The sequence below is a fragment of the Pan paniscus genome, chromosome 20, assembly GCF_029289425.2.
Source record: "Pan paniscus chromosome 20, NHGRI_mPanPan1-v2.0_pri, whole genome shotgun sequence".
Classification (NCBI taxonomy): Eukaryota; Metazoa; Chordata; class Mammalia; order Primates; family Hominidae; genus Pan; species Pan paniscus.
Window position 1 is genome coordinate 57347379 of NC_073269.2, and position 135761 is coordinate 57483139.

Genomic DNA, 135761 nt, shown 5'->3' on the forward strand with positions numbered 1-135761 from the left:
CAGACCAAAACAAAAACAAAAAACTCCATGAAGCTTACATTCTGAAAGTGGGAGTAGGGGGAGAGCAACTAAAAATAACAGTGAAAGAAGAAAATCGGCCGGGCGCAGTGGCTCACACCTGTAATCCCAGCACTTTAAGAGGCCGAGGCGGGCAGATCGCCTGAGATCAGGAGTTGAAGACCAGCCTGACTAGCATGGAGAAACCCCATCTCTATTAAAAATACAAAACGAGCCGACTGTGATGGTGCATGCCTGTGATCCCAGCTGCTCAGGAGGCTGAGGCAGGAGAATCACTTGAACCCAGGAGTCAGAGGTTGTGGTGAGCCAAGATCATGCCATTGCACTCTAGCCTGGGCAAGAAGAGCAAAACTCTGTCAAAAAAAAAAGAAGAAAGAAAGAAAAGAAAAGGAAAAGGCAAAAGAACATTGTTAGTGCTATGAAGAGGTATGACGTAGAGTTATGGTGCTGGGAGTAGCAGCTACTTTGGAAACTATGATCAATGAAGGCTTCTTAAAGGGGAGAAGGTGAGCCTTAAATAAGAAAGAGTCATCTGCCAGTGTGGTAGGAAGAGCATTCCAGCGAAAGAACGGCAAGTACAAAGACCCTGGGGCTGGAATTGTTCGGTTTGTTTAAGGAATGGAAAGAAGGTCACAGTGAGCTGAGTGATTGAGGCAGGGAGTGGCCCTAGCTGGTCCAGGTGTTTAGTGGTGGTTGTTCTGAAGGTGGAGGCAAAGGTAGAGGCCAAGAGAGTAGAGCATAGGCTGCTACAGCCAGAGTCCTACAGGGAGAGGTGGTGAAAGCTCAGACCAGGATGGGAGAATAAGAAAAGGACAAAGCAGAGATTTGTTTTGGAGACAGAGCCAGCGGTTCTTGCAGACAAATTGGATGTGAGTGGAGGGGGAAGGAATTGAGGATGGATATGTTTCTGAGGCAGAACAGCCCCTACTGGGTAACTTCAAAAGCTCCTGCCTTGAACTGCTACAGAAATAACGTAGACTCAGAGATTATTTTGCTCCTGCCTATGCCAAGGGGACAGGAACAGGAGGGTGGAATACACCTAGTAAACAGATGCAAAGTGGAAAGGGGAGGGAGAAACTCACTACAGGTTTTTGAGGTGCTGGGTGGAGCCAGGAGCTGCTCCAAGATCTCTCATTCTTCTCAATAACCTTGGGCAATAGGGAATTTTCCACCTTGCAGGGGAAGACGCTGAGGTTCTGGGAAGAGAAATGGCTTGTCCAAGGTCACACAGCCAAGTCAGTGAAAGAACAGGGAGCCAGGATGTTTTGCACCTAAACCCTGGATTATGGTTTCCTCCCCACCTGCTCCCCCAAGATAAGTCCCCCAATCCCTTCCCATTGCCTTATTATACTGGGGATGAGGGTTGGGGTGGAGGGAAAAAGCAAATTTCACTCCAAAGTCAGTGTTTTCGTTATCCATGAAAATAGATGGAAAAGCTGAACTGTGGCCCACAGGAAGAGGGGCCTGGGGGCCTGGCCTCCTGGGTCTGAGGGAGGAGGGGGCTGGGGGCCTGGACTCCTGGGTCTGAGGGAGGAGGAACTGGGGACCTGGACTCCTGGGTCTGAGGGAGGAGGGGCTGGGGACCTGGACTCCTGGGTCTGAGGGAGGAGGGGATGGGGGCCTGGACTCCTGGGTCTGAGGGAGGAGGGGCTGGGGGCCTGGACTCCTGGGTCTGAGGGAGGAGGGGATGGGGACCTGGACTCCTGGGCCTGAGGGAGGAGGGGCTGGGGACCTGGACTCCTGGGCCTGAGGGAGGAGGGGATGGGGACCTGGACTCCTGGGCCTGAGGGAGGAGGGGCTGGGGGCCCGGACTCCTGGGTCTGAGGGAGGAGGGGATGGGGGCCCGGACTCCTGGGTCTGAGGGAGGAGGGGATGGGGGCCCGGACTCCTGGGTCTGAGGGAGGAGGGGATGGGGGCCTGGACTCCTGGGTCTGAGGGAGGAGGGGCTGGGGGCCTGGACTCCAGGGTCTGAGGGAGGAGGAACTGGGGATCTGGACTCCTGGGTCTGAGGGAGGAGGGGCTGGGGGCCTCGACTCCTGGGTCTGAGAGAGGAGGGACTGGGGCTAGTCTCCTAGGTCCAAGGGAGGATGAGATTGGGACTTGAAGGAGGAGGGAGCTGGGTTTTAGGAAGTATCCCAGACTCCGTGTTCTGCGGATGTGGTGGGAAGACGTGGGGACGCCTGGGGCGGGAGAGGGTAGGGGCCGGGCCGCAGTAACAAAGGCCTCTCCCTCCAACAAGCAACCCCCCCTTGACCCCGCCTCCCCGGCCCCCCACCTCTCCTGATTGGCCAGTCTCCCTGCCCGTCAGCGCCGCCCCCCTCCCCGGGTCTGCAGCAGCTCCGGCCGCCTCGTCGGGCCCCCCCAGCCCCCTCCCCCCGCCCCCGCCGCCCCCCGGGCCGGTGCAGCCGCAGGCGGGGTCCCCCTCCCCCTCCCCCCTCTCCCCCCAGGCCTCGCGCGCCCCGGACCGGCCCCCCCTTTCCCCTCCCCCTCCGCGCCGCCTCTGCCGCGATGCCCCCCCCTGCGCCCGGGGCCCGGCTCCGGCTTCTCGCCGCCGCCGCCCTGGCCGGCTTGGCCGTCATCAGCCGAGGTACCGCAGCGCCGGGGGCGGGGGGCTCGGCCGGGACGCCAGGGTCTTGGGTGGGTTATCGGGGGATCAGGGGTGGGGGTCGAGGGCTGCATCCCTGGGCCGGCGGGGGGAGGCCCCGGGACGCCAAGGTCTGGGCCCGGGGGCGGGGTCTGCATTCCCTGGCTGGGCAGGGGGACCTCGGACGTGGGGGTCCGCGCCCCGGGGCAGGGGTCGGCGTCCTCGGGCCGGAGCCGGGTCTAGGGGCGGAGGTCTGCTTCCCCGAGCAGGCAAGAGGGTCGCAGACACCTAGCCCTGCCTGGGGGCGGGAGTCTGCGGCTCCTGTTGAGGAGGGGGCAGACACTGGAGTCGGGGTCCCCGGGTCGGATCTCCGAACTGAGTTGGGGTGGGGGGCAGGGGATAATGCCCTGTTAGGGGTCTTCATCTGTACGTGGAGAGGGTCCCTGAAGAGGTCCTTGCCGGGGGCTGGGGTAGTCATCTCGGGACAGAGGTCAGGGGATGGATGCCTTCCCAGGGTCAGTAAGAGGAGGGGACAAGGGTGTCCACAGACCTAGTCCCAGAGTCAGGAAAAGAGGGGAAGGGTCTGAAATCCCCCAGCAGGGTCATCTAGGTTGAGAGAAAGTGTTGGTACTTGGGGAGGTTGCAGTTATGTGGGGGAGAAGGGAGCTGGAGATACAGGAAGTTGGGGTGCTGGGCTGGGGTCTTGGATTCCGAAGCTCTGATTGAATGTCTAGGTTCGTGGGGCTGGACGGTGGAAGAGCGATGGGCATGGGAGGATGAGAGGATGAAGGACAGAGGGAAGGGAAGGGTTAAAGCAGGGTTGAAGGGTTAACCCGGCCCGCCCGGCCCTCCCAGTTGGGGAGAGGGCCAGGGGCAGGTTTCTGCACTGAGGTTAGGTAGCTGGACCTTGAGTCTCCCCAGTAGGGCCTGGCAGGCAGGGGGTGGTCAAGGAGATTCCTAGATTTCCCCCTAAGAAAAGGGAGGAGAGTGCAAGGAGGCAGGAGGCTGGAGGGTGGGCGCTCAGGAGGGCAGGGAGCTGGGTTAATTCAGACTTTCTGGAGGATTCCCCCAGGCCCTCCCCTGAACAAAGAGTTCCAGGGACAACCAAGAACCCCGACAGAGTCCCCAAGAGTCTCAGAGAGGCCACCCACATAGACCAAGTCTGGCACAGAAACCCCATCACAGCGTCCCACCCGAAGCAGCACCTGCAGACACCAGTCACACAAACACAGCCCCATCCACGCAGGACGCAGGGACCTGGTGGGCCACAGCCTCAGTCCCTTGCTAGTCCTCCCCCCGTCTCCCACCTGACCAGTCTGAATCGCCCTCTGACTTTCTGACCACCTGTCTCTGTCTCTGTCATGCATCTCTTTAGGTCTTTGTGTCTCTGCCATTTCTGGAGGTTCCCATCCCTTCCCATCTCTGTTATCCACTGCTGACTTTCCACCTGCCTCTGTCTCTGGGTCATTGTCTCTCCATCCCTGCTGCTGACAGCACAGTTCCACATCTGTCTGTCTCTGCTTTTCAGACTGTTGCCCATTGCATGACTCAGTCTCTCGATACTTGCTTGCTTCCTCACTTATGCCTTAATCTTCATTAACTTCTCTCATTTCCTTCTCTCATTCATTTCCTTCTTGTTCTGACCTACCTTTCTCTTTCTTCTTTCTTTCTCTTTCCTTCTTTCTTTCTCTTTCCTTCTTTCTCTTTTTCTTTCTCTCTCTCTTTTTCTTTCTTTCTTTCTTTCTTCTTTCTTCTCTCTTTTTTTCTTTCTTTTTCTTGTTTTTTTGAGACAGGGTCTCACTTTCTCACCTAGGCTGGAGTGGAGTGGTGCAAGCATACACAGCTCACTGCAGCCTCAATTTCCCTGCCTCAAGCGATCCTGCCACCTCAGCCTCTGGAGTAGCTGGGACCACAGATGCACGCCACCACACCTGGCTAATTTTTAATTTTTTTTTTTTTTTTGTAGAGATGGGGGTCTCACTATATTGCCCAGACTAGTCTCAAATTCCTGGCCTCAAGTGATCCTCCCACCTGGGCCTCTCAAAGTGCTGAGATTACAGGTGTGAGCCACTGCACCAGCCACCTCTTCTTTCTTTCTCTCCTTGTCCTTATCTCTTGTCTTCTTCTTCCTCCTCTTCTTTCCCCGATCCTTGTACCCTTTGTGATCTTTCCCCTACTTTCCTGATTCTTCTCTCCCTCCCCTTCTCTCTCTCACTGTAACTTCCCATTTTTCACATTCACTATTTTTTTTTTTTTTTGAGACAGAGTTTCACTCTTGCTGCCCAGGCTGGAGTGTAGTGGCATAATCTCAGCTCACTGCAACCTCTGCCTCCCGGGTTAAAGTGATTCTCCTGCCTCAGCCTCGCAAGTAGCTGGGACTACAGGTGTGTGCCACCATGCTGGGCTAATTTTTGTACTTTTAGTAGATACAGGGTTTCACCATGTTGGCCAGGCTGGTTTTGAACTCCTGACCTCAGGTGATCTGCCCACCTCGGCCTCCCAAAGTGCTGGGATTACAGGCATGAGCCACTGTCTGGCCCCCACATTCATTCTTAAAGTCCTTATAAATCATTACGGGGCTAGACTGGGGCAGGAAGCTGTGGCAGAGCCAGGAGGTGGCTTGTGACCCTGCTCAAGTCTTTTCCCATCTCTGGTCTTAGGTTCCCCATTTGAGAACTGGGGACAAGAGGGGATGGGGTGGGGTTGAGACAGAACGAGATGCCAGAAAGACACCCCCACCCACCCATGGACAGTTTGAGCTGTCAGGGAAAAAAAGCTTATGGCAAGATATGCAAACTAGCATCTTCTCTCTTCTTTTATTCATGATCTTGTCCAAGTTACAAGAGGAATACACTGCAAACAGTCCACCTCTGATAAGGGCAAACCCCACTGTGCTCCTGCCCTGCCACCGCTCTCACAACCACTGTCTTGAGAGAACTGGTCTGTGGCTGGAGCGCATCCTTCCATAGCTTTCTCTCACTTCTGCAGACTTAGACACGACACACAGAGGACAACATAAGTGATGGATTGGTTGGTTTTGATGTTTTCCCCCCCAAAATAGAAACAAAATAAGCCCATTTCTCTGCAATCGGCCTTTTCCCACTTAACCATACCTCCCTTACATCCATAAATATTCATCTATCTTCAATTCTTTTCTAAATCTTTTATGCCAACACACATGCACCCCCTCACATATACATATTTATTTACAAAAGCAGCTACATTGTGGTATTTTAAAACAATTCAACAAAATCAAATGGCCGTTTCTGCAGCAGCAAATGAGGTGGGTGGTTCCTTTGCTTCTGGGGCAGCTAGCAGAGTGATGATGGTCAGGAGGGGGCAGGAGCCCCAGATTTGAGTCCCAGCACTGCCCCTGACCAGCTAGCTCTCCCCAGGACCTCTGAGCTCTGGGTTCATCTGGCTTGTGGGCTGTGCTTGGTTGTTGGTTCATATAGCAAATGCTCATGGGGACCAGGGCCGCTATTCTAGACACTGGATATATACATATGGCAGTGAGTGAACCAGGCGGTCACTGTCCTCACGGAGCTTAGATCATAGTGGGATGGAGAGAGATCAAAGACCAAAACCAAAACCTAAAAACAAACAAATAAAAGATAATTTCAGAGAGTGATGAGTAATGTAAAGAAGATAAAAGTGACTTGGCCTTTGAAGCTCAAGTGGTTGAGGAAACCATCTCTGAGCAGGAGAGAGTGAAGACCTGAAGGAAGAGGGAAGTCAACCTTTTTTTTTTTTTTTTTTTTTTTTTGAGACAGAGTCTTGCTCTGTCGCCCAGGCTGGAGTGCAGTGGCGCTATCTCAGCTCACTGCAAGCTCCGCCTCCTGGGTTCACGCCATTCTCCTGCCTCAGCCTCCCAAGTAGCTGGGACTACAGGCGCCCACCACCACGCCTGGCTAATTTTTTGTATTTTTAGTAGAGATGGGTTTCACCGTGTTAGCCAGGATGGTCTCGATCTCCTGACCTCATGATCCGCCCGTCTCGGCCTCCCAAAGTGCTGGGATTACAGGCGTGAGCCACCACACCCCGCCAGAAGTCAACCTTTCAAAGTTGACAGCAGAGGTAAAGACCTTGAGGTGGGATCAACAGAAAGGAGGGTCAAGCTGGGCGCAGTGGCTCACACCTGTAATCCCAGCACTTCAGGAAGCCAAGGCAGGTGAATCACCTAAGCTCAGGAGTTGAAGACTAGCCTGGGCAACATGGGGAAACCCCATATCTAAAAAAAATAATAATAATAAAGCCAGGCGTGGTGGCATGCACCAGTAGTCCCAGCTACTCAGGAGGCTGAGGCAGGAGAATCGCTTGAGCCTGGGAGGTGGAGGTTGCAGTGAGCCAAGATGGTGCCACTGCATTCCAGCCTGGGTGACACAGCGGTACCCTGTCTCAAAAAAAAAAAAAGAAAGAAAGGGAAAGAAAAGGTGTGTCTAGTTTCAGGATTCTTGGCACAGTGTCTGGACTCCCCTGGTGTTGGTGACGCTAATGCCCTCAGATTTTTTCTTTTTTTTCCTTTGTTTTTCTTTTCTTTTCTTTTCTTTTCTTTTTTTTAAGATGGAGTCTCACTGTGTCACCCAGGCTGGAGTGCAGTGGCACAATCTCGGCTCACTGCAACCTCCGCATCCTGGGTTCAAGCAATTATCCTGCCTCAGCCTCCCAAGTAGCTGGGACTACAAGCACATGCCACCACGCCCGGCTAATTTTTGTGTTTTTAGTAGAGACGGGGTTTCACCATATTGGTCAGGCTAGTCTCGAACTCCTGACCTCAGGCAATCCATCCGCCTTGGCCTCCCAAAGTGCTGGCATTACAGGCGTGAACCACCATGCCCAGCCAACCCTCAGAACTCTGAGGTCAGCAAAGGGAGGAGGACCCTCCTGGGGACTCCTGGGTGCCAGACGTAACAGGCCCAGCCCCTTCTCACAGCCTTTCCCAGCCAGAGCCGCACCCCCTCCTCCCTGCCCCAGTCTCATGCCCCGCCCCTCCACTCCCTACCTCACACGTTTCCCACCTGTGTCTTCTGAGACTGTGGAATCAGAGTGTCACCCTCCCGACCCCTGCCAACCATTGCAGGGTTCCAGCTTTGCCTAAGCTCCTTGGCAGGGTGGCAGAAGATTCTCACCCCCAGCCCAAGGTCACTCAGCTTGTTAGGGATCTCTTTCTGTCTTAAGAAAAGTCACCTGCCTACCACCTTCATTCCCAGGTTTATCAAACAGGTATGAGGCCTGTGCGTCTGGACTGTAAATCCTACGAGGGCAGGGAACAAGTGAGCCCTCTGATCACCACCAGACACCTCCCTTGCCACAGGCCGGTGCCTGCCGCATAACCATCCTAACAGCCAACTCACGGACGGCTGTTTGCAAGCACTTAACTGGCAGGCACTGTACTAGAACCTTTACTTGGATTACCTCTTGTAATCCTCCTCACAACCCAGTGAGGAAGGCATGATTATCATTTCCATTTCAGGTGGGGAAACTGAGTCCCAGAGAGGTGAAGTAACTTGCGTGGCTCAGCAGCAGAGCTGGGACTTGAACCCAGCTGCCTGGCAGCCACACTGCGTTCCCTGGGCCCCCTGGTTATGCAAGGTTGGCTTTATCAGTAGATGCTTACCAGGGTGTCTGCCCGGGAGTCAGTGACTCAGAGCAACTGACAGCCCAGATACAGCCCTGCCCTCCCCGCTCCCCTGAGTGGAGCATCTAGGGAGACCTATGCCAAGCCAGGGATAGCAATAGATGGTTCCTAAAAAAGAAGGTGCTGTTAGGAACCGCTAGCATTTATTGGGTTCTTTCCGAATGCCAACAGCTGAGCTAGACACTTCTGCTTGCGTGTTCTCACGGAATCCCTCACAGAAACCCTTGCAGGGAAGAAGTACTATTTTTCACCTTGTACAGTTGGAGAAACTGAAGCTCACACTGGCCAGGAGTGGGGGTCATCCAGCTAGGAAGTGGTGGGACAGACGTTTGATCTTCCAACCCTAGCTCCTCAGGGATTTATTATCTGGTCTCTGAGGACCATCCATGCCCTTTCCACAAACACTTCCCAGTTCTGAGATTGGCTCGACCCTGGGGGGACACAGCTAAGATTCAAGCCATCACAAAGCTCCTCATCACTGTCTCAGCTAAGTCAAACAGTGCCCAGAAGAAGGAGTGGGAGCTCTGCCTTGAACAGTCAGAAAGGTCCTCCTGGGGCAAGGGACATTTGCACTGGGGTCCTGAAGAATGAGTAGGAGTTCAAGAGTTGAAGAGTGTTGCAGGCATCCATTTATATTCATCCATTCAACAAATATTTCCCAAGGCCTCTGGTGGGCCAGGCCCAGTGTTGGGAGATGCTGGGGACAGACTTGAGTCAGAACCAAGATTTACCCCCAAGAAACTTCTAGTCTGATAGGGAGGCCAGATACAGACAGTCATCAGAGTGCAATGGACAAAGTCCTGAGGCACCCGGAGTCCTGCCTTCCCTGCAGGGTCCACTTCCCACCCCAGTGACCAGATAATAAAGCCCTGACCAGGCACTCTGGCTCACGCCTGCAATACCAACATTTGAGAGGCTGAGGTGGGAGGATAGCCCAGGAGTTCGAAACCAGCCTGGGCAACATGGCAAGACCTCATCTCTTAAAAAAAAAAAAAGTAGCCAGGTGTGGTGGTGCATGCCAATAGTCCCAGCTACTCAGGAGGCTGAGGTGGGAGGATTGCTTTTGCTGGGGAGGTTGAGGCTGCAGTGAGCCATGATCATGCCACTGCATTCCAGTCTGGGCAACAGAGCGAGACTCTGTCTCAAAATAAAAACAGAAATAAAAAATAAAGCCCCAAGAAGCCTGGAGTGGTGTGTGGGCTCAACTCATGGGGGCAGTGCCTGCTTCAATCAGCGGCTGAGTTCAGGAGCCCTGGAGCCCCTGAACCTCAGGGTAGGCACCTTGGACAGCTCCCTCTTCCCCCCACTTCTTGGTTCCTGTAGGACAATGGCTCTCAACGGGGAAGGGGGGGTGTGATTTTGCCCCTTATAGGGCATCTGACAATGTCTGGAGGCATTTGTGGTGGAGAAGGGCATCAAATGGATCCAGATCAGAAGCGAGACGCTGCTGACCTCCTGTGTTGCATAGGACAGTCTGGCCCCAAATGTCAGCCGTGCTGAGGTTTAGGAACCCTGGCCCAGAAGGTGTGTCAGCAGGAGCATAGCAAATCCTGTGTGTCTGGGGGATAGGGCAGGGTACGTGCCTGTCTGTCTTCACCAGCCTAGGAAGGGATCTTGGTGCGTACATGTGACTCTTTGGCAGCACTGAATGTGGCACTACCCGTCATTCGGTCCAGGTTTTTGTTGGTGACTTTCCAATTCCCTGCGTGTGCGTGTGTGTGTGTGTGTGTGTGCGTCCAGCCATGTGTGATCTGATCACAGGAGACAGCATGACCTGATTCTCGGCCCAGCGTGGCCCCTTCGTGCTTGAGGGGATGTGACAGTGTTGCTGTCTTGTTACACGGGTTGTAGCTTTGTGTGCGTCTGACCCAGGGCCTTCCAAAGTGCAAAGTCGGGGGGAATCATGGTGCTCGCACCAGTGGTGTCTGTGTAACCAGTTAGGTTAGTAAGCGTGTGTGTGTGTCTGTCTTCACCAGCCTGGGAAGGGATGTAATTGTGTGTGGACTTTGCAGCCACGTGTGGGGCTGTTGATGTTGATGGAACCATGTGGGAACTATTGTATATGATGGGGTGACTCAGGGTGCAGCAGTTGCTTGGCCTGAATGTGACAATATGAGCGCTCCTGGGACAGATCCTCCTTTCCAGCTGACCTGCTGCTGGGTGCCTGTGCGGAGCTGGGTCTGTCAGCATCACTGTATATACACACCTGTCCCTCTGAGCGGGTCCACAGCCACGCGCGTGACTGAGAGGTTGGGACTGTCTCCTGTGTTTGTATGCGTGTGATTGTATGTGTTTGTGTGTGTGTGTGTGTATGGGTGTAGCTGGAGCTGTTTGTGTCTGTATGACTGTGTCTGTACCTCTCTGTCTGGGTAAGGACATAGCAAGTATGGGGACTATTTCTAGGCCTGGAGAGGTCTCCGTGCCTTGTCCAAGCCTGTGTGTGTATGTGTGTGTGTGTGTGTGTGCACGCGCGTGCATACGTGCATCCATCATTCATCCCCAAGCTGTCTCCTGTTGCTCCCAGGGCTGTATGTAGCAGTGTCCACTGTGTTTAGCTCGGGGAGGGTGAGCCCCCTCTCTCCATTCTCTTTAAATCCCAGCAGTGACTCTGGCATGAGGGGGCCCAGGGTGAGGGGCTGCAGGGCCCAGCCCCAAGCCCCAGAGCCTGCCAACCCGCTGCACCTGGCTCCGTCCTGGCCCCATCCTGTGGGGCTGCTGATGGAGAGGGCCCCCGGGAGTCATTGGGGCAGCACGGGCCATTAATTCATTATATTAAGTAGCTCTTCGTCTGGGCTGGGGGCAGGGCAGCCCCGCGCAGGCCCCTCCCACTCCAGAAGTCCAAGGTCATCCAGCCGGCCTTCCTCCCTCTCCGCCTGGTGCCAGCTCCACTGCCTCCGCATGCCCAGCCCCCACTCCCTGGCCCTGGTCCAGCCCGCTGGCCACGGTCTACAGAGAGATGACTGCGTGGGGGTGACGGAGCCTGCCTGCTGTGCTGAAGTGTGCGAGTGGGCATGGGCTCACACCTGCAAGCATGCCCTGGCAAACTTGAGCACACAGTGTGCCTGTGTAGATGTGTGTGTCTGCAAAGGTTCGTGTGTGTGTGAGGGTGTATTTGTGCATCTGTGACGGATGTGTGTCTGAGAATGTACACATGTGGATCTCTGTGCGCACGTGTTCATATCTGTGTGTCTGCAGGTCTGTGTACATATATGTGTTATCTACATGCATCTGGTTTTATGTGTATTGCCTTCGGTACATTTCTGAGTTAATGTACGTGTGCATCTGTGTACTTGTGGGCCTGTGTGTATATATTTGTGTGTATTCATGTATATATGTGTGTTTCTGTGTGTATGCATATATACTATGCGCTCATCTGTGCATAGGTACATGTGTGTCTGTATACCGTACCTATGAATATTTGTGTGCCCATGTACATGTGTATTTGTGTGTGTGTGTATGTGTGTATACATGTATCTGTGCATAAGGTTCTGTGTATGCAAGTATCTGTGTGTTGATGTACCTGTGTATATGTCTGTGCGTGTAGACCATGTGTGGATGTGTGTACATATCCCTGCATATGTATATGTATCTATGGTAATTGTTGGGGTTTTTTTTGAGACCAAGTTTCGCTCTTGTTGCCCAGGCTGGAGTGCAATGGCGTGATCTTGGCTCACTGCAACCTCTGCCTCCCGAGTTCAAGTGATTCTCCTGCCTCAGCCACCCGAGTAGCTGGGATTACAGGCGTCCTCCACCACACCCGGCTAATATTTTGTATTTTTAGTAGAGATGGGGTTTCACCATGTTGGCCAGGCTGGTCTCGAACTCCTGGTCTCAGGTAATCCTCCCACCTCGGCCTCCCAAAATGCTGAGATTACAGGTGTGAGCCACCGCACCTGGCCGTATCTATGTAATTGTTAATCTGCTCATATTGGTATGTGTGTCACTGTACTCTATATCTGTGAATGTATGTGTTCTGTGTACACAGGTATCTGTGTCTGTGTATATGTGTCTGTGTGTATGTCTTATGTGTACATGTGTCTGCATGTATATGTTTGTACATATGTCTCTGTATATATATATGTGTCTGTGTACACATGCATCTGTGTGTATCTGTATGTGTGTGTTTGTGTGCTACGATTGTCTCTGCATCTCTGGAGGTGTGTAGGTTTGTATGTCCATGGACACCTACCCATCTGAGTCTGTGAGTCTGTGTGGGCTCATGGGAAGATACATGTTGCATGTGTCTGCTCTGATTGTGTCTGCTGTGTGTGTATCTCTGAAAACATCAGTGCATGTGTGTGGCAGCGGGTGCAGGAGACGTCTGTGTCCGCAAGGACGTGTGTGTGCACATGTGTAGTGCATGTGTGTGGCAGCGGGTGCAGGAGATGTCTGTGTCCGCAAGGACGTGTGTGTGCACGTGTGGTGCATGTGTGTGGCAGCGGGTGCAGGAGACGTCTGTGTCCGCAAGGACGTGCGTGTGCACATGTGTGCAGGTGCTGCCATGCCCGGGCCTTGCCTGAGCTGCCAAGGCTGAGCCACCCCCACCTTCCACAGGGCTGCTCTCCCAGAGCCTGGAGTTCAACTCTCCTGCCGACAACTACACAGTGTGTGAAGGTGACAACGCCACCCTCAGGTACCTCCCTCGGTGGGTGGGGACTCAGATCTCATGGAGCCATGCGGTCCTGCCCCTCCACCTTCGGAGCTTCACCTTCCTGGGTGGGGATCCTGGTTACAGGAACAGCCTGGGATGGGAAGACGTGGGCTCCACATTCCCCCTCAGTAGCGACACAACTATGAGCTGGCTCCCCCTCGGCTTCAGTGTCCCCATCTGTCAAAGGGGTGGAGAGAGGGGGCAGAGACACACACAGAGAGAGGGACAGAGACCCAGAGAGAGAGAGAGAGAAAGAGACCCAGAGAGAGACTCAGAGAGAAGGGGACAGAGATCCAGCAGAGAGGGACAGGGTTACTGTTTCCCCAGGTCTCCACCTCTCCTCACCCTGGTCTCTGTTCCCCCCTCTCTCCACGCCTCTCTCTCTCTCTCGCTTGCTCTCTCTCTCTCTGTTTCTGGGTCTCTGTCCCCCCTCTTTCTCTGTCCCCTCTCTTTCTCTGGGTCTCTGTCCCCCTCTCTCTGGGTCTGTCTCTGGGTCTCTGTCCCCCTCTCTCTAGGTCTGTCTCTGGGTCTCTGTCCCTCTCTGCTGGATCTCTGTCCCCTTCTCTCTGAGTCTCTCTCTGGGTCTCTTTCCCTCTCTCTCTCTGGGTCTCTGCCCCTCTCTCTGTGTGTGTCTCTTCCCCCCTCTCTCTCTGGGTCTCTGTACCCCTCTCTCTGTGTGTCTCTGTCCCTCTCTCTCTGGGTCTCTGTTCTCCTCTCTCTCTCTGGGTATCTGTCCCACTCTGTCTCTGGGTCTCTGTCCCCCTCTCTCTGGGTCTCTGTCTCTCTCTCTCTGGGCCTCTGTTCCCCCCTCTCTCTGGGTCTTTGTCTCTTTCTCTCTGGGTGTCTGTATCTGTGTGTGTGTCTCTGTCCCCTCTGTCTGGGTCTCTGCCCCCCTCTCTTTCTGGGTCTCTATCCCCCTCTCCCTAGGTCTCTGTAACTCTCTCTCTGGGTCTCTCTCTCTCTCTCTTTCTCTCTCCGGGTCTCTGTCCCCCTCTGTCTCTGGGTCTCTGTCTCTCTCTCTCTCTCTCTGGGTCTCTGTCCCTCTGTGTGTGTGTGTGTCTCTGTCCTTCTCTCTCTGGGTCTCTGTCCCCATCTGTCTCTGGGTCTCTGTCCCTGTCTGTCTCTGGGTCTCTGTCCCTCTCTCTGGGTCTCTGTCCCTCTCTCTAGGTCTCTTTCTCCTCCCTTCTGCATCTCTATTCCTCTCTCCCAGATTCTCTGTTCTCCCCTTTTTGTGTCTCTGACACACACGATCACTCAATAACCACGAGCTATTGTTCCGTTCTGCAGTTGGGCTCACAGCTTTCCCTCCCTGAGGCTCAACTTACCCCCAGCTGTATGGTGGGCACAGCAGCATCTGCCTCACAGGGCTTTGGTGGGACCTGGAGATGCGGTGGCCTCCTTCTCCCACCCACCCCCTCGGTGGGGGAAGCCCCAGGCTGGGTGGGTGGAGAAAAACCTTCCCACTCTCATTCTCCCTGCAGCTGCTTCATCGACGAGCACGTGACCCGCGTGGCCTGGCTGAACCGCTCCAACATCCTGTATGCCGGCAATGACCGCTGGACCAGCGACCCGCGGGTGCGGCTGCTCATCAACACCCCCGAGGAGTTCTCCATCCTCATCACCGAGGTGGGGCTCGGCGACGAGGGCCTCTACACCTGCTCCTTCCAGACCCGCCACCAGCCGTACACCACTCAGGTCTACCTCATTGTCCACGGTGAGCCCTTGGCCGGGGCCTGGCTGGGTGGAGGGGTTGAGAGCGTGGGGGAGACTAGGCATGATGACAGATACCACGTGTTCCTCAACCCCAGGGATACATAGCAAGAAAGACAGACACAGCCTTGCCCTTGGGGATTTCAGCCCAGCAGAAGAGGGCCAGTTACACAGACAGTGACGCATCAGCATGATTGCTTCTAGCGCAGGAGAGCTACAGGGATGAGGGGGTGCTTGGGGGAAGACCACGTTCATTTGTTCAGCCCCATTCCTGGAGGGCCTACTCTGTGTAAGCATTGATCTACAGAACAAGGCAGGCTGTCCCCACACCTTGGGAGCTGATTTTCTGAGGACAGGCTCAGAGAGGACTTCCCAGACGTGACGTCTGAGCTGACGCCTTTGGCTGGGCACAGGGCTAAGACCGGAAAAGAAACAGTGTGTGCAGGGCCAGGCAAGAAGATGAGCCAAGTGTGCAAAGGGAAGTCCCATGAGGCTGGAAGCGCCAGATCCAGAGCAGGAGAGATGGGGCTGGAGAGCTCCACAGTGAGGCGAGACGCAGAGGGCATCCGAAATGGTGGAGGGCAGGGAGCACCTGGAGAGACAGGACCTGGAGACAGACAGAATCCAGGGGGATCCTGGCAAGCTCCAACTCTGGAGCCAGACTGCCTGGGTTCCAACCTCAGTGCCACCGTCCACCAGCCCAGGGACCCTGAGCAGGGAAGAGGCCCAGGACTCCTTTGCAAAATGGGGATGGTGCTGTCATATGTCAAATCCCAGACGTCGTCAATTAGAAGAGCTACTTTTATTTTATGCCCTACTAGAAAAGAAAAAACAAAAACACTGCCAGCGATACCCTGGCATCCTATCTCGAGGGGCATCCTGCTTGGAGAAATGTTCAAATGGGAGAGAGGGGTGGAAAGCACAGATGACTTAGAATTGATGAAATACAGTAACATCCACCCCAGAGGCTGGTAGTGAGCATCTAATCAGTGGATTTGGGTAAAGCACTTAGAATAGCATCTGTTACACAGAAAGTCCCATGTGGGTATTTGTTAAATAAATTTATTTAAAATAATAATAAATACAAATAGAGATGGGGAGAGGAATTCAGACCCCAAGATGGAGAAACCAAGTTAGGATGAAGGTGGAGAGAGAATAGAGACAAGACCAGCAATTAGACAAGAAGATGCCAGGCCCAGACAGAGGTTTCAGAGAAAAAGGCAGAGACTCCTGGGTCTGAGGGAGAAGGGGCTGGGGGTCTGAACTCCCGGGTCTGAGGGAGGAGGGGCTGGGGGTCTGAACTCCCGGGTCTGAGGGAGGAGGGGCTGGGGTACTGGACTCCTGGGTCTGAGGGAGGAGGGGCTGCGGGTCTGAACTCCCGGGTCTGAGGGAGGAGGGGCTGGGGGTCTGGACTCCTGGGTCTGAGGGAGGATGGGGCTGGGGGCCCGGACTCCTAGGACTGAGGGAGGAGGGGCTGGGGGCCTGGACTTCTGGGTCTGAAGGAGAAGGGCTGGGGGCCTGGATTCCTGGGCATACATATTCAGCCTCTGCCGCTGCCCACAGTCCCTGCCCGGATTGTGAACATCTCGTCGCCTGTGACGGTGAATGAGGGGGGCAATGTGAACCTGCTTTGCCTGGCCGTGGGGCGGCCAGAGCCCACGGTCACCTGGAGACAGCTCCGAGGTGAGGACCCCATCCCAGGTCAAAAGCCCCGTCCCCCACCGCGCAGTCTGGGCCCCTCCATTCCCCATATCCCTAGCTAGTTTCCCCAGCCCCCTTCTCCCTGGCCCCTTGGCTTCCCCTCCCACTCTGCTTCCAGTTATTTCATCCACAGACCACAAACCCCAGACCTAAGAGGCGTCACCACTGGCTTTCCACCTGCCGTCCTAGGCCTGGGCCACTGCTTCTGCATCACTTGCCAAACCCCAGCCTGCTCCACTTCCCCAACCCCAGTGTCCCCGATGTCTCCCCACACGCTCACAGCATTCTCCTGGGCTAAGATCCCCTGCCACTAGGTGCCCTAAGCCAGGCTGCACCAGCGGTCCTGCGTACATCTCTGCCTCTCTTCTGCTGGACACTCTAGCCCAGCGGGCCTCATGGTGTGGACCCCAGACCCGAAGCATCAGCATCCCTTGGGAACTTGCCAGGAATGCACTTTCCCAGGCTCCAACCAAGACCTGCTAAATCCAAAGCTCCCTCTCGCTCCACAAGCCCCAAGAACCAGTGCTCAAGGTTACCCACAAACAGCGCCAGAGTGCCCATATATGACAGTCCAGGTCCTAGACATCACCCACCAGCCCTTTTATGTGGATCTCCACCACCAGATCCCAGATCCCTGGATCCTCATTCTCAGGGTCTTTGAAGACCCATGGTGCCAGTCACTAGATCCCATTCCCTGAATCCCTGGATCTTACCCCACTGGGTCATCTGAGCCCCATGAGCCTGGTCTTGACATCTGGGAATCTCTGGATGCCCTAAGTCCCAGAGGGTCTTCTGAGACTGCTGCTGTGTTATGAGACCCCCATATACTTGGATTGCTGATCCCAGTCACCAGATCCTGACTCCCTAGACCCCATGAATCAGATCCCAGAACGAGGGACCCTGCCCCACTGGTTCTGTATTTGCTAGATCCTTCTGAGACCTAACATCCTGGGATCCCCCTCCCCATTGGGGTCCTCCCCACGGAGCTCCATGATCTGAGTCAGATTCCTGGAGGGATCTCCTGAACCCTTAGATTCTCTAACCCACCCCACTGGGTTCCAGAACTGAGTCCCAGACCCTCACTCCTTCCCCCACCCCCAGCTGGAGAGATCCCAGGCCCCCCGGCCCTGCAGCCCCTCCCCCACCCCACCCCCATTGACGGGGCACTCCAGGCCTTGCCGTGCCCGCCCCGCTGATGTGTGTCCGTGTTGTGCCCGTGTTGTCCCGTGTTAAGTGTTTGTGTCCGGCCCCGCCCCCTCCTCCTCCTTCCCCCCACAGACGGCTTCACCTCGGAGGGAGAGATCCTGGAGATCTCTGACATCCAGCGGGGCCAGGCCGGGGAGTATGAGTGCGTGACTCACAACGGGGTTAACTCGGCGCCCGACAGCCGCCGCGTGCTGGTCACAGTCAACTGTGAGCCCCCCTGGCACTGGGCACGAAAGGGTGGCGGACCCCCGAGTCCCTGGGGAGGAGGGATCTGGGGGAAGAGGAAGCGGGGCCGAGACTTACGGGCCTGAGGGAGGCGGGGGCTGGGGGCGGGACCCCTTCGTCCCCACGCGGCTAGGAGAATTCGCTGACCCTTGCCCCTCGCCAGATCCTCCGACCATCACGGACGTGACCAGCGCCCGCACCGCGCTGGGCCGGGCCGCCCTCCTGCGCTGCGAAGCCATGGCGGTTCCCCCCGCGGATTTCCAGTGGTACAAGGATGACAGACTGTGAGGACAGCACTGAGGGGGCCGTGGGAGCGGGAAGGGGAGGTCTTTAGTCCCTTCAATTGTGAGGCAGGGGGATGGAGCGGGGCGGGGGAAGGCAGCAGAGCTCTGGGTCCCGAACCTGGGGCGTCCAGCTTCTAGGTGATGGGATGTGTCCAGCCCCGGAGACAAGCTTGGGTCCCCGCTTGATGAATGCTGGAACCCCGTCTCCCCGGACTTTTCAGGGAGCTGGCCAGGGGTCGGGGGTCAATGCTGAGGATCTGTCGGGCAAGATTTAGGGGACCAGCAGAGTTCAGGAGTCCCTAACGACTAGGGGTGCACTACGGGAGAGTCCAGAGTCCTGAGAGGCCAGGGTGCCTGGAGGGGGGCGGCGGTGGGAGTGACCCGAGGTACATGAGGTGCTAGAACCCGAGGCGATGGGTCACTGGGGTAGGGGGCAGAATGCTGGGTCACCGGGGAACGGAGGAGCCTGAGAGTCGGGGGGCTGGCCTGGCTGGGCGCTGCGGCCCGGCCCCTGACCCGGATCCCTGGCAGGCTGAGCAGCGGCACGGCCGAGGGCCTGAAGGTGCAGACGGAGCGCACCCGCTCGATGCTTCTCTTTGCCAACGTGAGCGCCCGGCATTACGGCAACTATACGTGTCGCGCCGCCAACCGACTGGGAGCGTCCAGCGCCTCCATGCGGCTCCTGCGTGCGTCTTCGGGCGGGGCGGGGCCGGGAAGGTGGGCGGGGCCGGGGGCGGGGCTAGGGAAGTGGAGACGCCGGGACCGCCCTTCAGGCTGGCCCTGAACTTAGGAGATGGACGCTGAGACTGAAAAGCAATGCGAGTAAGAAACGGATCCACGCAATCAATATTCATTGAGCGCCAGCTAAGGGTTGGTCGTGGGGGACGCAGCTATGCACAAAAGAAACAAGGTTTGGGGATTCGCAGAGCTTATAGTCTAGTAGGAGTAGAAAAGCAATAAACAAGTGGTCATGTAGGTAAATAAGCAAACACATACATAAACAAAAAATAATTTTGGAGGCCGGGCGTGGTGGCTCACGCCTGTAAATCCCAGCACTTTGGGAGGCCGAGGCGGGCTGATCACCTGAAGTCAGGAATTTGACACCAGCCTGGCCAACATGGTGAAACTATGTCTCTACCAGAAAAAAAAAAAAAAAAAATACAAAAATTAGCCAGGCGTAGTGATGGGCACCTGTAGTCCTAGCTATTCAGGATGCTGAGGCAAGAGGATTGCTTGAACCTGGGAGGCAGAGGTTACAGTGAGCCGAGATTGCGCCTGGGTGACACAGCGAGACTCCGTCTCAAAAAAAGAAAAAAAAAAAAAAAAAAACAGAGTCAGAAAAGCAGGCACACCCAATGAGAGATCCAGAAAGGACCCTAAAGAGTGGTCTCAGAAGAGATGGGGCCCCTGGAGAGACACACATGGGGTTCCCCACTCTCAGGCCTCCCTCCATGACCCCTTCTCTTCCCCCAGGCCCAGGATCCCTGGAGAACTCAGCCCCGAGGCCCCCAGGGCTCCTGGCCCTCCTCTCCGCCCTGGGCTGGCTGTGGTGGAGAATGTAGGCGCAACCCAGTGGAGCTCACCTCCCCCTGCAGGGGGCCTCAGGCCAAGAGTGAGAGAAACGGGGGAGCAAGAGCCGTGGGTCTCGTGGGGGCAGAAGAGCTCTCGGCCAAGGAAGACGAGAGAGGAGAAGAGGAGGAGGCAGAGGAAGAAAGATCTTCAGAGAACCCATCACTGTGAGGGATAACGCAAAATTATGCATCTTTCTACAGCCATTCTCGCCACCCGTTCACGTTTCCGATTGTGACCCACTCCCGCCACCCCATACCCCTCTCTCTTAGCTCAGGCTGTCAACTGGCTTGTGTGGATATGGGTGTGTGAGTGTGAGCCTGCATGCATGTGTAGGTGTCTGTGTCTCTGTTTGTTTGTGTGGGGGGGGGTGGGCTGGGGGAAGGGACTCAGCCGTCCTCCCGCCCCCGAAACCCCCATGTCCACTGTCCCCAACCCTACTGCCTCTCACCTCTGGCTGGAGGTAGGTATGAGGCTCTGCAGTGGAAGCTGTGAAGAGAGGCTTACCAGGCTCCCTGCTTCCCCAATATATGCACGCACACTACCCCTCCCCCTGTCGAAAGGGCAACTCCTGGCAGGTTGGGAGTGGGGAGGGGCATCGCACTCACCTGTCAAGCTGTCATTCAGCCTTTGTGAGTAAGTGGGGGACCTCCATCTGGGCTCTGGGCTTCCCTGCTGTCAACCACCAGCTTCCTGTAGCCAGAGGCCCCATCGCTGGCTCAGTGGCCTGAGACCTTCCCACTTTTCCTGTCCCTCCCCACCCTGGATTTTCTGGCCCCCTCCTGGGCCAATCGGTGCTTCCATCCAACTGTCAGACTGGTGGCAGGAGTCACCTGTCTGTTTCAGTGCTTTGCCCTACCCTTGCCACCACTCCCCTTGGCCTTGATTTCCCCACCTGCGGCACCAGCCAGCTGCCCTTGGGGCCTTTGCAGCTGGCCCACAGGTGTGAGCTTGCTGGTCTATCACTTCCTGGCCTCTCCACCAACTGTACCTCCCAAAGGCTACCTGACCGCCCTCACACACACTCAGACGCACCACACACACATACACACACACATAGACACACACACACACACACACACACCAGCGACTGTGACCAGCAATAGCCCCCTGGCTCCAGCTGTCCGGTAGCTGGTGACTAGCTGTATTTCCCCCTGGGTAGGCATCTGGTGTCAGGAAGGGACTCTGAGAGGCCGCAGCCTCAGCTCTGACTGTAGGAACACTCCACCCTGGTACACCACACCACACAAAGTGGGGGACAGAGAGGCATCACACAGACATCCTGAGCCCAGACAAAGATGCCATGTCACCAACTCCGACTCCCAGGAGACCCTCTATATAAACACCCACCCCAAACCACACCACCCAGAGTCTGGTGGAGAAAAGGAGAGGGCAAGGCGCAGTGACTGTACCTCAGACGGGGGCATGGGCCCCATCCCACATTGTCTTCCATTCCCAGGGTCCAGGGGATGGGGTGGGACAGGGGAGGGATGCTAGGGAGGGGGTGGGGGGCCCTGGGGGCCGTGTGTTCCAATTCATGGGGAGTGTTGAGACCACCACACCAATAAACGCCTTTTTCCAAAGTCTGCCTGCGGGTGTCAATGTCATTAAGGATTAGAGTTAATGAAGGGCAAAGGGTAGCAGTCAATTGGTGGTGCCTCTCCAGCATCATTCCTACCGCCTACTTTCTCACTGGTAGACTTGGAATGGACTCATTACAGAGATGCCCTGTGATTGGCCAAAGATACCCAGCATAGCCCATTTCCCACCGTGATTGGCTCAGAGATGGGCACATGACCCAGTAAGGCTAATGAGAAAGTGAATGGATTCCCAAGAAGAGATGCTTTTCTGCTGGATATTGTGGCTCCGTGATGTGAAGTCTACATCTGTAGGGTTGCTTTTCTCCATCACATGGAGAGATCTTGGGTCTGTGGGGATAGCAATGGTGGGGAGGACAGCATATGGAGCCTGAGAAGGATAGGAACACTGTGAAGTGCAGAGTGGAAACCTTAGAGAAACTGAGTCCATGATTATATCATTTGAGCAGCTGGATCAAAACTTAACTGATGCCCATTTTCACTTATATAAGCAATAAAGTCCCCTGTATATTTAAACCAATTTGCATTGGATTTTCTATCTCTAGTAATAAAAAAGAGAATGAAAACCCTAGTAGATACAGAAGAGACATAGAAGGCCCAGAACCCCAACCCTCACCTTTCCAAAAGGATCCAGGGGTTCTATTTTCCAATGGCCTTTTCTACCCCCAATCATTAACCAGAAGTTCTCTCACATGCTTTCCTTCCCTGAGACAGATGCTGGTTGCCCACATTTGAGTTGTTTGGTTCCCCTTTCTTCTTCGCTGGCAGATCCACGTGTTATGATACAGGCTAGATATCTGGTTTCCTAGCCTCCTTTGCAGCTATGTGGCCAGTTTGGGCCAAAGAGACATAAATGGAAATTTGCTTGTAGGTTTCCAGGAAAGCTTCCCTCCCACCCCGTGAGAGGGAAGAAAGCAGTGATAGAGGGAGGTAGAGGGTGGGGAAGATGTATAGGGAGGAAGTTCTGCCCCCTTCCTTTTATCTTTGGATACAGTTGTGTGAAGATGTGATGACTGGAGCTGCAGCAACCATCTTGCTACGTGAAGCAACATGCTTAGAGTCAATGTGCCAACCCACTGAGGGTGGCAGAGCAGATGGATGCAAAGGGCCCATGTCTTTAATGGCATTACTGAGCTGCTGAGCCAGCCTGAAACCAGCCGCCTCCATAGTTCTTGCCACCATTTTATTTTGTTACTTGCAGTCAAAAGAATCCTCACCAATGCACTCTCTAAATTCTCAATTAGAAACCCAGCTGAAAAAGCAAGACTTACGCTGAAGACAGCAGCAGCAAGCCCAACTCTTCACTGGCACCAAAACATTTGATCAGTCAACAAATATTTATCGATTGCCTGCTGTGTGCGAGGCTCTGGGTTAAGTGCTGAGATAATGATGTGGTCTCTGCTTTCATAAAGCCCTTAGTTTAGACAGAGAGTCTCAGGCCACACAAGTAATTACATATTTATGTATCAGGAATGGCAAATTCAAGGATTCTGGGACTTAACCCAAGACTAAGGGAGGGATAAGGGAACGGTCGTCTAAGATGGTAACTGCTACTCTTAGACTTGAGAAATGAATGACATATGGGAAAAAGAAGTGTTATAAGCACAGCAAACTCTAGGGGCAAAATAAATTGTGGCTGAGAGACAGACTGTGATACTGGAGTCCGGGGGCAGAGAAAGAATTGGGAGGGGAGGTCAGGGAGGCCAACAGAGGCCAGACCACAAGGTTTTGAAGGTCACGACGAGGAGTTTGGATAATATCTGAAGGGAAATGCACAGGCCATAGAAGCGTTTAAAGAGAAGAGTGACATGATCTGATCTGTTTTAAGATGAAGATGCTGGGAGCTGGATGGGGTGTGGCCTACAGGTGGCAAAGTGAATGTAGGGGGACCTTTTCAGAGAACATGGCCAAGCTCCCTCTCTAGCTCAGAGCAACACAGCAAGCCCTGCCTGTCTGCTGCAGAGGCTTGGAGGTTGTGCAAACCACACAGTTAGATCAGCAGGAGTTTCCCAGCCAAGAAGTCACATCTCCTTACTTGCACAAATACAGGAAGACTCTTCTTCTGCAGCAAGAGAGGGAGACAGAAAGTCCCACTTTCAGGGTCCAACCCTCAGTCATAGCAGGCCCTGGCTGCTGCTGGAGTGAAATAGGAAGTTCTGGCCCAAAACGCCCTGTGCAGGGCAGACCACTGGCTCTGATCACACCTGTGTGGCTGCCCGAACAGTCTTTGAGCCTCCGCCTACAGAGACAACTGAACTGGGGTCTGTGGCCTGGAAGAGAGAGGTGGGGTGAGGGGAGAACTCAGTAGGTACTCTGGATGTGACATAACTCACCTGCCTAACTTTTTCTAGCTCTTGCTTGAACTTTTTAGAGATTATCTGGGAACCCTCCATTTGGAGAGGGGAAAAAAAATGCCTGGCTATCCTTGGTGGAGCGAAGCCAGCCAACAACCCAAACCAGTTGTTATTTTTTATTTATTTATTTATTTATTTTGAGACAGGGTCTCACTCTGTCATCCAGGCTAGAGTACAGTGGCACCGTTAGAGCTCACTGCAGCCTTGACCTCCCAGGCCCAAGCAATCCTCCCACCTCAGCCTCCCTAGTAGCTGGGACTACAGGTACGTGCCACCATGCCCGGCTAATTTTAAAATTTTTTGTAGAGATGGGGTATCCCTATGTTGCCCAAGCTGGTATCGAACTCCTGAGCTCAAGCGATTCTCTCTCCTCAACCTCCCGAAGTGCTGGGATTACAGGCATGAACTATCACACCCAGTCACAACAATCCTTCTTTTATGGGGAATGAGGTAACTGTACCCCACTTCATAGAGAAAAATGGGCCTTGCCCAATTTTTATGGGAAAGAAAAATGGAGGGGCTGGGCGTAGTGGCTCATGCCTGTAATCCCAGCACTTTGGGAGGCCGAGGTGGGCGGATCACTTGAGGTTAGGAGTTCGGGACCAGCCTGCCTAACATGGTGAAATCCCGTCTGTACTAAAAATACAAAAATCAGTCAGGCGTTGTGGTGCTTGCCTGTAATCCCAGCTACTCAAGTGGCTGAGGCAGAAAAATCGCTTGAACCCAGGAGGCGGAGGCTGCAGTGAGTCGAGATTGCACCACTGCAGTCCAACCTGGGCAACAAAGTGAGACTCTGTCTCCAAAAAAAAAAAGAGAGAGAGAGAGAGATCCTATTTCCCTCCTTTGGAGAAGAAACTGGAATTCACTCTTATTTTAATATACATCAAAGTTGGGCGGGAAGCTCTGTCCAACTTTGATGCATTTTTAAAAAGGATAAAGTTATACAGACTGTAAACTAACAAGTAAAACTGGAGTTAGATAATTGAGACCCTCTCATCTCCCTGACTGTAATACAAGAAGTTCCGCCCCGATTCCAGGAGGAAATGAGGGCACCCACACTCACTTGGTAGGCCCTAGTTGAGCTGTGGTCCTCCAGAGGGACTTTGAGGTCCAGAGGCCATGAAATCTCCACTGGGGTCACACTGTGCATCTTCTTTTCTGAGGGGGTGACCACAGGGACCAAGGTAGAGGGATGCTTCTTTTTCTCAGGAGTCTTTCCTGATTGAGAGGCGGAAGAGAAGCAGGAACACGTGATTGGCTGCCCCAACATGCCAACCCAGCCAATAGCAAGGGAAGCTGGTTGGAGAGGCGGAGCCTTATGCTGATTGGCTGATTTGGAGGTAGGAGGGCGGGATGGATGACCTATGACGGCACTGATTGCCTCAGCCAGGTCTTCCATAGGCCTCTTTCTAGGGTCCCTCCCCGTTGGTCATGGTTGCCCCTTCCCCAGTCCCCTTGCTCACCACGAAAGCGGCACAGGCAGCAGATGCAAAGGAGGAGAAGTACGGCTAGCAGCGCCAGGCCCAGCAGGGAGCCCAGGACGATGCCAGCGATGGCCCCATGGCTCAACGTGGGGCCTGGAAGAGACAAAGAGAAGAAAGAGAAGGGGAACAGGAACCAAGGTTGGACCCAAGTTTCCTAAGCCCCCTAACTTTGTGCTGGGACCCAGGAGTCCGGCCCCCACTGTCCCTCCCCTCCCAGAACCCAGGAATGTGGGACCCCAGCACTCTCAACTCATTTAACAGTTACTGAGTGCCCATGGTGTGCCTGGCTCTCAGACAGGTAGTGAGGATTCATTGGTGGGCCAAACAGGAAAGATATCTACCCTTATGGGGCTTAATTCTAGGAGAGAAGACAGAAATAAATGAGCAATACATAACATAATCACAGATTGTCCCGAGAAAGAAAAAGTGATGTGATAGAGATAATGGGGGTCAGGTGTGGTGGCTCACACCTGTGATTCCCAACACTTTGGGAGGTCAAGGTGGGCAACCACTTGAGCCCAGGAGTTGGAGACCAGCCTGGGCAACATAGCGAGATCCTGTCTCTACAAAAAATAGAAAAACTAGCCAGGTGCGGTGGCTGCGCCTGTAGCCCCAGCTACTCAGGAGACTGAGGCAAGAAGATCACCTGAGTCTGGGGACGTTGAGGCTGCAGTGAGCCCAGATCGTGCCACTGCACTCCAGCCTGGGCAACAAAGTGAGACCTTCTCTCAAAAAAAGAAAACAAACAAACAAAAAACAAAAAAGGAACAATGGGAAGGGATGTGACATTTAGAAACAGTGGTGAGCTCAGGTCCCTGAGGAAGTAACATTTGAACAGAGACTTGAAGAATAAAGACCAGAGACAGTCATACTAAACCCGGGGAAAGGGCGTTCCAAGAGGAGGGAACAGTAAATGCAAAGGCCCAGAACTAGAAAAGAGCTTTCTCTGTTCAACGAAGGCCAGCGTGGGTGGAGGATAAGGAAGGAGCGGGCTGGAGGTGGAGGGTGAAGTAGAAAAGGTTTCCAGGAACCAGATCCTAAAGGGGTCCTGCAGAAATTAATGGACAGCTTTTATGTAGAGCAGCCTCATGATCTGATTTGCATAACTTTGGCTTCTATATGGAGAATGCATTATCTGACAGCAAGAGGGAGTATAAAGAGACCAAATAAACTGCTGTTGCAGTCCAGGCAAGAGAGGATGCTGTGTTTGACTAGAGCCTTGGGGTGAAGATGGAAAATATTTTAGAAGGAAAATGGACCGAACTTGCTGGCAATTAGGATGTCAGGGGTGATGTGGCCTGTAAGTGGTGACATTTATGAGGATGGGGAAGACTGCCGGGTTGGAGGATGCAGTTTTGAGGGAAAACATCGAAAGATCTGTTTTGGGCATATGACATTTGGGATGCTAATTGGACATCCAAAGTGAAGATCTTGACTCACGCCTGTAATCCCAGCACTTTGGGAGGCCGAGGCAGGCAGATCACTTGAGGTCAGGAGCTCAAGACCAGCCTGGCCAACATGGCAAAATCCTGTCTCTGCTAAAAATTCAAAAAAAATTAGCTGGGCATGGTGGCTCACACCTGTAATCCCAGCTACTCTGGAGGCTGAGGCAGGAGAATCACTTGAACCCAGGAGGTGGAGGTTCCAGTTAGCTGAGATCATGCCACTGCACTCCAGCCTGGGTGACAGAGCAACACTCTGTCCACACCCCCCACCTCCCCAAAAAGTGAAGATCTTAAGTAGGGCGCATCCTTTTCAAGAAAGAAGTCAGGGCCCAGGATAAGACATTTGGGAGTCATCTGATTATTAATGTTATTGAAGGCCATGAGCATGAACATGATCACTTTGGGGAGTGAGGACTAAATCCTGAGACGCTCCAATGGAGGCATGTTATCAACTGAATTGTGCCTACCCCAAAAGAAAAACATATGTTGAAGTCCTAACCCCTGTTCCTGTGAATGTGACTTTATTTTGGAATAAGGTCTTTGAAGATGTAACCAAGTCAATTTGAGGTATTAGGGTGGACCCTAATCCAATATAACTGGTGTCCTTAGAAGAAGAGGACAGAAGCCAGGTGCGGTGGCTCACACCTGTAATCCCAGCACTTTGGGAGGCCAAGGTGTGTGGGTCACCTGAGGTCAGGAGTTCAAGACCAGCCTGGCCAACATGGTGAAATCCCATCTCTACTAATACAAAAATTAGCTGGGTGTGGTGGCGCATGACTGTAATCCTAGCTACTCGGGAGGCTGAGGCAGGAGAATCACTTGAATCTGGGAGGTAGAAGTTGCAGTGAGCCGAGATCATGCCATTGCACTCCAGCCTGGGCGACAAGAGCAAAACTCCTTCTCAAAAAAGAAGAAGGAGAAGAAGAAGAAGAAGAGACACACACACAGGAAGAAGCCTGTGGGAAGCTGGAGGCAGAGGTTGGAGAGATGCAGCTGCAAGTCCAGGAACGCCAAGGATGAAACAGCCGCCACCAGGAGCTAGGAAGACACAAAGGAGGATTCTACACAGGGTCTCAGAGGGAGTAGGACCCTGTCGACACCTTGATTTTTTTTTTTTTTTTTTTGAGACGGAGTCTGGCTCTTTCACCCAGGCTGGAGTGCAGTGGCTGATCTCGGCTCACTGCAAGCTCCGCCTCCCGGGTTCGCGCCATTCTCCTGCCTCAGCCTCCCCAGTAGCTGGGACTACAGGCGTCCGCCACCGCGCCAGGCTAATTTTTTGTATTTTTAGTAGAGACGGGGTTTCACCGTGTGAGCCAGGATGGTCTCGATCTCCTGACCTTGTGATCCGCCCGCCTCGGCCTCCCAAAGTGCTGGGATTACAGGCGTGAGCCACCGCGCCCAGCCGACACCTTGATTTTAGACTTCTGACCTCCAGACCTGTGAGAGAAGAAATTCCTGTAGTCTCAAGCCATGCAGTTCATGGTACTTTGTTAGGGCAGGCCCCAGGACACTAAAACAGGGAGACACGGAGGATCTGGCACAACAGAGAAGGTCTACTCTGACAGCCCCAACTCACCGGCCCGGTAGACCCGGCTTTGTGATGGAGTCCCTGGCTGGCCCCCCAGGATGGGCAGGATCCGAAAGGTCCAGGTCCCTGGGTTCCGAGGTGGAAGGGGCACCACGGCTGACCGCTCCTGAGGCCCCAGGACGAGCAGGGAGACCCAGTCCCTGTAGGTGGAAGTCCTGCCCAGAGCAGGCCCATCTGGCCATGCCTGGATCTCAAAACTGCTGATCAGGGCCCCGCGCTCCACATCCCAAGTCAGCACGGCTGCATCTCTGGCTCTCTGAAGCCTCCACGAGGATATGGAAGGTCCTAGAGGGATGTGGGGGAGGCTGGATTCTTGGGTGCCAGAGGGGAGAGGGAAGGGGGCTGGGGGGCTGGGGGGCTGGGCTCCTGGGTCTGAGGGAGGAGGGGGCTGGGGGCCTGGACTCCTGGGTCTGAGGGAGGAGGGGGTGGGGGCCTGTACTCCTGGATCTGAGGGTGGAAGGGGCTGGTGACCTGGACTCCTGGGTCTGAGGGAAGAGGGGCTGGGGCTAGACCCTTGGGTCTGAGGGAGGAGGGGCTGAGGCCTGGACTCCAGGGTCTGAGGGAGGAGAGGCTGGGGGCCTGGATCCGAGGTTTGAGGGAGGAGAGGTCTGGGGCCTGAACTTCTGGGTCTGAGGGCTGGAGCGGCTGGGGACGTGGACTTCTGGGTTTTTTGAAATAACGTGGCTCACCAATGAGGGTGATCTGGTCACCGCCAGCACCCAGCGCCCCACTGCACAGCACGGAGTAATTTCCCAGGTCCCAATCCAGGCTGAAGTTGCCGATGTGGAGTTTCCGCCCATCTTGACTGAGCCGTAGGCGACTCCCGCCTCCTGGAGCCAGGGGCCTCCCTTCCCGGGCCCAGGATGCCCGTGAGGGTGGGGGACAACCAGAGGCCTCCAGTGCCACCTCTGCCTCCCCCAACCGTGTCTCTGCCACCAGCGGATGCAGCAGCACCTCTCGGGGGGCCTCTGCCGGTGGGAGAAGTCCAGTTAAGAAAGTCAAGACCTTACCTTGGATTCAAAGAACAGATCCTATGCCCTACTTTAAATCAGATGGTGGTAAGCCCCCACGCTTTGGCCACCTGAGAAAGAACTGCCAATTTACTCACTCATTAGCTCATTCATTCATTCATTCATTTATTATCTGATTTCCTCATCAAACACTTATTGAACACATACCATAGGCGCAGGCCCTGTACTGGGAAACTCATATTATTTTCAGCTATTCATTCTTCTTTATTATTATTATTATTTTGTAGCAATAATAATTACAAGACTGGGTCTTGCCACACTGCCCAGGCTGGTCTTGAACTCCTAGACTCAAGCAATCCTCCCGCCCCCAGCTACCAAAGTGCTGCGATTATTGCGCCCGGCCTTGTTACTTTTTAAAATATCACTGCTTTATCTCTCTGAACACGTGTGAAAGTGATGGCCTTCTTCCTGTGTCCAGAAAAATAACCCCATCCCTGCACCCCGCCACCATGAGGTATAGGAAAATCTTTGTCCCTTTTCTAGTTTGAAGACAGTGAAGTCCTGCCTCTTTCTTGGACTAAGGACGTACCCCATACCCCTTCAGAATTTTCAAAGGACCAAAGAAAAAGTCTCCCTCCTCCTCGAGAAACAGCAAAAAAGCCCCGCGCCCTCTCACCCGGCGTGACTGTGCAGGTACGCGTGGCCACCAGGTGGCGAGCAAGGCAGGTGATGGGGACGCCGCTGAGCCGGGGGTGGGCGGGGACGGCCGCCAGCAGCACAGAGGACACTGGCCCGGCGCGGATGCCTTCGGGGAGACCCTGGAACTGCAGGGAGGCAGCAGGGGCCCCGCCGGGCCACGAGCAGCGGAAGCGGAGGCTGCGGTCCCCGGGACCCCCTTCAACTGAGCACTGTGGGGCCCCGGGGGGCAGGTCTGCGGAGAGAAGGGAGAGAATGAAGATGGAGTCCCTTTCTCGTTTCTTCTCCAGCCCCGCCTCCCCGCGCGGTGACTCCACCCTTCTTCACTAGCCCCACCCCATAGGCGCTCACACTCCCCACTTTTCTTGCGATCCCGTTCCCTTTTCCCATTAACTTCCTCGCTAAGTGGGTAGCCCGCAGCCCTGCTGACTGCCCAACTTTCTTAAGAAAACTGCATCTTCACACAATGATATTTCTCTTCCCAAACGTAACTCAGCCCCTTCCTTTCCAGCTCCACCCACTTCTGCCAGGTTACTTCGCCCCCTCCTGGATTGCACTCCGAGAAGCCTCCCCTTTTCCCAGGTATCTCCGCCCTTCCTTGTGGACCCCTTCCCCTTTCTAAGACAATTCTGCCCGCTTTCCAAATGACCTCGCCCCTTTCCCTGGTGACTCCGCCCCCCTTCCCAGGTAACTTCTCCCTTTGCTGATCCCACTTAAGCAAATTAGTTCTTTCCTTTTCTAACTCCCACTCTTTGCCATTTAACTCCGCTGTCGACTTTGTTGAGTGTTCCATGCCCAGGAATGTCCGCCCTCTCAGTGCTGGGCCGGCCCGTCAGTCCTGGTCATCCCTGCCACTCTATTTGGCTCCTTCCCTTATCCTCTTTCTGGCCCCGCCTCTTATCCTAGGTGTCTCCGCCCCTCCGCGCTGGCCCGCCCCACCACGGGTATCCCAGCTCCTTCTTGGTGACCCGCCCTCCCGCTGGCCCTGCCCCACCCACCGGTATGCTGCTCCTCCTTGCTGGCCCCGCCCCTTTCCTCTAGCCCCGCCCTCGTTCTGGCCCCGCCCCTCTCCCAGGCATTCCCCTACTCCCGCCCCAGCCTCTCACCCGCCACTGTAAGGTTGAGCAGCGAGCGGCGGCGGCGGCCGGTACGCGGGTTCGCCGCCAGGCAGGCGTAGGTGCCTGCGTGGCCCGGTCCGACCGCGGGCAGCAGGAGGCGCGACCCCGCGGGCACCGCGGCCTCGGCCGGGTCCGCCAGGCTCCACGTGATGTCGGCGGGCGGCCGCGAGGCGGCGGCGCAGCGCAAGGTCACGTTACTGCCCGCGGTGACAAAGTGGGCAGGCGCGGCGTCGCGGTCCGAGGAGACCGTGATGGTCGGCGGGTCCGGGCCGTCTGGAGGGAGGAGGGGTCGGGACCGCGAGTGTCAGGGTCACCTGGGACGCCGCTAGGACTCCCGGAGACTGGGCCCCCAGCCCGCTTCTCCCCAAGGACCCCCTGTCCCCGACCCGAGGCATCCCCCACTCACAGAAGACGCTGACGTCGGCGGCAGCCTCCCTGTGGCCGAAGGGGCTGCGGACGCGGCAAGTGTACCGGGCGTGGTCGCTGCGCACAGGGCGCACGATGAGCAGCTGGTCGCCCTCTGAGCGGATCCGGGGCGTCTCGGCTCCCTCGGATTCCGCCGCCTCCAGGGCGCGTCCGTCCCGGCTCCAGCTCAGCTCCCCGCGACCTGGCCCCCACCCCAGGCAGCGCAGCCGGAGCTCGGCCGCCCCCTCCTCTGTCTCTGGAGCCTTGGGCTGAACCGACAGCTGGGGTAGGGGCTCTGGGAGAGGGAGAATGGGCTCAGGACCCACCCAGTCCTGGAGCCCATCTTTGGTCCCCTTAGAGGGAACCCCAGCTGCTGCTCCCTCTAAGCCCTGGAGTCTCGGCCCCCATCCCTCTCCTCTCATAAACCTATGAGTTTGAGCCCCCAGACACCTCCTCTCCGGGACCCAGGAGTTCGCCAGAAGAGGCTCCTAGCCTCCTCCTCCTCCCTCAGACCTGGGAGTTCAGGCCCCCAGGAGTCTCCATCCCAGGTCCACCTTTGCTCAGACACCCCTGCCTTGACCTCTAGCTCTTTTTCTCTCTTCCTCAACCCAGAAGTCCTCTTCTCCTATCCAGGGACCCCACAGCACCGTGACCTGCCCAAAGCCTGGCAGAGCAGAGCAGCCCCTGCCGCCTGCACGCCGGACGCCAGGACCCACTTACCATACACACCCACCGTGAACTCGTGAGTCTGCTGGGAGACCCCTGCCCGGATGACCTCAGCCGTGTAGACCCCTGCATCGTCCAGCTGGGCAGAGGCGAGCTCCAGAACCCCCCGGGCCTGGTCAAATCGCAGGTGGTCTCGGTGAGCAGGGTCCAGGCTGATCAGAGGTGCCCCTGGCCCCAGGCCCCCAGCTGCCAGCACCTTTGAGCCCCGGCGCCAGACCACCAGAGAGGTGGGGGGCCCAGGGTTGGGGATTGGGACTAGGGGGAGCCGGATGGTGGTCCCCACCAGCACAGCGAGTGGGCCCCCCACCTGCTGGGGAAAGCTTGCAGCTGAGTGGGTCTCTGCAGAAAATTTGGATTCAGGGCTCTGGGCAGAGGGTTTAAGATCCATATCATCCGGGGAGAATTTTGAATCTGGGGCCTCAACAGACAGTTTGGTATTGGAGACTTGAGTAGAAATGTTTGAAGCTGGGGTCTTAACAGTGAAGGAAGGCTTGGGGTCTTTGGCAGGAACTTGAGGATCCGAAATATCAGGAAATACTTCAGAACCAGGGGTTTCAGAGAAGGGGGAAACCGGGCTCAAATCTTGGCCCTCGGCAGAAACATTTGACCAGAAGGACCCAGACATGTTGGAACTCAGGGCCTCAGGAAACCAGCTGGAATCAGAGATTTCAGCAGAGGCTTTTGAATCCAGGAACTGATCTGGAACTTTCCAGCTGGGAGGTTTGATGGAGGGAACTTCCACACCCAGCCCCTGGGAAGAGCTCTTTGAGTCTGAAGAGAAGGCAGAGGAGAAGTTGGTTTGCTGAAGTCCAGAAGAGGCTCTGAGGGTGAGGATCCCTACCAAGGAGGCTGCAGAGAAGAGAGGAAGGCATTGGGGGAGGCTGCTGAGGGGGACTGACAGGGAAGGGACTGAGCAGGGAACTTACCCAGGAGTAGGAAGAGTGGCAGAGCCTGTGGGGTGTCCATGGTGCTGGCCTCACTGAAAGGACACTGGAGAGAGACCCAGGACTGCACCCATCCCTCCCGGGTCAGACGAGTCCAACAGGACTGGTAGCTTAGCTTCCTGGGAGGGGAAGGGAGCCAGACCCAGAGGGAGGTGCCAAGATCCTCAACCCCAGTGTGGTGGCTGAGCTGCCCACCTCACCCCACTCTCTTCATTAGCTGGTCCCATCTGCAGAGAGGCCCAGCCTGATCCCTGCCCTCCCCACCCCCAGCGGGAAGCTGGAGAAAACATTCCCAGCTAAAAATGTGGGAGCAAATTTGTGAGACAAAGCCAGGAAGACTTCCTGGAGGAGGGTGAGGTGACCTTTCCAAGAGCCCCACCTCTGATGGCCACAGCTTCAGAGCAGGCTTCCTCCTCCCCAGCCTCCTGGCTCCTTCCACTCTGTCTTGCCTGCAGCCTCAGATACATCTGACCCTGCTCCTCCTCTGCTCCAAACCCTCCCACTGCTCTCTGTTGCCCTCAGAACCAAGTCTCCTGGTGCTATCTCCTGCCAGGGCCTCTATCCTGAGACCAGAGCTGCATTTCCGCATCCCCGAGGCCCTCACATGGCCTGTGTCCCGCTAAACTCAGAATCTTTCCTCTAACCCAAACTTCCTCACACCTCCAGGATGGCTTCACTGTCTTCGCAAATGCTGGAGAACATTCCCACCTCCTCCCTCCCGTCACCACTGTCGATCTGAGTCCAACCCTCCTCCCCCTAGTTCTCACTGGCCAGGCTCTGTCTTCTCTTCCTGCCCCGTCTCCCTCCTCTACCCAGTCTCCTCCAGTCCCTGCCAGGGTCCTTCTATACCCAGAGCTGAACCTGCCTCCCCCTGCTCACAGCCCTCCCCTGGCTCCCCAGCGCCCTCTGGAGACATCCAAGCTTCAAAGCAAACTCATGCACACCCCCCACTCAAGCACTTGAACATCCTGCCATTCTTATCCTGCCCGCCCATCTCACCTCCCAGTCCTCTACCTGGAATGCTCTCTCCCACTCTCCACCTCCCTCCAACCTGGCTAAACCACAACTTGTCCTTCAGGTCTCACCTTATTAAGAACCATAATTAACACTTAATTTGAGCCAGGAACTACGCTAAATGTTTCCTATGCACTATCAGGCTGAACACTTCTAAACACCCTATAAACTGAGTGTCATTATACTCACTTTGCAAGCCAGGGGACTTAGGCTCAGAGAGGTCAAGGGACCTGCAGGAGGTTGCACAGCCAGAGGGAGAAGCTGGACTTGGGACCAGGATGGTCAGACCATTGACTCCTTCTGATAGCTTTTCCCACCATCCCATGTGGAGCTTAGGGCCTCTGCTCAGCTCCCAGTCCTCTAAGCTTACCCTGGCCCAGTTCTCACCAGTAATAATACTGGTAATATATATATTTTTTGAGATGGAGTCTCGTTCTGTCACCCAGTGAGTGCCTCAGCTCACTGCAGGCTCCATCTCCCGGGTTCAAGTGATTCTCCCGTCTCAGCCTCTGCAGCAGCTGGGAGTATAGGCGCGCACCACCACACCAGGCTAATTTTTGTTATTTTTAGTAGAGATGGGGTTTCGCCATGTTGGCCAGGCTTATCAGGAACTCCTGACCTCAAGTGATCTGCCCGCCTCAGCCTCCCAGTGTTGGGATTACAGGCGTGAGCCACCGTGCCCGGACTAATACTGGTAATAATATATATTTAGCATTTTTTGCATAGCAGGTGTGGTTATGGGGGTGCTACATAAATTAACCTTTCAAAACTCCATGGAGTAGATTATGTAGCTTAAAGAGGGCTGCAAATTTCAGCGTCCTCCTATTAAGATGTGGGGTCTATGTCCCCACTGCTTGGATCTGAGTAGGCTGTGTGACTGCTGGACCAAGACGTGGAAGTGGCCCTGTGCCAGGGTCTGCATCTAGGCCGGCATATGCCACTTTCTGTATCATAGGACACTCCCTCATGGAATCCAGCCGCCACACTGCGAGGATCAGCAGCCCCATGGAGGGGAATCATGGCCCCTGGTCAGCAGCCCCAGCCAGCTTGCTGGCTATGTGGGTGAGCCCTCTTGGAAGTCAATCCCCTGGCCCCATTTGAGGCACATGAACTGATCCTGAACTGGATCCAGGAATGGATCCAGTGGGATTTGACCCAGGGCCCTGGGACCCAGAACCCATGCCCTTAACCCCTACATGATGCTGTTACTATTTTGATCTGCAGATGAGGCAACTGAAACTCAAAACAGGAAGGAACTCACCCAAGATCTAGCTGGCAAAGGTGAGAGTGAGCATATGAAATCAATATATCTGACTCTATCAGAAGGCCAGAGGAATGGAACACAATTTTTTAAATAAAAAATTAGTCCAGGCGCTGTGGCTCATGCTTGTAATCCCAGCACTTTGGGAGGCTGAGGTGGGCGGATCACTTGAGGTCAGGAGTTCAAGACAGCCTGGACAACATGGTGAAACCCCGTCTCTACTAAAAATACAAAAATTATCCGGGCATGGTGGTGCAAGCCTGGGCAACAGAGCGAGACTCTGTCTCAAAAAACATAATTAAAAAAAAATTAACCTGACTCTAGACCCAGGCTGTTCATTGCAACGCTAAGTTTTGATTCTCTGTGGCTTGTCTGTCTCACACCAGAACCACAGCTTCTGGCCTCATTCTCTCCTGTGTCCCTGCTGAGACTGGGGACACAAGAGAGAATGAGTGTCCTGCAAACATCGTGGATAAAAGCCTTTCTTCTCACCCACCTCACTGATATTTGTGTTCCAACACTCAACTTGGAAGTCATCTCCCTGGGAAATCTCTGACCCCATGGGCTGGGCCAGGCCAGGTCCCCCAGTTGGGTTCCCAAGGGCCCAGTGTGCCTCCACGTCTAGCATACTTCACCCCGAATTACAGCTGCCTTTGTCCTCATTGTCCCCCGCATCAATACAGAGGCTCCTCATGGGCAGGGACTGGATCCACAGGGCCTGGCACACAAAAGACTCAAGTAAATGTTGAATGAACCAAATAATGGGTCTCTAGGAAATAAGTTAACAGAGATAGATGTTGAGAGTCAGTTTTATTGCCATCTCTGGGAGGGGCTCAAATCCGCCCAATCTCCTTCAGCTTGGCCACCAGGTCCTCAGTGGTCTCCACCTTGACGCCGGCCGTGCGCTGGGGCGGGTCCTCCACACTGATCACAGAGAGCTTGGAGGTCAGGTCCACACCCAGGTCCCCAGGCTTGATCACCTCGATCTTCTTCTTCTTGGCTTTCTGCACATGGGAAGCCATTGTTCACAGGGCTGTGGAACTCCTGCCACCCTCCTGCCACCTCCTTCCCATGGGTGCCAGGCCTGCAGACCAGTCCCATGGGCTGAACCCTCTGAACCCACCCACTGGCCAGGACACACGAAACTTCTCACAGGGCCACACCTGGTGTGGACAACTCCTGCTGGCTAGGAGGCCCTGGGAGGCCCAACTACTGCAGCAGTCCTCCTTTAGGTAACCAAATCAGGAAGCCTTTCACTAGCTGCAACAGACTGGCAAACCCATCCTTTTGGTAGTAATGACTCAGTGGATTTTTGGTTGAGATGGCATGCTGAAGGCTCCCAATAGGCTGAGATGATGCACTGAACCCTCCCTATAGACTGAGATGATCCCTATAGGCTGAGATGATGCGCCGAACCCTCCCCATGGGCTGAGATGACGCGCCAAACCCTCCCCATGGGCTGAGATGACGCGCCGAACCCTCCCCATGGGCTGAGATGACGCGCCGAACCCTCCCCATGGGCTGAGATGACGCGCCGAACCCTCCCCATGGGCTGAGATGACGCGCCGAACCCTCCCCATGGGCTGAGATGACGCGCCGAACCCTCCCCATGGGCTGAGATGACGCGCCGAACCCTCCCCATGGGCTGAGATGACGCGCCGAACCCTCCCCATGGGCTGAGATGACGCGCCGAACCCTCCCCATGGGCTGAGATGATGCGCTGAACTCTCCCTATGGGCTGAGATGATGTAGTGAACACTCTCTAATGGCTGAAATGACTCATTGAACCCTCCCCATTAGTTGAGATGATCCAGTGAACCCTCCCTGTTGGCTGAAATGACTCATTGAACCCTCCCCATTAGTTGAGATGATCCAGTGAACCCTCCCTGTTGGCTGAGATGAATATTCTCTATTGGCGGAGATGACCCACTAAACTGTTAATATTGGCCAAGATGACCCAGAGAACCCATCCTACTGGCCATGATGATTAGTGAACTCTACCTGTTAGCCAAGAGACCCCATGCACCCTTCCTAGTTAACTAAGATGATCTGCATGGTAACTTCACATTGGCAAAAATTACCAAGGGGACCCTCCCTAATGAACCTAGATGACCCAGTGAACTTGTTCCACTGGCTGGAATGACAAAGGGAACATCTTCTGCTGCCCAGCGAAGCCTTTCTACTGGCCTAGATACCAGCAAGCCCTCCCTGCTAGCCAAAGCAGCCCCCATGAACTCTCAGTATTGGCAGAGATGACCCAGCAAACTCTCTCTATCAGCCAAACTCCAGGTGACGGCTTCCTGTGCACGAGACCTCCTTTGGATCCTTCCCTCCCCACGTGCGACCACCGGGGGGCACTGGGCTGGCAATGTGCTTGCCACCCCCAGGCCCTCAGTGCCCGCTGGCCAGGGGCTCACCATGATGTTGGGCAGCGTGGCGTAGCGGGGCTCGTTGAGCCTCAGGTCAGCTGTCACCACAGCTGGCAGCTTCAGGCGCAGGGTCTCCAGGCCCCCATCGATCTCCCGCTCCACTTTCAACTTGTCCCCCTCCAGCGTCACCTGGGAGGCGAATGTGCCCTGGGGAGGGACAGTGTAGGAGGAGAGTGGGTGAGGCTAATTCAGGTCCGACCCGAGCAGTCTGCTTATGCCACTACTGAGTACACGCACGGACTAGTGAATGAATGAGGGAGCGAACAATGCAGGGTCCCAGGAGGTTTAGAATCGACCTTGTACACCTGGGAGAGGGTCTCTTTCCTTTCCCTGAGAGCCACGGTGTATGTCCTGATGTCCTATGTCCTGATGCTGCCAGTGAGGCCTCCCCGCCTTCCTGACAGGGAACATGTACTGAGTGCTGAGCCCTGCGCTAAGCAACTGATGTATCAAGTCATCGAATCCTCGCAGGAACTTTATGAGGTAAATGTTATTATCCCCACTTTACAGATGAGAGAAACTGAGGCAGCAAGATGCTGAGTTACACGCCCACTGCCACCCACAGCTGGTAAATCCAAAAGCTGACAATCTGGCTCCCAAGAGCCCCCCGTGAGGCCCCTCCGCTGGGCGGACAACAGAACTGTGTGTGTCCACACCAGTCCTTAAACCACCTTCTGGGACCCCGTCCTCTAGCCAGGTCCCTTTGCCTCTCAGTCCTGAATCAACATTTCCTCCCCTGGTAACTGATGCCACCTACACTCCTCTTTGTCTAACGACCTTTGTCCCTGTCCACTTATTAACTGGACACATTTTTCAGGTCTTAGTGTGAACATCACATCCCTTCATTCACAACCTCCTCCTAGTGCCCTTATGAACCTGACCCTGGAGACACACTGTGAACACAACCAGTGACGCACCAGCTTGGGTGGGCTCATATTCTGCCAGGGAAGACAACCAGTCACCAGGGAAAAACACACACACACAAATGAGATCATTTCCAATCAGAAGGAATAAGAAGAAAATAAGACACATGATATGAGAGCAAGAAGGGCGCACGTTGGAGAAGCTAGTCAGACAGTGGTAAATGCTTTGAAGATAAAACAGGATAATGGTTTTGAATGTGTTGTCCCATCCAGTAGCCGCTGGCCGCGTGTGGCTGTCCAGCCAGTGCAGCTGAAGAATGAATTTTTCAATTTTATTTAAATTTAAATACTGATAATTTGGCCAGGCGCAGTGGCTCATGCCTGTAATCCCAGCACTTTGAGGGAGCAAGGCGGGTGGATCACTTGAGGTCAGGAGTTCAAGACCAGCCTGGCCAACATGGCGAAACCCTGTCTCTACTAAAAATACAAAAATTACCCAGGTATGGTGATGCACGCTTGTAATCCGATCTACTCGGGAGGCTGAGGCAGGAGAATCGCTTAAATTCGGGAGGCGGAGGCTGCAGTGAGCCAAGATCGTGCCACTGCACTCCAGCCTGGGGACAGAACAAGACTCCACCTCAAAAAAATAAAAATAAATAAATACTGAGAATTCAAGACACATTATCATGATTGTGGTGATGATTTCATGGATGTAACACATATCAAAACTTAAATTTTGGAGGGCTGAGGTGAGCAGCTTGCTTGAGCCCAGGAGTTAAAGACCAGCTTGGGCAACATAGTGAGACCCCCATCTCTATCTAAATAAAAGAGTTTAAGAAAAGCAAACTTAACAAATTGTGCAACTTAGATATGTGCGGTTTATTGTAGGTAAATAACTCAACGAAGCTGTTTAAAAAAAAACAAAAACAAACAAACAAACAAAAAAACACAGATACCCAATGCAGTTACTGGAAATGCAGTTACTAGAAAACTTTTAAGTTTGTTTTGAACAACTTGGGTGTGTAAATCTATTTCAACTGTCATCTTTAGGAATGTGTTTCTCATAGAAATTTAGCACCTGAATTGAGATGTGCTGTAAATATAAAATACATGCTGAATTTTGAAGATTTAGTACAAAGAAAATCCAAAAAATGTAAAATACAGATGGTCCCTGACTTATGATGGTTTGAATTAAGATTTTTCAGTTTTCCGATGGTGTGACAGTGATAAACATTCAGTAGAAACCATACTGCCAGTGTCCGTACAACCATTCTGTTTTTTTAGTTCCAGTACAGTATTTGATAAATTACATGGGATATTTAGCACTTTATTATAAAATGTGCTTTATGTTAGATTATTTTACCCCACTGTAGGCTAACATTAAGTGTTGTGACATGTTTAAGGTAGGCTGGGCTCAGCTATGATATTTGGTAGATTAAGAATATTAAATGCATTCTCTCAGTTATAATATTTTCAATTTATGATGGATTTATCAGGACGTAACCCCATTGCTTGTAGAGCATATGTATCTTAATATTTTTATGTTGATTACATGTTAAAATAATATTTTAGATATAATGGGGTGAAATAAAATATAATTTTGTCTGTTTCTTTTTACTTTTTTATGTAGCTGTGAAAATTTTTAAATTTGTCTATGTGCCTTGCTGCCTTGCTTCTTTTTTTTTTTTTTTTGAGACAGGGTTTCCCTCTTTCACCCAGGCTGGAGTACAGTGGTATGATCACAGCTCACTGCAGTCTCGACCTCCTGAGCTCAAGGGATCCTCCCACCTCAGCCTCCTGAGGCTGGTACTACAGGCATGTGCCATCACACCCAGCTAACTTTTCTTTTTTGGTAGAGATGGGGTCTAACTATGTTGCCAAGGCTGGTCTCGAACTCCTGGGCTCAAGTAATCCTCCCACCTTGGCCTCCCAAAGTGCCAGGACTACAGGTGTGAGCCACTGTGCCAAGCCTGCATTTCTTTTTTCTTTTTTTGAGACGGAGCCTCCCTCTGTTGCCAGGCTGGAGTGCAGTGGGGTGCGATCTTGCCTCACTGTAACCTCCGCCTCCCAAGTTCAAGCAATTCTCCTCCCTCAGCCCCCTGAGTAGCTGAGACTACAGGCGCACGCCACCACACCCAGCTAATTTTTAAATTTTTAGTGGAGACGAGGTTTCAACATAGGCTGGTCTCAAACTCCTCCTGACCTCAAGTAATCCACCTGCCTCGGCCTCCCAAAGTGCTGGGATTACAGGCATGAGTCACCATGCCTGGCCCCAGTCTGCATTTCTATTGGACTGGCAGAGATGGGGATTGGGGAACCTAGAGTTGAGCGGGTGGGCATGAGTATTTCACATAGGATGGCAAGGAAGGCCCCTTTGAAGAGGTGATACCTCAGCAGAGACCTCAAGGAGGGGAACAAGAAAGCCATGAGGCAATCTGAGGGAACAGTGTTCCTGGAGGAGAGAACAGCAAATGCAAAGGCCTTGAGGCAGAAATGAAGTTGGAGGGATGAGGGCCTGGCCCTCAGCAGGTGCTCCCCACTCCAGTCTCACCTGTGGCCAGTCGAGAAATCCAGCTGTCATCTGCCCTGTCTGGTTACAGTCATCATCGATGGCCTGAATGGGGAGAGACAGAGAAGACTGTATGACAATCAGTGGAGCTCATGGACCATTCGGGCCTCTGTCTAGAACAGGGGTTGGCAAACTTTTTCTTTCTTTTTTTTCTTTTTGAGACGGAGTCTTGCTCTGTCACCCAGGCTGGAGTGCAATGGTACAATCTTGGCTCACTGCAACCTCCGCCTCTTGGGTTCAAGCAATTCTCCTGCCTCAGCCTCCTGAGTAGCTGGGATTACAGGCACCCAACACCACGCCCAGCTAATTTTTGTATTTTCAGTAGAGACAGGGTTTCAACATGTTGGCCAGGCTGGTCTTGAACTGCTGACCTCAGATGATCCCCCAAAGCTCTGGGATTACAGGCATGAGTCACCACACCCAGTCGGGTTGGCAAACCTTTTCTATGGTGGAACAGATGTAGTAAATATTTCAGGCTCTGCAGGTCATACGGTCTCTGTCACGGTGACTCAGCGCTGCTGTTGTAGCACACAGGCAGCCATAAATAATATGTAAATGAATGTATGTGGTGATGTTCCAATAAAGCTTTATTTACAAATCAGAGGTCGCTCTGGGCCATAGTTCACTGACTTTTGGTCTAGAACGATCCCCTCACTTGGACCCAGAGATAAGCAGCCACTTGTCCAGGGACATGTGGGGCCACCTGGCATCCCTGTCGTCAAGTCTCTGCCCTCTGTATAAAGCCTCTCAGGAGTCCCACCCTATGTGGCCCCTGGGCAGCTGCATGAACAGGATCTGGGCCAGCAAGGACATTCTAGCCCCAACCCAGTGATTGGTTCAGGGAGGGGCACATGACTCAAGCTGCACCAAAGAAGAGTCAGCCCTGGGAGTTTGCTGGAGCCCTTGGGAAAGATGCTCCTTTCTTTCTGCTGGGGTCACTGGGCTGGTGGGATCTGAGCCTGGAGATGCAGACAGTGAAGACAAGGTAGAGGGGAGCCTACAGCTCATATGTGACCCTGGATCAAGCTGTGCCTGAAGCCCCTGATTTACATGAGATAATAAATTCGCTTTCTGGCTTCAGCCAGTTTGAGTTGTGAATCTGCTTCCTAGAACAAACAGTATCCTGACCAGTTCATCCGTCATTTCCCCAGCTGGAGGCCCTGGCCCCAGGAACTGTCCCTGGCCCAGGACAGGTAGGACATCGGAGTCTGAGAATGACCAGCAAATGCAGGGGGCTGCAAAGGCCATGCTTCCAACACCTCGGCCTCTGCAGCCCCACCCAGGCCCTGCCTTTTTGGCCTGTTCTCTGGGTAGGCCCTTCGGCCACAGTTGACTGATCTGTACTCTGATGCCCCTGCTGTTGATAATCTCTCTCTGTTTTCTTCTGACTTTCTCAGGGCTGGGCAGGACACCCAGTGACCTACCTGGACCCATCAGCCTCCTCTTTGTCCCAGAACTGACCTGGCCCTGGGATCCCCATCTCTCTCCGGGGGCCCCAGCTCTACCTGAGCCTGCTGTGCTCTGCTGTCTCCGTGCTCTGCTTGACATACCTTGCAGTCTTTGGCCTTCCTTCTCAGCCTCATCCCTAATTCCCTGCCTCTTCTCACTCCCGTCTGCCTGTGGCTCTTCTGACGTCCCTCTTCTGCCCCTTCCCTGGTTGAGGCCATGAGGTTTGCCCTCAAATGAGATGAGCTACCCCTGAGCAGAGGTGGTGCCCGAGGGTCTCCTGGGGGAACAGATGAGCTCCATGTACCTCTATCTCAGTGGGGAGCACCAGTGTGGCAGGGAAGGTCCTGGTCGGGTCCTCACCCAGCCCTAACCTCCTTCCCTAACTCCTGGCCTCCAAGTTCCCATTCCAGTCCATTCTCAAAGCCCAGGGGGGCTCTTTCTGCAGCTAGTGCTGATCCCACCCCTCTTCTGCTCATAGACCTCCCATAGCTCCCCAGTGCCCTCCAAAATTCTCAAGTCTTTGTTTCAAGCCCAGGCCTGTCTCCTGAACCTGCATCGATGTCTCCTGGGCTCTTCACACTCCCCTTGTAGGATCCTCCTCTAACCTCCTGTTCTTCCTGGGTTTCCCACCTGTGTTAACAAGGCAGAACCAGGCACTGTCCTTGCCTCCTCCCTGCCCTCCCTCCCCATGCTAAGCCCAGTCTCTCCTGCCACATCATGTCTCTGCTCTGTCCTGTCACCTTTGGCTGAGACCTCATTCTCCCCACGTGACCATCACCTCAGCCTCCCAGCCTCTAAACTCACCCGAAAGGATCTTTCTTCTTTTTTTCTTTTCTTTTCTTTTTTTTTTTTTTTTTGAGACAGTCTCACTCTGCTCCCAGGCAGGAGTGCAGTGGTGCCTGGAGTGCAGTGGTGCGATCTTGTATCACTGCAACCTCCGCCTCCCAGGTTCCAGTGATTCTCATGCCTCAGCCTCCCAAGTAGCTGGGATTACAGGCAGGTGATACCACACCCGGCTAATTTTTATATTTTTAGAAGAGATGGGGTTTCACCATGTTGGCCACGCTAATCTCAAACTCTCGACCTCAAGTGATCCGCCCGCCTCGGCCTCCCAAAGTGCTGAGATTACAGGCGTAAACCACCGTGCCTGGCCCAAGAGGATCTTTCTAACACCCAGAGGGACTCTGTCCTCCCTGCTCAAACTCTCTGTCAGAAGGGTCAGCAAAGTCCCAAGCTGCTCAGCCTGGAGTGGTGAATGCCCTGGGCCTGGCCACCTGCTGTCTCACCCCGTATCTCCACCACCCTCCTCCCGAGCAGGGATGAGCAAGGGGGCACAGGGAGGGCTGACCACAGCTACCTGTTTGCCCAGCAGCACCAGGTCCACCTTCTCCTTCTCTGCCAGCTTGGCCAGGACCCGAGCCACCTGCAGGGGACCCAAGCGTTCTGCTTCTGCTGGGGGCACCTCCACGTGGATACCTCGGTCTGCACCCATGGCCAGGGCGGTACGAATGGTCTCCTGCCAAGGACAGAGGGGCTTGACTTGGCTGCTATCCTCAGGGGGACCTAGGAGTCTGGCCCCCATCCCCTCCTCCCTCAGACCCAGGAGTCCAGGCCCCCATCCCCTCCTTCCTCAGACCCAGGAGTCCAGGCCCCCATCCCCTTCTTCCTCAGACCCAGGAATCCAGGCTATCAGCCCATCCTCCCTCAGACCCAGGGGTCCAGACTTCCAGCCTCCTCCTCCCTCAGACCCAGGAGTCCAGGTCCCAGCCCCTCCTCCCTCAGACCCAGGAGTCCAGCCCCCTCCCCAAGACCTTGAGCACCTGGCACTGTGCAGGCCCACAGCTGACGGCGATGACCTCCTTCACCAGCTTCTTCTCCTTGAGCCGCACAGCCTCCTCCACTGCGATCTCACAGAAGGGGTTCATGGAGTGCTTCACGCCATCCGTGACCACACCGGTCCTGTCAGGCTTCACTCGGATCTGCTCAGCAGGAGGGGAGGGGGCGGGGTCAGGAGGAAACAGGCAAGAAGGTGGGGGCCTCAGCGCCAACCCTCTCCCAGGCTGGATGAGGACAACAACAGCCTGGAAAGGGGCAGGGCCTTGTCCAGGGTCACACAGCTCCAGGGACAGAACTGGGTTAGAGTTTGTAGGCAGGGGCAGGTCACCCTGTCTCCTTCTCTCATCCAGCCATTCCTGGGTACCAGGGACATCTGACTTGATCATCCCTACTGTTGTCACTGCTCCTCTCAGGCCTGAAAGAGTGTTTCTCAAATTTACAGTATTTATGGTAACCCACAGTGAGAGGTACATTTTACTGTATCTCCAAGTGTATATAAATACATAACACACTGATACATAAATACAAATGAGAAGAAAAGGAAAAAACAGTTAGGTAGACAGTTAAGGGTGGTCCTCAGAGAAGCAGCCTGCCTGAAAAATCACAGCTACAGGCAACAATAGAGCAGCCTGGGGAAAACTCAAGCTGTCCAGCACAGAAGCCTTTTGTTCTTTGCGTGACTGACAGGCTCCCAGGAAAAGTTCCCTCCCCTTTTCAGGCACGTACATGGTGGTCTCTGTGGGAACTTGCACGGGGAGGGGCGGAGCTTACCTAAAACAAACCCACGGTTACACAAACAAGAGAAGCAGAGCTTTGTGCTTGCCTAAAGACGTACCCACAACTACATAGATAACGGAGAGTTATGCAGATAGCTTTACAGATAAGATACTCAAACAGCTACAGAGATGAAAGGAGTTTCTTATAAAAGCTTTTGGTGTCTTTTGCTGTGCAGAAGCTCTTTAGTTTAACCATCAGAGTGAACAGGCAACCTACAGAATGGGAGAAAATTTTTGCAACCTACTCATCTGACAAATGGCTAATATCCAGAATCTACAATGAACTCAAACAAATTTACAAGAAAAAAACAAACAACCCCATCAAAAAGTGGGCAAAGGATATGAATAGACACTTCTCAAAAGAAGACATTTATGCAGCCAAAAAACACATGAAAAATGCTCATCATCACTGGCCATCAGAGAAATGCAAATCAAAATCACAATGAGATACTGTCTCACACCAGTTAGAATGGCGATCATTAAAAAGTCAGGAAACAACAGGTGCTGGAGAGGATGTGGAGAAATAGGAACACTTTTACACTGTTGGTGGGACTGTAAACTAGTTCAACCATTGTGGAAGTCAGTGTGGGTATTCCTCAGGGATCTAGAACTAGAAATACCATTTGACCCAGCCATCCCATTACTGGGTATATACCCAAAGGATTATAAATCATGCTGCTATAAAGACACATGCATACGTATGTTTATTGCGGCACTATTCACAATAGTAAAGACTTGGAACCAACCCAAATGTCCAACAATGATAGACTGGATTAAGAAAATGTGGCACATATACACCATGGAATACTATGCAGCCATAAAAAATGATGAGTTCATGTCCTTTGTAGGGACATGGATGAAGCTGGAAACCATCATTCTCAGCAAACTATCGCAAGGACAGAAAACCAAACACCGCATGTTCTCACTCATAGGTGGGAATTGAACAATGAGAACACATGGACACAGGAAGGGGAACATCACACATCGGGGCTGTCGTGGGGTGGGGGGAGCGGGGAGGGATAGCATTAGGAGATATACCTAATGCTAAAGGACAAGTTACTGGGTGCAGCACACCAACATGGCACATGTAAACACATGTAACAAACCTGCACGTTGTGCACATGTATCCTAAAACTTAAAGTATAATAATTAATAAATAAATAAATAATAAATAAAAAGCTTTTGGAATCAACTGTAAAAATGGCAACCCGCTTGGGCTTCCCTCTCCTCTGCGGAGAGCTTTCTTCTTTTGCTTATTAAACTTCCGCTCCAACCTCACCCTTTGGGTGGTCTATGCTCTTTAATTCTCTTGGTTGTGAAACGAGCTCGGATAACACCTTAGACAACGTGACCAGTGACCCTGACCTATTTCACAAATGCCACTGCAGTGTAAGGGTCAGTGACCAATACTGACCCTGGCTACACACACACCATACCCTGACATTTTCTACCCTTTTTCAGAAAAATGCCAGCCCTCTGCCTGGATGTCATGATCACACATGGTCACAACCTAATTTGGAAAACACCAGCATGAAAGACCTCTTTGCTAAACAGACAAGGGAGGTAAGGGAGGTGGGTGGCAAACCCCACCCATTTGCTTCTGCACATCATTTTTGTCTCTCCTGGGCCCCACTGTGTGCCTGGCTCTGAGCTGGATCCTGGGGACTCCATCATGTGCCAGGGAGAGAGGCTTCCGGTGTAGACCAGGGGGTAGCGTGAACCACTAACCACTCTCCTATTAGTTTCTCTCGGCTGCCGTAACAAATCACCATATATTTGGTGGCTTAGAATCTTACAGCTCTGGAGGACAGAAGTCCAAAGTCAGTGTCACCAGGGTGAGACCAAGGGGTCTGCAGGCCCCGGGAGGAACACGTTTCTTGCCTCCTCCAGCTTCTGCTGACACTCCCTGGCTTGCGGCTGCATCGCTTTATCTTCAATGCCAGCATCCTCAGCTCTGTCTTCACGTGGCCTTCTCCTCTCTCTGTGTGTCTAGTCTCCCTCTGTCTCTCTCTTATAAGGACTCTTGAGATGGCATTCAGGGCCCACCTAAATAATCCAGGATAATGCCCCCATCTCAAGATGCTTAATTTAATCACATCTGCAAAGACCCTGTTTCTAATTTCTTTTTTTTTTTTTTTTTTTTTAGATGGGCTCTCGCTCTGTCGCCCAGGCTGGAGTACAGTGGTGAAATCTCAGCTCACTGCAACCTCTGCCTCCCGGGTTCAAGCAATTTGCCTGCCTCAGCCTCCCAAGTAGCTGGGATTACAGGCATGCATCACCACGCCTGGCTAATTTTCGTATTTTTAGTAGAGACAGGGTTTCACCATGTTGGCCAGGCTGGTCTTGAACTCCTGACCTCAGGTGATCTGCTCTCCTCGGCCTCCCAAAGTGCTGGGATTACAGGCATAAGCCACCATGGCCAGCCTGCAAAGACCCTGTTTCTAAGTGATTTCCCCTTCTCAGGCGCCAGGGATTGAAACCTGGCTGTTTTGGAGGGCTATTTCTTGGCCCACCACAATCCTCTTTTTTTTTTTTTGAGATGGAGTCTTGCTCTGTTGTCCAGGATGGAGAGCAGTGGCATGATCTCAGCTCATTGCAACCTCTGCCTCCCCAGTTCAAGCGATTCTCCTGCCTCAGCCTCCCGAGTAGCTGGGATTACAGGTGCCCACCACCACGCCCAGCTAATTTTTTGTATTTTTAATAGAGACAGGGTTTCACTATGTTGGCCGGGCTGGTCTCGAACTCCCGATCTCCGGTGATCCACCCACCTCGGCCTCTCAAAGGCAGGGGATTACAGGCGTGAGCCACCGCTCCCGGCCCAACCTGAGTTTTTATAAGGTCATTCTGGATTCTTGGTGGAGAAAATTGGAAAAGGATGAGAGGAAGTGGGGAGAGAGCTAGGTGGCTGTTTGTCACCAAAGTGAGAGGTGACAGTGGCTCAGACAGCTGTGACAGCAGAGACAGATGCAAGAGGTTTCTGGAGGTGCAACTGACAGGCCATGGTGCATGATGGGAAGATGACACCAAAAAGGGGCTTCCAGTCAGTACATCAGCCAGAGCCGGGAAGACGGCGAGTTTGGTTTGGGGCACAAATTTTTAAAAAGCCTCTAGGGACACCCAGAGAAGCCTTGCTAGGGAGCTGCCCCATTTGGCCTGGAGCCTGCCCTCTTCCTCTTCTCCCATGTGGCCGCCACCCAGGGCTTGGCCAGAGCAGATCTAGGGTGGCAGCTGAGCCTGGTGAGGACACTGGGATGCTCTTGCTATTTCCCTGCCCCTTTTTCTCTGGGGCTGTGGGTGTAACTGTTCCTCCCACAGGCAGGACAGAATCCGAGATGAGAAGGTGGGACCCATAAGGGGCTTCCCACTCTGGCTGTGCCTCATGGAGAGGGTAACATTAAAAGATGGAGGACGGAGACCGGGCGCAGTGGCTCCTGTCTGTAATCCCAGAAATTTGGGAGGCCAAGGTGGGAGGATCGCTTGTGCCCAGGAGTTGGATACTAGCCTGGGCAACAGGTTCTACAAACAACAACAACAAAAACAAAAACAGCTGGGCGTGGTGGCTCACGCCTGTAATCCCAGCACTTTGGGAGGCCAAGGTGGGCGGATCACCTGAGGTCAAGAGTTCAAGACCAGCCTGGCCAACATGGCAAAACCCCATCTCTACTAAAAATAAAAATAAAATAAAAAATTAGCCGGGCATGGTAGTGCACGCCTGTAATTGCAGCTACTCAGAGGCTGGGGCAGGGAGAATTGCTTGAACCCAGGAGGTGGAGGTTGTAATGAGCCAAGATTGCGCCACGGCACTCCTGCCTGGGCGACAGAGCAAGACTCCGCCTCAAAACAAACAAACAAACAACAACAACAACAACAACAACAACATTCAGGTATGGTGGCACACACCTGTAGTCCCAGCTACTCAGGAGGCTGAGGCGGGAGGATCACCTGAGCCCAGGAGGTCAAGGGTGCAGTGAGCCGTGATCATGCCACTACATGAAACCTGGGTGACAGAGCAAGACCTCATCTCAAAAAAGAAAAAGAAAAAGGAGAAAGAGGAGAAGGAGCTGGAAGAGGAGAGGAAAGAGAAAGAACTGTTATTTTCATCTCTCTGGTTGCCCAGGCTGGAGTGCAGAGGTGCCACCTTGCCTTACTGCAACCTCCACCTCCCGGGCTCAGGTGATCCTCCCACTTCAGCCTCCCCAGTAGCTGGGACCACAGGCGGGCACCATCATGCCGGGCTAATTTTTTGTTTTTTTACTTTTTGTAGAGAAAGGATTTCCCCGTGTTTCCCAGGCTGGTCTGGAACTCCCGGCCTAAAGTGATCCGCCTGCTTCGGCCTACCAAAGTGATGGGATTACAGGTGTGAGTCGCAGTGCCTGGCCTTTTTTCTTAAAAAAAAAAAAAACACAACATAGGAGTTGCCCCTTTAAGACAGAAAAGAACCTCATCCACCCATCAGTAAGAGGCCCCAAGCTTCTTGCTGTGAGTCAGGGAGGCTTCTGAAGGGCCTCAAGCCACATCTTGCTCTTGCTCTGGCAGAACTCCCAGCCCTAAGCTCCTGATTCCCAGGCTCCTGACTCCTGAGGAGAAAGGGTAAGAACGTTCCAGACACACACACACACACACACGCACACACACACACCCGAGGAAACAAACTAGCTCATCTTCTCAATTAAGCTTGAGTTGATTTTAAGCTTCAAAAACAGTTTAGTTATATTACATAAGTCAGGAAACAATGGTAGGGCTGAAAAATGATAGCTTGTTTGTTTTTTAAATAATGATGGCTCATGCCTGTAATCCCAGCACCTTAGGAGACTGAGGAAGGAGGATCACTGGAGCCCAGGATTTCAAGACCAGCCTGGGCAACATAGAGAGACTCCATCTCTACCAAAAAACAAAATTAGCAGGTCATGGTGGCGTGCACCTGTAGTCCCAGCTACTGAGGAGGCTGAGGTGGGAGGACAGCTTGAACCCAGGAGGGTCGAGGCTGCAGCGAGCTGTGACTGTACCACTCTAGCCTGGGTGACAGAGCTAGACCTTGTCTCAAAAAGAAAAAAAAAAAAGTTTTATAATTGAGGTAAACCATTCAGCATTAAGTGCTGGCTTTCTCTTAAAGAGATGACATATCCACCAATATCAAAAACAGCCTCAAAGCTGGGCGTGGCGGCTCACACCTGTAATCCCAGCACTTTGTGGGGCTGAGGTGGGTGGATCACTTGTGGTCAGGAGTTCGAGACCAGCCTGGCCAACATGGTAAAACCCCATCTCTACTAAAAATACAAAAATTAGTCGAGTGTTTTAGCACATGCCTGTAATTCCAGCTACTTGGGAAGCTGAGGGAGGAGAATCGCTTGAACCCAGGAGGTGGAGGTTGCAGTGAGCAGGGATCACATCAATGCACTCCAGCCTGGGTGACAGACCAGATTCTATCTCAAAAAAAAAAAAAGAAAAGAAAAAAAAATTTTTTTTTAAAGCAGCACTGACCTATGCAGACAACGAGTCAAGGGTTTTATATGCATTAACTCGTTTGACCATCCTAGTAGCCTGTGAGGTTGGTTACTGCCATTACCTCTCATTTTACAGATGAGGCAACTGAGGCACAGAGAGGCCAAGTACCTTGGCCAGGGTCACACAGCATGGAAGTGGCAGGACCACGGGTCTAACCCCAAATCTGTCTTGGGAACTGTGAGACTCTGAAAGAGGCTACGTGTGCCCACGGTGTTAGGAGAGCCAGTCTTCCTATTTGTTGTCCACTGCAGGCAAGAGGGATTTTCTTCTCTTCTCTTTTCTTTCTCTCTCTCTCTCTCTCTCTTTCTTTTTGATACAGAGTCTTGTTCTGTTGCCCAGGCTGGGGTGCAGTAGTATGATCTTGGCTCACTGCAAACTCTGCCTTCTGGGTTCAAGCGATTCTGCTGCCTCAGCCTCCCCAGTAGCTGGGACTACAGGCGCCTGCCACCACGCCTGGCTAATTTTTTGTATTTTTAGTAGAGACAAGGTCTCACCGTGTTAGCCAGGATGGTCTCAATCTCCTAACCTTGTGATCCACCCGCCTCAGCCTCCCAAAGTGCTGAGATTACACGTGTGAGCCACGCCCGGCCCACGCCTGACTAATTTTTTTATTTTTAGTAGAGATGGGGTTTCGTCATGTTCGCCAGGCTGGTCTCGAACTCCTGACCTCAGGTGATCCGCCCACCTCGGCCTCCCAAAATGCTGGAATTACAGGTGTGAGCCACCACGCTCGGCCCAAGAGGGATTTTATAAAGTGATTTTCGACAGCTCTTCCTGAACCCCTGACACAGCTCAAGGACTTGTGTGGTTCTGTCCTCTCGGCTTTTCTGTCAAGCGAGTCCCTGGGCACGCGCTAGGGCACTCAGCAAGCAGGACAGCCAAGGCCAGGGAGCCACCCCAGTGACAGATCACTAACTCGGCGGGGGGCAGACAGAGAACTCGTCCCTAAGGTGACATGTGAGCCCCACGTGTGCCCTGTCAGACAAGGTGGCCTTGCTGAGAGCAGGAGGGGCAAGTGTGTGGAGCCCAAAGAGGAAAACCTGAAGAAACACCAGGCGCTCCCAGACGAGAGGGTGTGGCTGGTCGGGGTTGGGCCCCGAGATGGAAACACGTTTTCTGGGCCTGGAGTTTCTATACTGTGGGGTCATCTCTAAGAAAATGAATCCCAGATAATGAATACAAAATTGCCCAGCCTCTCCTGGGTTTTTTTTTTTGTGTGTGAGACGGAGTCTCCCTCTGTCACCCAGGCTGGAGTGCAGTGGCACGATCTCGGTTCACTGCAACCTCCGCCTCCCTGGTTCAAGCGATTCTTCTGCCTCAGCCCCCCGAGTAGCTGGGACTACAGGCACGCGCCGCCACGCCCAGCTAATTTTTGTACTTTTAGTAGAGACAGAGTTTCACTCTGTTGGCTAGGATGGTCTTGAACTCCTGACCTCGTGATCCACCCACCTCAGCCTCCCAAAGTGTGCGTTTACAGGCGTGAGCCACCAGGCCCAGCCTTTCTCCTGGGGCCTTGAAAGAGGCCCTGAAGGTTAAGCTTCATCAGCTTCCTGGAAAATGTGCCCCTGAACAGGACAGGGTGTTACTGAGTTGCCAAATACCTATTAAAATGCTAGATACATGCACATACCCAGAAACATGCACACAGCCGGACACACATACATACACACACACACACACACACACACACACACACGAATACACTCTGAGCACAGCATTTATGTTTTGAATAAATGACTAACTAAACATCCATTACTACTTCTCCCAATAAAAACACTTATTGCAGCTGGTCACAGTGGCTCACACCTGTAATCCCAGCACGTTGGGAGGCTGAGGCGGGCGGATTACCTGAGGTCAGGAGGTCTAGACCAGCCTGGCTAACATAGCAAAACCTCGTTTCTACTAAAAATACAAAAATTAGCCAGGCGTGGTGGCTCACACGTGTAATCCCAGCTACTCAGGAGGCTGAGGCAGAGTTGCTTGAACCTGGGAAGTGGAGGTTCCAGTGAGCTGAGATCGTGCACTGCACTCCAGCCTGGGCAACAGAGATAGACTCCGTCTCAAAAAATAAAACAAAACAAACTACTGTGTGCCAGGCACTGTTCCAAGGGCTTATTTAATTTTCATTACAACTCAATAAAGTAGATAGTACCATTATCCCCATTGTACAGAGTAGAAAAATGAGGCTCAGAGTGGTGAAGCAATTTCCTCAAGATCACACAGCAGGAAGTGGACGCAGGTGCTGGGCTTGGAGTCTGAGGTCTGCACTATTCTAGTAGTGCACCCACTGTCTCAGGAAGCAGTGACCACATCAAACTGTCTTCCCCACACCTGGAGCTCAAATTCCAGAAGGGGCGACAGACACCAGAGCAATCAATAAGTAAACAACACTGTGGATTACAAAGTGTCCACACCAGCTTCCCTCTGGGGACAAGCTGGGCTCTCAGAGGGTGCCCCTGCTCCCACCTCTTTCATGGACAATGTGAGTCACTCCCTCCACTCAGTTAGGTTGGCTCCTTGAACTTTCATCTCTAGCAAACATACTTTCCTCTCCCTTCCTAGTTGCTAAGTATAGGGGAAAACACAGCAAAACACAGGGACCTGGGGCCTGTGATTTTAAGGAGGCAAGCAGGGAAGTCCTCCCAGAGAAGGTGATGTTTGAGCAAGGAGGTGAAAGAGGTCAGGGAGTGAGCACGTGATTCTGGGAACAGAGGTGGATCGGACATGGCCCCTCTCTGCAGGGAGCTACCAGCCTGGGGATGATGGAGTAGGGCAGTGGGGAACGTGGGGTAAACAGAGGATCCCAATCCAGTCTGGCGAGGGCTGATGGAATCAAATCTAGGGACTGCAGAAGCCCCCAGGGATATACCAAGGCAACCTGAGGGTGTAGGGTCAGGGGCTTCCTGGAGGAGGCGATGCCAGGGAGAATCACTAAATTATTATTATTATTTTGAGACTGAGTCTAGCTCTGTCACCCAGGCTGGAGTACAGGGACACAATCCTGGCTCACTGCAACCTCTGCCTCCCAGGTTCAAGCGATTCTCCTGCCTCAGCCTCCCGAGTAGCTGGGACTACAGATACATGCCACCATGCCTGGCTAATTTTTTTATTTTTAGGAGAGATGGGGTTTCACCATGTTGGCCTGGCTGGTCTCAAACTCCTGACCTCAACTGATCCACTTGCCTCGGCCTCACAAAGTGCAGGGATTAGAGGTGTGAGCCACCGCGCCTGGCCGAGAATCACTAGATTTTGATATAATCCATGAGTTGGAGTTTGGGCAGGACAAAGGACAGAAAGCAGAGGTAGGAGGGTGGTGCTGGAAGAAGGCATGGAACGGGCGAGCCGCGGCCTGGTCTGTCAGGACAGGAGGAGCAGGTCACAGTGGCAGAAGCACAAAGGGTAAGGGAGGGTCCAAGGAGGGAAGTGGACGGCTGAAGCAGACCATGAAGAGGAGGCTGGACCACAAAGCATCCCAAATGCCAGGCAGAGGGGCTGCGACTCTGTCCTGAGGGTGCTGGGGAGCCACAGGCAGGCTGGGAGCAGGGGAGAGCAGGGTGAGCTCTGGGTGCAGAAAGGCCCCTAAGGCTGGGTAGAGGTGGGCTGAGAGGGAGAGACTGGGAGTGAGGGAGGACCAGGGTGAGGGTCCAGGTGAGACAATGACACCAAGAGACAATAGGGCAAGAAGGGCGGGGGGTGAAGAACTGACAGCTTTGGGAGAAGGGAAAGGGGGTGGGACAGTACCCAGGTCTAATCTGGTGTTTAGGAAGCTGGCAGGGTCTGAATCATTTATTTGTTCTGAAAAGGACATCAACAGACACATCCAGTGAGACAGGATGTAATGCAGGGAGCCCTGGGGCACTGCAGGAGGGGAAGGCAGCACCCTCTGGAAAGGACAGTAGCTGATTCAACGCGGCCTTCACACTTCCCCTCTGTTCTCTCCCTGAGCACACCAGAGACATCCATGTGCCAGGCTCTGTGCTGACTGATGCTGGGACCAGCAAGACCCCAAGAGGAATGTGTCTCAAAAGGGCTACAGGTGACATCCCTGTCATGTGCTGCCAGAGGCATCATTAGGACAGGGGGCATTGAGGGAGATGGGAGAGCAGAGTCTAGAGCCAGACTTGCCCGGGGTTTCGATCGTAACTCTGCCACTTACTGGCTGGGAGATCTGACAGGCCTCAGTTTCCTCATCTATCCAATGGAATTAATAATACAAAGGGTCGGCCAGGCACGGTGGCTCACACCTGTAATCCCAGCACTTTGGGGGGCCGAGGCAGGCGGGTGGATCACCTGAGGTCTGGAGTTTGAGACCAGCCTGACCAACATGGTGAAACCCCATCTCTACTAAAAATACAAAAAATTAGCCAGGTGTGGTGGCACATGCCTGTAATCCCAGCTACCCGGGAGGCTGAGGTAGGAGAATTGCTTGAACTCGGGAGGCGGAGGTTGCAGTGAGCCAAGACTGCGCCATTGCACTCCAGCCTGGGCAAAAAGAGCAAAACTCCGTCTCAAAAAGTAAAAATAAATAATAAATAATACAAAGGGTACTGAAAGGACTGAATGGGTTAATCTCTGCAAAGGACTTGGAACGATGCCTGCCACGTAAGTACCCGCTAAATGCTGGCTGCTATCATCACTGACACTTTCATGCTCAAGTCTGGCTCCTGTACCCTTTCCCAGCCCACTCCCTAAGCAGGCAGGGGCAGTATCAGTGTCAACTTTGTGACCCTGGTTTTGCCCACCCTGAGGCCTCCAGGGTGCCAGGCCCTGCGCTAGGTAACGCTGGCGACACGGAGGTAAGTCCCCAGGCTGATGGGAAGGACAGACATGGACAGACAGTCACCATCTTCAGTCCAGTTCAGGCCAAGCATTGAGAGAAACGGGCCTGAGAGACCGTGTCTGATTCACCTCTGTCCACACCAGCTTCCCTCTGGGGACAACGAGCCAGGCGCTCAGAGAGCACCCTCCCCCCTCTTTCATGGAGAATGTGAGCTACCTCCAGCTCAATCAGGTTGGCTCCTTGAACTTTCATCTCTAGCAAACACACTTCTCTCTCCCTAGCTAGAGCCTCCTGGCTCACCCTGTGGCTATGGAGGGTGGAAAGCAGCTTCTGGGGCCCCACAGGACCCTGTCTGACTCCCTCTATAGCAATTTCGGGTAATATAAGAGTACAATGGTAAGTAATGCAGCCTAGTGGGTGAAAGCAGTCAGAGGAACCCGGATAGAACTCTCGGCTCTGCCCTTCTCTAGCTGGGTGACCTCTCTGTGCCTCAGTTTCTCCGTGCGTTAAACAGGGACCGTGACTTCTTCCAGTGGGTAAGAAATAGAGAAAGCAACTCACTCTGAACAGTTATCAAGAGAGTGAATCCAGAACGAGGGAAAAGAGAACATGGCCGTGACCCCGGAGGGATCGGATGTTAGAACTTCACTCTTGGATTTTTGCCCTCAGGTGACTTTGACGTTTGGGGGTTAAAGCGGCAGAGGTCGGGGGTTACGAGAAGACCCCCACCCAGCGTGCGCTCGTGGCCCCGGAAGCACACGGCTGCGGGACTCAGGGATGTGGGAGAGGGGGGCCCGGTCACCTTCACGGCGTAGTCGATGACCCTCTTGACAGCTACGAGCGCGCGAAGCTCCGCCATCTTCCCGCCGCAGCCACTTACAGGGTCAGCCCGCACCCTCAGCGGCTCAGTCCAGAAGCCCCACCACCCCCGCCCCCCGCGCCCCTCTCTGCGCCTGCGCGCAGCGCGGTCAGCCAGTCAACCGCTGCAGAGCCCGCCTCCCCGACAGAGGACCAATCGAGAGGCCGGAGGGAAGGGAGGTGTGGCAAGCAATGCAAACCAATGGGAAGCGGATCTCGGGGAGCGAGCGGGACCTGGAGAGGGAAGGAAAGGCCTGGCGGAGAGGGCAGGGCAGAGAACTAGGGGAAAGGTCGTGCACTGGAGGGAAGCGCGCCCGGAGTTTATAGATCCTCTCGGTCCTATAAACACTTCCCGGTATCCCCGGATCTGCTCTCCCTCTCCAGATCCCCCACTTCTTCCCGGCCTCTCCAAGTTGCGGTACTCGTATTCCCACGCCTCTGAATCCTCGCGCGTCGGTCTCTCCACTCTCTCCATCCCCGTGTTCCCTGTCCCTTCCATATCCGTATCCTCCCCTGTCCGTGTCTCTACTTCACCTCCATGTCGTCCCCACAGCCTCTCCACACCCTCTCCAAAGGCCCACGTCCCCGCCTGGCCCCGCCCCTCCCACATGTCCCTGTTCCCATCCCAATCCATGGAGACTTGTGTCTCCATGTCTGTGTCTCCCTGTCTCCACGTTCCCTATGAGTTCATGTCCTTATGTCTTCCCTGAGCCTCTATGCAACCCCGTGCCTGCGTCCCCACGACCCGCAGAAAAGCACGCGGAGCCGCAGCGCTAAAAAAAAGCCGTTCCTTTATTCTGCCCCAGGCAGGCTGCAGTCACAGACACACGGGGAATCCACTGATGGCGTCGGTGCTCTGCATGATCATGTCTGCCAGCAGAAAGCAGAAGCCTGGGGGGACGGGGGTGCGGGGCAGGGAGAGGAAGGTGGGCCCTGGGGCGGATGGCCGGGAGGGCCCCGGGGACTGGGGTTTGGGGCTCCAAGGGGGTCTCTGCCGGGTCTGCGGGAGTCGTTAGTGTGTTGGGGAGTCCCCGAGAGGTCCCCGGGGTTTCCTGGGAGGGCAGCTGGGGAGCCTCTGGGGTGAGGGTCTTCTGGGCAGTCTCCTCCACCCTCTTCCCGCTGTCCAGGTTACCCGCGAGAATTGAGAAGGGTAAGGCCAGCCACCCAGAAAAATAGGACCAAGAGAAGAAGACGTTGTTCTTCCACGCATTCTTCACGGTGTAGCCTATCAAGGCGGTCAGCAGCAGCAGTCCTGGGCCCCGCCCAGCCGCAAGATGAGCTGGCTGGGCCTGGTGGGGCTGCACCCAGGCCACGCCCCTTCAGACCCGCCCCCTTCTATCAGACCACGCCTATCGCCTCTCAGCCCGCCTCTGGCCCAGGCCCCTTCCTGCTCCTCCCGCTCTGAACTCTGTCTCGAGCCCCGCCCACCTCTCTCGGCTTCTTCCAGCCCTGCCCCTCGGATCCTGGCCGAGTACCTCAAGCCCCTCCCCTGGTGACCAGGCCCCTCCATCACCCAGGGCCCGCCCCTGCCTGCCCGCCTGGGGCGGTCTGCAGTCTCACCGCCGAGGAAGAGGAAGGCACTCGTGGTCTGGCCCCGCAGCGACTCGCCCTCGTCGCACCGAATCCGCAGTCCCATCACCATGCCCACCACGCCGACACCCACCGCCAGCACCATGCACGCCACAGTCACCGCCAGCGTGGCTGGGGAGAGCGGGCGCATCAGCCCCCGCGGGCGCCGCCCCAGTCACTACGGGTTCGGCCGCAACCAGAAGCTCTCCCGTCTCCTGCCCCCAACCCGGTGTGTGGCCAGGAGCCGAGATCCACCGACCGGGAGTCAGGCGTTTGGATTGAGACTTGGAGGTCACATCAAGACCTGCGGTTACTGCCGCTACCAGGACGGGGAGGGGGTCGGGGACAAGCCCACGAGTCGAGGGGCGGGGTTCGTGGCGGCCTCGGCCGACAAGGGACAGCTGCAACTGAGCCCGGGGTGGAAGGGGTGGGCGTCTCGCCATGGGCCCAGCTGTGTGTCCCAAGCCCTGGGGGTCTGAAATGCCCTCTGACATCTGGGCGGGCGGAGCCTCACTCTGGCAGGGGATGCTGGAGCAGATGCCGTGGTTGCATTCCTGCCACAGGCCACTGTGGCCCTCTTGTTGGCGGGTCCAGTAGTTGGTGGCCGTGGAGAGCACCATGAGGACGTTGGCCACGAGGCTGAGCAGAATGCCCCCACTCTGGAGGCTCCGCTTCACCCCCATGCCACTGAGGCTGCAGCCGGGGGCCACAAGGGCAGGATGGGCCCAGGCCTTTCCTACCCCAAGGCCCCTAGCTGAGGAGCCCACTTCCTCCACACTCCTCCCCTGGTACTCCTGCCTGAGGTCCCTGCTTCTGGGGACCTGAAGACCCCCCTCCCTCAACAACCCTGCCTGAGGACCCACAACCTCCTCCCTCCAGACCTCGTTCCCCTTACTGGAGACCTTGAGACTTCCCCTGAGAGGCCTCTGAGACCTTCACCACAGGCTTTGCTGTGAGGAACCTGTCTTCCCAGAGACCTCCCCCGACAGCCGAACGCCCTTTCAGCCCAGCCTGTTCAGTGTCCTCCCCAGACACCCCTCCACACAGGCCCACCTAAGTGACTCACACCCAGTGCCCTAGGGCTCCTTAGACACAGAGCCCAGAGAGACGGGGGGAGGGAGGCTGGGTCTCTGTGAGGCCAGGGGTTCCAGAACCCCCTCCCCCAGTGGCTGTTTAAAGGGATAATCACTACCCCCACCACCATACGCATACACCCCCGCAGCTCTCAACTGAGTGACTGCTTAGATTCAGACCGCAGCTTTGGGGGCCGTTACATGATAGGCCAAGTCCTTCTTTTATCATTATTATCATTATTATTTTTTGAGATGGAGTCTTGCTCTGTCGCCCAGGCTGGAGTGCAGTGGCACGATCTCGGCTCACTGCAACCTCCACCTCCTGGGTTCAAGCAATTCTTCTGCCTCAGCCTCACAAGTAGCTGGGACTGCAGGTGCACACCACCACATCTGGCTAATTTTTGTATTTTTAGTAGAGACGGGGTTTCACCATATTGGCCAGGCTGGTCTCGGACTCCTGACCTTGTGATCTGCCTGCCTCAGCCTCCCAAAGTGCTGGGATTACAGGCGTGAGCCATCTCTCTCTCCCAGGCTGGAGTGCAGTGGCACCATCACAGCTCACTGCAGCCTTGAACTCCTGGGCTCAAGGAAACCTCCTGCCTCAGCCTCCTGAGTAGCTGGGACTACAGGCATGTGCCACCACACCTGGCTAATTTTCTTAAGATTTTTTATAGAGATGGGGTCTTGCTATGTTGCCCAATCTGATCTCAAACTCTTGGGCTCAAGCGATCCTCCTACCTTGGCCTCCCAAAATGCTGACATTATGGATGTGAGCCACCACTCCCAGCCCTTTCTTAGAAACTTCTCTTTCCCTTGGCCGGGTGCGCAGTGGCTCACGCCTGTAATCCCAGCACTTTAGGAGGCCAAGGCGGGCAGATCACCTGAAGTCAGGGGTTTGAGACAAGCCTGACCAACATGGCAAAACCCCGTCTCTACTAAAAATACAAAAATTAGCCAGGCTAGCCGGGGGTGATGGCAGGTGCCTATAATCCCAGCTACTTGGGATGTGAGGCAGGAGAATCACTTGAACCCGGGAGGTGGAGGTTGCAGTTAGCTGAGATCGCGCCATTGCATTCTAGCCTGGGCGACAGAGCAAGACTCCATCTCAAAAAAAAAAAAGACAAAATTAGCCAGGTATGGTGGCACACGCCTGTAATCCCAGCTACTCAAGAGGCTGAGGGAGGAGAATTGCTTGAACCCGGGAGGCAGAGGTTGCAGTGAGCCAAGATCACACCACTGCACTCCAGCCTGGGTAATAGAACAAGACTCCGTCTCAAAAAAAAAAACAACCTTCTCTTCCCTTGACATTCTAGGCACCGCAGAAGCTCTCCAGGTCCCCAGCTGTCTGACTGCAGACTTCTGCTCCTCTGCCTTCTCCCCTTCACTTGTAAATCTGGGTATCCCTTGAAGCTCCACCCTGCACTCTCTTGCCAGGCAAGCCTCCTCACGGCCAAAGTTTCAGTGCTCCTTAATGCTCCATCCAAAACTCCATCTCCAACCCAAGGTCTCTCCCCTGAGCCTGACTCAAGTTCTCACCTGCTCCTGGCTGTCCCTCAGGGCCTTAATAGTCAACCATATTTCAACTGAGCTTAGTGTCTTCCACCATATTAGGGATGGCCCTGCCATCCCATCCAGTTCATCGAGCCAGACCCTTGGGCACTGTCCTCACCTTCTTCTTGCCCTTCACCCTGAAAAGCCTTGGGTCCCCAAGTCCTGCTCCTCCTGCCCCTGAATCTGTCTGGCTCATTCCCTCCTTTCCTGGTCCCAGGTCAGGCCTCATCATGTCCCACCTATTGCATTGCCAAGTTCCTCCCTCACCTTCTGGCCTCCCCTCCATGTCTACAGGGGGGTCTTTCTGGCACCCAGAGCTGACACTGTCCCTCCCCTGCCCACAATTTTCTCCCAACTCCCCATCATGCTCAAGAGAAAGTCCAGCATGACATTAGAGGCCACAGCCCCCACCTGCCTCTCCCTCTTCATTTTCCATCCCCCGCCCCCCACATTCTATATCCTGGCCCTAAATTACCGATCTTCATCCCCACAAGACTCCTGACTTTTCTGCACGTTCATCTTTGGGCCCCTCTGCCTGGATATTACCTTTCCCTGGCCCTTAAGAAGCTCCTAAATGTTCTCTCTCCAGAAAAGTTGTCTCCATCCCTCCACAATATGGTCAGTCTTTTTCCGGCATTCTCCCTGCACTGGGACTGCTGTCTGGCCTGTATTAACTGCTTCTGGTCTGTAAGTGCCTCCTCCCCACCACCCCACAGACTGAGCCCCTGGTGGGCAGGGCCTGGGTCTGACCCGTGCCAGTGTCCCCAGCATGGGGAAATGTGCAAAGAGAACTGACTGAGTGCAAGGAAGGGCTGAGTTCTGGCAAAGGGGACAAAATCAGAGAGGGAGAGAGAAGGAAAGAGAGCCAGCTAAAGGGAGAAAGACACAGGGAGGAAGAAAAGTGCTGGAGAAGGGGAGACATAGACACAGGTTGGAGCCTGTGTCCACACGGGCCGGGCACTCGCACTGGGCAGGAGTGCCCTGCAGGCTGGTCGGCCTGGTGGGCCCTCACCTTCCCTTGGTGCCCAGCTCCTACCATGGAGCTGGCAGACAGTTGGCTTATGTCTTGGCAGAATTAATCTCAGAATAACCAGATTCCAGCCAAATTTTGTTGAATGAATGAAGAAACAAGAGGAGGGGCTGGGGAAGGGCTAGAAGGGCGGGGCAGATGTAGGACCAGACTTTCCCGAGGCTCCAGATGAGGCCTTTGGAATACAACGCTCAAAACTCATCTTGCCGCTCTTGCCTTCTGCTCACAAGGTTTCATAGCCAGGACGGGGACCGCCACAGTGAGCACCCAGGCTCAGGGCACCTGGGGAGCCAGAAAGAGTTTAAGCACTTGCCCCTGCCCTCTGTCCTCAGGGACCCCAACTGGACCCTCCCAAAGCTCCCCAGGGCAGTGGGCAGGATAGTCACCTGTACAGAGCAAGAGGATAGCTGAGACCCAGCCCAGGTAGAAGGACCAGGAGAAGAAGGTCTGGATCTGGGGGTGTGGAGGCTGGTCCCACCGCTCGCTGGTGTACACCGCCATGGCCACCGCCATGGAGATGGCTGGGGACAAGGACAAGAGAGATGGCTCAGCTCCTCGGCAGGAATTCGCTGGCTCCCGATGCCCCAGTCCAGTCCAGAGTCCTTACCTGCAGCAAAGGCTGCGGTGGTTGAGACAAGCGGGCCGTGGCCTAGGCGGAACAGTGAGGGGATGCAGGACAGGACCAGGAAGCTCACGGACACCAGGGCCCACAGAACAGCTATAATGCTGAAGGTCTGCGTCACGTGGATGTAGCCTGATCGGGAGTAGACCACTGAGCACCCATCCCAGCTGGCAACCCCTCTGTAGGACACCCATTCCCCTTACCTGATATGATGTCCCCATGCCCTGTTGGCCAGAGGCCCGAGTGAGCTGAGTGGGTGGGACCCACAGCCTCAAACCAGAAATCGGTGCTCAAAGCAATCAGGCAGAACATCAGGCCCAGGGAGCCCACCAGCAGGGCCAGGGACCGGAAGAGCTCCATGGGGGTAAGCTCAGGGCTTCTGGGTCCTGGAGAAGGAAGAGGCTGCTGATCAGACTCTTGAATCTCAGAGAGAAGGAGGCTGTGCACCCAGACTCCTGGGTCCTTAGAGCCCAAGAAAGAGAGAACAGCAAGCAGTCGGGGCAGCGAGGGGTCCTGCGCTTTGTCAAATGAGGCTGGTTTGGTTTCACACAGTTCCCGGTAGCTTTTCACATACCCTCCCTTCCTGGATTGCACAGGCAACGTCCTCCCTCCCCTCCCTGGGGTCCGGTTCCCCGCTTAGTGTGTGATGGGGGAGGGCACTGAGGGTGTCAGATCATCAGTGGTTTGGGCGGTGGTTTAGTACTTGCCTCTGTCACAGGTTCTACAACTCCCACCCATGGAACCTTCAACACCAAGTCGGGGCTTCCTGGAAGAGGTGAGAGAGAGAGAGGCTTGGGGGCCCTGAGGTGGGAGGAAGCCAATCAGGCTAGGGTGTGCATTAAGGGGGAGGGCAGATGTGGCTGGAGGGGACAGTTGGGGATGTGTCATGCTTTCCTGTGGGTTCTGCAGTCTTCCATTCTGGGAGAGGAAGTCCCCAAGTCTAGGGTCTCTACTGAAGGAGGGGAATTGGGAGTTAGAACTCCTGGGGCTTAATGAGGAAGGAGCTGGGGGCCTGAACTCCAGGTCCTGAGGGAGGAAGGGGCGGGCAGGAGCTCAGAATCCTGGGCCCCAGTTTGGAGCATATGCCAAGGGCAGGCAAACAGCAGAGAATCACAGTTCTGAAAGGTTTGCAGAGAGTCAGACATACCCACATCCTCAACTGATTAATGAGTTCAGTGGCATCCCTGCTTGGGTTGGGGCTCCAGCCTGGTGGCCTTTATCACCAGGATCGGGGGGCCTAGGGGGTGTTGGGGGACATAAGGATTTTGGTCCAGGGTTCTCCAGCCCCCCAAACGCTAGCCTCTTCCATCCACACCAACATCAGATCCTGGCAATACCTCATCTACGAGCAGGTATAAGGTGACGGTACCACAGCCCAGGTAGAAGGCCCAGGAAAACTTGACCTCTGTGAAACAGGGTGATATGGTTAGGGTTTGTGTCCCTACCCAAATCGCACCTTGAATTGTGTCCCCATAATCCTCACGTGTCTAGGTAGAGACCAGGTGGAGGTAATTGAATCATGGGGCCGGCTTCCCCCATGCTGTTCTTGTGATAGTGAGTGAGTTTTCACAAGATATGGTGTTTTTTTAAGGGGCTCTTCCTGCCTTGGCTTGGCCTTCTTCCTGCCTCTCTATGAAGACAGTGGCTTGCTTCCCCTTCACCTTCCACCATGATTGTAAGTTTCCTGAGGCCTCCCCAGCCATGCTGAACTGTGAATCAAATAAACCTCTTTCCTTTATAAATTACCCAGTCTCAGGCATTTGTTGTTGTTGTTGTTGTTGTTGTTGTTGTTTGAGACAGAGTCTCACTCTTGTCACTCAGGCTGGAGGGCAGTGGCAAAATCTCGGCTCACTGCAATCTCCACCTCCCAGGTTCAAGCAGTTCTCCTGCTTCAGCCTCCCAAGTAGCTGGGATTACAGGTGCCCGCCACCACACCCAGCTAATTTTTGTATTTTTAGTAGATTTCAGGTTTAGTAGATTTTCGGGTTTTCACCATGTTGGACAGGCTGGTCTTGAACTCCTGACCTCAGGTGATCTGCCCACCTTGGCCTCCCAAAGTGTTGGGATTACAGGTGTGAGCCACCACGCCTGGCCAGGCAGTTATTTATAGCAGTGTGAGAATAGACTAATACATAGGGAGTAGTCTGGAAGAGGACCTCTGTCTTGGAGATGAACTGGTCCAGCAGTCCCAGGACAGCTGGCAAATGTGGAGAATGGGAAATGACCTGGAAGACTGGTTCCTCTCCTTTATTGGAGAGACTCAGATTGGCAGCCCCCATCCTTCACTCAGATCTGCACCACTCTGAGAACACATTTATGAGCACAGGCTCCCAGAGGTGGCAGAGGCCATGAGCAGGCCAGGCCTCCGGAAAATCTGCCATGGTGTGCAGTGAGTAGCAGGTCAGAGCACACAGCCTATCTGTGACCCTGACCCCCTCCCAAACCCAAAGCCATCCTTAACCCCAAACCCAACTCCATCCCCAAACTCAATATCAAGCCCAGTTCCAACCACAAATTCAACCCATCCCTATCCCCAAAGTTAACCCTATTCCCATTCCTGAACATAACTCCATACCCAATCCCATCCCTATTCGTAATCTCCACCCCAGCTCCAACCCCCATCCTCAAATAGAACTCCATTCTCAGTCCCAACTACACACTCAACCCCATGCCCCGATTCGCCCCCAACCCCAAACCTAACGTCATTCTAATTCCCAAACTCAACATCATCCTTATTCCCAGTTCCAACCCTTAAACCCTTCCCACCCTCAAATCTAACTCCATTCTCATTCTGAAACCCCACCCTATCTCCAAACCAAACCCCTCTCCATTATTAACCCCAGCCCCTACTCCAAACCCAACCCATTCTCTTCCTGAAACTTGACCCTATTCTCATTCCCATCCCAACCCTTTTTTTTTTTTTTTGAGATGGAGTCTCACTCTGTCACCCAGGCTGGAGTACAGTGGCATGATCTTGGCTCACTGCAACCTCCGCCTCCTGGGTTTAAGTGATTCCTGTGCCTCAGCCTCCTGAGTAGCTGGGGTTATGGGTTGTACGCCACCACACCAGGCTAATTTTTTTTTTTTTTTTTGTATTTTTAGTAGAAATGGGGTTTTGCCATGTTGGCCAGGCTGGTCTTGAACTCTTGACCTCAGGTGATCCACCTGCCTCAGCCTCCCACAGTGCTGAGATTACAGGAGTGAGCCACTGCGCCCAGCCACTGTCTTTTCATTCTTCTCTGCAACCTCTATAATTCATACCTAACTCCGACCATTTTCATTCTCCTTTCACCTCCAGGTCCAAGCCTGTAACCTCATTTCTCATCTCCCCAAGTGGGTCCCACTACCACCACCATCACACCCATGCATGCATGCACACACAGAGGTGACCTGTACCTGGCTCCAGTGAGTCTCTGCACATGTAGGTATCACAGGCTGATCACAGGCCCAGGCCCTCTGACAGACACCACAAGCCAGTAAGAGCGGGTGAGTGAAGGTCATTTTTTTTTTTTTTTTTTTTTTTTTTTTTGAGACGCAGTTTCACTTTTGTTGCTCAGGCTGGAGTGCAATGGCATGATCGGGGCTCACGGCAACCTCTGCCTCCCAGGTTCAAGAGACTCTCCTGCCTCAGCCTCCTAAGTAACTAGGATTACAGGCATGCGCCACCATGCCCGGCTGACTTTCTATTTTTAGTAGAGACGGGGTTTCTCCACGTTGGTCAGGCTGGTCTCGAACTCCTGACCTCAGGTGATCCACCTGCTTCAGCCTCCCAAAGTGCTGGAATTACAGGCGTGAGCGACCGCACCCAGCCAGCCAAGACCATCTCTTAAGAGCACAAAGGCAAGGCAGCTGGGGCCTTGAAGAAGAGAATTGCTCACAGGATCTCCAGCAGCTTTCTCAACCAGATGTGGTCTGTGGTTGCCAGAGGAAAACCCCAGGCCTCCTTCTGAAGCTTTTCCTGAGAGCTCTGTGAAAGGAAAATCTTGGTGCCCCAGAATTATTGAGCTAAAGGGGAAAGTCAGGCTGGGAACAGCTCAGGGCAAACCTGCCTCTCATTCTATTCAAAGTCATCCCTCTGCTCACTGAGATCGATGCATATCTGATTGCCTCCTTTGGAAAGGCTTATCAGAAACTCAAAAGAGGCCATGCCTGTAATCCCAGCACTTTAGGAGGCCTAAGCAGGTGGATCACCTGAGGTTATGAGTTCAAAACCAGCCTGGCCAACATGGTGAAACCCCATCTCTACTAAAAATACAAAAATTAGCCGGGCATGGTGGTGCACGCCTGTAATCTCAGACTCAGGAGACTGAGGTAGGAGAATCACTTGAACCCAGGAGGTGTAGGTTGCAGTAAGCCGAGATTGTGCCACTGCACTCTAGCCTGGGCAACAGAGTTAGACTCCATCTAGGAAAAAAGAAACTCAAAGAATGCAACAATTTGTCTCTCACCTACCTGTAACCTGGAAGCCCCCTCCCTGCTTTGAGTTGTCCCCACCTTCCTGGATGAACCAATGTACTTCTTACATCTATTGATTGATGTGTCATGTCTCCCTAAAATGTATAGAACCAAGCTGTGCCCCGACCACCTTGGGCACATGTCCTCAGGACATCCTGAGGCTGTGTCACGGGCGCATGTCCTCAACTTTGGCAAAATAAACTTTATATTGTTCTTTTTTTTTTTTTGAGATGGAATCTCGCTCTGTCGCCCAGGCTGGAGTGCAGAGGCAGGATCTCAGCTCACTGCAAGCTCCGCCTCCCTGGTTCACGCCATTCTCCTGCCTCAGCCTCCTGAGTAGCTGTGACTACATGGCAAAATAAACTTTCTAAATTAACTGAGACCTGTCTCAGATTTTCGGGGTTCACAGCTCATGTCGCCTGCTTGGCCACTTGGTTTTCTTAGGTCTCTGTCAGTCTTGTCTAAGCACTGTCAGTTTTTTTGAATCACCCGGGTCTCTTCCAACTTTCTCCAGCCCCTTCCAACCTCTCCCGGGCTTGAAAGCTCCTCAGTAGCCCCCATCTGCCATGGAAGACCCCCAAAAATTAGCTGGGAGTGGTGGCGTGCACCTGTAATTCCAGCTACTCGGGAGGCTGAGGCAGGAGAATCGCTTGAACCCAGGAGTCAGAGGTTGCAGTGAGCCAAGATCGCACCACCGTACTCCAGCCTGGGTGACAGAGTGAGACTCCATCTCAAAAAAAATAAAATAAAATAAATTTAAAAAGACAAATCCTCAATTAACCTACGTTCTATTAAAGAAATGAATGCTAATGGTAAACAGTTATTATGGAAGGCATCATCATTTCTATTGAGGTGCACTCTAGTCATAATATTTAATGGCTATTATAATGATAAAAAGATATTAAATCTCAGTATCATTAGAGTACATTTCAATAAATAATACTTTATGTAAGTCAATAAACAGCACTTACTTTATGTAAGTCAGTTGGCCTGAATAAAGATGTATTGTTCAACAAATGTTCTTTTGAGTGATTACCATGTGCCAGGTGCTGTCTTTGAGGATTTACAGGAAACCAAAAGCAGACACAGGCCAGCTGGGGTGGCTCACGCCTGTGATCCCAGCACTTCGGGAGGCCAAGGTGGGAGGATCACTTGAGACCAGTAGACAGAGACCAGTCTAGGCAACATAAGGAGACCCCATCTCTACAAAAAATTAAAAAATTACCCAGGCATAGTGGGTGGTGCATGCCTGTAGTCTTAGCTGCTCAGGAGGCTGAGGTGGGAGGCTCAGTTGAGCCTGGGAGGTGGAGGCTGCAGTGAGCTGTGATCACGCCACTGCATTGTAGCCTGGGCAAGAGTGAGACCCTGTCTCAAAAAAAAAAAAAAAAAAAAAAAAAAAAAAAAGCCAACATTGAATCCCAAAGTTGTTGGCTTGAGTAGCTGGATAAAAATGGGATTGTTTGGCTGGGCGCGGTGGCTCACACCTGTAATCCCAGCACTTTGGGAGGCCGAGGTGGACGGATCACTTGAGGTCAGGAGTTTGAGACTAGCCTGGCCAACATGGTGAAACCCCGTCTCCACTAAAAATACAAAAATTAGCTGGGCGTGGTGGCAGACGCCTGTAATCCCAGCTACTTGGGAGGCTGAGGCAGGAGACTCACTTGAACCCGGGAGGGGAGGCGGAGGTTGCAGTGAGCCGAGATTGCACCACTGCACTCCAGCCTGGGCAACAGGGTGAGACTCCATCTCAAAAAAACAAATAAGTAAAATAAAAAATGGGGTTGCCATTTCCTAAGATGGGGAAGACCATGGGAGGAACACATAAGGTGTGTGTGAGATCAGGAACTTATTTTTGGATATGTGAGATTGGAGATGCCTCTTCTTTTCAAGTGGGAATGTTGAGTAAGTAGGTTGAGCAGGTAAGTTGGAGTCCTGAGTCTGGAGTCATAATTATATCATTATTATTGCTAGAGTAAGCCCCTATAAATATGATTACTAGAATAAGTCTCGGCAAATATTTCTATTTAAATAGGCCTCAATAAATTATTAGAGAAATCTTCAATTGCCATTATTATTAGAGAAAACCTCTATAAATACAGTATTTTTATTTGAGGAGGCCCCAGTAAATATTATTTTAGGGAATAAGCCTCTATAAACATAACATTTATTAGCATAGCTGTAGTAAATAGTCTGATTAGAATCAGCCTTATGAAATAGTCTTATTCTATGATAGACATCAGTAAATCTCATGGCAGTTAGCAACCATTTATTTTCTTTTTCTTTTTCTTTTTTATTTTGAGACAGTCTTACTCTCGCTCAGGCTGGAGTGCAGTGGTGCTATCACATCTCACTGCAACCTCCATCTCCTCGGACTCCAGCGACCCTCCCACCTCAGCCTCTTGAGTAGCTGGGACAGGCACACACCAACATGCCCAGCTAATTTTTTTTTTTTTGTAGAGATGGGGTTTTCTCATGTTGCCTGGGGGACTCCTGGGCTTGAGCAATCCACCTGCCTTGGTTTTCCAAAGTGCTGGGATTACAGGTGTGAGACACCACACCCAGCCAGCATCAATTAATAGAATGAATTACTAATGAGTGAATGAAGAGAAGATCACGGTCATGAATGGTGTGTGAAGAGCAGGTGCCGGAGGTAAGGCTCAGGGTTCTGGTGTTTCCTTTGAAGGGACGCATCAGGGGAGGAGAGAGGAGGCTGGGGAGAGCCAACTGGAGGTGGGGTGGGCAGGGAGTATTTTCAGAGATCTTTTCATTTGTCCGATTATCCTACACATCCATATCCTGGAAGTTGAACTGTGGTGAGCTCCTGGACACGGACTGTTGATTTATCTCTGTTCCCCTCCCTGCAGAAACTGAGAAGGTCAGGCCTCCATAATACAGCACCCCTGGGCTGGGTGCGGTGGCTCACGCCTGTAATCCCAGCACTTTGGGAGGCAGAGGTGGGCGGATCATCTGAAGTCAGGAATTCGAGACTAGCCTGGCCAACATGGTGAAACCCCATCTCTGCTAAAAATACAAAAAGTAACCAGGCGTGGTAGTGGGCCCCTGTAATCCCAGCTACTTGGGAAGCTGAGGCAGGAAAATCACTTGAACCCAGGAGGCAGAGGTTGCAGTGAGCTGAGATCGCACCATTGCACCCCAGCCTGGGCAACAAGAGCGAAACTCCGTCTCAAAACAATGAAGACAACAACCACAAGAAAAACACACAAAAAAGCACCCCTGCCCACACCCACCACCCTTACAGCTGTTTCTCCCCATCCTAGTCCCTCAAGGATTAACACTTTAGTAGTTTCACATCAGTTTTATTAGGCCCCAGAAAGTTGCTCTAATGGATAGTCCATTTTTCTAACAACCTGCCAGGCAGACGGGGACTTGAGTCTTCTCAGCTCCCTCCCATGGGCCCTATTCTTCCTCCTTCCAGCCTAGGACCAGGAGTCAGCCTCCCCCCACAAACCCACAGTCCAGAACTGAGCCCCCTCATTCCCCTAGGAACCAGGATTTCAGGCCTCTAGACCCTCCTCCTCCTCTTCAGTGGCCTCACTTTAACTTCCAGATGAAGTTGGGGGACACATTTGGGCTCAGCGGGGTGTAGACAGGCGCCGGCATTCCTGCACCCGGTAGGCGCACATGTAGAAAATCCCTGCATGAGAAGAAGTTCAAATTCACCCCCCCAAACCTCCCCCAGCTCCATTTCCACCCCAAGAGAGCCCAACACCCTACTCTCTTTCTCCCTGGGTATCCCCGACCCCAGACTCCATAGGCCTGGAGTCTTCCTCCTGACCCAGTGCTGTGGGACTCATGTGGGACACCCTGTCATCTTCCACCCTATCTGCTGCCCACTCTGCCCCAGACACTGACCTTCCCACCCCTTGCCCCCAGTACCTGCGAAGAACGTCATGAGCACTGCCACCCAGCCCAGGATGTAGGACCAGGAAAAGCGCCAGTCCCCAAAGCGGCGGCCCAGGAAGCTGACGGTGACTCCAGTGTAGATGGCCAAGGCCAACACGACGAAAAGGGCTGGGGAGAGAGGGCGGGAGGATGCAGGTGGGACTAAGGCTGGGTGTGATTTTGGAGGTGGGCAGAGAGCTGATGATGGGGGTGGGAACTAAGATTGGGGAAAGGGGTGGAAATGGGTTGGGGGTGGGGATAAGAGTGAGGATGGGGGTTGAGTTGAAATTAGGGGTAAAGATGATTGGGGGATAGGTTTGGGATGGGGTTGGACACGCTTGTGTTTTATAATGTAATTGGCCATTGTCTCTGGTTCCTGGGAAGGAGAAACAATATTTGGAACTTCCTGAGTAATAGGAGGGTCTTTGTTATTCTTGAGCCTCTTGGGCCCAACCTGAGTTTATGGTAATGAGATGAGATGACTCAGGGTTGGGTGTGGTTGTCAGAAAGACCAACCAGGTCAGGCACAGTGACTCATGCGTGTCATCCCAACACTTTGGGAGGCTGAGTAGGGTGGATCACTTGAGGTCAGGAGTTCAAGATCAGCCTGGCCAACATGGTGAAACCCCGTCTCTACTAAAAATACAATTTAAAAAAATTAGCTGGGTGTGGTGGTGGGTGCCTGTAATCCCAGCTACTCAGGAGGCTGAGGCAGGAGAATCACTTGAACCCAGGAGGGGAGGTGGAGGTTGCAGTGAGCTGAGATCGAGCCACTACACTCCAGCCTGGGTGACAGAGTGAGACTCCATCTCAAAAAAGGAGAACAAAAAAGAAAGAAAGAAAGACCGACCATGATATTAGAGGGTTGAGGCTCTGAACCACTTGATATCAGGGAAGAAAGGAAGTTGGAAACTGCATTCCATCAATGACCAACGATTCAATCAGTCATGCCTATTTTACAAGACTCCAATAAAACCTCTGGACACTGAAGCTCAGTGGCACTCCCTATTGGTGAAAACATCTGTGTGCTGGGAGGGTGATCGCTGGCTCCACAGGAAGAAGGCTTGGAAGCTCTGCATTTTGGGCTCTCCTAGACTCTGCCCTCTGTGTCTCTTCATTTGCTTGGACCTGAGTTGTGTCCTCTATAATGAAACTATAACTGTAAGTATAGCACTTTCCTGCATTCTATGAGTTATTCCAGCAATTTTTGTTGTTGTTATTGTTGTTGTTGTTTTTGTTGAGACAGAGTCTTGCTCTGTCGCCCAGGCTGGAGTGCAGTGGCACAATCCCAGCTCACTGCAAGCTCTGCCTCCTGAGTTCATGCCATTCTCCTGCCTCAGCCTCCCAAGTAGCTGGGACCACAGGCGCCCGCCACCACGCCTGGCTAATTTTGTTTTGTATTTTTAGTAGAGATGGGGTTTCGCCATGTTGGCCGGGCTAGTCTCAAACTCCTGACCTAGTGATCCACCTGCCTCGGCCTCCCAAAGTGCTGGAATTACGGGCGTGAGCCATCGCGCCCGGCCTCCAGCAAATTTTTGAATCTGAATGGGTCTTGGGAACCTCCTAGTTTGTAGCCAGTGGATCAAAAGCATGGGTGGCCCAGGCACCCGGCTTGCAGCTTGTAGCTGAGGTGGAAGCAGTCTTGCTAGGGGCTGTGGTCTTAACCTGTGGAGTCAAACACAAATTTTAGGTGATTCGTGCCAGAACTGAATTGTAGTACACCAGCTAGTGTCAGAATAGACTGGAACTAGAAATAGTCATGAGGTTGGTTTTGGGTGTGGGGATGGGATTAGGGTGGGGTGGGGTTGAGTGTGAGGAGGAGTAAGGGGTGAGAATGGTGTTGAGGGGTGGGGACAGATTGCGGTTTGAGATGAGAGCGAGGAGAGGGGTAGGGAGAGGGTGGGCTTACTCACTTGAGGAAAAAAACATGATGCCAGCAGAGAAGGGCCGGGAGATGCGGGAGAAGGTAGGCTGATGAGCAAAGGCCATGATGCCCATGATGATGCCGGAGATGGCGCATAGGGCAGACAGGATCATGAAGGCCCGGGTGGCATTCCAGTATGCTGTGGGAGCACCCCATGGTCATTCCCACACCTCCCCTGCTCTAAGTGAGAGATGCTGCTACCTCTGAGATGAAAATGCCTTGCCCCTTTCCATATCCCTAACCCAGCTCATCCTTCCCTTCTTTGCAAATGCCCTCTTCTTCACCTGGCAAACTCCTACTCATCCTCCAAAGCACAGCTCCCGTGACCCATCCTCTAGGAAGCATCTCCCCACCCCTCAGTCATCATCTTCACCCACGGCTAAGGGTTGTGACTCTCTTTGTCTGTCTCCCCCTCCAGCCTGATTGCTCCTTGAAGACAGGCGGTGGGTTGGTTCTGTGTCATAAACACCCACACCACACATTTGGTTTGCATTCTGGCCTTGGGAAATGTTTGTTGAATGAATGAATGAATGAATGCTGATTCCCTATATTTTCCTACTAATTACTAGTCTCTCTCACATTTCTTTTTTTTTCTTTTCTTTTTTTTTTTTTTTTTTTTTGAGACCGAGTCTTCCTCTATCACCCAGGCTGAAGTGCTGTGGCACAATCTCAGCTCACTGCAGCCTCCACCTCTGAGGTTCAAATGATTCTCCTGCCTCAGGGTCCCGAGTAGCTGGGACTACAGGTGCGCACCACCATGCCCGGATAATTTTTGTATTTTTAGTAGAGACGGCCTTTTGCCATGTTGGCCAGGCTGGTCTCAAACTCCTGGCCCCAAGTGATCCACCTGCCTTGGCCTCCCAAAGTGCTGAGATTACAGGTGTGAGCCACTGCGCCCAGCCTACTCTTTCATTTATTTTATACTACTTGCTTATATCTGAAAATGTCCTATTTACTTGTTTTTAACTTATTTATAATGTCTGTCTCTCCTCAGTAAATCCTTAGCTCTCAAGGACAAGCACCTTGCTGTCTCATTCACCACTGTGTCCCCAGCACCTACACCTGGTGCATAATAGGTGCCCAATAAATGCGTGAAATGAATTAATGTTGAGCACCGGGGCCATTCTTCTCTTGTGCTTTGCCCAGGGATGGCCCCTCCGGAAAGATAATAATAATCTCTTCATCCTTTAGCAACGGCTAACTATATGCCAGGCTCGCTACCCAGGTGTGATGTTATTTATTCCTCCAGAGCCCTACTCTATAAGTACCATTTTTATGCTTCTTTTTCAAGTGAAGAAATGGAGGCCCAGAGAGGTAAAGTGACTTGCCCGAGGTCTCATAATTAGAAACAGGGCTGGAGTCAGAATCCAAGCTCCAAGGCCCACGCTCCTAACTGCTTGGCTATTCTGTCTGCCGGAGCACCTGGGAAATGGTGCACCTCAAACCTTGCATCTTGCCATTGAAAAGTAAAAAGTCTAGGATCTTTGTAAAACCCAGTCTTCTGCCTTGTAGAAGCCTCGGTGAGAGAAATTCCTGGCTGTTTCTCCATGGATTTTATGGGTTATGCCTTTCTGTCCCCCGCCTCAAATGTTTATGTTGAAATTGTAACTAGTGCCTTAGAATGGTAACTTATTTGGCAATAGAGTCTTTGCAAATATAATTAGTTAAGACGAGATCATGCTAGAGTAGGGTGGGGCTCTAATCCAAAGACTGGGCTGGGTGTGGTGGCTCCTGCCCAGTGTAATCCCAGCACTTTGGGAAGCCAAGGCAGGTGGATCACCTGAGGTCAGGAGTTTGAGACCAGCCTAGCCAAAATGGAGAAACCCTGTCTCTACTAAAAATACAAAAATTAGCCAGGCTTGGTGGTGGGCACCTGTAATCCCAGCTACTCAGGAGGCTGAGGCAGGAGAATCACTTGAACCCGGGAGGTGGAGGTTGCAGTGAGCCAAGATCATTCCACTGCCCTCCAGCCTGGGTGGCAGAGCGAGACTCCAACTCAAAAACAAAACAAAACATAAAACAAAGACTGCCGTCCTTATAAAAAGAGGAATCTGGACACAGACATGCTTTTAGGAAAAATGCCATGTGTGAGGAAGGTAGAAATTGGGGTGATGCATCTCCAAACCAAGAAACACCAAAGATTCCCAGAAAATCACCAGAAGCCAGGGAGGGAGGGACATGGAACAGATTCTCCCTCACAGCCCTCAGAAGGAACTGATTTTGCCCACATCTTCATCTCGGCCTCCAGAACTGTGAGACAACACGTTTCTGTTGTTCAAGCCACCCCGTCTGTGGGGCTTTTTTATGGCATCCCTAGCACACTAATTCAGGCTGGTCACAGCGGCTCAGGCCTGGAATCCCAGCACTTTGGGAGGCCGAGGCAGGAGGATTGCTTGAGGCCAGGAGGGTTTCTTTTTAAGTATTTGTTTTATCTTATTATTATTTTTTGAGACAGGGTCTTGCTCTGTCACCCAGGCTGGAGTGCAGTGGCTCTATCTTAGCTCACTGCAGCCTTAAACTTCTGGGCTCAAGTGATCCTCCCACTTCAGCCTTCTGAGCAGCTGGGGCCACGGGAGCACACCACCACGCCCAGCTAATTTTTTATTTTTTGTTGAGATGGGGTCTCCTTACGTTGCACAGGCTGGTCTCAAACACCTAGGCTCAAGTGATCCTCCTACCTCAGCCTCCAGAAGTGCTGGGATTCCAGGCTGAGCCACCACGTCCATCTGAAGCCGGGAGTTTGAAACAAGCCTGGGCAATACAGTGAGATGCTGTCTCTACAAAAATCAAATCAAATGAAATAATGAGGCCAAGTTCGGTGGCTCACGCCTATAATCCCAGCACTTTGGGAGGCCGAGGCGGGTGGATCACCTGAGGTCAGGAGTTCGAGACCAGCCTGGCCAACATGGTCAAATCCTGTCTCTACTAAAAATACAAAAATTAGCCAGGCATGGTTTTGGGTGCCTGTAATCCCAGCTACTCGGGAGGCTGAGGCAAGGAGAATTGCTTGAACCCAGGAAGCAGAGGTTACAGTGAGCCGAGATAGCGCCATTGCACTCTGGCAGGGGTGACAGAGCGAGACTCTGTCTCAAACAAAACAAAACAAAACAAAACAAAAACAAACAAATGAAAAAACGAAAGACCTTCACCAAGGCTCCCTGTCTCCTGCATCCCTGGCAGAGATAAGACAGAGAGGTGGCTCAGGGCTGTCCCTCGGGGAATTCCCAGCCTGAAGCAGGAGAAATGTAGAAGTGTCACAAATGAGACAGCCAGAAATGAGAAGGATGTGTGGAGTCAGGCAGAGCGGACTCTGAAGCTGGTGGCCCAAGGCAAGTCTTTTCACTTCTCCCTGCCTCAGTCTACCTCTCCAGCAAACAGGCATCGTCCTGCCTCTCTCTCAGGGCTGGCTCGGGGAGAGATGAGTGGGCGAAGTCTCCCATGCCTGTCACGTCCGGCACTCAGTGACGCTTAGCTCTTCTTCTCAGCTACTCAAGAGGATGTTTGAATTTTGAGATCAAATCTCATGTCTCACTCTTACATACAATTGAACTGCCCGTAGTGTTGTTGGGGATGGAAGTGAGTTTATCCATGTAAAGTGCTTAGAATAGCACATAGGGCATAGTAAGCACTCAATCAATGCCAGTTATTATTATTACTGTTACTAGTAGTAATACACAACATATTATATATTATTAATTAATTTTTATTTATTTTTTAGACAGAGTCTTCGTCTGTTGTCCAGGCTGGAGTGCAGTGGGGCCATCTGGGCCCACTGCAGTCTCCGCCTCCCAGGTTCAAGCGATTTTCCTGCCTCAGCATCCTGAGTAGCTGGGATTACAGGTGCGCACCACCATGCCTGGCTAATTTTTGTATTTTTAGTAGAGACCGGGTTTCACCTTTTTTGCCAGGCTAATCTTGAACTCCTGACCTCAGGTGATCCGCCCACCTCAGCCTCCCAAAGTGCTGGGATTACAGACGTGAGCCACCACGCCTGGCCAAATTTATTAATATGTTATATAATAAGTGTGCAATATAATATACTCTACATTATATGTTAATTTATTATATAATATATTGTATAATATATACATTATTAATTTATTATATAATGTGCCATGATATATACTATTTATTAGATAATGAATGTGTAATATAATGGATTCTACATCATATATAATATATTACATGTGCATTACTTATATATGTAGCATATTATATACAATATATTATGTATTAGTAATTTATTATGTAATAGAGGTGCATGTATAATACACTATACTGTATATTAATTTATTAATGTATATATGTAGTTATATATAACACATCATAAATTATATGTAATAATATAAATTGCATATATTACACATAATATAGTATACATTAACTTAATATATTATAGATGCTATGCAGCAAGCAATATACTATATATCTCTATGTATCTCTCTATCTATGGCCTGGCACATTATAAGTAGGCAAAAATACTTTATGCTACTTTATGCAGTATTTAGCAAATTCAGGGCCCATATTTCTTCTGTATCCACCAGTACCTAACGTAGTTCTTGGTCCATAGTACATATTTAGAAAATGCTGTTTCGTAACACTAGCCCCAACTGCTGTGCATGACACCTTTGAAGCGTCAGGAAATGCCACCTCTCCCAACTTAACCTTCAAACCAGCACCCCGTGAAACTGCAGCTAGAAAACAACCCTGTAGTCCCAGTTCTGCCCCCTCCATGCTGAGTGACCTTGGGTTGCTCCCTTTCCCTCTTTGAGCCGCAGAGTTCTCCATCTGGAATACAGGTGTCCTTGGGCCCCGAGGTCCGCCCTGCTCTTTCCCCAGGCGCGGCCTGGACCCTGGCCGGGGGGCTCACCGATGCTGTCTGTCTGCAGGTAGCACTTGTTGCCCAGGCAGTACCGCCACAGGCCCTGGTGGGCGAAGGACCCTGACAGCCGGTACTGCATCCAGTGGTCTGTTGCCGTGGCCACCACCAGGAGGATGGTCCCCACCCAGGCACAGAACAGGCCACCACCCATGAAGCTGTACATGGTGATCTGTGGGGAAGGGGAGAGATGGGATTGGGAGCTGAATTCCCGGGACTTGATGAAGGAAGGAACTGGGGGAAGAGAGGGCTCAGGAGTGGGATGCCAAGTGCTTGGGAGAAGGAGATGGAGACCTAGACGCCTGGGTCCTGGGCGAGGAGGGGACTGGAGCCCGGACTCCTGGGTCTGAGGGAGGAGGATGGTAGGGATCCTGGAAAGACAACAGGGAGAGGGGGGCTGGGTTCTGGGAAGAAAAGGCCGGGGGCCTGGACTTCCAGGTTCTGAGCAAGGAATAGGCTGGAGGCCTAGCTTCCTGAGTTGTAGCTTCCTGAGTCCTAGGTGAGAAGGGGCCCAGGAGCCTGGATTCCTGGGTGGTGGGTAAGGAAGGGGCTAGGGGCTAGGGGGTGGGACACCAGGTCCTGGGAGAAGGAGGAGCTGGGACCCTAGACTCCTGGGACTTGGGGAAGAGGGGGCTACAGGTCTCATGCCTGGTGCCTACCTGAGTGGCAGAGCCTGCCCGAGCCCTCCTTCTGCCACGGCCCCTCTGTGCAGACTGAGCTGAGCCTGGTCACTGGCCTCTTTGCCCCCTTAGGTTCCCCAAATCCCTTAAGCCTCCCTACACAATGGTCCCACTACCCAGCAGCTTCCAGCAGGCAGAAATGCAGCGGTGGCAGAGGCCTCAAATGGAATTCGCTGAAGCAGGCATCCAGGGGGCTCCCCCCACCCACTCACTGACCTCTGTGACCCTCCCCGGAACCCAATACCTTGTCGCCACCCTTGCTCAAAGCAACCCTGGCTTTGTCCGAGCTGTGTAAGCACGCACACACACACACACACGGGCGCGCGCACACACGCAAGATTAAGGGAGAGTCATGCGTTTATTGTTCAACCAGGGCTTTCTACCTGAAGAGCAGGCAGTGGGGTGGGGAGTCACAGGTGTCTGGATATGTGGGATCAATGCGGTTCTTTGTGGGGATGGACACAGGGCTGTGGCTGAGGTTGAGGATGGAGCTCTTTGGGGCTGTAGATTCAGAGGACATTAAAGATGGGCTGAGGTACATAGGCAATGAGGAGAAAGGGGTTGGTAAAGAGGGTGGGTTAGGGTTGAGGCACAGAAGTGGAGCTGGGACTGGTGACAGGGATGGGAATGAATGGGTTTGGGAATAGGGTATTGAGAGTGGGGAAGAGAGAGGCAGGTAGGAGTGGCTTTGGGATTAGGGAGAGGGTAGGGAATGGGGTTGGAGGAGCCCTGGGGGTTGAGAATGAGGTAAGGATTGTGGTTGTGGTTGGGGATGGCATTGGGAATGGGGTTGAGGCCATCAAGGAGACAGGCCTGGGTACGAGGTTTAGGGTTTTCTTCTCACTTGGGATTCAGGTGACCTAGGTCAGGTTCACCAAGTGCCTCACAGGAGCTACTCCTGGGATCGTGGCTTTGGGGAGAGGGGAGGATGGAAGATGTTTCTTGGGGTTCTTCTGACAGGGCTGAGATCACTCTGGGCCCCAGGAAAACCCTCCTGGGTGACTGCAATCTCAGGTGCCGGACCCTCCAAGGTCCTAGTACTCTGTCTCCCAGTCCTCAGCAGCCAGTGGTGTTTCCAGGGGCGGCTCTGGACCTCGAGCTTCCTTCTTCCCATCCTGGGCAGGCAGTGTTGGCGGTGATGGCAGTGTCATTGGTGGGGTCCTGGGGCCAGCCCCAGGGCCTCCCGCCCGGCCCCTCTCTGGCTGCTCAGCTCTCCCGAGGCCCCGACGATGCGGGCCTCGGCCCCAGCCTGGCCTGTGCCTGACTTCCCAGCCTCCGCGTCCCCTGGGAGGCCTCCTAACTGCCCCCGGCTGGGAGTGGCCTGCCTGGGGGCAGCAGGGGCAAGAGGGCAAGGCCTGTTGGAAGGTGTAGGCCCCCAGCAGGGCGCTGTGCAGGAGGCAGGAGAGGGTGTCCAGGCGTATGGGCACGGTGACAGAGGCCACGCTCTCCGGGAGCCCCAGGTGGGTGGGGTCTGTGGAGCTCAGGAGCAAGGGTGGAGGGGCTGGGAGAGGCGCAGGGGGCCATGGCTCGGTCCCAGATGACGGCAGGGACAGGTTGTTCCTAGAACAACAAAAAGACAGGTCAGTGGGGCTCAGCGTCTCCGTACTTCCTTGTTTCTCGCTGCCAGGCTGTCTATGCACCTCTGCGGAAGGCAGCCATCTCTCCATCCTCAGTGCCCACCTGTGACTTCCTCCCCCGCTTCTCTCTTTTTGTTTCTAACCCAGGTCTCTCTAAAGAAACAGACAGCTCTGCCATGAACTTCGGCATCAGACAGAACTCAGTTCCAATTCCTGGCGGCCTCGCTTTTGGTGGTGTATCTTTGGACAAATCATTTTCCTATTCCGAACCTTAATTTGTGTATAGTCACAGATGGCTTTGGATGGTATCAAAGGTGCGTATGACAGGGCTGGGTCTGGTAAGTGCTACAACGGTGGACAGCTACGATTTCTCCAGCCTTCTGGGGATCCCTGGAGTCTTCACATTTCTTGGTTTATTCTTGGAAATTTCTGTTCGATGAGTATCTGTTTCTAGCTCTTTTTTTTTTTCGAGACGGGGTTTCACTCTTGTTGCCCAGACTGGAGTGCAATGGCGCTAACTTGGCTCACCGCAACCTCTGTCTCTCGGGTTCAAGCGATTCTCCTGCCTCAGCCTCTCGAGTACCTGGGATTACAGGCACGCACCACCACGCCCGTCTAATTTTGTATTTTTAGGAGAGACAGATTTCTCCATGTTGGTCAGGCTGGTCTCGAACTCCCGACCTCATGTGATCCACCCGCCTCGGCCTCCCAAAGTGCTGGGATTACAGGCATAAGCCACTGCACCCGGCCTCCGCCTGTTTCTAAGTATCTCGCTCAACTCTCACCAAGATCTTCTAAGATTCTGTACCTATGTGGTGATACCTGAGCCTTTTTTGTTTTTCCTGATTCTCTATGCAGGTCTGTTCAGCGCGCCCTTTGTCTCTCGTTTTCTCTGTCCCCTCCTCTCTCTGGGTCTCTGTCCCCCTCTCAGGAGGTCTTTGTTTGTCTCACCCTTCAGGCCCAGCCCCGTCCTTTGGTTGTTCCATCTCCACTGCGGCCCTCTTACGTATCTTCTAGCAACTTCGCCTCCGAGATCCTTCGGGGGCCCGGGAAGGTTGGGGAGGGGCCGAGGCCGAGAGAGGCGGGGCTTGGCCGGGTCAGAAATGGGGCGTGGCTCGCGGAGTTATCCGGGCTCCCAAAAGAAAGAGCTCAGGCGGGGAGCTGGATCTAGTTCCCCAAGATCGCTTACTTAAGGCCTCCAGCACCCTGTAGCACCTCCTCCCTCAGACCCAGGAGTCCAGATCCCCAGCTCCTCCTCGCTCAGACCCAGGAGTCCAGATCCCCAGCTCTTCCTCCCTCAGACCCAGGAGTCCAGATCCCCAGCTCCTCCCTAAGACCCAAGAGTCCAGATCCCCAGCCCCCTCCTCCCTCAGACCCGGAAGTCTAGGGCCCCAGCCCCTCCTCCCTCAGACCCAGAAGTCTAGGGCCCCAGCCCCTCCTCCCTCAGACCTGGGAGTCCAGATCCCCAGCTCTTCCTCCCTCAGACCCTGGAGTTCAGATCCCCAGTTCCTCCTCCCTAAGACCTAGGAGTCCAGATCCCCGGCCCCCTCCTCCCTCAGACCCGGCAGTCTAGGGTCCTAGCCCCTCCTCCTTCAGACCCGGGAGTCCAGGCTCCAGCCCCTCCTTCTTCAGACCCCGGACTCTGGTTCCCCAGCCCCCTTCCTCTCTCAGATCCAGTAGTCCCGGAACCCCTGCCCCCTTCTCTCTCTCTCTCTCTGTCTCTCTCTCTCTTTATTCCTGCCATATCCTCAAGACAGATTCTTTAGGACTCAAGGGACGTTTTAGGTAGGGAAATGTGGACACTCCCCAGGGCAGAGGGCGTGGTAGATGGTCTGGGGGTCTTAGCCATTCTAGGCGCTGGGTTCTACTAGGTGCCGTGTCTCTAACTTGCTTTGTAACTTTAGGTCCTTCTACTCTCTATGCCCTAGTTTCTCCATCTGAGAAATGGGGCTAATATTATTGTCCAGGTTCTCGTGATATTACTTGTGTATTAGTAAACACAGAATCTGGACCACAATTAGGCTGAACACATGAGATTTACTTATTGTTATTGCTGGTGGTTGTGACGGTGTTTTGCTGAGAAGCAATCGTCATTATTACATGCATTCATTTAAGAAATATTCAATGTCTGCTATGCTTTGGGCTCCAGGCTTCACACGGGACAGAATAGACATGGCCCCTACTCTCAGGAAACTTGCATGCTTGTAAGGGAGACAGATGAGACATACATAGCATATATTCTGTAAGAATAAGTACCTGAAGATGTCAAATCAGGGCAAGAGGATATAGAGGCACCGAGGTAGGGAGATAGAGCAGATAACGTGGTTAGGGGCCTGGCCCGGTGGCTCACGCCTGTAATCCCAGCATTTTGGGAGGCCGAGGTGGACGGATCACTTGAGGTCAAGAGTTTGAGACCAGCCTGGCCAAGATGGTGAAACCCCATCTGTACTAAAAATACAAAAATTAGCTGGGCGTGGTGGCAGGCACCTGTAATCCCAGCTATTCGAGAGGCTGAGGCAGGAGAATCGCTTGAACCTGGGAGGCAGAGGTTGCAGTGAGCTGAGATCGTGCCGCTGCACTCCAGCCTGGGCAACAGAGTGAGACCCTGTCTCAAAAATAAATAAAATAAATAAATAAATAAAAATACAAAAATTAGCCAGGCATGGTGGGGCATGCCTGTAGTCCCAGCTACTTGGGAGGCTGAGGCAGGAGAATCACTTGAGCCCAGGAGGCGGAGGTTGCAGTGAGCTGAGATGGCACCATTGCACTCTAGTCTGGGCTACAGAGTGAAACTTCATCTCAAAAAAAAAAAAAAAAAAAAAAAAAGAATAAAAAATTAAGTAGATAAGATGGTTAGAAAAGGCTGTTATGGGAAGGTACTGGAAGACTGGAAGTTGAATATTCCTGGGGAGGGAACAGCTTCTGAAAGTAAAACAAATGTAGTGATTCAGGGACTGGAAAATACTCAGCTAAGAGGAGTGGCATAGGTCTTTATATTTTTAAATAAATGCTTTATGTTGCAATACTTTTTGCGTGTGTTTTTTTTGAGACAGGGTCCCCCTCTGTCACCCAGGCTGGAGTGCAGTGGTGTGATCATGGCTCACTGCAGCCTCAACCTCCTGGGCCCAAACCATCCTCCTACCTCAGCCTCCCGAGTAGCTGGGACCACAGGCACACACTACCACACGGGGTGCCTTATTTTGTAGAGACAGGGTCTCAGAATGTTGTCCAGGCTGGTCTCAAACTCCTGGGTTCAAGAGATCCTCCTGTTTTGGCCTCCCAAAGTACCAAGAGATTACAGTCATGAGCCACCATGCTCCGCCTGGAATACTTTTATACTTAGAGAAAAGTTACAAAGATAATACAGAGAGTTCTCATTTACTCCAGACAGGAGTTCCCCGAATGTTGCCATCTTACATTGTCATGTAATGTACATGGTACATTAGTCACAACTAAGAAACTGACAGGACTATTAGGTAAACTGCAGGCTTTATTTGGATTTTACCAGTTTTTACACTAATGTCCTTTGTTTCTGGTCCTGGATCCAATCTGGACTACCACATTGGATTTAGTCATCCTCTCTGCTTAGTCTCCTCTAATCTGCAGCCCTCTCTAAGTCTTTCCTTGTTTTTCACAACCTTGAGAGTTGGGGGAGTTCTAAATTATTTTGTAAAATGAAGGTCTTTTTTTTTTTTTTTTGAGACAGGGTCTCCCTCTGTCACCTAGGCTGGAGCACAGTGGTGCTATCTCAGTGCACTGCAACCTCCACCTCCTGGGTTCAAGCGATTCTCCTGCCTCAGCCCCCTGAGTAGCTGGGATTACAGGCGCCCGCCACCATGCCCCGCTAATTTTTGTATTTTTAGTAAAGATGGGGCTTTACTATGTTGGCCAGACTGGAGATCTATTTTAATGAATAATATGAACTCATTTAATCCACATTTTTAAAAATTATGTATTTATTTTAATAGAGAAGAGGTCTCTCTATGTTGGCCAGTTGGTGTTAAACTCCTGGCCTCAAGCAATCTTCCCACCTAGGCCTTCCAAAGTGCTAGGATTACAGGGTATTTTAAAATTTTATTTATTTATTTATTTATTTATTCATTTAAGACAGTCTTGTTCTGTCGCCCAGGCTGGAGTGCAATGGCACGATCTCTGCTCACTGCAACCTCCGCCTCCCGGGTTCGAGCGATTCTCCTGGCTCAGCCTCCCAAGTAGCTGGGATTACAGGCATGTGCCACCATGTCCATGTCCAGCTAATTTTTGTATTTTTAGTAGAGATGGGGTTTCCCCATGTTGGCCAGGCTGGTCTCGAAATCCTGGCCCCACGTAATACTCCTACCTTGAGTGCTGGGATTGCTGGGATAGGCCCCCGTGCCTGGCCCACAACATTGCATTTTAAGGAGGAGAAGTCCCAGGCAACAGGATCGCCCTATGCTGGACTATGTTAGTGGCACTGACTGGCCGGAATAAGATTTTTGCCAAGAGATCTGGCTTGCTTTTCTTTCCTGGAGACTGATGAGAACCCGGATCTTCAGATTTCAAGTCTGGGTCTATTCATTCGGTTACTTTAAATCACAGAAGCAGATGGCGCTCACTGCTCAAGTCTAGCGTCATGGGATTGTTCTAGCTTGTTCTTTTATTGCTTCTCCTATTACTAAGATCAGGATCTGACGCCATTTGGAAACCAAGGTCTGACCGCTTACCACGTACCTCGCCCTTTAAGGCTTTTTCTGCCCCGTCCCCCGTGCCCCTGCGGCGCTAGGAGACTGGAGGCGGGACCTTGTGTCGCTAAGGAAATGCCCTTTACTCAGCTTCCAAAATTGACAGGCTAGTTCTGAAAACTGGCCAACCAACTTCTGCTTAAGGGGAAGCGAGACTTCCGATTTGTAGGGGAACGCAGCGGCGATTGGTTAGAGTCCCGCCCACTTGTTAAGCGTCGCGAGCCACTATTCTCGGCTCTGATTGGCCAGAGAACTCGCGCCGCTTTTGAATCCCCATCCTGCGGACCCCGCCCGCCTCGCCTTCTCCCTCTGGTTGGCGAGCGCCTTTCTGCGCCTTCAGGCATTTTTGCTGAGGCTTTTGTCTGCGCACGTGCGGGTAGGTTCCGGTAGCGTCCGGGAGACCCGGCCCAGGCCTGGAGATGCTGAGCGGAGCTTGGAGGGAGAGAGGGGACTGGGTTGTTGAGGGGAGAATCCCTCTCGGCATCTCCTTGGCCCACTGGGGAGCCCCATTGCCCCATCCACCGCTTAGAACCAGACCCTTCCTTTCACTCTCCACTCCCTATCCCTACCGGCTTTAGACCTTCAAAGTTCCAAGATTCGACCTTCGGGGTCTCCCCATTTCGTAGGGGCTTACAGATTTCCTAAAATCCCCCTCCTCCCCGAACCCCCTTCCGTCCCTGGAGATTCTGGGGTCCCTGCTCTTTCCCATTCATTCCACCCCATCTACTTGGGACCCTTCCAAGGGCAACGGGGGGCCTCTCAGTGCCTCTCCCACCCTCATGTCCTTTCTCCTCTTTTAGGTCCAGGAGATCATCTTTGCCTCCCTTCCTTGAAATCTCCCCAGATTTAGAGGCCCTCACCCAGCTTCTCCCCTCTCAGCCCTGTCGAGGTGTCAAGGTTCGGGGATCACCTTTGTTGTTGTTATTGTCAGGGCGTCAAGGTTCGGGTGTCACCTTTGTTGTTGTGTTTTTTTTTTTTTTTTTTTTGAGACTGAGTCTCGCTCTGTCGCCCAGGCTGGAGTGCAGTGATGTGATCTCGGCTCACTGCAACCTCCGCCTCCCGAGTTCAAGCGAGTCTCCTGCCTCAGCCTCCCGAGTAGCTGGGATTACAGGTGCCTGCCACCAGGACTGGCTAATTATTGTATATTCAGTAGAGACGGGGTTTCACCATGTTGGCCAGGCTGGTCTCAAACTCCTGACCTCAAGTGATCCACCCGCCTTGGCCTCCCAAATTGCTGGGATTACAGGCGTGAACCACAGCGCCCGGCCTAAGCCCTAGCTGTTCATTGCCACAATGAGAGGAAGTACAGGAAGGTGTTGAGATCATGGGCGTGGAGTCCAACTGACATGCTTGACTGATGTCACATACTGCTCTGCCCCTGAAAAGCTGAGTCACCTTGGGTAATTTGCTTAGCCTCTCTGAGCTTCAGTTTCACTCGGGAGCTGGCCAAGAACACTTGTCTCAGAGTTGCTATGACATTCGAACATGGCGGTGTACGTAAAGGGCTCAGCATGGAGCTTGTTCTCATTAAGCCCCATGGCACGTGGGCATCTATGCTTTTTTTTTGTAGAAAAAAGTTTATTTGCTGGTTATTGTTTGATCCTTGAAATACAATTCCTCACTGGTGATACTAGTATAAAATGGTGGTTATGAATCCATGCTAGCCCAACGAAAACTAATTTAACAAATTGGTTAAAAAAAAAAAGTCGTTTTTGAATCTCTATTAAAATTTGAACTAATACATAAGCAAATCTGTGCTAAAACTGAAACTACTGGGCCGGGCACGGTGGCTCACGCCTGTAATCCCAGCACTTTGGGAGGCCAAGGCAGGTGGATCACGAGGTCAGGAGTTCGAGACCAGCCTCACCAACATGGTGAAACCCCGTCTCTACTAAAAATCAGCTACTGGGGAGGCTGAGGCAGGATAATCACTTGAACCCAAGAGGCGGAGGTTGCAGTGAGCTGAGATCGCGCCATTGCACTCCAGCCGGGGGGACAGAGCAAGACTCCATCTCAAAACAAAACAAAACAAAACAAAAAACTGGAACTGCCTTCTCACACTACATATAATTTGCCTTCCAGCTTCAACCATCTGATGTTGAAATCTAAAGCACTCTCATGAGTTAAATGTCCCTGACAAACCATGTAGATGGACAAACCAGATTGGTGGTCTTTAACTGCTGGTGATAGAAAAAGGCTGCAGTTTAGTACTTAAACCTGCAGTTAGTGGTCAACTTTCCATCTAGGTAGAGTAACTAAGGAGAGCTGTGAAATATCAAAAGAAACTAGAGGCCAGGACAAAGAGGCAATGTCAGTCAAGCCACTGCAAGCTGGTATGCACCCTTGTATTTCAGCCAAAGGCAGGCAATCCAAAATTACAGATTGCTTTCCTTAACTTGACCAAACAGTGCATTTTACCTCTGAAAGTCTTGTAAAGGGTTGCATTTCATTGTACCTAGTAAAACACAAAGTCCACTCTCAAAAAAATATTATATTTTCCAGAAGAAATATTATATGTAATACACTGAAAATCACTGATTGCTTTTGCTTCGTCTGTTTTTCCGTGAATGTGTAGGTGTTTGAGTCTCTTGTGTTTCTTATTTTACATAGGATATGGGCTGTTTGAAAACTATTTCATTAGCTTCATCATCATCATTCATTTCAGCCACTTCAGATTTTCGTCTCTCCAAAAATGTTGGTGTACAAACTGGTGTGAGGCCCTGGATATCCACAGTCTTCTCAGGAGTGTCAAGAGTGCCTAAAACCTTTTTCTTCTTCTTATGTAAAACATGGCCTTTTGTAGACGTCTGACAATTAGTTTTTGAAATACTTTCTGTTTTCTGGAAAATCAAAGAAGGAAGAAGGAAAATCATAATCAATTCCTTTTTTAGCTAATTCCTTTTTTTTTTTTTTTTTTTTTTGAGATTGAGTCTTGATCTATCGCCCAGGCTGGAGTGCAGTGGCCCATTCTCAGCTTACTGCAACCTCTGTCTCCCAGGTTCAAACAGTTATCCTGCCTCAGTCTTCCAAGTAGCTGGGATTACAGGTGCCTGCCACCATGGCTGGCTAATTTTTGTATTTTTAGTAGAGATGGGGTTTCACCATGTTGGCCAGGCTGGTCTCGAACTCCTGACTGTTGGGGTGATCAGACCCAACACTAGACTGTGGGGGCTGTGAAGTCCAGCGGAGTCAAAGGAATGAGAAAAGACAAGAGTGCATAAGATGGGTCCAGGGGGCCAATGCTAGTATGGAGGCTGCAAAGGCCGCAAGCTCTGGAAGCCCGCACTATTTATTGGTGATCAAACAAAGAAGCAGGTAGTGAGGATGTGGGGGTTGAAAGAAAGTGGTGCATCAAGCGCATGATTTACAGCTGTGACAGTTTAGCATTTTCTTTGACGCATATGGAACATGTTCTGCTACTTGAGATAATGGGAAACATGTTCTTCTAGTTTAAGATACAATTGATCTATGAGCCTGGGAATGCTAGAAGCAAGGAGCCGGCAAGTCTAGACACATTCCAGAGGCCACGAGGGGTTTCATGCTCTGAGCCCTGGATTCCATCCAAGCCATGAGGGGTTTTATGCCCTGGGCTTAGATTATGGTGCCGCAGGGCAGCCTTCTACCCTTTAGCACAGAGCTTGGTGTTCCAAAGGCCGCAAGGGCTTTTAGACCCTGGACCCCAGACATGTTCCAAGACTCTTTTTATATTATGTCAGACTAGCAAGCCCTGCCTCCGCTTTTTTCTCACTACTTAGCTTTTCTCCAACATGACCCCCTTTTCTTTTTTGTAAAACCACCACAGCTATCATTGCTTGTTCTCGATGGTGGCTTTCTCTCCAGAGGTGGCTTCCGCATCTGCAGACTAAAAGGAGACAGCACAAGCACATAATTATTAGAACAGGATTTCCAAGTGTAGAGTTTTCAATGGCCTTAATCCGTTTAAGAGGATTGATTGCAGACAACCCATTGGCTGTCTTGTTCAAAATATCAGTTCCAGGGAGCAGGGCTAAGTGAGTCTGAGAGGCTTCAAAATCCTGCTCTTTTAGTTTTACAATTTAGAGGGTGAGATTTTCCTCTCTACCCTCTAGATGGCGTTTAACCTTCTTCCATCAGTGTTCTGTCTCATTATAACTAAGGAGTAATACAAAAGTCAGATGTATTCCAGTCACATTGCATTTGAATTCTACTTTCTAAATTCATAATACGATCTGCCATCCAAATCACTGTCTGACGGAGATCATTAATTTGGTTAACTATTTTTTTTTATCTATTTGAGCTTGGGAGTTCCATAATTTTGTGGAATTCTTTTGCCACTTATTGACAAATTCAGCAGTTTTCACAGATGAATGTACAGCCACACCGGCTATTGCAGCGGTAGTAGTAACAGCAATGAGGCCAATTATAGCAAAGAAAAGAGCAACTATAAATCTTTGGGATAAGAGTTTTTTAAGGATTTAGTTACAATATGAATGGATGATGATGCCTCCCATGGTCTATTTAGAGACACATAGGGATCCAAACTCCTTCTCTGGCTTTAATTATCAGGATAGTCTGATTTTTATTAAAAGTTGGTAACATTTCCTGTTGCTAGCATAAAAGATGGCCGAACACAGCTTTGAATCCAAAAGGTCCTGTTGGAAAGAAAAGAGAGAGCATATTTATTTTTACCTCCCTCCCCTCTATACCTTTTATATGTACCCTCCCAACTTTTGATTGAACTTTCAGCCACAGCTAATTTCCATAATTCAGAATGTTCCTGTCTTATGGCAGGAGATATCATTTTTGGACTAGGGGCAACAATGCCAGCAGGACTCTATATGATAGGGGCATTAGCTTCCGTCCGAACATACTGTGTATGATTCCTTTGCCAGCGATTCCTCTGGTTTACTACATTTGTTCTACAAGAAGGCTTTCCAGTGCAATTTTCTTTAAAGATCCCCTTGGGGGACTAATCAATGGTGATTCCATAGGAATTATTTTGTAGCACCTCAGCCTTACTTGCTATACAATCTTCCCAAGTTCAAGCATCCACACCTTCAAACCAAACTTTGCTTCGCTCACATTCACGCTTATTAGGACGGAACTTCAGGGTTTTAGGATTGGAATAATTATATTTTAAACTACTCCCCCAAATCATATGCAAAGCAGCCTGTGATTTATTTTTTCCGGGGATTACTGCCAACCAAGCTTGCGTGTCATTGGCCCTTATTCAGAATGGAATCGTTCTGGTTTGAATGCTTCTTACATATTTCCACTTTCCCTTTTACAAGAGGACCCTTAATCCTAAGGGTTGCAGAAGGATGAAGGTCCGTCTTCTGCAACTTCTTCATGCTGAATAGGGGTGATGATATTCCTGCCTAACTATTAGGGTCTCTTGTATTCAGGTAGAGAGGAGCTCAGTCAGAAAGCATTGGTCCGTTAAGCATCTGTTGTACCTCTGAATCCCAGCAAAAGGTACAACCTTGGTGTTCCAGCAGTTTTTCAGCTTCCTGTGTGGTTTTTCTTGATCTGTCCCCATGTTATGAGGGTGAACGTCAGCATGACTCCGGTTGGTCCTCGTTCCGTCTTCGCATTCAGACTCAACTGGCTCATGGCTTGTACTGGGGGAACCAGGTCCACGGTTGGGATCCATGGGTCTCTCCAGTCTCCCATTCCATGGTCGTACACATCTTGAGGGCATCCGCACGGTTTGTTCATCTCCTGCAAAAACACAAGCATACTCTCAAAGCCATGTTAGTAAATCTAGTGAAACAGAAGCAAAAACTTTTGTGGCTGTAGCCGGGAGGCATGACATTGCTGAAGCATTTGTTCTACAAGCTGTAACTCAGCTTCTGCCTCTGTGGTTAATTACCATGGGGTAAAACTTTCCACTGATAATGAGAAACAGGCCCCTTCTAACAGAAGGCACAGAAAAAGCAAATCGAGGCTTATCCTTCTTGTGCAACAGTATAGCAGAAAAGCAATCCTTAAGCCTTCAATTTGCACGGTACAGGTGGGTCCACTAGATGCTGTAACTGATGATACATCTTCGGATGTTTGGTGGGCACCACACAGGCACCTGATTGTCACCTGGAGAGACACAAGCAAATCCTCTTCCCCATATAATTATCTTTCCTTTTTCTCAGCTCTTTGTATGTGCTTCCCTCCACCATATATCTTGTCCAGACTTTTTATTTTCCTTTTCTACATTCCTTTTTTGTGTGTCCAAATTGCCCACAATTAAAGCAAGGGCCTGAGAAACGGGGCACATTCCTTCCTACTTTCAATCCAGCCATAGCCTGAGCTAAAAGAGGAGCCCTATGCAAGGTATCTCCAATGCCATCGCAAGCCCCAATATATTCAGCCAAATGAGCCTTCCCTCTCATAGGTCTGATGGCAGTTTGACACTCTGCATCAGCATTTTCATATGCAGGAAGCTGTATTACAACATCCTGAGCTGTTTTATCAGTTATGGCTTTATACACAGCCTCTTGGAGCCAAGCAATAAAATCAATATATGGTTCTTTAGGTCCCTGTCGGACGAGCTGAAAGAAGGATATTTTTCCGCTGTAACATTTATCCTTTCCCATGCCCGTAAGCATGCAGGGCACAGCTGAACAATGGCAACATCCTCCATTACTGCTTGATTTTCTAATCTACCCCAGTTGGGACCAACTCCCATGAACTGTTCAAAGGAAACAGGCACAGGTGGCTGCGCTTGTGTGTTTTCCCTTGCCTGAGTTTGCGCTTCATCAGCCCACCAAGTTTTAAACTGTAAATATTGAGACGGAGTGAGAACAGATTTTGTTAAAGTATCCCAATTATACGGTATTAACCTAGTATCAAGAGCCACATTTTTTAACAAAGTTTGCACAAAAGGAAAGTTCGGTCCATATTGAGTAATGGCTTACTTAAATTCCTTTAATAACTTAAAAGGAAAAGTGACCCAATTAGTTATATTCTGTCCTCCTTGCTGGTTTATAGTAACTGGAAATTGCCATGCTTCAAGGTCTTCCTCAGTTCTAGCTTTTTTTTTTTTTTTTTTTTTTTTTTTTTTTTTTTTTTTTTAAACAGAGTCTCACTCTGTTGCTCAGGCTAGAGTCCAGTGGTGCAATCTCGGCTCATTGCAACCTCTGCCTCCCGGGTTCAAGCGATTCTTCTGCCTCAGCCTCCCGAATAGCTGGGACTACAGGCGCATGCCGCCATGCCCGGCTAATTTTTTTGTGTCTTTAGTAGAGATGGGGTTTCACCGTGTTAGCCAGGATGGTCTTGATCTCCTGACCTCGTGATCCGCCCGCCTCGGCCTCCCAAAGTGCTGGGATTACAGGCGTGAGCCACTGCGCCCGGCTTGCTCTAGCTTTTTGAATAGAATTTTGCATAGCACCACCAATTGCTCCAGGTTTTAATGTTGCAACTACAGGAACAGAAAGTTTTATAGCTAATTCACTTTCTCACCCATTAAGGGGAAAGGGAGGAGGTGGCCATTTACTTAATTCAGCAGGTGGAGCCGATGGGCTAGTAAAATATACTTTTTTCGGTTTCCCCTTCTTTAACCTCTTCTCTTTTTTGCTCCTTGTATTCAGAATCTGAAGTTAGTTTTTTACACTCGTCCTCCTCTTCCTCATCTCAATCTCCCTCATCATCTGTTTGAAAGGGCTCAAGGGCTGCCTTTATTAGTGCCCACATTGACCAAACGGAAACGGAATTTTTGCTCCCTCTTTATACGCCTTTTTAAAATCTCTGCCAGTTCTCTCCCATTCATCCAACTCCATAGTCCCTTGTTCTGGAAACCATGGGCAAAACTGCTTTACTGTACTAAAGAGTGATAACAAATTTTGAGTACTAACGTTCACTGCCCCTTTTTGTAATAAATGCCTTAAGAAATTCAAATAAGCAGAATGTTCGCTTTCACTTTGTCCGATTGTTACCCTGGTTCTTCTGAGCACTCAGCTTTCCCACCGAGCTTCTTTCAGTCATCCTCGGGTGTCCTCTGATGATACTTCCTCCACTTTCATGTCCTCTAGCGTTCCTTCACCAGGATCTTCATTGTCCCATGTTGGGCGCCAGGAATGCTGGGGTGATCAGACCCAGCACCAGGCCATGGGGGCTACAAAGTCTGGCGGAGTCAAAGGAATAAGAAAAGACAAGTTAAAAGTGCATAAGGTGGGTCCAGGGGTCCAACACTAGTATGGAGGCTGCGAAGGCCCCGAGCTCTGGAAGCCCGTACTGTTTATTGGTGATCAAACAAAGAGGCAGGTGGTGAGGATGTGGGGGTTGAAAGAAAGCACTGCATCAAGTGCATGATTTACAGCTGTGACAGTTTAGCATTTTCTTTGAAGCATATGGAACACGTTCTGCTACTTGAGATAATGGGAAACATGTTTTTCTAGTTTAAGATACAATTGATCTATGAGCCTGGGAATGCTAGAAACAAGGAACCGGCAAGTCTAGACACATTCCAGAGGCCATGAGGGGTTTCCTGCTCTGAGCCCTGGATTCCATCCAAGCCACAAGGGGTTTTATGCCCTGGGCTTAGATTATGGTGCCGCAGGGCAGCCTTCCACCCTTTAGCACAGAGCTTGGTGTTCCAAAGGCCATGAGAGGTTTTAGACCCTGGACCCCAGACATGTTTCAAGACTCTTTTACATTATGTCAGACATGCAAGCCATGCCTCAGCTTTTTTCCCAACACTCAGCTTTTCCCCAATACCTGACCTCAGGTGATCCACCCACCTTGGCCTCCCAAAGTGCTGGGATTACGGGAGTGAGCCACCGTGCCCAGCCAGCTAATTTCTTCCTGAGTAATCTTTGTTTCTTTTTAAATCACTCCTCATCTGTAGCTTTTGTGTTAGTGTCCGATTCTGATTATACCATTTCGCTGATGGATTTGATGGCTGCTTAAATGGAATATTCCAGTGTTTAAAGAGTTCTTTATGTACTTTTCCAGGTGGCATAAAATGACACTCCAAGAGTCTTTCACCAAACAGGTAGTTGTTCATTGTTTCAGCAACTATCTTGGCAACATCCTCAGACTCAAACTCCACAAATGCATAGCCTTTGCTATTTCCAGTCATTTTACTTCTGGACAGTCTGAACTGTGTCACAGTGCCAAACTGGGAGAAATATGAAAAGATCTGGGTTTCGTTAAGTAGGTTAGGTAGGTGGCGCATGTAGACTACTCCAGGAGTAAGCTGTTCTTGTTTTTTTTGCTGGGTTATGTGCTTGCAAACCTGCGCCACCTCCTTTTGAAACTGGACATCTTCCTGCGGGTTAAGCAATGAGATCTCAGCCAGGCCAGAAAAAGCTGCCATGCCAAAAGCGGCTGACACTAACTCCACGCAGTGCTCCTGGAAACGTCGGGCTCCCAGCTCCCCTGAGGCAGAAAACGGGCATCTATTCTTTTAACATACATATGTATACACAGTCCAAGTGATGGAACATCAGGATCAGTGGCAGCTGGGAGGGTGGGGGAGGCAGCACCACCTGATATTTAGGAGGGAGAATGACGGGGAGTTGCCGATACGTGGAGTGAGGGACAAGTCAGAGTTGTTCCTAAGATTTTGAGTTTGGGCAATGGTGGCATGGTAAGCTAAGATCAAGGATATAAAGGGAAGAAGGGCTTTCAGGCTGGGAGCATTTAGGAGAGCATGAGAGGATAATGCATGTGTTTTGGACATGAGGTGCTTGCAGGGTGTCCACATACAGATGTCTGGGAAACAATAGATGCAGGCTGGGTGTGGTGGCTCACGCCTGTCATCCTAGTCACCTGGATAGCTGAGGCAGGAGGCCTGCTTGAGGCCAGGAATTTGAGATCAGCATGGGCAACAAAGCAAGACCCCATATCTACCGAAAAAATTTAAGGTCAGGCATGGTGGCTCATGCCTGTAGTCCCAGCACTTTGGGAGGCTGAGGTGGATGGATCACGAGGTCAGGAGTTCGAGACCATGCTGGCCAACATGGTGAAACCCTGTCTCTACTAAGAAAAAATACAAAAATTAGTCAGGGGTGGTGGTGCATGCCTGTAATCCCAGCTACCCGGGAGGCTGAGGCAGGAGAATCTCTTGAACCTGGGAGGCGGAGGTTGCAGTGAGCTGAGATCGTGCCAGTGCACTCCAGCCTGGGAAACAGAGGGAGATTCCATCTCAAAAAAAAAAAAAAATCAAGAAGAAATAAACGTGGTGCTCTCTGGAGCTGGAGGCTGTTGATGTAGGTGTGGGAATTACCACTTGGGAGAGTTCATCTCTGCCTGTTTCAAAATCCATCGTGAGCATTGCCAGTGCTTTCTTAAAGAGCTCTCATGAGCATGGGGCAGGAGTGGTGCCATCTTCATATCACAGGCTGTCTTAGTTCATTTGTGTGGCTATAACAGAATACCACAAACTGGGTAATATTTAAATAATAAAAAAGTACTTCTCATGGCTCTGGAGGCTGCGAAGTCCAAGATCAAGGCACCAGCAGGTTCAGTATCTGGTGAGGGCCTGATCTCTGCTTCCAAGATGTGCCTCTCTTATGGAAGGTGGAAGGGCAAAAAGGGGCCAACACCGCATGAAGCCTCTTTTATAGTCTAATCCCATTCATGAAAGAGGATCCCTCATGACATAATTACCTCCTAAAGGCCCTGTCTCTTCATATTATTGCATTGGGGATTAAGTTTCAACATGAATTTTGGAGGGACACAAACTTTCAATCCATGGCAGAAACTCTTTGCAGAGCCATTTTGCTGCAAAAACTTGAGGGTGGGGGTATGACTTATTTAATAAAGATGACATTTTCTGTATAAATGATACCTAAGTCCTCCTCATTAACAAATGTCGAATAGGACATTTTCTTTTTTTTTATTATTATACTTTAAGTTCTAGGGTACATGTGCACAACGTGCAGGTTTGTTACATATGTATACATGTGCCATGTTGGTTTGCTGCATCCATTAACTCATCATTTACGTTAGGTATTTCTCCTAATGCTATCCCTCCCCCATCCCCCAACCCCACAACAGGCCCCGGTGTGTGATGTTCCCCGCCCTGTGTCCAAGTGTTCTCATTGTTCAATTCCCACCTATGAGTGAGAACATGTGGTGTTTGGTTTTCTGTCCTTGCGACAGTTTGCTCAGAATGATGGTTTCCAGGAATAGGACATTTTCTTTCTGTTTCTCTTTCTTTCTTTCTTCTTTTTCTTTTTCTTTTTTCTTTTTTTTTTTTTTGAGATGCAGTCTCACTCTGTTGCCCAGGCTGGAGTGCAGTGGTGCAATCTTGGCTCACTGCAACACCCACCTCCTAGGTTCAAGTGATTCTCCTGCCTCAGCCTCCCAAGTAGCTGGGATTATAGGCACCCGCCACAACATCTGGCTAATTTTTGTATTTTTAGTAGAGACAGGGTTTTGCCATGTTAGCCAGGCTGGTCTCGAACTCCTGACCTCAAGCAATCCACCCGCCTTGGCCTCCCAAAGTCTTGGGATTACAGCCGTGAGCCACTGTGCCCCCCACTGAATAGGACTTTTTCTGTTGCCTCTTAAATGGTTTAAAGAGGGCAGCCAATAATGGGGTCAGAAAGCTTCTCTCTGCCTAGCTTCCCAAAAAAACAAAGCTGCCAGCTGGCTGTTGGACAGGTGAGAAGTCTTTGGTGAGATGCTTCATCATCCTCTCTTTCCTGAACTCTTCAAGTGTACCAGGGCTCTGGGTAGGAGGGGGTGCTCCAAGAAAATGTTTAGGAAAGACTAGGGTTTCCTGATAGAATGGGAGGAATCAACACACTATCTCCCCATTGGGTGTCTGTGTGGGCAGCCAACTTCTTGCTGTGCCCTGCATCTCCCTGCACAGGGGAGAGGAGCATTAGAGAGGAAAAGCTGGGGGCAACGAGGAGCTTGGGGCAGTGTAGCCTGCACTCCACAGTCCAGTTGGGTTAGGATGTGTGGGTTTCTGAGTCCTTTCTGGCTACTATAACAACAATACCATAGGCTGGGTGGGTTGTAAACAATGAAAATTTATTTCTTATAGTTTTAGAGGCTGGGAAGTCCAAGATCAAGATGTCAGCAGATTCAGTGTCTGATGTGGACTCACTTCCTGGCTTACAGATGGTGCCTTCTGGTTGTGTCCTCACTTGGTAGGAGGGACAGCTCTCTGGGGTCTCTTATTAAGGGCACTAATCCCATTTATGAGGGCTCCACCCTCATGACCTAATCACCTTCCAAAGGTCTTGACTTCAAATATCATTACATTGGGGGTTAGGAATTCAACCTAGACTTTGGAAGGACACATACATTTTGTCTATAGCAGGGGGTGGATGGACACAAAGGAGGGTAGCTGGGCTTCTGCAATCTAGGTGATATGTCACCCAAGAAAGCGGTAAGAGGCTGCATGGTGTCTGCCAATGGTGGAATTGGAGAAGGTATGGGAGAAGCAGGGAACATAACTCTCATATCAAGAAACAGAGGAGGCTGGGCATGGTGACTCACATCCGTTATCCCAGCACTTTGGGAGACTGAGGCGAGGAAAGCAGTTGGGGTCAGGAGTTGGAGACCAGCCTGGTGAACATAGCGAAACCCCATCTCTAGTAGTAAAAATACAAAAATTAGCTGGGTGTGGTGGTGCGCACACCTGTAGTCCCAGCTACTCGGAAGGCTGAGGCATAAGAATCGCTTGAACCCAGGAGGCAGAGTTTGCAGGGAGCCAAGATCGCACCATTGCACTCCAGCCTGGGCAGCAGAGCAAGACTCTTGTCTCAAAAACGAAAAACAAACAAGCAAACAAACAAAAAAACATGATTGACTCAGTGATCAGAAAACATATAACTATTTTATATTCATACTTCCTGGAGTTAATGTCCCAGTTGACTGGTTAAAAAGAATATTTGGGGGCCGGGCGCGGTGGCTCATGCCTGTAATCCCAGCACTTTGGGAGGCCGAGGCGGGTGGTAACAAGGTCAGGAGATCAAGACCATCCTGGCTAACACAGTGAGACCCCGTCTCTACTAAAAATACAAAAAATTAGCTGGGCGCGGTGGCAGGCACCTGTAATCCCAGCTACTCGGGAGGCTGAGGCAGGAGAATGGCGTGAACCCGGGAGGCGGAGCTTGCAGTGAGCCAAGATTGCACCACTGCACTCCAGCCTGGGCGACAGAGCGAGACTGTCTCAAAAAAAAAAGAAAAAGAATATTTGGCAATACGGAAAGTTCCCCTTGGGTTTTCTGACTCCAAGCCTGGTGTTTTTGTTTGTTTGTTTGTTTGTTTGCATTTGCACAACATTGCCTTTCCCCAAGAGTACTGGATAACAATGCCCTCCCTCCAAGTCCCAAGTCACTATTGCAGAAGTCAGGACCTTAACACACACATTTCAAAGTTACTGACACCTAGTCAAACCTGGTGCCTTAGCAATGCAATCTTGTAATTTCCCAGGTCAAACAGATCTTCAAGGGTTGCTCTCATGGCAGAATTTGGTGGTAGAAGGAAGGAAGCAGAGTCTTAATCTTTGTGCAGCTTGTAGGGAGTTCCCTTTTTCTCAAGCCCTTGCAGCATCCTTCCCACTCTAAGCTTAGTTAAAGGAGACTGTGTAACCAGCAGTGCTCACCCATCCTGGGCCTGAGTTTGAATCCCAGCTCTGGAGTTCAGCTGTGTGACATGCAAGACCTTGTCCCTCTCTGAAGTCCTTCTGTAAAATGAGGTGGCTGCATTGGGTGATCCCATTCCACACCATGAGTCTATAGTCCTATCATCCTGGGTATACTGACGTCTGGTGGCCAACTTTGGTCCTTGCAGCTAATTCAGGTTTTTTCTTTGTTTTTGAGACATAGTCTCGCTGTGTCACCCAGGCTAGAGTGCAGTGACGCGATCTCAGCTCACTGCAGCCTCTGCCTCCCAGGTTCAAGCGATTCTCATGCCTCAGGATCCTGGATAGCTGAGGAATACAGGCACCTGCCACCACACCTGGCTAATTTTTGTATTTTTAGTAGAGACAGGCTCTCGCTCTGTTGCTCAGACTGGTCTCGAACTCCTGAGCTCAAGTGATCCGCCTGCCTCGGCCTCACAAAGTGCTGGATTACAGGCGTGAGCCACCATGTCCAGCTCAGTTTTTTATTTTTTATTTTTCAGTATCTGGAGTGTTTAGCACAGCCAGGAAACAAAACACACCAGAGAGGGCCACCTTGCCATGTCACCAACGATGCAATAACTACCGAAGAAAGGCCCCTTGGGTGGCTATGGAGGAGCAGAGGTCAGCAGAGGAGATGGCCAGCAAAGTGCTCTCCTTTGCTCTATTTCTTTTTTTTTTGAGACGGAGTCTCACTCTATTGCCCAGGCTGGAATGCAGTGGCATGATCTCGGCTTCTGCAACCTCCACCTCCCAGGTTCAAGCAATTCTCCTGCCTCAGCCTCCCGAGGAGCTGGGATTACAGGTGCCCGCCACCACACCTGGCTAATTTTTGTATTTTTTTAGGTGAGACGGGGTTTCACCATGCTGGCCAGGCTGGTCTTGAACTCCTGACATCAGGTGATCCGCCCACCTCAGCCTCCCAAAGTGCTGGGATTACAGGCATGAGCCACGGTATGATTCTTAGCATGTTGTAAGTTTGTCATTGTTCCATTTCCAAAGCATTCCCACCTCCATCCCCGCATGCGTTTGCACTTCTTTAGATTTGTGGGTCTGAGAGCGCATTAGCACCCCATCCACATGCAGTCTCCTGCCCTTCCAATCCTCACCCTGAAAACCTTCCTGTAGTCACAGACCTAGTCATTTTTCCCACGGCTACTCTTGAACTCTTTATGGACCTCTGCCCTCGCTTCCTCTTCTGTGAAAACAAATGAGTTTATGTAGATTAAGATCTAGCCAACTTCTGTAAAGGATCAGATGGTAAATATTTTAGGCTTTGCAGGCTAGTGACTCAACTCTGCATGAAAATAACTGCAATGTGTAAAGGAATGAGCATGGTTGGGCACCACACTGAAATTTGAATTTCATCTCCTTCCCGGGGGCCCCAGAAGAGTCTTCTTCTTCGGACTTTTTCCCCAAGCATTTAAATGTAAAAACATTTCTAGCTTGCAGGTGGTATGAAAATAGGCAGCAGGCTGGAGGTGACTGAGGAGCCTATCTAGTCATTTTTTTTTTTAAACAGAGTCTCGCTCTGTTGCACAGGCTGGAGTGCAGTGGCGCAATCTTGGCTCACTGCAACCTCGGCCTCCTGGGTTCAAGCAAATCTTCTGCCTCAGCCTCCTGAGTAGCTGGGACTACAGTTGCACACCACCACGCCCAGCTAATTTTTGTATTTTTAGTAGAGATGGGGTTTTACCATGTTGGCCAGGCTGGTCTCAAACTCCTGGCCTCAAGTGATCCATCAGCCTCAGCCTCCCAAAGTGCTGGGATTACAGGCGTGAACCACTGCGCCTGGCTGTATCTAGTCATCTTTAAAGGCCCTCCCATTTCTGAGAACCCATGAAACCACGCAGTCCTCTGGACTGGAGCTGGGGTGTGTCAAAGGCAAATCTTTGCCTGCCTTCTCAGAACACCATATTCAGAGAAGGCCATTCAGGACAGATTTGTCAGGCTGTTCCGAATGCCCAGGTCTGGGATGAGATGGCCTATCCATGGAGGATTTTTATTTTTTTCGAGACAGGGTCTCACTCTGTTGCTCAGGCTGGAGTGCAGTGGTGTGATCTTGGCTCACCACAGCCTCTGCTTCCTGGGTTCAGGTGATCCTCCTGCGTCTGCCTCCCAAGTAGCTGTGTTACAAGAAAGGGGTCCTGATCTAGACCCCCCAAGAGAGGGTTCTTGGATCTCACACAAGAAATAATTCAAGGCGAGGCGGTAAGGTGAAAGCAAGTTTATTAAGAAAGTAAAGGAACAAAAGAATGGCTACTCCATAGACAAGAGCAGCTCCTAGAGCTGCTGGTTGCCCACTTTTATGGTTATTTCTTGCTTATTTGCTAAACAAGGGGTGGATTATTCATTCCTCCCCCTTTTGGGACATATCGGGTAACTTCCTGACGTTGCCATGGCATTTGTAAAGTGTCATGGTGCTGTCAGGAGTGTAGCAGTGAGGACGACCAGAGGTCACTCTCGTGGCCAACTTGGTTTTGGTGGGATTTGGTTGGCTTCTTTACTGCAATCTGTTTTATCAGCAAAGTCTTTATGACCTGTATCTTGTACCGACCTCCTGTCTCATCCTGTGACTTAGAATGTCTCCACTGTCTGAGAATGCAGCCCAGTAGGTCTCAGCCTCATTTTATTCAGCTCCTATTCCAGATGGAGTTGCTCTGGTTTAAATGTCTGACAGCTGGGACTACAGGCACACACCACCAAGCCCAGCTATGTTTTGTATTTTTTGTAAAGATGGGGTTTCACCATGTTGCCCAGGCTGGTCTCGAACTCCTGGGCTCAAGCAATCCACCCACCTTAGCCTCCCAAAGTGCTGGGATTACAGACACCCAACCCATTTGGAGGATTTTTTTTTTTGAGATGGAGTCTCGCTTTGTTGCCCAGGCTGGCGTGCAATGGTGTGATCTTGGCTCACTGCAACCTCCGTCTCCCAGGTTCAAGTGATTCTCCTGCCTCAGCTTCCCAAGTAGCTAGGATTACAGGCGCCTGCCACCATGCCCAGCTAATTTTTGTATTTTTAGTAGAGACAGGGTTTCACCAAGTTGGCCAGGCTGGTCTCGAACTCCCGACCTCAGGCGATCTGCCCGCCTCAACCTCCCAAAGTGCTGGGATTACAGGCGTGAGCCACTGTGCCCTGGCCAGATGTTTTTTTAAAAAAGAGAGAGAAAGAGAGAGAGAGAGAGGGAGAGAAGGAAACTTTGCACTCTGTTATCTTCAACCTCTTACTCTACCTTCCTCCCTAGCCGAAGTCCCAGTCCTAAAGCCTAAGAGACCCTCATTGGAACTTGACTTCTGCATAATCCGCCTGGGTGCCCTTGGGCATCCGGGCCTCAGGCCTGGGTCTGACGCCTGGGAAGTTGAGCGTGGCATAATGGAGCTCCTCTAGGCTCTCCTGGGATTCTGGGGCTTGAGTGGATGATTTGGGTTCTGGGAAACTGGGCAACTGATACTGCTTTTTCTGGTTCTTCTTTGATTCTGGGGAGGGAGCACCTGGTGGAAGAGGGGTCCGAGGACTGTTTGGTGTGGCTTTCTGATTCCGCTTCTGAGCCTGAGGGAAGAACCACCATCCTTCATTCATTCATTCAGCAAATATTTGAGCACTTACCACGCGTCGGGCACTGATTTACAGCACAGAGTGAAACTAAGTCCCTGCCCTTGCCTTGCTGAGCTTGCATTCCATCTTGGAAGGAGGAACAGACAATAATTAGCAAAAGTACAATGACTGGTAAGTGACAAATGCCATCAAGAAATTTGAGCACCTTTAGAAGGCAGCGAAAGGGAGGGTGGGATGACTGTTTAATAGGTCATCCAGGGAATTTCAAGACCAGCCTGGCCAACATAGCGAAACCCTGTCTCTACCACAAATACAAAAATTAGCCGGGCGTGGTGACACATGCCTGTGGTCCCAGCTACTCAGGAGGCTGAGGCAGGAAAATCACTTGAACCTGAGAGATGGAGGTTGTAGTGAGCTGAGACTGCGCCACTGCACTCCAGCCCGGACAACAGAGACAAAATCTGTTTCAAAAAAATAATTGATAGCCGGGTGCGGTGGTTCACACCTATAATCCCAGCACTTTGGGAGGCTGAGGCGGGTGGATCACCTGACGTCAGGAGTTTGAGACCAGCCTGATCAACATGGTGAAACCCCGTCTCTACTAAAAATACAAAAATTAGGGGGGCATGGTGGTGGATGCCTGTAATCCCAGCTACTCAGGAGGCTGAGGCAGATGAATCGCTTGAACCAGGAGGTGGAGGTTGCAGTGAGCCGAGATCTTGCCACTGCACTCCAGCCTAGACAACAACAGTGAAATCCCATCTCAAAAAATAAAATAAAATAAAAATAAATAAAATAAAGAATAGCGTGCATGCATGGAGAGAAAGACTGGAGGGGGTGAGAACGGAAGCAGAGAAGGCATGCAGAAGGGGCCAGTGGTGCCCGGGGCGGGGGTGGGGGGTGTTGATGCATGGCTTGTAGTAGTGAGGGAAGAGTAGGGAGAACTGGCTTGGTTGTATTTTGAAGGGAATTTGCTGATGGATTGGTTTGGGGGTGACAGAGAAGAGAGGAGTGAAATATGATTCTAAAGCTTTAGACTTGGCTGAGAAAATGTGGTGTTATTTGCTAAGATGGGGATAGAGATGGAGCATAAATGGTGGAATTAGTCTTTTTTTTTTTTTTAGATGAAGTTTCGCTCTTGTTGCCCAGGCTGGAGTGCAGTGGCATGATCTCACTGCAACCTCCACCTCCTGGGTTCAAGTAATTCTCCTGCCTCAGCCTCCCGAGTAGCTGTGATTACAGGTGCCCACCACCATGCCCAGGTAATTTTTTGTATGTTTAGTAGAGATGGGGTTTCACCATGTTGAACACGCTGCTCTTAAACTTTTGACCTCAGGCGATCCACCCACCTCGGCCTCCCAAAGTGCTGGGATTACAGGTGTGAGCCAGCAGGCGTGGCCTTTTTTTTTGAGACAGGGTCTCACTCTGTCACCCAGGCTGGAGTGCATGGTGTCATCATGGCTCACTGTAGCCTCCAACTCCCAGGCTCAAGAGATCCTCCCACCTCAGCCTCCCGAGTAGCTGGGACAATGGGCATGCACCACCACACCCGGCTAATTTTTAATTTTTTTTGTAGAGAAGAGGTCTCACTATGTTGCTCAGGCTGGGGAATTATCTTAAGTTGGTTTTGGACAGGCTAAGTTTGAAGTGCTGATTAGACACCCACATGGAGATGTTGCATAGACAGTCTTCAGGGAAGGAGCCACGAGATACAATTTTGCAGTCATCAGCATAAGATGTTATCTCTTAATAATTTCCAGAATTTACAGAGTATTACCCAGGGGCCAGGTGATATTCTGAATATTTTATTATACAAGTACAATATATTTAACACCCAGCATCATCCTAGGAGGTGGCCGCTAGTATTGTCTCCATGTTACAGCTAAAGAAATTGAGGCACAGAGAAGTTAAGACACTTGTTTCATGACACAGTGATGACAGCAGGATTTGAACCCATGCAGGCTGATTTCAGACCCCCTGTGCTGAATCCCTAGGATGTACAGCCTCCCGATGATACACATAATTGTTAAGCAGTTAAGTGTAGTCATGTCAATGGTGGCAGTAATAATGGAACAATGGCTACAGATTGAGAAAGTGCATGTATTCTAATCCTCAAACCAACTCTCAAAGGAGACAGAGGAAGAAATGAAGGCTCAGAGGGGGTGAGTGACGTGGCTGAGGTCTCATAGCTAGTAAGTGCCAGCCAGGATTTGAATTCAGAACTATCGTTGGTGCTTTTCCCACCTTGATGTCCCTAAGACAAGGGGTGCAAAAGTCAGAAAGTGGGATGTCAGCTTTAGAGAAGAGAAAAAGCGGAAGCATGGCCCAGACACTCACCAGGGGGCCGGACTTCGGGACCACATTGATATAATCCAGGATCGTGCTGTGCCGGGAGAACCGGGGCCTCGGGGTTTCTGTCTGAGTCCGTCTCTTCGGTAGAATCTTCATGCTGAGGAAATGAACCCACCTGTTTGTGCCCTGCTGCACCTCCCTGTGACAGACTGCCATGTTTACTACCTGAGACCGTCACTATGACAGTTACTACTGTTACCACTTGAGACCGTCATTATGAGACTGAAAGAAGGAGGACAAAGGTAGAAATGAAAACTTAAGACAAAAGAAATTATTTTAAAGGAAGGGGTCAGGGGAAGAAGAAGAGGGTTCCCTGCTACTAGTGAGCCAGGGCAGCTGTCTGAGCCTCTACAGCCCTTCGTATTTATTGGGTAGAAAGAGCAGGGAGCAGGAGGTAACAATTGGTCAGCTGTTTAATTGATCACAGGTTCATATTATTACAAGCTTCAGCTGTGCCTAATTACAAGAAACCCTTCGCTTGGGGCGTGACTGCCCTCAGCATTCCCTCTGGGAAGCAGACGCAGTTTGTCAGTTGGACAACATTCTGCATTTATGAGAACAGTTTGCTGTTTACTCATGTAACCTCCAGAGGTATATACTGCGTTGATCACGACCTTCACTCTTTCGGCCTGCAACACCTCCCCTCTTCCTGGGTCCGGGCCCCAGACCCCGCCACACCTCCTCTTAACCTACATGATCGGGGCCAGGCAGAGGAAAAGAAGAGCCGTGATGCCGATTCCCAGAAACGCTCCGTTGGAGAATGCCGTTGAGATGAGTCCCTTCTTATCTGCACACGGAGAGGGCAAGGTGAGCATTTCCCATCCACGCAGGGCTCATGAAGCCCGCTCATCACTCGGCATTAAGGCTTCCGGTTCCCATGGCGGACATTGTATCTGCAACCCCTCTGTTTACTTTTAGGAAACCCTGCCACACCCCGGCCCAGGTGTTAGGACTTCCCATTGTGTTTTCCTGTCTACATACAGATGCCACGGGTCTGCTGTGTCCCTCCAAGCTCCTGCTCCAACCACAGGACCCTACTCTTTGCCCCACTCAGCTTCTCCTCCAAGAACCTTGGCATCCAGGCGGCCCCCTAACCTGGCAGCTGCAGGATGGATCCACTCTGGGCCCCATGGACGTTCCAGGCCTCACAGCTGAGCCTGAGGCCAGAGCTGAGCCCTCCATGGAGGCTCAGGGAGCTGTTGGCCCAGGGCCCGGCTGAGCTGGGGGTGACCTCGAAGGAGTCCTGGCTGCTGTTCCCCTCCAGCAGCTCCTCCCCAAGCCACCAGCGCAGAGAGGGAGCCGGGCTGGCTTGGGAGGAGCAGCTGCAGTGCAGACCCTCAGCCTCCCAGGAGCAGGAGGGGCCCAGCAGCTTTGGGGGGTCTGAGGGGAGGGAGGACAGGACTCAGCAGGGGCCCCTTCCTGGGACCCAGGTGCCCCCCTTTCCCCCACTCACAGTGCACGGAGAGGCTGAGAGAGACGTGCTGGGAGCCCAGTGGGTGCTGAGCGTGGCAGGTGAACTCTCCTTCGTGCTCCACTTGAACCCGAGGCAGCTCCAGGACCCCGGGGTCTGAGGGCTGGGAGGGGCTCAGAACCTGTCCCCTCTGGGTCCAGCTCAGCCTGGCTGGGGGGCTGCTGTGTGTGACACAGACCAGGCACAGGCTTTGGCCCTCCAGTACTGGGAGAGACGTGCCGTTCCCAAGGTTTTCCAGGACTAGGGAAGGAAGAGGCAGAATCGATGAGCAGCTCAGGGCTCAGGGACCCTCCTGCGTGGGGACTCTCCAGACTTCTGGGCCCCCAATTCGGCACTGAGAGGCCCTGGCTCCTCTGTCCCCTTTCCTACCTGTCCTGTTTGCTTGGGAAACCATCACTCTCAGGTTCTCTGGAGGATCTGAAATGGAGACAGGGGACTGGCTCTAGACGGACCAGGGGCTTCCCTCTGGGTAAAGGGAACCATCCTGGACACTGAGGTGGGGGAAGTGGGTGGGATAGAAGGGCAGTGCAGAATCACCCACTGAGTCCCAGACACAAACTGCATGAGGGTCTACACAGGTAAGAAGGTCGGTCTCCGAGGCCTGAGGCTCCAGGCCCCCTCAGCTCTGGGACCCTGAGCCCAGCCCCTGTATCCCTCTGCCCTCCCAATGGACTCCAGGCCCCTGCTGGGCACACTCACACTGCACAGAGAGGTCCAGGGCTCGCTGCTGGGAGCCAAGCCTGTTCTCCGCTCGGCAGGTGTAGCGCCCTGAATCCCCGGCCTTCACCCCGGGCAGCTCCAGCCCCAGGGGTCTGGGGCCCCAGGGATGGGACAAGGAGAGGACTCTGTCCTGCAGGACCCAGCTCAGCATGGCAGGGGGCTGGCTGTCAGCAGCACAGAGGAGCCGCAGGAACTGGCCTTTTTGGGCTTCCAGGTATGGGACATTTCCCTGGGGCTGGGGCTCCAGGGCTGGAGTGGGAGGAAAAAAAAAAGAGAGAAAGGGAGGGAGAAGGAGAGAAGGGGTACAGGGAGGAGCACATCCCCTCATCCCCTGAAGCCTTTTCATCTAAAGACAACTGGCCTAGCCCCAGCCCGACGGCCCTCAGTACCTGGCGTGTTGTCACGTGAAATGCTGATAACAAGGTCTCTGGGGGCATCTGCAACAAGATTGTGAGCTGGCTTCAGGGAGGGACAATTTATTCCTCACACCTGGAAAAAACTCCCTCAGGGAAAAGAAAGTGGGACTATCCCGGGAAGACAAGTGACAACCAGCGCCAGGGCTCACGTGTGTGGACCAGACGCCATTCCCATCCCTCTCCCAGGGCTGAGCCGGCATCCTGGGACCCCACAGCTTCCTCTCCCTGGATGCTCCTGAGCTGGGAGCCGCTCACTGTCCCACTGGGCTCCTCCACCTCCTCACCCACCGGGCCTGTCTGCATGCCCCACCCTCCCAGGCCACACTCACAGGCCACGCGGAGTCGGACGGTCCTCTGTGCACTCACACCCTTTCTGGAGAAGTCCACATGGCAGGTGAGGTCGGTGTCGTGGTCCTGGGGGCTGGGCGTGAAGCTGAGCACTGAGAAGTGGGAGGTCGTTGGTTTGGTTCCTTGGGAGGAGAGGGCAGCCCCCGTCCAGGAGAAAGAAGGGGGTGGACATTCCTCAAAGGCCCAGTTAAACACACAGATGACCGTCACCGGCTGCCCGGGCTCCAGGGTCTCGGGGATGTAGACATCAGGCTTCTGAGTCAGGGCTGGGACAGAGACCGGGGTGGGGAATTCTTGTGCTGCAGGGGTCCCTGAGAGCCCTCTCTGCTCAGCCCATAGCCTGTCCCCAGGGTCCCTCCCCAGTGTGAGAGGCAGGGGTTCCCACCCCATTCCATACCTGTTACTTTTAGAAAGAACCCATTGTTCATGAAATTATATCTCACATAGCTTCCTCTCTCCACCCGAAAGAAGTACTGTGACTCATCCTGCATCTGCGCGTCTCTGATCACCAAGGAGCAGTTCCCCTTGGCGGGATCCCCAGTGAGCTGGAATCGGCCCCGGGTGCTCATTTCCACCTCTCGACTCTGGTGGTTTGTGGCCACAGGAGCACCCTTGGTTGTCTCAGTCACTGCTTTGAACCAGTAGCCATAAGCTGGGGTAGACCCTGTCCAGTCCTGTCGGGGGTAGGAGAAAGAGCAGGGCACAGAGATGCATAGGCCCTCCGGCACCATCACCGACTCCTGCACTCGTATCCAGAATCTCTCATCCATAGCCTGGGACCCTGTGGGGAGACAGAGGCTCAACCTGCAACCCCAGCCCTAGCTCCGCCCCAGGTCCTTTCCGGCCCTTGGCCCACTCACCGCCCAGCAGCGAGGACAGCAGCAGTGGCAGTAGCATCTCCGCATAGGAGGCGCAGGACCTGCCTGAGACAGGCCTATTCTCTGGTCGTGCTGTGAGTGGCTCAGGGCTCTTGGCAGAAGGGGAAGCCGAAGGCGGAAGCTGAGCCCTGGGGCCTGATGCATGAAATGAGCTTCAGATGCTGAGGTCACAGAACTCCTTTGCCTTCCCCCACACTCTCCAGCCCACCTTGCCCAGTTGTCCTCTGGGTCTCCTGGGGGCCCAGCCTGGCCTTGGGCTTGTTGAGCTGGTCCTTCCAGAGCTCCCTGTGTAGGAGGAGAGGGCAGGCTTGCGTCTATCCTGGGGGCCTGGCTGGGGGTGGGGTAGTGGGGTGGGGGCTCTCCCTCTGGGCCCTGGGTCATCGGAAAAGCAGAAGTGAGAAGTCCACAGTGAGCTACCCTTATCTGGGCCACTGGTGGTGGAGGTGGTGGGTACAGGGGAAGGGACAGTTACTGGAGGGGGCTGGTCTTGTCAGGTAAAATGTAGGATGCCTGGTTAAAGCTTTCACAGAAAATGTAAAGTATTTTATTTTATGTTTTTTAGTATAAGTATGTCGAAAATGCTGCATGGGATATACTTATACCAGAAAGCAAAATAAATTTATCTGAAATTCAAATTAATTAATTAATTAATTTATTTATTTTGAGACAGAGTCTCACTCTGTCACCCAGGCTGCAGTGCAGTGGTGCAATCTCTGCTTACTGCAACCTCCACCTTCCAGGCTGAAGCGATTCTCCTGCCTCAGCCTCCTGAGTCTGGGCTTACAGGCATGCACCACCACGCCAAGCTAATTTTTGTATTTTTAGTAGAGGTGGGGTTTCACCATGTTGGCCAGGCTGCTTTTGAACTCCTGACCTCAAATGATCCACCTGCCTTGACCTCCCAAAGTGCTGAGATTACAGGTGTGAACCACCGCACCTGGCCTAAAATTCAAATTTAACTGAGCATGTTGAATTTCTTTTTTTCTAAATCTGGCCACCGTAGGGTGGTGTCAGCCCCACCTCTTCATGCTTCCTGGTGAGCTCACTGACCCTTGGTCCCCAGAAGCAGTCTCCTGCCCCAACCAGGCCCTAGTCCACTTCCCAGTCTCCCTTCCTCCTCTGTCATTCAGTTGGGACACCCATTGGGATTAGAACACATATGCCCAAAACTAATGCTGATGGGAAGAGTTTGAGGAAAGGCGGGAGTGAGGGGCAGAGTGGGGGAAACAGACTAGGGAAGGGGTAATTTGCAATGAATGGAGTAAACTCTACAAGATGTTTTCCCCTCACTGAGCTCTTCCTGAAATGACTCTGTTTGGGTCACACCGAAACACAGAACTCATCCTTCAACCTCCACACACCTTGGGTATCAAGCACTGAGCTTTAGGGGGACTTGGAGGTGAATCCTCCATGGTGAGTCAGCTCCAGGGCCCCAGGTTAGCAAATGAAGATTCTTAGAAACAGGAAAGTACAGAAGGTCCCCTAAATGAACTGGATGCTGGACAGACATTCAGGATGGGACCCGGGGAAGGAGTGGTCAGCTCTTCCTGGTGGAGGGAAGTCAGGAGAGGCCTCCTGGAGGAGATGACCCAGCCTCTGCCCTGTCCTGGTTCTTTCATCCATGGCATTTTTGTTTTTTGTTTTTGAGACAAGGTCTTGCTCTGTTGCCCAGGCTGGAGTGCAGTGGTGTGATCATGGCTCACTGCAGCCTCCATCTTCTGGGCTCAAGCGATCCTCCCACCTCAGCCTCCCAACTAGCCGGGACTATAGGCACACACCACCACGCCCAGATAATTTTTGATTTTTTTTGATAATTTTTGTAGAGACAGAGGTTTTTGTTTGTTTGTTTGTTTTTGTTTTTTGAAATGGAGTTTCCCTCTTGTTGCCCAGGCTGGAGTGCAGTAGCATGATCTTGGCTCACTGCAACCTCCACCTCCGGGGTTCAAGCGATTCTCCTGCCTCAGCCTCCCAAGTAGCTGGGACTACAGACATGCGCCACCATGCCTGGCTGATTTTGCATTTTTAGAAAAGATGGGGTTTCTTCATGTTGTTCAGGCTGGTCTCGAACTCCTGACCTCAGGTGATCCACCCGCCTCGGCCTCCCAAAGTGCTGGGATTACAGGCGTGAGCCACTGCACCTTGCTGAGACAGAGTTTCACCATGTTGGCCAGGCTGGTCTTGAACTCCTGGGCTCCAGTGATCCTCCCGCCTCGGCCTCCCAAAGTGCTGGGATTACAGGTGTGCGCCACGGCCTCATCCACTGTATCAGTCGCTTGAGCTGCTGTAACAGCGTGCCCCAGACAGAGGGGCTGAAACAACAACATTGACTTCCTCACAGTTCTGGGGCTAGACGTCCAAAACCAAGGTATGGTTCCTTCTGAGGCTTCTGCCTGGCTTGCAGATGCCACTTCTCCCTGTGTTCTCACACAGCTGTTCCCCTGTGGGTGTCTGTTTCCTCAACTCCTGCTCTTATAAGAACTTACAAGAACTCAAGTCATACTGGACTAGGCCCACTCTAGTCCAAATGAGTGACCTCATTTCAGTCGGCCCTCAGTATGCACAGGTCCCACATCCCGGAATTCAACCACCTGCCCATCACGGCATTTAAATACAAAACCAACAAAAGCCAACATAACCATAAAAAACAGCATGAATTAAAAATACAGCATAACAACTATTTACACCTCATTACACTGTATTAGGTGTGATAAGTAACCTGGACATGGGAGGATGTGCAGAGGTCCCACGCAAACACTACTGTATAAGGCAGCTGAGCATTGTAGATTTTGGTATCCAAGGGGTGGGGATCCTGGAACCAATCCCCCACTAATACAGTGGAACAACTGTATCTCTTTAAAGACTGTCTGCATGTGCAGCCACATTCTTAGGTACTGGAGGTTGGGACTTCAACACAGAAATTTGGTGGGGGGAGGGGGGACACAATTCAGACCCTAATATCCACCTCTCCCCACTTTTTTTTTTTTTTTTTTTTTTTTTTGAGAGAGAGTGTTGCTCTGTTGCCCAGGCTGGAGTGCAGTGGCATGATCTTGGCTCGCTGCAACCGCTCCCTGATTCAAGCGATTCTCTTGGTGCAGGCTCACGAGTAGCTGGGACTACAGGTGCCTGCCACCGCGCCTAGCTAATTTTCATATTTTTAATTTTATTTTTATCTTTTTTTTTTTTTTGAGACAGGGTTGTGCTCTGTCACCCAGGCTAGAGTGCACTGGCATGATCTCAGCTCACTGCAACCTCTGCCTCTCGGGTTCAAACGATTCTGCGTCAGCCTCCCGAGTAGCTGGGATTACAGGTGCCTGCCACCATGCCCAGCTTATTTTTGTATTTTCAGTAGAGACGGGGTTTCACCGTGTTGGCCAGGCTGGTTTCGAACTTGTGATCTCAGGTGACCCTCTCGCCTCGGCCTCTCAAAGTGCTGGGATTACAGGCGTGAGCCACCAAGCCCAGCTTCACCTTCTCTTTGATCCCTGCTTCCCTGTGACCTAACCTGGGCCTTCTCTGAGGACACCAGCCTCCTTTCCCCGGGGGAGCTCTTGTGTTGGGACACATCACACCTTCCTCTCCACAGAGCTCAGAAAAGGCCTCTCCCAGGGAGGAGTGAGGGGAGGAAGGGTGCCTGGGTCCTGGTGGAGGTGGGTCCCTAAGGAGCTGATCTCTAGGGCCCCCAGCCTGGGCCCAGCCCCACCTCTGCGTTTGAACATTTCACACCCATGGGATCAGCTGACAGGAGCCAGGAGAGCAGCACCGTCTTCCTCCTCCCGCGGGTTTCTCCACATCGCTGCCCCCTCCCATTCCCCCCTCTTCACTTTTCTGAGTTCCTGTGGTTTCTGTGGCCTCCTCACCACGTCCCCTTCTCCAGCGAGGCCAGAGCCCCCGACGCCCCGACTTGCTCCCAGCCCTTCCTACCCAAGCCGCCCTCCCAGCCTTGGTCAGACAGGACTGGAGAGGCTGCCTGGGGCCCCGGGACTGGTTTCTGGGCAGCCTCAAGTCTGTTTTCTGGCCTGAGAAGGTTCGGGTTTTCTCTGAGCTGCTTCCCTCCAAAACCAGCTCCCTCAATACCAGCCCCCCCACCCCCGCACCCGCCTCTCCTTCATTCAGCAGGGGCTAGGCGCCTGCTCTTCCTCCATAATTCCACACGGAGGGGTTTAGGAAGCCCCACCCAGGCTCCAGACCCCGGAGCTGCACGAGGGCACAAGTGGGCGCTGGAAGGAAGGGCGGGGACGGTGGGAGGTGGGGGAGGGAGAGGCGGGGGTGTCTGACAGGGGTCGCGGCAGGATCTCGCCCTGGGGGGCGCAGGTGCGGCGTGAGGACCGCGTCCTGAGGAGGGAGGGGCGAGGGCCAGGATCCTGGAGAGGATGGAGAGCCCACGAGTGGCTGCAGCTGAGACCCCGAGGGAGCCCAGGAGGTTTTGTCGGAAGAAGGGCGATCTGGACCTTCCCTGACCAGCGTCTTTGTGTCCTTTGAGCTCCGGACCTGGTCCTGGGTTCCTCCCACCTCCGGCTGTGCTGCAGTTCAGAATGCCGCCCCCAGGGGGCGCTCCACCTTCAGAGCAGGCGGCAGCGCCGAGCCTCAAGCCCCAGAGCCCGCGCTGTCCATGGTGCTGCAGAAGGGAGGCTCCCAGGGGAACGAGTCCCAGGCTCTGGACACGTTTGCAGACAGTACTCTCTAAAAAGGCTACTTTTCGCCACACATTAGAACAAGATCTCCTCCGGGGGAATCACATTAAAGCAAAAACGAAATCACCATCGTCACTCCACTTCTCTCATCCCAAACCCACCCTCCCCAAGATATAAAGCCCTTCAAAATATTCACTCTTTTTTTTTTTTTTTTTTTTTGACAGAGTCTCGTTCTGTCGCCCAGGCTGGAGTACAGTGGTGCGATCTCGGCTCACTGCAAGCTCCGCCTCCCGGGTTCACGCCATTCACCTGCCTCAGCCTCCCGAGTAGCTGGGACACAGGCGCCCGCCACCACACTCGGCTAATGTTTTGTATTTTTTTTTTTTTTTTCTTACTAGAGACGGGGTTTCACCGTGTTGGCCAGGATGGTCTCGATCTCCTGACCTCGTGATCCGCCCGCCTTGGCCTCTTGAAGTGCTGGGATTACAGGCGTGAGCCAACGCGCCCGGCAATATTCACACTCTTTACAGCGTTATCCCCAAATGACTTCCACCCAGGCCCATTAAGCATGTGATGTCCACATAAGAAAATGCGCTCCTGGGGGCTTTTCAGGTCATTCATCTTTGCTTTGTCTGGATTGGGGTCGTGTATATTTCAGGGGCTCTTAGCTGGGCCTCCGTCCTTTCCTTTTCAAGTCAGAATAACACGTTGCAGGGCAAGAAGAGTGAAATATCACTGGAGGATAGACTTGGATTCACCCTAATTTCTAGTGAAGGAAAAATTTTGCAAGTGCAACACCTTATTGTCAGATATAATAGTGACTTACTGGTGTGTGAGTGTGATATGACACTCACTTCAAGCATTAGTTTTCCAAAATAAGATTCAACTCCTTATGTCAAACCCCAAAGCTGTCTGTGATCTGACACCTGTTACATATGTGCATTTCAGATATTTTCCCCCCATCTGTTAACTTTTCTTTTACTCTCCTGTTATTTACAAAACAGCAGGACTCTTGCTCCCCAAAACATGAGTTACCCATGAAATGATCCCCTACTGTGGATGGAAAAGAAGAGCCAAGAAGATAAAAATAGCCCTGGAATAAAGAGAACACTAGGTCCATCACAGGAGAGGGTGAAAGGTAAAGAGCCTTAAAAAGGCCAACCTAGGCCGGCATAGTGGCTCACGCCTGTAGTCCCAGCACTTTGGGATGCCAAGGCGGGAAGATCACCTAAGGTTAGCAGTTCAAGACCAGCCTTGCCGACATGGTGAAACCCCATCTCTACTAAATATACAAAAAAAATCAGCTGGATGTGGTGTCGGGCACCTGTAATCCCAGCTACTTGGGAGGCCGAGGCAGGAGAATCGCTTGAACTCAGGAAGCGGAGGTTGCAGTGAGCTGAGACAGCACCAGTGCACTCCAGGCTGGGTGACAGAGCAAGAATCCATCTCAAAAAAAAAAAAAAAAAGAAAGAAAGAAAGAAGTCAACCTAAATGCAAGTGACTTTCAAGAAGAAACACCAATGCTGTTTAATGGAATATAACAAAATCAAGCAGCCAATCACATAAAAATCACAATGTCAGAGAAGAAAATCAGAAAAAAAATTACATAAATATCACTTTCAATTGTCCAAATTTGACCAGAACTATAAATTTACAGATCCAAGATACTCAACCTACTTGAAACAAGATATTACTCTCTCTCTTTCTCTTCTCTGTCTTTTTCTATCACACACACTCCTGCTCTCCACACAGAAAGGGACATAATAATCAAATAATTAAAACTCAGTGACAAACAGAAAATATTAAAATTAGTCAGTGAAAAATGCAAACTTCCAACCAAGAAGTAAAAATTAAAATTAGGCTGGGCCCAGTAGCTCACACCTGTAATCCCAGCACCTTAGGAGGCCGAGGTGGGCAGTTCACCTGAGGTCAGGAGTTTAAGACCAGCCTGGCCAACATGGTGAAACCCTGTCTCCATTAAAAATGCAAAAAAATGGCCAGGCGCAGTGGCTCACGCCTGAATCCCAGCACTTTGGGAAGCCGAGGCAGGCAGATCACGAGGTCAGGAGATCAAGACCATCCTGGCTAACATGGTGAAACCCTGTCTCTACTAAAAACAGAAAAGAATTAGCCGGGCGTGGTGGCGGGCACCTGTAGTCCCAGCTACTCAGGAGGCTGAGACAGGAGAATGGTGTGAACCTGGGAGGCGGAGCTTGCAGTGAGCAGAGATCACACCACTGCACTCCAGCCTGGGCAACAGAGCGAGACTCCATCTCAAAAAAAAAAAAAGAAAAAAGAAAAAAATACAAAAAATTAGCTGGGTGTCATGGTGGGCACCTGTAATCCCAGCTACTCAGGAGGCTGAAAGAGGAGAATCGTTTGAACCTGGTAGGCAGAGGCTGCAATGAGCCGAGATGAAGCCACTGCACTCCAGCTTGGGTGACAGAGTGAGACTCTGTCCAAAAAAAACCCCAGAAAACTACAGTAGAATGCCCACAAATTTTGCAAGTCAAGGGATTTTAAATACAAAAGGGAAAAAATGTTAACCTAGACCCAATTTCATTAAAAATATCATCCCTGGTTCACACCTGAATCTCAGTTCTTTGGGAGGCCAAGGTGGGCAGATTGCTTGAGCCCAGGAGTTCAATACCAACCTGAGCAACATGGTGAACCCCCATGTCTGCTAAAAGTACAAAAATTAGCCAGACATGCACCTGTAGTCCCGGCTACTCGGGGGGTACTGAGGTGGGAGGATTGCTTGAGCCTGGGAGGCAAAGGTCACAGTGAGCCAAGTTGGGGCCACTATACTCCAGCCTGGATGACAGAGGGAGACTCTGTCTCAAAAATAAAAAAAAAAAGTATTATTCCAAAGTGAAAGTAAATGAAAATGTTTCAAAACCACAGCTGAGAGAACTCATCACCAGCATGCTAACACTATAGGAAATGAAGTCTTCAGGCTAAAGAAAAATGATACTTTAGAGAAAATTATATGAACACATAGGAATGAAGAGCAATTAAAATGGTTAATAAGTGAATAAATATGAAACAGCTTATTCTGTAATAAAACATCTTTTTAAAAAACGAACTCTTTTCAGGCCGGGCGCGGTGGCTCACGCCTGCAATCCCAGCACTTTGGGAGTCCGAGGTGGGCGGATCACAAGGTCAGGAGTTTGAGACCAGCCTGGCCAACATGGGTGAAACCCTGTCTCTACTGAAAATACAAAAAAGAAAAAAACCACTTAGCCAGGCATGGTGGCACGTGCCTGTAATCCCAGCTACACGGGAGGCTGAGGCAGGAGAATTGCTTGAACCCGGGAGGCAGAGGTTGCAGTGAGCCAAGGCTGCACCATTGCATTCCAGCCTGGGTGACAGAGCAAGACTCCATCTCAAAAAAAAAAAAAAGAACTGTTTTCAATAAACATAATATGGAGTTTATACCAACATATTATGGGGATGAATTAGTGGCCTATCAAAATCACATTAAAGTAAGCATGGAGAACAAGATATTGCATGGATTATAACTCAAATCAGTGATAACACATATCAATCTATTTCCTCTCCTGCCTTCCCAACCATTCCTATAGAGCCATAAGGAACAGGTGTGGAAAACAGAGGTGAGGGGTGGAGAGAGGTTGTTCTGCCCAGGAGGTGGGACCGAGGCACCCAGGAGCTCCTTGCTCCAGCCATCTGCAGAGTGAGAGTCTTAGGACACATGGTCTGAAGGACCCTCACCTCCACTGGGGCCCTGGAGCCCAGACCTCAGCTCTGCTGTGAGGAGGGAGCTCAGTCACCGCAAGCAGCCGTATCCCCTTGGGAGCCTGTGAGCCTGTGTGGGAAACACAGTTCTGAGAGGAGAGACCAGTGCTGTGGAAGGTGTGCTCTGGGGAGGAGAGGATAGGTGAAGCCACTCAGGGATTTGAGGGCTCAAGTTATAGAACAACTTGAGAAGGGCTTCTCACCTGTGCAGACATCCAGGTGATGTCACAGGTTAAAAGAAAGCCATCCGCATTATGGCTCCCCTAAGCAGGGTGAGGGGCAGAAGCCAGGAGCCCCACTGCTCTCCAGAAATTTGAGAGCAGGAACAGGTGGTACGGGGAGGGGGCTGGGGGAAGGAAGACAGAGGTGGGGGTGTCCTCAGTCCACTCTTCCCTTGCCTAAGTCGCCCCCACCAGAATCAGCTGTTCTGCTAACACTCACCCTGCACAGCCAGGCTCAGGGAGATGGGGTGGGAGCCCAGCAGGGCCTGAGCCCGGCAGGTGAATTCTCTTCCATCCCCTAAAACCACCTGGGGCAGCTCCAGGACCCAGGGATGCAAGGGTTGGCAGGGGCTCAGGATCAGGCTGCCCTGAGACCAGCTCAGGCTGGCAGAAGGGCTGCTGTCAGCATCACAGACCAGGTGCAGGGACTGCCCTCCTGCACCCGCAGAGAGGCAGCATTGCCCAGAATCTATGAGACTAGGGAAACCGAGAGAGCTGGAGGGGAGGGCTGAGAGGCCCTTCTCTCCCTGCGCCTTCCCCCAGACTCAGGAGAGGAAACCGCGTTTCTGAGATAAGCATCACAAGCAAGGGCAAGTAGGGACGAAGACCCCCAGCATGCAGGGGTGGGGAGACAGCTTAATGATCCCGGGACAGGGGCATGGAAACATGCAGAGGACTTGGCCGTATTGGGACATGGAGAGAGCGTCTCAGGACTACACGCCTTGATGTGCAAAACCGTGGAGGGCACTAACCCTCGTGGTTCTGGCCACTTGGAGGAACCAAGACAGGTGACACACTTGGGCTTTCTCCAGGAGCCACAGGAGCCAGGGGAGGAGCTGAGTAGGGATGTGACAGGGAAAGATTTGGTTAAAGAGAGACTCCTCTTTGGGGCCCGAATTGTGGTCGTTGAAGGGAGCAAGACCAGAGGCTGCTAGGCCAGGAGAAAGGCTGCTGCAGGTCCAGGCATCACCCGGGTCCAGGTAAGCAAAGTTAGACTTTGGCTAAGTGGGACTGTGGCTGTGAGAATGGAGGAAGGGAGGGATTTGAGACATTTTCCAGTAGCCAAGTTTGCGGAGCTCTTGCCTCATGGGAAGACTTCGGTGAAATTCTGAGATGTGTAAAGAGCTTTCCAGGACATTGACTGAGCTGACTCACATGGGTGGGGGCGCCTCTCAAGGGGAAGTAAGTTGTGCTCAGAACAAGCTGCACCAGACAGAAATTTGTGGGCATCTTCCAGGCAGAGATAGGGCTAGGATACAAACTTCCTGAAAGGGTCATGCAGAGGGAGGCTGGAGGCCTGGGGCGCCACTTTGAGCTAGTAGCCATAGCTGGGGTAAAGTCATTCCAACAAGGATCATTGTTGCCTATTCCACTCATTAATTCCACATCTCCTGGACCCCATTTATTTCTTCTTTGTTCACCATTTACATAAATATTGACTAATGACAATGCCTAGACCTGATTAGATGAAGTGGTCAACAGGGTAATGGCCCCCAAAGATGTCCACTTGCTAATCCCTGTGAAAGGCGTTAGCCAGCTTGCATTAGGCAGACAGTAAGGGAAGGGTCCCCTGAGAACCTCTGACCCACCTGATAAGCAGTTACACCAGATGTTTTGTGCAGATAAGGGAACTTGCACAGGGGGCTTGCCTAAACACCCCAGCAGGGGACTAAGGGCCCACATACGCACTGGGGGAATGGGGTGGAGCCATCAGGAATTTGCACCTTATACAAACAGGGAACCCAGCCCCAACAGCTTATATAAAAGCCCTTGTGGCCGGTTGCAGTGGCTCATGCCTGTAATGCCAGTATTTTGGGAGGCTGAGGTGGGTGGATCACCTGAGGTCAGCAATTCAAGACCAGCCTGACCAACATGGTGAAACCCCATCTCTACTAAAAATACGAAATTAGCCGGGCACGGTGGCTCACACCTGTAGTCCCAGCTACTCAGGAGGCTGAGACAGGAGGATCGCTTGAACCCAGGAGGTGGAGGTTGCAGTGAGCTGAGATCGCACAACTGCACTCCAGCCTGGGCAGCAAGAGCAAAACTCCTACCCCACCCGCCCACAAAAAAACACACACACAAAAAAACAACAACACCTTGTATTCAACTGTGAGGGGGTAACCGAGAACCTGCTTTCAGGAACCCTGTCTTTGCTGAGAGCTTTCCTTTCACTTAATAAATTCTACTCCACTCCATCTTCAAGTGTCCACATGCCTAATTTTTCCTGGTCATGAGACAAGAACCTGGACCTAGCTGAGCTAAGGAGCCAAAAACCCTGCATCACCTGGAAACTGTGATGTTGCCATACAAGATAAAGGAACTTTTACCCTTCAGAGCCAACAGCCAAGAGTTGAAAAAAAAAAAAAAAAGACAAAGGGACTTTGCAGATGTGATTAAGTTCAAGTTCAAGATCTTGAGATGGGCAGAAGATCCTGGGTTATCCAGATGGGCCCAGTGTGATCACAGTGTCCTTATAAGAAGGAAAGGGGGAGAATCAGAGTCTGAGAGACAAGATGTGAGGATGGAACAAAGGTCAGAGAGGAGAAAAGATGCCACGAAGTTGGCTCTGACAACCAAGAAATGGGCCATGAGCCCAGAAATGCAGGTGGCCACTGAACGGTAGAAAAGGTGAAAGAACAGAGTCTCCTCTGGAGCCTCCAGAAGGAACCAGCCTTGATTTTATAGCCCAGTGAGTCCTGTTCCATCCTTCTGACCTCCAGAACTATAAGAAAAGAAATTGTCTTGTTTCAAACCACGAATCCTGGGGTAATTTGTTAGAGCAGCAACAGGAAAATAGCACAGGTGAGGACTAATCGCACTGCTTCCTCCCCAGATCCTACAATAAACTCAATGCTATGCTTTCCATTTTATGTAAAAGGACATTAGGGCTGAGGAATTACGGATAATCTCTCTGAGTTGGCGCACGTGGTGGTGATGGATTGAGGATCCAAATAAAGAGTCAAAAAATTATGGAATTCAATGGAGGGCCCCTGAGGCCTGGGCAGGGCAGGTGTGGCTACAGAAAGAGCCCCTGGAAGATGCCTGCCTGACCCTGATCCAGGTTACTCTCCGGTGCAGGGAGCAGACAATAAACCATGAACATAATTATGCAGCTGCAAGTTATTAAGCTTGATGGAGGGGAGCCGGTGCAGTGAGAGAAACAAGGTCCCAATGTAATGCAGCCTCTGGGGTCCAGGAGCCCCACTGTTGTGGGGAAATGGGGTCTGGATCCCACGGTAAAGGGATGTCCATAGGAATAAGCGGGGAGGCTGACACAGCCGGGTTCTCAGGTGCGTCTTCCTCATTGGATTCTCCTGGGTCTCTGTCCTGTGAACTTCTCTACCTGCAATCAGCTCTTACCCTTTCAAATACCTTTTAATTTTGGTAAAAAGGAAATGCGGAACATAAACATCACCATTGTCATTATGTTTATGTGTGTGGTTCAGTTCTGTGAAGCATATTCATTCTGTTGTACAACCAATTTCCAGAACTCTTCCATATTGCAAAATTCACTCTGTACCCACAAAACAGCGACTTTCCATTTTCCTTGTCCTGGGTGCCTGGCAAACACCACTGTACTCACTGTTTCTGTGAATATGACTCCTTTAGGAATCTCAGTAGGTGGAACTGTGCAGTATTTGACTTTTCATGACTGTATTTCCCTTAGGATAATGTCCTCAAGGCCCAGCCTTGTGGTAGCAGGTGTCAGAATTTCTTTTCTTTTTAAGGCTGACAGGTTCAAATGTATGATTTTACCACCTTTTGCTTACTCATCTGCCTCTCCAGAAATCCACCTCTTGGCTCTGGCGAATGATGCTGCCATGAACACAGGAGTATAAATATCTATTCAAGTTCCCACTTTTTTTTTTTTTTGAGACGGACTCTGGGACTCTGTTGCCCAGGCTGGACTGCAATGACATGATCTTGGCTCACTGCAACCTCTGCCAGTCAGGTTCAAGTGATTCTCCTGCCTCAGCCTCCCGAGTAGCTGGGATTACAGGAGCCTGCCACCATGCCCAGCTAATTTTTTTATTTTTAGTAGAGATGGGGTTTCACCATGCTGGCCAAGCTGGCCTCAAACTCCTGACCTCAGGTGATCCGCCTGTCTCGGCCTCCCAAAGTGCTGGGATTATACTCGTGAGTCACCGTGCCTGGCCCTCAAGTTCCCACTTTCACTTCTTTTCATGCAGACCAGAAGTGGAGTGGCTGGATCCTATGTGAATTCTATTTTTAATTATTGGAGGAATTGTCATACTCTTATCATCCTCTTTCCCCCATGATCTCTTGTCATCACTTTATAAAGATTTACTCTAGAGCAGTCCCCCATCCACAGTGGATAGCTTCCAAGACCCCCAGTGGATGCCTGAAACCACAGACAGGGCAAACCCTATATGTGCTACGTTTTTATACACACACACACGTATGTATATTGATGATAAATTTTATTTTATTTTATTTTTTTGAGACAGAGTCTTGCTCTGTCACCAGGCTGGAGTGCAGTGGCGTGATCTCAGCTCACTGCAAGCTCCGCCTCCATGGTTCAAGAGATTCTCCTGCCCCAGCCTCCTGAGTAGCTGGGACTACGGGCATGCATCACCATGCCTGGCTAATTGTTTTCTTTGTATTTTTAGTAGAGACAGGGTTTCACCATGTTGGCCAGGATGGTCTTGATCTCCTGACCTCAGGTGATCCACCCGCCTCAGCCTCCCAAAGTGCTGGGACTACAGGTGTGAGCCACCGTGCCCAGCCTCCTACTCTTTCTCTTTATCCTACTCTGGCCTTGTAAGACCTGCCTGCTTCCCCTTCCCCTTCCGTCATGATTGTAAGTGTCCTGAGGCCTTCCCAGAAGCAGAGGCTGCTATGCTTCCTGTACAGCCTGCAGATCCTTGAGCCAATTAAGCCTCTTTCCTTTCTGAATTACCCAGTCCCAGGTATTTCTTTATAGCAGTGCTAGACCTGACTATACAATATGTAACATATAGTTTGCAATTTGTAACATTCTACAGGGTACAATTCAGTGACATTAAGCACATTCACCATGTTGTGCAACCACTATTTACCGAATTTCCTCATCCTCCCAAACAGAAACTCTGCACCATTTGCACAATCACCCTTCTTCCTTGCCCTGTTCCCCAGCCTCTGATACGCAATTCTACTTTCTGTCTCCATGAATTTGCCAATTCTAGGTAAGGCTACATAAGCAGAATTATATACTATTTGTCATTTTATGTGTGGCTTCTTTCATGTGGCATGTTGTTTCAAGGTTCACCCATGTTATAGCATGTATCAGTTCCATTCAATTTTTAAGGCTAAGGAATATCCCATATTATGGATATGGAACCTTTTTCCTATCCACTTATCAGTCAATGGACACGAGTTTGTTTTTTCCCCCACCTTTTAGCTCTTGTAAATAATGCTGCTATGAACATTGATGTATAGGTATCTGTTTAAGTTCATGCTTTCCATTCTGGGAACATATCTAGGAATCGATGGCTGGATTACAGTGTATTTCTAGGCTTAACATTCGGAGAGAATTCCAAAGAGTTTTCCACAGGGTCACACCATTTTACATGCAGTGCAAAGGGGCTCCCACTTGTCCATATTCTTGCAAACAATTAGTTTTTTTTTTTTCTTTTGAGACGGAGTCTCAATCTCTCGCCAGGCTGGAGTGCAGTGGCACGATCTTGGCTCACTGCAACCTTTGCCTCCTGGGTTCAAGTGATTCTCCTGCCTCAGCCTCCTGAGTAGCTGGGACTACAGGTGTGCACCACCACGCCCGGCTAATTTTTGTATTTTTAGTAGAGATGGGGTTTCACCATGTTGGCCAGGATGGTCTCGATCTCTTGACCTCGTGACCCGCCCAGTTCGGCCTCCCAAAGTGCTGGGATTATAGGTGTGAACCACTGCGCCTGGCCAGTAATTTTTTTTTTCAAGAGAAGTGTATGTTTGGTTTTATTCAGACCTTTACAAAGAGTTATAAACCAATTGAAAAAATTAGGTCGCCCATGGCAGCTGTACTCAAGGTATTCAAAACACAATGCAAAACACTTGTATCTGTCTGTTCTTGCAGCTGTTACATTCGTGATCGTTCTACCAAATACCTATTTAGTCCTTATTCGAAAGGCCATACAAAGGAAAATATCAACAATACAGTAGGACTCTTCTCACTTCTCTGAGATCCAAACTCTTCATTATAAGCAACTAACTACTTAGTTGTATCTATCAACATCATCATACAAAGCATTCATTTATTTCTGTTTTTGTTTGTTTGTTCATTTTTATTTGTTTATTTAACGCCTTCCTAATAAGTGTGAAGTAGTATCTCCTTTGCAGCTTGGTTTTGCATTCATCAAATGAATAACAATACTGAGCATTTTCTCATGTGCTGCTTGGCCATTTGCACACCATCTGGGAGCAAAGTCCAGCAGGGGACAGACCATGTAGGGCCTTCAGTCCAGACTGTGGTGTTTCCACCTCATTCTCCAATAGTGGAGAGGAAGCACCGCCATTCATATTGTGGAGGCACTGAACGAGGAGGCATCTGGAAGCAGAGTCTGGAGGCCTGTGTTGGGGAGAGATGGAGGCAAAAGGTGAGGAGGGTTCAGTGACCAGGGAAGCAGTGAGGCCCAAGTCATGACCAGAGTCAGGATGGCGAAAAGGGCTCCAAGATGAGTCCTGCTGAGGAGAAAGAGGAACAAGAGTTAATGATTTATGGGCCCTGGAGGAGGGAGGGAGCTCAAGGTGGAGACTAACATTCTGGTTCTGAGTTTAGAAGTGTCGAGCCCTAATAAGTAAAAGGAGTCAGGCTGGTGGGAGCAGAGGAAAGCAAAGAGAGAAAGCAGATAAGCTACAAGCCTGCCTCTCTTCATGGTTCAGGACAGGTAGCCCTTCTGTGCAAATAACTCACAACTTTTCTGTGCCCAGCTATCACCAGAACCTCAGCCGATAGAACAATGCGAGTTAGCTCACTGCAGCCTTGGCATTATCAGTACTCCATGCATCCCTCTGCAGCACAAGCACAAGCCCCTGGCTGGGGCAAGCCTTTGTCTCTTTGCAGTCAGCTCCTCTCTTGCTGGCCTGCCCGTTGCAACATATTTTCATACTTTCTCTAATAAATCTGCGGTTCTACACCTACAACTGTCTTGGTAAATTCTTTTCACTGCCCGTGCCAGTGGCCCCAGATAGTCACTTACCTGTGACAAGAGGCAGGGCCACCGTGTCATCAGTGGGATGGGGATCCCAGGAGGAGAAAAGGGTTTGGGGAGGGAGATGGGTGCACCACGCTGAGCAGAGCCATCATGGGGGCCATCAAGGGGGAGGTGCCCAGTGGGACGTTGGAGGGTGAGATGCCCTCAACACTCACCTGAGAGATTAACCTTTGACAACCTTTGCAGCCTCCACACCTGTAGCTGCCTTTGCTGCCTTCCTCCGGTGGGACTTCACTCTGAGTGAAGAGACAAGGACTTGTGAGTGCGGCCAAATCAGGGTGCAGGGGCCAGCAGACTCACTTCCCTGTGTTCTGCTAAGGGGCTGGAGGGGACTGATGTGGAGAGAGCAGGTTCAGCCTCCAAGACCTCCACGATGAGAGAAGGAACCTCTCACCCTGGACACACAGCAAAGTTGGGTACAGAAAACATTTTCTTGGGTAAAATTCTCACCACAGCTGAGCCTCTGTGGGCCCAGGTTCTCTTGACTGGTTCAGGACCCTCCAGCACTGGGACTCCAATTCAGCATTGTGTCCCCTGCCCTCCCCGCACCTCCCTTTGCTCCCTGGGGCAGTGCTTGCCTAAGGATGATGAGGCAGAGGAAGAGAAGCAGGATCTACACAGCGGCCTCCCCGATGGCCACCAGAACCACCTCTGCCATGGGCCCTGATTTCCCTGCAAAAAGGTGCATGAGATCAATTCATCTGCTAAACCACAATTCCTTATTGTTTCTCTCCTGATAATTGGACATAGGTTCTACCAGTTCTACCTGCATCCCTGCATGTCAGTAAACAGCCCAGGGCTTACCTCATCCCCTACCAAGACTGAGCAGCAGTAAAAGAAGGCTCTGGCCCCCGAGACATTGCTGGCCTCACAGCTGAGGCTGAGGCTGAGCTGAGCACAGCCCTATTCTCTTGGTGAGCCCGGTGGACTACTTGTTCAAGACCTGGGAGTAAAGGTCATTGGGAGAGAGGATCTGGTGTGCAGCCCCTTGACACTCACTCTGCACAAAGAGCCTCAGGGAGACTTGCTGGGAACCCAGAGGGTTCCGAGCTTGGCAGGTGAATTCTCCTTCATTCCTGAGGTGCATTTGAGGCAGCTCCAGCATCCCGGGGTTGGGCTGTGAGGGGCTCAGGATCAGGTTATCCTGGGCCCAGCTCAGCCTGGCGGGAGGATTGCTATCAACAGCACAGACCAGGCGCAGGGACTGTCCTTCCAGGACCTGAAGAGATGATCCATTTCTCAGGGTTGTGGATGCTGAAGAAAAACAGACAGAGGATCAGAGTGACAAAGAGGTTGAGAGAAAGAAGAAGGACACCTAAGGAGACCAAATAGAGGAACAGATTCAGACTCACAAGAAGCAAAAACTGATAGACTCTGTGAGATGGATCCAGAAAGTGGGGTGAGCCTGGGCTTAGAGGGTGCCTCAGGCCCCAATTTCTCTACATAGCATGGTTTACATTTGTCTCTGCACTGATGGGCCCTTTTTGGCTGGATTTGTGCCCCAGAAATCACAGAGGGAGGGTCTCGGGCTTCACAGGGCAACCAAATAAGATGTCAGTTTAGGCCCATATTCCACATCCTCTTCAATGCTCCCGCTGAAACCTCAGCTTCCAGGTTCTCCCTGAACCTTCTTGTTCTTTATCCGGGTCCTTACCTGACACTGGTTTACTGACTTATCACTGTGCCTCTGAGAGGCTCTCACTCCCAGAAATTCAGAGTCTGGTTGGTAGCAGGATTTAGGAACAGGTGCTCATGAGGCCACATGACATGTGGTGGAGGTGACTCAGGCTCCAGTAGCCTTGGGGATGTCAATGTATATGAGACCAGGTAAATTATGTGATCCAGGAAGGCTTCCTGGAGGAGGCATACGTACTTCACACAGGAAGTAGTAGGGTATGGAGGACAAGCAGGGGTAGCTAGATAATGAGGGCTGGAAGGACATTCCATTAAGAAGGAACAGAAAGTGCAAAGATGACAAAAACCTGATCACATCCAGAAAATGCAAATAGACCTGCAGGGCTGGAGGGAGACAGGGTGTACAGGCTGGGGTGGAGGGTGGAGTTCAGACACAAGACAGAGGAGGAAGAGTGGGGAGATTTTTTTTTTTTTTTTTTTTTTTTTTTTTTGCTGCCCAGGGTAGAGTGCTGGTGCTTGATCTTGGCTCACTGCAACCTCCACCTCCTGGGCCCAAGCAATTCTCCTGGCTCAGCCTCCCATGTGGCTGGGATTACAGGCACGCACCACCACACACAGACACACACAGCTAATTTTTGTATTTTTAGTAGAGATGGGGTTTCACCATGTTATTCAGGCTGGTCTCGAGCTCCTGACTCAACAATCCACCCACCTTGACCTCCCAAAATGTTCTGGTTACAGGCGTGAGCCACTGCACCTGGCCGAGATTTGTTTTAATAAATTCGGCATGGGGGTAATTGTCACCAATAAAAGAAATCAAGGAGTGTGAATACAGGAATAAATCGATTCCTGTACATTGAGAAAATCATGGACAGCTAAGAAAAAGCCACATGGGGCTGGGCATGGTGGCTCACACCCGTAATCCTGGCACTTTGGGAGGCCGAGGTGGGCAGATCACCTGAGGTCAGGAGTTCGAGACCAGCCTGGCCAACCAACATGGTGAAGCCCCATCTCTACTAAAAATACAACAACAACAGAAAATGAGCCGGGAGTTGTGGCGCGTGCCTGTAATTCCAGCTACTCGGGAGGCTGAGGCGGGGGCATCGCTTGAACCCAGGAGGTGGGGTTGCAGTGAGCCGAGATTGTGCCACTGCATTACAGCCTGGAGGACAAAAGAAAGAAAGAAAAAGCCACATGGCATATTGGGATATGTATTTGTAATGTATATTACTGATGTTCAGTAATTTCTCAAACTGAAGAGAGCCTCAAGAATAAATAATAAAGGTAAAATCACTCTGGAAAGCTGAGAAAAGACTATAAACGGGAGTTCACAGAACAAAAGAAATAAAATGGCTCCTTAACGTACAAAAAAATGCATACCATTCACAGTAAGAGAAACATTCTAATGAATGTGTACATGGAGATGCAGATTTTCACCCAATATTGGCAAAGGTCCAAGTGTCTCACCCCACACTGGGTTGGTGAGGCTGGGGAAACTCACGCATTCACCTCTTCCTGTCGGCAAGGTGAGCCTGTCCTTTTTAGATAGAGAACAACATGGCCATATCTCTCAATATTCAAAAAACACAATGGCCCAGCTATTTTGCATTTAACTTAGAGGCGTTCACATACACACTTGTGAAAAGAGATACAGGATAAATCACTATAGCAGTTCTGTGCTCAGATAAGTTAGTGCCATGATCATGAATTAGGAGACTCCACAAAATCAGAGTCCATCCATGCAGCGGAATCACACACAGCCCTAGAGGAGGGGGCGGACAGTCTCACTACGGACGTCAAACCACCTCTGAGATCCTCCATGTGCACAAACCAAGGCTCAGAGCAGCCTGGACGGACACTAGTGAATTCTGGTGAGGGGCACAGGCCTCTAAGGACAGACTCTGCTGTGCATTTTGAATTTTTGCCCATGCGACAATATCATCTATCCAGAAGTATGAGGTCAGAACTATTAGGGAAAATAAAAAGTTGAGGCTGAATGTGTGTTCCGGGAGTGGATCATCAGGGGCCTCGGGGCTGGGGCTGCGTGACTGTCACCCTGCCCTTGCAGTGGGGCCAAGGTGTGTGTGTGTGCAGGATTCTGAAGGGAGTCGGGGGGAGGGGACAGGTGCTCAGGTGGCCACTGGGGCTGAGGATGCAGAGAGGTCCTGGGTTCACCCACATGGGGGTCTCAGGTCACCAGGGTGAGGCCAGGATGAGGAGGGACCTGGCTCTGCTCTGAGCTGGAGGCCCTGGTTCCCCAGCCCCAGGGAGGGAGCACCATCCTACCTGTGCCGTCTCCCTGGAAGACAGTCAAGGTCAAGTTCTGAGGAGGGTCTGGGACAGAAAGACACAGCAACCCGCATCACTGTGAGGGCTGAGGGCACCGGTCCTCTCTCCCCAGGAGCTGCATAAACAGGGAAGGCAGAGCCAGTGTCCTCCTGACCCCCCACTCCAAGCCCAAATTCCAGGACTCGGCCCCCATGTCCAGCCCTGACCCCCATCTCCTGCTCTCAGTGACCCCACCCCATCAGGGACCTAGGTGTCCTGGCCCAGCTCTCACAGGATACATTAAGTCGGACGGTCCTGGTCGTGGTTACACCAGCCCCAGGCAAGGTCACCTGACAGGTGAGTCTGCTGCCGTGGTCCTGGGGCTGTGGGATGAGGGTGACCACCGAGGAGAGGGCTGTGGTGGGGCTCAGTGGGGACACAGAGGTCCCAATCCAGGAGAAGATGGGGGGTGTCCCCTGCTCACAGGCCCAGGGCACAGAGCAGGTCAGGTTCCTGGGGCGGCCAGACTTCAGGGCCCCCGGGATGAGGATGTTGGGCCTGTGGGTCAGGGCTGGTGAGGAGAGGGGGATGCAGGATCAGGAAGGGGTTCTGAGGTGCAGCTTGGGGGAAGTGCAGGCTCTGGTTCAGGTCTTCCCCTGTGCCTGACTCACTTCGCCCTTTACCCCTTCCCAGCCCGGCCCTGCCTTGCAGCCCCCATGACCTCCCGCTGTGGCTGCTCCTGGATCCCGTGCCTTACCCGTCACATGCACAGAGAGCGGGGGATCTTTATAATTATATTTCATCATTGTTTCCTCCACACGAAAGAAGTACGAACCACTGTCCCTCCTCCTGGCGTCTCTGATGCTCAGGGAGCAGTTTTTCTCCCTGGGATTACCCAGGAGGCGGAATCGACCCCGCGTCTCCTCCCGCACTTGTCGAGCAGGGTCATTTGTGGCCACTGGAGCATCCCGTAGAGGATTGTCTCCTTCCCGGAACCAGTAGCCACGAGCAAGGCTAATCTTGATGAAGGTGTGCCTCGGGTAGAAGAAAGTGCAGGGCACGAAGACGCACAGACCCTCCTGCACCGTCACCGACTCTGGCACCTCCAGCTGGAATATGCCCTCCAGAGCCAGGGCCCCTGTGGAGACACGAGGGTCAGGTTGGCTCATCCCCACAGCCCCTCTCCCTGGGGCCACTCACCTGCCCACAGCAGGGGAAGCAGCAGCGGCAGCATCTCTGAAGCGGAGGCTCCTTGTGCTCCCCCTTGTGAGGAGAGAAGGGGAAGGGAGTGGAGGGGAAGGGCGGTGGAGCCGATCGGGAAGCTGAGGAGGAAGAGAGACTTCAGCCCTGCACAGAAGAGGAACCTCAGGCCCACAAGTCAGAGCTCCTCTCCTCCGCACCTACTGGACGGAAACCCCATGGCCCAGAGAACCCAGCGACCTGCCCAGAGAGGAGACGAGATGGAGCAGAAACTGATTCTTACCAGAGCCTGGATCAGGACCTCTGGGGACATCCGAGCCATGGGACACTCATGAAGATCTAAAAACAGAAATCGTTGGGCTAAAGGCTACCCGTATGCTTAACTTTGGTAAAATGGCATGGACTTTTACCACTCCTCCCAGCCATGTGCCAGAATTCCAGTAGCTCCACGCCCTTATCAATGCTTGGTATTGCCATGCTTTATGTATAGCTATACACTTAAATTAAAAATGTTTTTTGAGGCAGGGTTTCACTCTGTCGCCCAGGCTGGAGTGCGGTGGCACCATCTCGGCTCACTGCAACCTCCACCTCCTTGGCTCAAGCAATCCTCCCACCTCAGCCTCCCAAGTAGTTGGGACCACGGGTGCTCACTGCCACGCCCGGCTAATTTTTGTATTTTTTTGTAGAGATGAGGTCTCACCATGTTGCCCAGGCTGGTCTTGAACTCCTGACCTCAAGCGATTCTTCCTCTTTGGCCTCCCAAAGTGTTGGGATTACAGGCGTGAGCCACTGTGCCCAGCTTATGCTTTATATTTTAAGAGTTCTAGTGACAGTGCAGTGGCATCTTATGTTTAATTTTTAAAAATTTACTTAAAGTTAGATATGGTTGAATTCATTCTTTATCATATGTAATTTTATGTGGGTTGACCGATGCATATAGTTATATACACAACCGCTGTGAAGACAATGAAAAGTGTCATTACCTGAACATTTCCTCCCTCTGCTGACTCTAGGTAGTCAATCCTCCCTCTACACTTAGTCCCTGAGAAAACACGGATCTATTCTCCATCCCTGTCGTTTTGCCTTTTTATAGAATGTCATATAAATGGAATCATACAAAATGTATCCTCTAAAATCTGGCTTCATTTACTTGGCATAATGCTTTTGAGGCTCATCTATGGGGCTGGGTATAAATCCATCATTTTAGTTTAATTATTGACTGGTGCTCCATTGTTTTCATGGTCTCTCATTTTGCATATATTTGCCATTTGCGGAGCACTGCAACTGTTTTCAGGTTCTGGTGACTCTAAAATAATGTTGCTATAAACATTCCATTCAACTTTCTGTGTGTGAACATAATAATGTTGCTATAAACATTCCATTCAACTTTCTGTGTGTGAACATAAGTTTTTAATTCCCTTGAGTAAATACCTAGGAGTCGAGTGCTTGGCCAAACGTACACTTGGTCAAGTGTAAGTTTAAATTTATACGAAATTGACAAACTATTCTCCAAAGTGTATATACCATTTTGTATTCCTACCAGCAGTAGACATGAGCTCTGATCACTTCACATCCTTGCTAGCATTTGATATCATCCACATATTTTAAAATTTCTTGTTACCTTTGTTGTACTTTTCAGTCATTTTTCTTAGGTATGTAATTCTACCTCATTCTTCTTCTATTCTACAATTACCTAATGACAAATTATATTGAGGCTATTTTCACGGCCTTGTTCGCCATCTGCTTTTCTTTTTTGGTGAGGTGGCTATGAAATCTTCAGTAGCTTTTTTCCTAATTGTGGTAAAATATACAGAAGAAAAAAATTACCATTTTAACTATTTTTCAGTGTTTAGAGAAGTTGCACCAAGTACACTCACGTTGTTATGAATCACCATGATTGATCTCCAGAAGTTTCTTCATCTTCTCAAACTGAAACTGCATCAAAGAGGTGAAAACCCCCTATTTCTTTCTGATCACAGCCCCTGGCAAGCATGGCTCTACTTTCTGTGTCTGTGCATTTGCCTCCTCTACACACCTCATATAAGTGGAATCATACAGTGTTTGTCCTGCTGTGACTGACTTAGAATATATTTAAGGTTCATCCACGCTGCATCATGTGCTAGCTTCTCCTTCTTCTTTTTTTTTTTTTTTTTGTTGTTGTTGTTTGAGACGGAGTTTCACTCTTGTCGCCCAGGCTGGAGTGCGATGGCGTGATCTCAGCTCACTGCAACCTCCACCTCCCGGGTTCAAACAATTCTCCTGCCTCAGCCTCCTGAGTAGCTGGGATTACAGGCACCTGCCACCAGGCCCGGCTAATTTTTTTTTTTTTTTTTTTTGAGACAGAGTTTCGCTCTTGTTGCCTAGGCTGGAGTCCAGTGGCGTCATCTTGGCTCACTGCAACCTCCACTTCCCAGGTTCAAGCAGTTCTCCTGCTTCAGCCTCCCGAGTAGCTGGGATCACAGGTACGTGCCACCACACCCGGCTAATTTTGTATTTTTAGTAGAGATAGGGTTTCACCATGTTGGTCAGGCTGCTCTCAAACTCCTGACCTCAGGTGATCTGCCCGTCTCAGCCTCCCAAAGTGCTGGGATTACAGGCGTGAGCCACCGTGCCCGGCCTGTATTTTCTTTCTTTTTTTTTTTTTTTTTTTTTTTTTTTAGTAGAGATGGGGCTTCACCATGTTGGCCAGGCTGGTCTCGAACTCCTGACCTCAGGTGATCCACCTGCCTCGGCCTCCCAAAGTGCTGGGATTACAGGCGTGAGCCACCACGCCTGCCTCCTTGGGTTTTTTTGTTTTTGTTTTTTTGTTTGTTTGTTTTGTTGTTTTCTTTTTCTTTTTTTTTTTTGAGATAGGGTCTTGCTCTGTTGCCCAGGCTGCAGTGCAGTGGCATGATCGGGCTCACTGAAACCTCTGCCTCCCAGGTTCAAGCGATTCTGCTGCCTCAGTCTCCCGAGTACCTGGGATTACAGGCACATGTCATCATGCCTGGCTAATTTTTATATTTTTAGCAGAGATGGGGTTTCATCATGTGGGCCAGGCTGGTCTAGAACTCCTGACTTCAAGTGATATGCCCACCTCGGCCTCCCAAAGTGCTGGGATTACAGGCGTGAGCCACCATGCCCCAGCCCAGCTTCTCCTTCTATTTTAAGGCTGAGTAATATTCAATTGCATGTATACAATACACTTTGTTTATTCATTCACTTTTTAGGAATAGCAGGGTTGCTTTTCCCTTTTACCTACTGTGAATATGCTTCTGTGAACACAGATGCATAAAACTATGCTCAAGTTCCGGCTTTTGATCTTTTGGGCCATATACCCAGAAGTGAAATTGCTGGATCATAAGATCATTCTATTTTTAATTTTTTTGAGGAACCCCACTACTACTCTCTAGAGCAACTTCACCATTTAACCTTCCCATCAGCAATGCACAAGAGTTCCAATGCATAAGAGATCACATGGACAGCTCAGCAAGCTGAATAATGGCCACCCAAAGAAATACAGTCTCAGCTCCTTGAACTTCTAAATATTACCTTACAAATAAAGTGTCTTTGTATAATTTTTTTTTGAGACAGTCTCACTCTGTTGCCCAGGCTGGAGTGCAGTGGTGCGATCTCAGCTCACTGCAACCTCCGCCTCCCAGGTTCAAGTGATTCTCCTGCCTCAGCCTCCTGAGTAGCTGGGATTACAGATGCCCGCCACCACACCCAGCTAACTTTTGCATTTTTGGTAGAGACCAGGTTTCACCATGTTGGCCAGGCTGGTCTCGAACTCCTGACCTCGAGTGATCCACCAGCCTCAGCCTCCCAAAGTGCTGGGATTACAGGCATGAGCCACCATACTTGGCCACTGTACAGAGAATACTGTAGCCACATGGAATACATGTGGTTAGGGCATTGTGTTAGCCAGTCTGGGCTGCCATAGCAAAATACTATAAATTAAGCCTCCTATAAACAACAGAAATTTATTTCTCACAATTCTGGAGGTTAGAAGTCCAAGGTTAGAAGATCAAGTTGTCAGATGATTTGTTTTCTTGTGAGGCTCTGTTTCCTGGCTTGTAGATGCCACCTTCTCACTGTGTCCTCACATGGTTGAGAGACAGCAAGTTCTGTGGGGTCTCTGCTTATAAGGGCACTGTATTAGTCCATTTTCACACTGCTGGTAATGACATACCTGAGACTGGGCAATTTACCAAAGAAAGAGGTTTAATGGACTTACAGTTCCACGTGGCCAGAGAAGCCTCACAATCATGGCAGAAGGTGAAAGTCATGTCTCATATGGCGGCAGACAAGAGATGAGCTTGTGCAGGGAAACTCCCCTTTTTAAAACCATCAATCTTGTGAGAATTATTCACTATCATGAGAACAGCACAGGAAAGACCTGCCTCCATGATTCAATTACCAGCCACAATGTCCCTCCCACAACACGTGGAAATTCATGATGAGATTTGGGTGGGGACACAGCCAAACCATATCAGGCACTAATTCCATAGTGGGTCCCCACCCTCATGACCCCATGTAACATAATTACCTACAAAAAGCCCCATCTCCAAATACATCACATTGGTGGTTAGGGCTTCAACATATGAATTTTGGGGGAACATAAACATGCAGTTCATAACAGGCATTTTACTGAAACCTTGTCATCTCCCATGCCATGAGTTTAGATCAACAAATAATCATGCGGAAAAAAAAAATCTATATAGAAATTTCTTACAGCAAAGCCTCTGCTCATTTTTTCGATAATCTCATTTTTTTAAATTGCAAGGAACAGAAATGAAAACCGATAGCTTAATCTGGAAAAGAAGGGTTTTATTAAAAAAACACGTTTGCTTAATTTTTGGCCCAGGCAGTGGGGAATCTGGGAACATCTCCTAACTCAAGGTCAACATCAGCACATCACTGATATCCAACGTAACCCTCAGGGTGCTGTTTCTTGCTCTCCGCATGGTGGGCTGCAGGTGCCTGAGCCATCTTCATTCTCTGGCTAGCAATGTTCGTGCAATGTGAGGTCTCCCCAGCTCAAGGCTCATGCCGTTCCTGCAGCTGAAAGGGAGAGCAACACCTCCATCCTGTAAGCTCCAACAGCATCTTCCTGACAGCCACGAGGAGCCACATCCAGTTCTTTCCTCCATGTTTTTATGAGCGAATAGGTTGACTGGAGTTTGAACTTCTGGGTTCAAACCCTCAGAAGTTCAAGGTTCAATCCCCCATTGACCTATTCCCACACTCGATATCCATGATAAGAATGATTCTCAGGGTACATTGGGCTTGTTGACAAAGAAAGGATGATTTTTTATAAGAATTTCCATCTCTGACTTTTGTCCAACAATTAGATTCTATTCCTTGTTTCTAAATGAAAATATGAAGAAACACATCCTTTTGGAAATAAAATAAATAACACTTTGAAGTTGAAACAGAGAAAATATGAGGCTGCACATGGAATTAGTGGGAAATTATGCTCTCATTTGAGGTTATTCTGATTTCTCCAAGGAAGATTTAAGCTCAAAAGGCAAGGTGGACAGGGAATCACCCCATGGTGAGACACATAGGGATATTCGGGCATAGAGTACAAGCTAATTAAGCTTGATATGTACGAGGAATTTCTCTTAGTAATCAATGAGAATGTGAAGTGTACAGAAAATAACTTTTGATGAACAAGGAAGAGTACATGAATTTACATACAAGAAATCTTTCCTCACTGGGCAAAAAGCTCATTCAATTTCTTTCTTTTTTTCAAGCCAGAGTCTCTGTCACCCAGGCAGGAGTGCAGTGGCACGATCTTGACTCACTGCAGCCTCAACCTCCTTGGTTCAAGAGATTCTTGTACCTCAGCCTCCCAACTAGCTGGGATTACAGTCGTGTGTCACCACGTCCCACTAGTTTTTTGAATTTTTGGTAGAGATGAGGTTTTGCTATGTTGGCCAGGCTGGTCTCAAACTCCTGGCCTCAAGTAATCCTCCAAGCTTGGCCTCCCAAAATGCTGGAATTACAGGTGTGAGCCATCATGCCCAGCTTCATTCAGTTCCTTAAGGAGGATGAACAGCATTGAGCGGATGGGAATGTGCCTTCTCTGGAGACAGGTTTGCATGTAGAGATGCCATCATAATTTATAAGGACAGGTTTTCTCTTTTTTCCTATTTTTTAGAGATGGTGTTTTGCCATGTTTCCCAGGCTGGTCTCCAACTCCTGGGCTCAAATGATCCACCTGCCTTGACCTCCCAAAGTGCTGGGATTACAGATGTGAGCCACTGTGTATGGCTTTCTTTTTTCCTTTTCTTTCTTTTCTTTTTTTTTCCTTTTTAGACGGAGTCTCACTCTGTCACCCAGGCTGGAGTGCAGTGGCGCGATCTCGGCTCACTTCAACCTCCACCTCCTTGGTTCAAGCGATTCTCCTGCCTCAGCCTACCGAGTAGCTGGAACTCCAGGCGCGCACCACCATGCCCAGCTAATTTTTGTATTTTTAGTAGAGACGGGGTTTCACCATGCTGGCCAGGATGGTCTCCATCTCTTGACCTTGTGATCCGCCCACCTCGGCCTCCCAAAGTGCTGGGATTATAAGCGTGAGCCACCGCACCCGACCCCAGGACAGGTTTTCTAAGGCTCATGGCCCTTGGCCATTTGCTGCGTGATCTCCAACTCCATAGGGCTTTGTAGCCGCTCTCATTGCCTCTCCCACAATTCATGCATCAGGCAATGCCCAGGAACCTCAAGAGTATAATTAATATTCACATTCAAAATCATAGTTGTTTCTATCCAATGTTATAGCATGCATTTTTTTTTTGACTTTTAAGGAAAAAAAGCATTGATTTCTGTTGTCTGGGAAATCTGAGGGGTAGACCTGGCTTCAAGGGTGGCTGGATTTCAGGGTCCAATGATAGAAGGGCTCATCTCTCTGCTTTTGGCTCTTGTTCTTGTTTGTTGTTGCTGCTGTGGTTGTTCATTTATTCTCCCTGGTTTTTGTTCTCAGGCTTATAAATGTAGGAGCTCTGATGTCCACTTTGCAGATGAGGACGCTGAGGCATACAGAGATCAAGTAATTTCCCTTCTGAGGCAGAGTCCGTGGACTTCCCACAGCCCCATGACACCCCCTTATGGCTGTGTATCCAACTCAACATTCCCTGCCCTGGTCAGGGCGCCCCCTGCTGCTCACCCAGAGATTTGCCAGGATCCCTGCACCAATCTCCTCCACCCTTTTTGACTCCCAAATGCTTCCTGACACCTGACTCCCACCCTGTCACTCAGAGACTAACCTATGTCAAGATTTACAAACTCCCCGGGTGCGGTGGCTCACGCCTGTAATC

The 135761-nt window shown here is 51.5% G+C and overlaps 9 protein-coding genes, 2 long non-coding RNA genes and 1 pseudogene across 31 annotated transcripts; 3 read left to right on the top strand and 9 right to left on the bottom strand.

The window, feature by feature from the left end:
* The first annotated feature begins 2321 nt into the window (after positions 1–2321).
* Positions 2322–23428, top strand: IGLON5 (IgLON family member 5). Its single transcript, XM_034946607.4, has 8 exons — positions 2322–2605; positions 12795–12873; positions 14373–14605; positions 16165–16284; positions 17581–17715; positions 17897–18017; positions 18549–18703; positions 19491–23428. Exons 1-8 carry the CDS (start codon positions 2527–2529, stop codon positions 19577–19579), a joined length of 1011 nt encoding a protein of 336 aa, XP_034802498.1. The 5' UTR covers positions 2322–2526; the 3' UTR covers positions 19580–23428.
* On the bottom strand, positions 22353–33020 carry VSIG10L (V-set and immunoglobulin domain containing 10 like). Its single transcript, XM_034946604.3, has 10 exons — positions 32898–33020; positions 31966–32820; positions 31247–31540; positions 30829–31113; positions 29703–29957; positions 28745–29023; positions 28044–28340; positions 25002–25115; positions 24602–24756; positions 22353–23454 (listed from the first exon to the last, which is right to left on the bottom strand). Exons 1-10 carry the CDS (start codon positions 32935–32937, stop codon positions 23383–23385), a joined length of 2646 nt encoding a protein of 881 aa, XP_034802495.2. The 5' UTR covers positions 32938–33020; the 3' UTR covers positions 22353–23382.
* Positions 33021–35981: 2961 nt separating this feature from the next.
* On the bottom strand, positions 35982–56370 carry ETFB (electron transfer flavoprotein subunit beta). 2 transcript variants are annotated; one of them, XM_034946606.3, is made up of 6 exons: positions 56200–56370; positions 44321–44479; positions 43858–44016; positions 41034–41096; positions 37608–37766; positions 35982–36194 (listed from the first exon to the last, which is right to left on the bottom strand). In XM_034946606.3, exons 1-6 carry the CDS (start codon positions 56254–56256, stop codon positions 36024–36026), a joined length of 768 nt encoding a protein of 255 aa, XP_034802497.1. In that variant the 5' UTR covers positions 56257–56370; the 3' UTR covers positions 35982–36023. The 2 variants fall into 2 exon arrangements, with proteins under 2 accessions (XP_034802497.1, XP_034802496.1); XM_034946605.2 differs by lacking the exon at positions 56200–56370 and having other exon boundaries at positions 44321–44824.
* Positions 56371–57028: 658 nt separating this feature from the next.
* CLDND2 (claudin domain containing 2) lies at positions 57029–59105 on the bottom strand. 4 transcript variants are annotated; one of them, XM_055104300.2, is made up of 5 exons: positions 58878–59105; positions 58339–58517; positions 57816–57956; positions 57388–57507; positions 57029–57146 (listed from the first exon to the last, which is right to left on the bottom strand). In XM_055104300.2, exons 2-5 carry the CDS (start codon positions 58505–58507, stop codon positions 57073–57075), a joined length of 504 nt encoding a protein of 167 aa, XP_054960275.1. In that variant the 5' UTR covers positions 58508–58517; positions 58878–59105; the 3' UTR covers positions 57029–57072. The 4 variants fall into 4 exon arrangements, with proteins under 4 accessions (XP_054960275.1, XP_057156709.1, XP_034802500.1 ...); XM_057300726.2 differs by having other exon boundaries at positions 58339–59105; XM_034946609.3 differs by having other exon boundaries at positions 57029–57507; positions 58878–58940.
* Positions 57935–63814, top strand: LOC134729642 (uncharacterized). Its single transcript, XR_010110925.1, has 3 exons — positions 57935–58053; positions 60211–62875; positions 63692–63814. It is a non-coding gene; the product is annotated as an uncharacterized LOC134729642 (long non-coding RNA).
* Positions 61544–62580, bottom strand: NKG7 (natural killer cell granule protein 7). 2 transcript variants are annotated; one of them, XM_003813657.5, is made up of 4 exons: positions 62304–62580; positions 62086–62232; positions 61865–61999; positions 61544–61760 (listed from the first exon to the last, which is right to left on the bottom strand). In XM_003813657.5, exons 1-4 carry the CDS (start codon positions 62458–62460, stop codon positions 61702–61704), a joined length of 498 nt encoding a protein of 165 aa, XP_003813705.1. In that variant the 5' UTR covers positions 62461–62580; the 3' UTR covers positions 61544–61701. The 2 variants fall into 2 exon arrangements, with proteins under 2 accessions (XP_003813705.1, XP_057156710.1); XM_057300727.2 differs by having other exon boundaries at positions 61865–62127.
* A 6042-nt stretch (positions 63815–69856) lies between the features above and the next one.
* Positions 69857–77976, bottom strand: LIM2 (lens intrinsic membrane protein 2). 2 transcript variants are annotated; one of them, XM_057300617.1, is made up of 5 exons: positions 77921–77976; positions 77253–77433; positions 72372–72521; positions 70453–70587; positions 69857–70210 (listed from the first exon to the last, which is right to left on the bottom strand). In XM_057300617.1, exons 2-5 carry the CDS (start codon positions 77425–77427, stop codon positions 70149–70151), a joined length of 522 nt encoding a protein of 173 aa, XP_057156600.1. In that variant the 5' UTR covers positions 77428–77433; positions 77921–77976; the 3' UTR covers positions 69857–70148. The 2 variants fall into 2 exon arrangements, with proteins under 2 accessions (XP_057156600.1, XP_003813707.1); XM_003813659.5 differs by having other exon boundaries at positions 77127–77433.
* Positions 77977–78280: 304 nt separating this feature from the next.
* On the bottom strand, positions 78281–80818 carry C20H19orf84 (chromosome 20 C19orf84 homolog). The gene is made up of 2 exons (XM_003813660.7): positions 80470–80818; positions 78281–79501 (listed from the first exon to the last, which is right to left on the bottom strand). Exons 1-2 carry the CDS (start codon positions 80502–80504, stop codon positions 78976–78978), a joined length of 561 nt encoding a protein of 186 aa, XP_003813708.1. The 5' UTR covers positions 80505–80818; the 3' UTR covers positions 78281–78975.
* A 3576-nt stretch (positions 80819–84394) lies between these two features.
* Positions 84395–107238, top strand: LOC106634130 (uncharacterized). 6 transcript variants are annotated; one of them, XR_010110783.1, is made up of 9 exons: positions 84395–84615; positions 85040–85136; positions 101386–101524; positions 102478–102615; positions 103793–103947; positions 104295–104512; positions 104624–106110; positions 106499–106706; positions 107108–107238. It is a non-coding gene; the product is annotated as an uncharacterized LOC106634130 (long non-coding RNA). The 6 variants fall into 6 exon arrangements; XR_008622028.2 differs by lacking the exon at positions 85040–85136 and adding an exon at positions 98644–98751 and having other exon boundaries at positions 84396–84615; XR_008622027.2 differs by lacking the exon at positions 85040–85136 and having other exon boundaries at positions 84397–84615.
* LOC100973620 (MKI67 FHA domain-interacting nucleolar phosphoprotein-like) lies at positions 86771–93652 on the bottom strand (annotated as a pseudogene).
* Positions 100010–107919, bottom strand: SIGLEC10 (sialic acid binding Ig like lectin 10). 8 transcript variants are annotated; one of them, XM_055103159.2, is made up of 11 exons: positions 107521–107919; positions 107058–107334; positions 106642–106752; positions 106286–106333; positions 105876–106145; positions 105546–105593; positions 105159–105416; positions 104801–105085; positions 104399–104492; positions 103691–103802; positions 100010–101347 (listed from the first exon to the last, which is right to left on the bottom strand). In XM_055103159.2, the coding sequence occupies exons 1-11, from the start codon at positions 107917–107919 to the stop codon at positions 101075–101077; spliced, it is 2175 nt and encodes a 724-aa protein (XP_054959134.2). In that variant the 3' UTR covers positions 100010–101074. The 8 variants fall into 8 exon arrangements, with proteins under 8 accessions (XP_054959134.2, XP_034800931.3, XP_008964450.3 ...); XM_034945040.3 differs by having other exon boundaries at positions 106642–106926; XM_008966202.5 differs by having other exon boundaries at positions 107058–107441; positions 107521–107648.
* A 14309-nt stretch (positions 107920–122228) lies between these two features.
* On the bottom strand, positions 122229–128675 carry LOC103785253 (sialic acid-binding Ig-like lectin 13). Of its 3 annotated transcripts, none has more exons than XM_063599625.1 (8): positions 128461–128675; positions 128018–128398; positions 127553–127831; positions 127279–127326; positions 124357–124611; positions 123936–124029; positions 123513–123593; positions 122229–122711 (listed from the first exon to the last, which is right to left on the bottom strand). In XM_063599625.1, the coding sequence occupies exons 1-6, from the start codon at positions 128492–128494 to the stop codon at positions 123971–123973; spliced, it is 1056 nt and encodes a 351-aa protein (XP_063455695.1). In that variant the 5' UTR covers positions 128495–128675; the 3' UTR covers positions 122229–122711; positions 123513–123593; positions 123936–123970. The 3 variants fall into 3 exon arrangements, with proteins under 3 accessions (XP_063455695.1, XP_063455696.1, XP_063455697.1); XM_063599626.1 differs by having other exon boundaries at positions 122229–122824; XM_063599627.1 differs by having other exon boundaries at positions 122229–122827.
* Between the last annotated feature and the right edge of the window lie 7086 nt (positions 128676–135761).

What these genes read in the sequence shown, in the direction of transcription:
- IGLON5 (XM_034946607.4), top strand. Translation starts at nt 2,527, where the DNA reads ATGCCCCCCCCTGCGCCCGGGGCCCGGCTCCGGCTTCTCGCCGCCGCC. An exon ending in GGTGACAACGCCACCCTCAG is followed by an intron (nt 12,874 to 14,372) that starts GTACCTCCCTCG and finishes TTCTCCCTGCAG; the next exon opens with CTGCTTCATCGACGAGCACG. An exon ending in GGTCTACCTCATTGTCCACG is followed by an intron (nt 14,606 to 16,164) that starts GTGAGCCCTTGG and finishes CGCTGCCCACAG; the next exon opens with TCCCTGCCCGGATTGTGAAC.
- VSIG10L (XM_034946604.3), bottom strand. Translation starts at nt 32,937, where the DNA reads ATGGACACCCCACAGGCTCTGCCACTCTTCCTACTCCTGG. An exon ending in TACCTGCACAGTCACGCCGG is followed by an intron (nt 29,024 to 29,702) that starts GTGAGAGGGCGC and finishes TCCCACCGGCAG; the next exon opens with AGGCCCCCCGAGAGGTGCTG. An exon ending in TGACCAGATCACCCTCATTG is followed by an intron (nt 28,341 to 28,744) that starts GTGAGCCACGTT and finishes ACATCCCTCTAG; the next exon opens with GACCTTCCATATCCTCGTGG.
- ETFB (XM_034946605.2), bottom strand. Translation starts at nt 44,809, where the DNA reads ATGTACCTCTCACTGTGGGTTACCATAAATACTGTAAATTTGAGAAAC. An exon ending in GATTTCTCGACTGGCCACAG is followed by an intron (nt 37,767 to 41,033) that starts GTGAGACTGGAG and finishes GTCCCTCCCCAG; the next exon opens with GGCACATTCGCCTCCCAGGT. An exon ending in CCACGCTGCCCAACATCATG is followed by an intron (nt 36,195 to 37,607) that starts GTGAGCCCCTGG and finishes TCCCATGTGCAG; the next exon opens with AAAGCCAAGAAGAAGAAGAT.
- CLDND2 (XM_034946608.3), bottom strand. Translation starts at nt 58,507, where the DNA reads ATGGGGGTGAAGCGGAGCCTCCAGAGTGGGGGCATTCTGCTCAGCCTC. An exon ending in CTCCAGCATCCCCTGCCAGA is followed by an intron (nt 57,957 to 58,338) that starts GTGAGGCTCCGC and finishes CGCTCTCCCCAG; the next exon opens with CCACGCTGGCGGTGACTGTG. An exon ending in TGCCTTCCTCTTCCTCGGCG is followed by an intron (nt 57,508 to 57,815) that starts GTGAGACTGCAG and finishes GGCGGGGCCCAG; the next exon opens with GACTGCTGCTGCTGACCGCC.
- NKG7 (XM_003813657.5), bottom strand. Translation starts at nt 62,460, where the DNA reads ATGGAGCTCTTCCGGTCCCTGGCCCTGCTGGTGGGCTCCCTGGGCCTG. An exon ending in GCATGGGGACATCATATCAG is followed by an intron (nt 62,233 to 62,303) that starts GTAAGGGGAATG and finishes ACTCCCGATCAG; the next exon opens with GCTACATCCACGTGACGCAG. An exon ending in TATCCTCTTGCTCTGTACAG is followed by an intron (nt 61,761 to 61,864) that starts GTGACTATCCTG and finishes CTGGCTCCCCAG; the next exon opens with GTGCCCTGAGCCTGGGTGCT.
- LIM2 (XM_003813659.5), bottom strand. Translation starts at nt 77,427, where the DNA reads ATGTACAGCTTCATGGGTGGTGGCCTGTTCTGTGCCTGGGTGGGGACC. An exon ending in GGGAAAGGGAGCAACCCAAG is followed by an intron (nt 72,522 to 77,126) that starts GTCACTCAGCAT and finishes GTGCTCCCACAG; the next exon opens with CATACTGGAATGCCACCCGG. An exon ending in GCTCATGACGTTCTTCGCAG is followed by an intron (nt 70,211 to 70,452) that starts GTACTGGGGGCA and finishes CTTCTCATGCAG; the next exon opens with GGATTTTCTACATGTGCGCC.
- C20H19orf84 (XM_003813660.7), bottom strand. Translation starts at nt 80,504, where the DNA reads ATGGAACAACCAAAGGACGGGGCTGGGCCTGAAGG. An exon ending in GACGGGGCTGGGCCTGAAGG is followed by an intron (nt 79,502 to 80,469) that starts GTGAGACAAACA and finishes TTGTTGTTCTAG; the next exon opens with GAACAACCTGTCCCTGCCGT.
- SIGLEC10 (XM_034945040.3), bottom strand. Translation starts at nt 107,919, where the DNA reads ATGACCCAGGGCCCAGAGGGAGAGCCCCCACCCCACTACCCCACCCCC. An exon ending in GTTCTTTCTAAAAGTAACAG is followed by an intron (nt 106,927 to 107,057) that starts GTATGGAATGGG and finishes TCTCTGTCCCAG; the next exon opens with CCCTGACTCAGAAGCCTGAT. An exon ending in ATCCATCCTGCAGCTGCCAG is followed by an intron (nt 104,493 to 104,800) that starts GTTAGGGGGCCG and finishes CTCCGTGTGCAG; the next exon opens with ATAAGAAGGGACTCATCTCA.
- LOC103785253 (XM_063599625.1), bottom strand. Translation starts at nt 128,494, where the DNA reads ATGCTGCCGCTGCTGCTTCCCCTGCTGTGGGCAG. An exon ending in GCTTCCCCTGCTGTGGGCAG is followed by an intron (nt 128,399 to 128,460) that starts GTGAGTGGCCCC and finishes GTGTCTCCACAG; the next exon opens with GGGCCCTGGCTCTGGAGGGC. An exon ending in GCTCTCTGTGCATGTGACGG is followed by an intron (nt 127,832 to 128,017) that starts GTAAGGCACGGG and finishes TCTCCTCACCAG; the next exon opens with CCCTGACCCACAGGCCCAAC.